This window comes from Salmo trutta, unplaced genomic scaffold (assembly GCF_901001165.1).
Source record: "Salmo trutta unplaced genomic scaffold, fSalTru1.1, whole genome shotgun sequence".
NCBI lineage: Eukaryota > Metazoa > Chordata > Actinopteri > Salmoniformes > Salmonidae > Salmo > Salmo trutta.
Genome location: NW_021822825.1, coordinates 1 through 119,705, shown reverse-complemented (window position 1 = coordinate 119,705; position 119,705 = coordinate 1). Strand labels below are relative to the sequence as shown.

General features: G+C 42.2%; 1 protein-coding gene and 1 pseudogene across 1 annotated transcript; both read left to right on the top strand.

Annotated features, from left to right (window-relative positions):
• Positions 1-3,055: 3,055 nt before the first annotated feature.
• LOC115185018 (aminopeptidase N-like) lies at positions 3,056-73,737 on the top strand. Its single transcript, XM_029745619.1, has 20 exons — positions 3,056-3,194; positions 4,103-4,245; positions 5,786-5,912; positions 7,099-7,253; positions 9,726-9,839; positions 13,442-13,585; positions 18,081-18,146; positions 23,816-23,881; positions 25,957-26,132; positions 27,447-27,523; positions 29,157-29,290; positions 29,389-29,444; positions 29,568-29,609; positions 58,168-58,273; positions 59,379-59,470; positions 60,040-60,150; positions 60,535-60,702; positions 65,033-65,173; positions 70,641-70,722; positions 73,304-73,737. Exons 1-20 carry the CDS (start codon positions 3,071-3,073, stop codon positions 73,454-73,456), a joined length of 2,277 nt encoding a protein of 758 aa, XP_029601479.1. The 5' UTR covers positions 3,056-3,070; the 3' UTR covers positions 73,457-73,737.
• A 10,994-nt stretch (positions 73,738-84,731) lies between these two features.
• LOC115185019 (aminopeptidase Ey-like) lies at positions 84,732-103,883 on the top strand (annotated as a pseudogene).
• Positions 103,884-119,705: the final 15,822 nt, after the last annotated feature.

Sequence of the window (119,705 nt, the reverse complement as noted above, 5' to 3'; positions counted from 1 at the left end):
TCCTCTCAGTAGACCCTGGTTGTATGAATCCTCAGTTACCCCTGGTTGGTATGAATCCTCTCAGTAGACCCCTGGTTGGTATGAATCCTCTCAGTTAGACCCCTGGTTGGTATGAATCCTCTCAGTAGACCACCTGTTTGGTATGAATCCTCCAGTAGACCCCTGGTTGGTATGAATCCTCCAGTTAGACCCCTGGTTGGTATGAATCCTCTCAGTTAGACCCTGGTTGGTATGAATCCTCTCAGTAGACCACTGGTGGTAGAATCCTCTCATAGACCCCTGGTTATGAATCCTCTCAGTAGACCCCTGGTTGGTGTGAATCCTCTCAGTAGACCCCTGGTTGGTGTGAATCCTCTCAGTTAGACCCCTGGTTGGTGAATCCTCTCAGTAGACCCCTGGTTGGTAGAATCCGCTCAGTTAGACCCCTGGTTGGTATGAATCCCCTCAGTAGACCCCTGGTGGTTGTATGAATCCTCCAAGTTAGGACTGATGAATCCTCTCAGTTAGACCCCTGGTTGGTATGAATCCTCCCAGTTAGACCCCTGGTTGGTATGAATCCTCCCAGTTAGACCCCCTGGTGGTATGAATCCTCTCAGTTAGACCCCTGGTGTTATGAATCCTCTCAGTAGGACCCCTGGTTGGTATGAATCCTCTCAGTAGACCCCTGGTGGTATGAATCCTCTCAGTAGACCCCTGGTTGGTGTGAATCCTCTCAGTAGACCCCTGGTTGTGTGAATCCTCTCAGTTAGACCCCTGGTTGGTGTGAATCCTCTCAGTAGACCCCTGGTTGGTATGATCCTCTCAGTTAGCCCCATGGTTGGTATGAATCCTCTCAGTCGACCCAGGTTGGTATGAATCCTTCAGTAGAACCCTGGTTGGTATGAATCCTCTCAGTTAGACCCCTGGTTGGTATGAATCCTCTCAGTTAGACCCCTGGTTGGTATGAATCCTCTCAGTAGACCCCTGGTTGGTATGAATCCCTCTCAGTAGACCCTCTGGTTGGTATGAATCCTCTCCAGTAGGACCCCTGGTTGGTATGAATCCTCTCAGTAGACCCCTGGTTGGTATGAATCCTCCTCAGTTAGACCCCTGGTTGGTATGAATCCTCAGTTAGACCCCTGGTTGGTATGAATCCTCGCCCCAGTTGACCCCTATGAATCCTCCTCAGTAGACCCCTGGTTGGTATGAATCCTCTCAGTTAGACCCCTGGTTGGTATGAATCCTCTCAGTAGACCCCTGGTTGGTATGAATCCTCTCAGTAGACCCCTGGTTGGTATGAATCCTCTCAGTAGACCCCTGGTTGGTGTGAATCCTCTCAGTTAGACCCTGGTTGGTGTGAATCCTCTCAGTAGGACCCTGGTTGGTATGAATCCTCTCAGTTAGCCCCTGGTTGGTATGAATCCTCTCAGTAGACCCCTGGTTGGTATGAATCCTCTCAGTAGACCCCTGGTTGGTATGAATCCTCTCAGTAGACCCCTGGTTGGTATGAATCCTCTCAGTTAGACCCCTGGTTGGTATGAATCCTCCCAGTTAGACCCCTGGTTTGTATGAATCCTCTCAGTTAGACCCCTGGTTGGTATGAATCCTCTCAGTTAGACCCCTGGTTGGTATGAATCCTCTCAGTAGACCCCTGGTTGGTATGAATCCTCTCAGTAGACCCCTGGTTGGTATGAATCCTCTCAGTAGACCCCTGGTTGGTGTGAATCCTCTCAGTAGACCCCTGGTTGGTGTGAATCCTCTCAGTTAGACCCCTGGTTGGTGTGAATCCTCTCAGTTAGACCCCTGGTTGGTATGAATCCTCTCAGTAGACCCCTGGTTGGTATGAATCCTCTCAGTAGACCCCTGGTTGGTATGAATCCTCTCAGTAGACCCCTGGTTGGTATGAATCCTCTCAGTAGACCTCTGGTTGGTATGAATCCTCTCAGTAGACCCCTGGTTGGTATGAATACTCTCAGTAGACCCCTGGTTGGTATGAATCCTCTCAGTTAGACCCCTGGTTGGTATGAATTCTCTCAGTAGACCCCTGGTTGGTATGAATCCTCTCAGTTAGACCCCTGGTTGGTATGAATCCTCTCAGTTAGACCCCTGGTTGGTATGAATCCTCTCAGTAGACCCCTGGTTGGTATGAATCCTCTCAGTAGACCCCTGGTTGGTATGAATCCTCTCAGTAGACCCCTGGTTGGTATGAATGCTCTCAATAGACCCCTGGTTGGTGTGAATCCTCTCAGTTAGACCCCTGGTTGGTGTGAATCCTCTCAGTTAGACTCTTGGTTGGTGTGAATCCTCTCAGTAGACCCCTGGTTGGTATGAATCCTCTCAGTAGACCCCTGGTTGGTATGAATCCTCTCAGTTAGACCCCTGGTTGGTATGAATCCTCCCAGTTAGACCCCTGGTTGGTATGAATCCTCCCAGTTAGACCCCTGGTTGGTATGAATCCTCTCAGTAGACCCCTGGTTGGTATGAATCCTCTCAGGTAGACCCCTGGTTGGTATGAATCCTCTCAGTAGACCCCGGCTTGGTATGAATCCTCTCAGTTAGTCCTCTGGTTGGTGTGAATCCTCCCAGTTAGTCCCCTGGTTGGTGTGAATCCTCTCAGTTAGATCCCTGGTTGGTATGAATCCTCTCAGTTAGTCCCCTGGTTGGTATGAATCCTCTCAGTTTGTCCCCTGGTTGGCGTGAATCCTCTCAGTTAGACCCCTGGTTGGTGTGAATCCTCTCAGTAGACCCCTGGTTGGTATGAATCCTCTCAGTAGACCCCTGGTTGGTATGAATCCTCTCAGTTAGACCCCTGGTTGGTATGAATCCTCTCAGTAGACCCCTGGTTGGTATGAATCCTCCCAGTACACCCCTGGTTGGTATGAATCCTCTCAGTAGACCCCTGGTTGGTATGAATCCTCCCAGTAGACCCCTGGTTGGTATAAATCCTCTCAATAGACCCCTGGTTGGTATGAATCCTCTCAGTAGACCCCTGGTTGGTATGAATCCTCTCAGTAGACAGCATGAACAGTTCTTTCATCCTGTAACATGATATTGAATATGATCTGTTTCCAGAGTTGTAGCCACGTCTCAGATGCAGGCTACGTTCGCCAGGAAAGCCTTCCCCTGTTTTGATGAACCTGCCATGAAGGCCGTCTTCCATGTTACGCTCATCCACCAACGAGGAACTGTAGCGCTGTCCAATGGCCGGGACGTTGGTTAGTTCACAGCCTATACACGACCCTCTTTGGGTTACCTCACCGGTCTCCACCCTTTCCCAAAGTCTGCACTGATACGCTTCCCGTCATGATTTAACAATGGTGGGAATACCTCCAGCCAGTGGTGGGAATACCTCCAGCCAGTGGTGGGAATACCTCCAGCCAGTGGTGGGAATACCTCCACCAGGCTGTAGCCTTGTTATTGATATGCACAGCCCTACTATACATGGACTGTGGAGTTAAAGACATCTCAGAAGGAATGAGAAGGCTTGACAACATGTAATGAGAAAATCAACTACAGAATGCTGTTAATGGTTCCTGTACGGTGACATTCAACTTTCCATGGTAGAGTTCACTCCTCCCTTTCTGTCTTTATCTTTCCCCCCACCCCTCTCTCTGTCTCTAACTCTCTCGCTCTCTCTCTCTCTCGCTCTCTCTCTCTGCTCTTTTCCCTCTCTCTCTCTCTCTCTCTCCCTCTCTGCTCTTCTTTCATCCCTCTCTCCCTCTTCGTCTGTCTCTCTCTGCTCTCTTCCCTCTCTCCCTCTCTCTCCCTCTTTCTCTCTCTCTGCTCTCTGCTCTGTCTCTCTCTCTGCTCTCTGCTCTGTCTCTCTCTCTCTCTGCTCTCTTCCCTCTCTCTGCTCTCTTCCCTCTCTCTGCTCTCTTCTCTCTCTCTTTCTGTCTCTCTCTTTCTGTTTCTCTCTGTCTTTCTCTCTCTCTCTACTCTTCTCTCGTCCCTCTCTCCCTCTCCCTCTCCCTCTCTCCCTCTTTCTGTCTCTCTCTCTCTGTCTCTGCTCTTCTCTCACCCCTATCTCTCTCCCTCTCCCTCTCTCTCTGCCTTTCTCTGTCTCTGCTCTTCTCTCACCCCTATCTCTCTTCCTTCCTTCTCTTCTCTCTCTCCAACATTTTAGAGACCGTCAACACCACCATAGATGGCGCTGAAGTCACCAAGACCAGATTTGAGCCCACTAAAAGAATGTCAACATACCTCCTGGCATTTATCGTCAGCGACTTCGCTCATATCACTGGATCGATAGAGAACAACAACGTTTTGGTAATTCAATCCACCACAGAGGGCTCTGGTTATTCCCTATATAGTACACCACAGAAGGCTCTGGTTATTCCCTATATAGTACACCACAGAGGGCTCTGGTTATTCCCTATATAGTACACCACAGAGGGCTCTGGTTATTCCCTATATAGTACACCACAGAGGGCTCTGGTTATTCCCTATATAGTACACCACAGAGGGCTCGGGTTATTTCTTATATAGTACACCACAGAGGGCTCTGGTTATTCCCTATATAGTACACCACAGAGGGCTCTGGTTATTCCCTATATAGTACACCACAGAGGGCTCTGGTTATTCCCTATATAGTACACCACAGAGGGCTCTGGTTATTCCCTATATAGTACACCACAGAGGGCTCTGGTTATTCCCTATATAGTACACCACAGAGGACTCTGGTTATTCCCTATATAGTACACCACAGAGGGCTCTGGTTATTCCCTATATAGTACACCAGATACGGCTCTGGTTATTCCCTATATAGTACACCACAGAGGACTCGGGTTATTCCCTATATAGTACACCACAGAGGACTCTGGTTATTCCCTATATAGTACACCACAGACGACTCTGGTTATTCCCTATATAGTACACCACAGAGGGCTCTGGTTATTCCCTATATAGTACACCACAGAGGGCTCTGGTTATTTCCTATATAGTACACCACTGAGGACTCTGGTTATTCCCTATATAGTACACCACAGAGGGCTCTGGTTATTCCCTATATAGTACACCACTGAGGGCTCTGGTTATTCCCTATATAGTACACCACAGAGGGCTCTGGTTATTCCCTATATAGTACACCACAGAGGGCTCTGGTTATTCCCTATATAGTACACCACAGAGGACTCTGGTTATTCCCTATATAGTACACCACAGAGGGCTCTGGTTATTCCCTATATAGTACACCACAGAGGGCTCTGGTTATTCCCTATATAGTACACCACAGATGACTCTGGTTATTCCCTATATAGTACACAACAGAGGGCTCTGGTTGTTCCCTATATAGTACACCACAGAGGGCTCTGGTTGTTCCCTATATAGTACACCACAGAGGGCTCTGGTTATTCCCTATATAGTCCACCACAGAGGGCTCTGGTTATTCCCTATATAGTCCACCACAGAGGGCTCTGGTTATTCCCTATATAGTACACCCCATAGGGCTCTGGTCCAAAGCAGTGCACTATGTACAGTTGAAGTCAGAAGTTTACATACAACATGACTGATGCTGCTGTGGTTAGACTGTAGTCATGACTGATACTGCTGTTGTTAGACGGTAGTCATGACTGATACTGCTGTTAGACTGTAGTCATTACTGATACTGCTGCGGTTAGACTGTAGTCATGACTGATACTGCTGTTAGACTGTAGTCATGACTGATACTGCTGTGGTTAGACTGTAGTCATGACTGATATTGCTGCTGTTAGACTGTAGTCATGACTGATTCTGCTCTTAGACTGTAGTCATGACTGATTCTGCTGTTAGACTGTAGTCATGACTGATATTTGATGCTAATTGTTTGCAGGTCCGTATCTGGGCTCGGAGGAAAGCTATAGCTGAGGGACACGGATACTATGCTCTCAATGTTACAGGACCAATGCTCCAGTTTTATGAAGGATACTACAATGCCAGCTACCCGCTGTCCAAGTCAGGTAAGTTAGCTTAGCATTCAGACCTGTCAGGTGAGTTAGCTTAGCATTCTGACCTGTCAGGTAGGTTATCTTAGCATTCTGACCTGTCAGGTAAGTTAGCTTAGCATTCAGACCTGTCAGGTAAGTTAGCTTAGCATTCAGACCTGTCAGGTAAGTTAGCTTAGCATTCAGACCTCTCAGGTAAGTTAACTTTGTATTCAGACCTCAGGTAAGTTAGCTTAGCATTCAGACCTGTCAGGTAAGTTAGCTTAGCATTCAGACCTGTCAGGTAAGTTAGCTTTGCATTCAGACCTGTCAGGTAAGTTAGCTTTGTATTCAGACCTGTCAGGTGAGTTAGCGTTGTATTCAGACCTATCAGGTGAGTTAGCTTAGCATTCAGACCTGTCACATGAGTTAGCTTAGCATTCAGACCTGTCAGGTAAGTTAGCTTAGCATTCAGACCTGTCAGGTAAGTTAGCTTTGTATTCAGACCTGTCAGGTGAGTTAGCTTTGTATTCAGACCTGTCAGGTGAGTTAGCTTAGTATTCAGACCTGTCAGGTTAGTTAGCTTTGTATTCAGACCTGTCAGGTGAGTTAGCTTAGCATTCAGACCTGTCAGGTGAGTTAGCTTTGTATTCAGACCTGTCAGGTGAGTTAGCTTTGTATTCAGACCTGTCAGGTAAGTTAGCTTAGCATTCAGACCTGTCAGGTGAGTTAGCTTTGCATTCAGACCTGTCAGGTAAGTTAGCTTTGCATTCAGACCTGTCAGGTAAGTTAGCTTTGCATTCAGACCTGTCAGGTAAGTTAGCTTAGCATTCAGACCTGTCAGGTAAGTTAGCTTAGCATTCAGACCTGTCAGGTAAGTTAGCTTTGCATTCAGACCTGTCAGGTAAATTAGCTTTGCATTCAGACCTGTCAGGTAAATTAGCTTTGCATTCAGACCTCAGGTAAATTAGCTTAGCTTTCAGACCTGTCAGGTAAGTGAGCTTTGCATTCAGACCTGTCAGGTCCATGAGTGCATGTATACACATGTAGGCTTACACTTAGAAGTATACTCTGTGAAACTAAGTCTCCCAACAGATTGTTGCCTACGTTCCAAATTGCTCCCTATTCCCTATAAAGTGCACTAAGGCTCTGGTCAAAAGTAGTGCACTATAAAGGGAATAGGGTACCATTTAGGTCTCCTTTATTGTCTTTTCCCCTGTAGACCAGATAGCTCTGCCTGACTTCAATGCTGGAGCCATGGAGAACTGGGGTCTGATCACCTACAGAGAGACAGCCCTGCTGTACGATCCAGCCATCTCCTCTGTTGGAAACAAAGAGAGAGTCTTGACTGTGGTGGCTCACGAACTGGCTCATATGGTAGTGTGTTCTCTATGACATCCCTGTACTTCCTGTCCGACCTATTACATCCCTGTACTTCCTGTCCGACCTATGACATCTCTGTACTGCCTGTCCAACCTATTACATCCCTGTACTTCCTGTCCAACCTATGACATTACTGTACCTAGTGTCCAACCTATGACATCACTGTACTTCCTGTCCAACCTATGACATTACTGTACTTCCTGTCCAACCTATGACATCACTGTACTTCCTGTCCAACCTATTACATCCCTGTACTTCCTGTCCGACCTATGACATTACTGTACTTCCTGTCCAACCTATGACATCACATCCTGCATGGAGAAACATTGCTCGGGAGGATGACTAAGGTCCACAACATGAGCTCCAGGTAGCGTAGCGGTTAGAGCACAGATAGAACAATTAGGCCGATATTTCACCAGATGTATAAATGTGAAACATCCGCTTGGCGTTTCCACTCACTACCAAATAATATGGTAGTAGTAGTAGTAGTAGTAGTAGCAGTAGCAGCAGCAGCAGCAGCAGCACAGATAGAACAATATGGTAGTGAGAGGAAGCCCAGTTGCCGGCGGTGGGAGAAGTGGATTTTGGCCAGACATTCGGCTAATTTTCTCATCGATTAAACATTTAATCTCAATACAATTTTTTGTTCTCAAAACTAGATTATGTAACTAACAGAATGGACTAAGTTTAGCAGACTTTACTCTTTGCCAAAGCTTTAAAAAATGTACTTGTTTAGAAGGAGTGCAAAGGCAAAGTGAGTTATTGCACACGTGCACTTCACAAAGAAGGCGTTCCCTAATGGAAAAATGCAAATGCATGCTAGAACGCACGAATAGGATCTCGCTAGCTCCTGCTTGGTTCTGCCCACCTCCTTGCTTGTTCTGCCCACTATGACTAATTGGTTCCCATTTGAAATGACGGGCTGTGGTCTATCTTGGTTACCAGCAGGTAGCCTAGTGGTTAGAGTGTTTGGCTACTAACCGGCATGTGGGTTAGTAATCGGCAGGTAGCCTAGTGGTTAGTGTTTAGTGCGGTTAGTGCGTTGGGCCAGTAACCAGCAGGTAGCCTAGTGGTTAGAGCGTTGGGCCAGTAACCAGCAGGTAGCCTAGTGGTTAGAGCATTGGGCCAGTAACCAGCAGGTAGCCTAGTGGTTAGAGCGTTGGGCCAGCAGGTAGCCTAGTGGTTAGAGTGTTGGGCCAGCAGGTAGCCTTGTGGTTAGAGTGTTGGGCCAGTAACCAGCAGGTAGCCTAGTGGTTAGAGTGTTGGGCCAGTAACCAGCAGGTAGCCTAGTGGTTAGTGTTGGGCTAGTAACCAGCAGGTAGACTAGTGGTTAGAGCGTTGGGCCAGTAACCAGCAGGTAGCCTAGTGGTTAGAGCATTGGGTCAGTAACCAGCAGGTAGCCTAGTGGTTAGTGCGTTAGGCCAGTAACCAGCAGGTAGCCTTGTGGTTAGAGCGTTGGACTAGTAACCAGCAGGTAGCCTAGTGGTTAGAGCGATTACCAGTAACCAGCAGGTAGCCTAGTGGTTAGACCGTTTTACCAGTAACCAGCAGGTAGTCTAGTGGTTAGACCGTTGGACCAGTAGCCAGCAGTTAGCCTAGTGGTTAGAGCGTTGGGCCAGTAACCAGCAGGTAGCCTCGTGGTTAGAGCGTTGGCCCAGTAACCGGCAGGTAGCCTAGTGGTTAGAACGTTGGGCCAGTAACCGGCAGGTAGCCTAGTGGTTAGAGCGTTGGGCCAGTATCAGCAGGTAGCCTAGTGGTTAGAGCATTGGGCCAGTAACCAGCAGGTAGCCTAGTGGTTAGAGCGTTGGGCCAGTAACCAGCAGGTAGCTTATTGGTTAGAGCGTTGGGCCAGTAACCAGCAGGCAGCCTAGTGGTTAGAGCGTTGGGCCAGTAACCAGCAGGTAGCCTAGCAATTAGAGCATTGGGCCAGTAACCAGCAGGTAGCCTAGTGGTTAGAGCGTTGGGCTAGTAACCGGCAGGTAGCCTAGTGGTTAGAGCGTTGGGCCAGTAACTAGCAGGTAGCCTAGTGGTTAGAGCGTTGGGCCAGTAACCGAAAGGTCTCTAGTTCAAATCCCCAAGCTGACAAGGTGAACATTCTGTCGATGTGCCCTTAAGCAAGTCACTTAATCCTAATTGCTCCAGAATCGCCATTGATCCTGGCAGACCTTGGCCTTGACCACATTCTCCTAGGGTGAGTTGGGGGAATCAAATCAAATGTTTTGGTCACAAGCAGCGAATACAACAGGTGGTGAATTTACAATGAAATGCAAAAAAACCACACATTTCCAATTCACACCTTTGTATTAATACGTACTTGTATATGCGTGAAATAGGACCAATACAAGTACCCACCTAATTATTAATATTGGTCAGAGCTGGCCAAAGGTAATGCACTGCTTCATAGGGAATAGGTGGCCATTTTGTATGTGATTGTTCCCTAAGTGTGACATGTTCCTGTGTCCACAGTGGTTTGGCAACCTGGTGACTCTGAGATGGTGGAATGACCTGTGGCTGAACGAGGGCTTTGCCTCCTACGTCGAGTATCTAGGAGCTGACTACGCTGAACCCACGTGGAATATCGTAAGACTGATCACCCTTACAGGAGGATTAATCAGATCATATAGAGTACAGTAAGACTGATCACTCTTACAGGAAGATTACTCAGATCATATAGAGTACAGTAAGACTGATCACCCTTACAGGAGGATTACTCAGATCATATAGAGTACAGTAAGACTGATCACCCTTACAGGAGGATTACTCAGATCATATAGAGTACAGTAAGACTGATCACCCTTACAGGAGGATTACTCAGATCATATAGAGTACAGTAAGACTGATCACCCTTACAGGAGGATTACTCTGATCATAGAGAGTACAGTAAGACTGATCACCCTTACAGGAGGATTACTGTGATCATATAGAGTACAGTAAGACTGATCACCCTTACAGGAGGATTACTCTGATCATGTAGAGTACAGTAAGACTGATCACCCTTACAGGAGGATTAATCTGAGTACAGTAAGACTGATCACCCTTACAGGAGGATTACTCAGATCATATAGAGTACAGTAAGACTGATCACCCCTACAGGAGGATTACTCAGATCATATAGAGTACAATAAGACTGATCACCCTTACAGGAGGATTCATCTGCTCATATAGAGTACAGTAAGACTGATCATCCTTACAGGAGGATTACTGTGATCATGTAGAGTACAGTAAGACTGATCACCCTTACAGGAGGATTAATCTGAGTACAGTAAGACTGATCACCCTTACAGGAGGATTACTCTGATCATGTAGAGTACAGTAAGACTGATCACCCTTACAGGAGGATTAATCTGAGTACAGTAAGACTGATCACCCTTACAGGAGGATTACTCAGATCATATAGAGTACAATAAGACTGATCACCCTTACAGGAGAATTACTCTGATCATATAGAGTACAGTAAGACTGATCACACTTACAGGAGGATTACTCTGATCATATAGAGTACAGTAAGACTGATCACCCTTACAGGAGGATTACTCTGATCATGTAGAGTACAGTAAGACTGATCACCCTTACAGGAGGATTAATCTGAGTACAGTAAGACTGATCACCCTTACAGGAGGATTACTCTGATCATATATAGTACAGTAAGACTGATCACCCTTACAGGAGGATTACTCAGATCATATAGAGTACAGTAAGACTGATCACCCTTACAGGAGGATTACTCAGATCATATAGAGTACAGTAAGATGGATCACCCTTACAGGAGGATTCATCTGATCATATAGAATACAGTGAGACTGATCACCCTTACAGGAGGATTACTCAGGTCATATAGAGTACAGTAAGACTAATCACCCTTACAGGAGGATTACTCATGTCATATAGAATACAGTAAGACTGATCACCCTTACTGGATGATTACTCTGATCATGTAGAGTACAGTAAGACTGATCACCCTTACAGGAGGATTACTCAGATCATATAGAGTACAGTAAGACTGATCACCCTTACAGGAGGATTACTCAGATCATGTAGAGTACAGTAAGACTGATCACCCTTACAGGAGGATTACTCAGATCATATAGAGTACAGTAAGACTGATCACCCCTACAGGAGGATTACTCAGATCATATAGAGTACAATAAGACTGATCACCCTTACAGGAGGATTCATCTGATCATATAGAGTACAGTAAGACTGATCACGCTTACAGGAGGATTACTGTGATCATATAGAGTACAGTAAGACTGATCACCCTTACAGGAGGATTACTCTGATTATGTAGAGTACAGTAAGACTGATCACCCTTACAGGAGGATTAATCTGAGTACAGTAAGACTGATCACCCTTACAGGAGGATTACTCAGATCATATAGAGTACAATAAGACTGATCACCCTTACAGGAGAATTACTCTGATCATATAGAGTACAGTAAGACTGATCACACTTACAGGAGGATTACTCTGATCATATAGAGTACAGTAAGACTGATCACCCTTACAGGAGGATTACTCTGATCATGTAGAGTACAGTAAGACTGATCACCCTTACAGGAGGATTAATCTGAGTACAGTAAGACTGATCACCCTTACAGGAGGATTACTCTGATCATATATAGTACAGTAAGACTGATCACCCTTACTGGAGGATTACTCAGATCATATAGAGTACAGTAAGACTGATCACCCTTACAGGAGGATTACTCTGATCATATAGAGTACAGTAAGACTGATCACCCTTACAGGAGGATTACTCTGATCATGTAGAGTACAGTAAGACTGATCACCCTTACAGGAGGATTAATCTGAGTACAGTAAGACTGATCACCCTTACAGGAGGATTACTCTGATCATATTGAATACAGTAAGACTGATCACCCTTACAGGAGGATTACTCAGGTCATATAGAGTACAGTAAGACTAATCACCCTTACAGGAGGATTACTCATGTCATATAGAATACAGTAAGACTGATCACCCTTACAGGAGGATTACTCTGATCATGTAGAGTACAGTAAGACTGATCACCCTTACAGGAGGATTACTCAGATCGTATAGAGTACAGTAAGACTGATCACCCTTACAGGAGGATTACTCAGATCATGTAGAGTACAGTAAGACTGATCACCCTTACAGGAGGATTACTCAGATCATATAGAGTACAGTAAGACTGATCACCCCTACAGGAGGATTACTCAGATCATATAGAGTACAATAAGACTGATCACCCTTACAGGAGGATTCATCTGATCATATAGAGTACAGTAAGACTGATCACGCTTACAGGAGGATTACTGTGATCATATAGAGTACAGTAAGACTGATCACCCTTACAGGAGGATTACTCTGATCATGTAGAGTAGATTAAGACTGATCACCCTTACAGGAGGATTAATCTGAGTACAGTAAGACTGATCACCCTTACAGGAGGATTACTCAGATCATATAGAGTACAATAAGACTGATCACCCTTACAGGAGAATTACTCTGATCATATAGAGTACAGTAAGACTGATCACACTTACAGGAGGATTACTCTGATCATATAGAGTACAGTAAGACTGATCACCCTTACAGGAGGATTACTCTGATCATGTAGAGTACAGTAAGACTGATCACCCTTACAGGAGGATTAATCTGAGTACAGTAAGACTGATCACCCTTACAGGAGGATTACTCTGATCATATATAGTACAGTAAGACTGATCACCCTTACTGGAGGATTACTCAGATCATATAGAGTACAGTAAGACTGATCACCCTTACAGGAGGATTACTCAGATCATATAGAGTACAGTAAGACGGATCACCCTTACAGGAGGATTACTCAGGTCATATAGAGTACAGTAAGACTGATCACCCTTACAGGATGATTACTCAGGTCATATAGAGTACAGTAAGACTGATCACCCTTACAGGAGGATTACTCATGTCATATAGAATACAGTAAGACGGATCACCCTTACAGGAGGATTACTCAGATCATATAGAATACAGTAAGACTGATCACCCTTACAGGAGGATTAATCTGATCATATAGAGAACAGTAAGACTGATCACCCTTACAGGAGGATTATTCTGATCACCTAGAGTACAGTAAGACTTATCACCCTTACAGGAGGATTACTCTGATCATATAGAGTACAGTAAGACTGATCACTCTCCCTCTCTCTCCCTAGAAAGAGCTGATCATCCTGTATGAGGTCCACAAGGTGTTTGCTGTGGACGCCCTGGCCTCGTCTCATCCTCTGTCCCGTAAAGAGGAGGAAGTCAACCGGCCTGACGAGATCAGTGAGATGTTCAACACCATCTCTTACAGCAAGGTTCTCCATGTTCTAGACCATCTCCTACATCAAAGTTCTCTATGGTTCTCCATGTTCTAGACCATCTCCTACAGCAAGGTTCTCTATGGTTCTCCATGTTCTAGACCATTTCCTACAGCAAGGTTCTCCATGTTCTAGACCATCTCCTACAGCAAAGTTCTCTATGGTTCTCCATGTTCTAGACCATCTCCTACAGCAAGGTTCTCCATGTTCTAGACCATCTCCTACAGCAAGGTTCTCTATGGTTCTCCATGTTCTAGACCATCTCCTACAGCAAAGTTCTCTGTGGTTCTCCATGTTTTAGACCCGAGGAAAGCATGCCTCCCACCCCTTCCCATCCCACTCAGAAACGGATCAGTGCCCCTCCCACCATCCATCCCCTGATTCAACCAATCACACCCTCCCTCCCACCATCCATCCCTTGATTCAACCAATCACACCCTCCCTCCCCCACAATGACCAGAGACCCCTCCCACCCATCCATCCCTCGATTCCACCATTAGATTCCCCCCAATCACACCCTCCCTCCCCCACAATGACCAGAGACCCCCCGTACCACACCTTCCCCGTACCACACCTTTCCCCCCTCGTACCACACCTTCCCCGTACCACACCTTCCCCGTACCACACCACACCTTCCCCAAGAGGTTGAAAATGTCAGTGAAGACACTTGCCAGTTGGTCAGTGCATGCTCGCAGTACACATCCTCGTAATTCGTCTGGCCCCGCGGCCTTGTGAATGTTGACCTGTTTAAAGGTCTTACTCACATCGGCTGCTGAGAGCGTGATCACACAATATTCCGGAACAGCTGGTGCTCTCATGCATGTTTCAGTGTTATTTGCCTCGAAGCAAGCATAGAAGTAGTTTAGCTCATCTGGTAGGCTCGTGTCACTGGGCAGCTCTCGGCTGTGCTTCCCTTCGTAGGCTGTAATTGTTTGCAAGCCCTGCCACATCCGACGAGCATCAGAGCTGGTGTCGTACGATTCGATCTTAGTCCTGTATTGATGCTTTGCTTGTTTGATGGTTCGTCGGAAGGGGTAGCGGGATTTCTTATAAGCTTCCGGGTTAGAGTCCCGCTCCTTGAAAGCGGTAGCTCTAGCCTTTAGCTCGGTGCAGATGTTGCCTGTAATCCATGGCTTCTGGTTGGGGTATGTACGTACGGTCACTTTGGGGACGATGTCATCGATGCACTTATTGATGAAGCCAATGACTGATATGGTATACTCCTCAGTGCCATCGGAGGAATCCCGGAACATTATCCACTCTGTGTTAGCAAAACAGTCCTGTAGCTTAGTATCTGCTTCATCCTGAGTGGCGCAGTGGTCCAAGACACTGCATCTCAGTATAAGAGATGTCACTGCAGTACCTGGTTTGAATCCAGGCTGCATCACATCCGGCTGTGATTGGGAGTCCCATAGGGTTGGCACACAATTGGCCCAGAGTCGTCCGGGTTTTGCCGTGGTCGGCCGTCATTGTAAATACGAATTTGTTCTTAACTGACTACCCTAGTTAACTTCTTGAGGCTACCTGGGACGTTAGCGTGCCACCTGTGGCGCACCCTATCAACAGCAGGTGCATTTCAAGAGCGGCAAATTTGAAACCAAATAAATGTACAAATTCAAATTTCTCAAACATACAACTAACTTACAGCCTTTGAAAGATAAACATCTTCTTAATCTAACCACGTTTACCGATTTCAAAAAGGTTTTACGGGGAAAGCATAAAGTTAGGTTATGTTAGGAGAGTACATTGACAATAGCGGTGTGCAATGCATTGTCGATTCAAAGACAGGCTTTACCAAAACCATACAATCAGCTAAAATTATGCACTAACCTTTTACAATCTCCATCAGATGACACTCCTAGGACATTTTGTTAGACAATGCATGCATTTTTAGTTCTATCAAGTTCATATTTATATCTAAAAACAGTGTTTTACTATGGCGTTGATGTTCAGGAAATCGTTTCCCTCCAATACCGGCAGTCAAGTCATGACGACAAAATAATTAATTAATATTAGAAAACATTGCTAAAATATTATATTGTCATTCAAAGAATTATAGATTTACATCTCTTGAACGCAATGGACTTGTCAGATTTTAAATTAACCTTACTGGGAAATCACACTTTGCAATAATCTGAGCACTGCGCCAGAAAAATACGCATAGCGATACAGACTAACCGCCATGTTGGAGGAATCTAAAATCGAAAATACTATATAAATAATCCATTACCTTTGATTCTCTTCATCAGATGTCACTTCCAAAGAGTCCCAGGTCCATAACGAATGTAGTTTTGTTCAAAAAAGCTCATCATTTATGTCGAAAAACCTCCGTGTTGTAGCGCATGATCTAAGCCAGCCGGACTTCACTTCACTTCAAGAACGGAAAAAATATATTTCCGTTCGTTCAAACATGTCAAACGTTGTATCGCATAAATCATTAGGGCCTTTTTTAACCAGAACATGAATAAAATTCAAGGCGGACCATTGGGTTTTCTTTTAAAACGTTTCGGAATGAGAGTACCCACCATCAAATCGCGCGCCAGGGTGAATGATGGACCATCACGTTCCATGGCTCTTATTCGGTCAGATCTCACTGTAGAACACTCAAAACACTTTGTAAAGGCTGGGGACATCTTGTGGAAGCAATAGGAAGTGCCAGAATTTACCTCACCCCCTTTGTTTTTCAATGGCATAGGCTCAAAGTCAATTCAACACATCAGGTATCCACTTCCTGTCAGAATCTGTCTCAGGGTTTTGCCTGCCAAATGAGTTCTGTTATACTCACAGACACCATTCAAACAGTTTTTGAAACTTTAGGGTGTTTTCTATCCATATATAATAAGTATATGCATATTGTAGTTACTGGGTAGGTGTAGGAGGCATTTAAAAATGGGCACATCTTTTTTCAAAAAGTCTCAATACTGCCCCCTATACCCTAACAGGTTAACGTCCCCGGCCACTAGGAGTGCCGCCTCTGGGTGAGCGTTTTCTTCTTTGCTTATGGCGGTATACAGCTCATTCAATGCGGTCTTAGTGCCAGCCTCTGACTGTGGTGGTATGTAAACAGCTAGGAAAAAATCAGATAAACTCTCTTGGTAGGTAGTGTGGTCTACAGCTTATCATGAGATACTCTACCTCAGGCGAGCAATAGCTCGAGACTTCCTTAGATATTGTGCACCAGCTGTTATTTACAAAAATACATAGTCCGCCGCCCCTTGTCTTACCAGACACCGCTGTTCTATCCTGCCGGTGCAGCGTATAACCAGCCAGCTGTATGTTGACAGTGTCATCATTCAGCCACGACTCCGTGAAGCATAAGATATTACAGTTTTGAATGTCGTGTTGGTAGTTTAATCTTCCGCTTGGTCATCTACTTTATTCTCCAAAGATTAGCACATTTGCTAGCAGAACGGAAGGAAGTGGGGGTTTATTCGATCGCCTACGAATTCTCAGAAGGCAGCCCACCCTCTGGCCCCTTTTTCGCCGCCTTCTCTTCATGCAAATCACGGGGATCTGGGGCCTGTTCCCGAGAAAGCAGTATATCGTTCTCATCGGGCACGTCGGACTGTTAAAGGAAAAAAAGGTATCTGCCAGTCCGTGGTGAGTAATCACAGTTCTGATGTCCAGAAGGATTCTGCCAGTCCGTGGTGAGTAATCACAGTCCTGATGTCCAGAAGGATTCTGCCAGTCCGTGGTGAGTAATCACAGTCCTGATGTCCAGAAGGATTCTGCCAGTCCGTGATGAGTAATCACAGTCCTGATGTCTAGAAGGATTCTGCCAGTCCGTGGTGAGTAATCACAGTCCTGATGTCCAGAAGGATTCTGCCAGTCCGTGATGAGTGATCACAGTCCTGATGTCTAGAAGGATTCTGCCAGTCCGTGGTGAGTAATCACAGTCCTGATGTCCAGGAGTTTTTCGGTCATAAGATGTACAAAAAGAAGTTAAAAAATGAGTTAAGAACAATGATTAACCTCTCTGCTGTAGTAGGGAGCTTTGTGGTTATACCTTCTCTCTGGTGTAGTAGGGAGCTCCGTGGTTATACCTTCTCTCTGGTGTAGTAGGGAGGTTAAACCTTCTCTCTGGTGTAGTAGGGAGCTCCATGGTTATACCTTCTCTCTGGTGTAGTAGGGAGGTTATACCTTCTCTCTGGTGTAGTAGTGAGGTTATACGTTCTCTCTGGTGTAGTAGGGAGCTCTATGATTATACCTTCTCTCTGGTGTAGTAGGGAGCTCCGTGGTTATACCTTCTCTCTGGTGTAGTAGGGAGGTTATACCTTCTCTCTGGTGTAGTAGGGAGGTTATACCTTCTCTCTGGTGTAGTAGGGAGCTCTGTGATTATACCTTCTCTCTGGTGTAGTAGGGAGCTCCGTGGTTATACCTTCTCTCTGATGAAGAGGTCCTAGAATATTTCCTGATCTGACTGGGAAAAACATTTTAATCCAATGAGACTATGTTTTTCTCTTTCTCAAATCCTGTGTTATCTTCCTCCCAGGGAGCTGCAGTTCTAAGGATGCTTTCTGAGTTCCTGACAGAGCCGGTATTCGCCAGAGGACTCACTGTGAGTATAGATACAGTATATTAACCAGAGGACTCATTGTGAGTATAGTTACAGTATATTAACCAGAGGACTCACTGTGAGTATAGTTACAGTATATTAACCAGGGGACTCACTGTGAATATATAGTTATAGTATATTAACCAGAGGACTCACTGTGAGTATAGTTACAGTATATTAACCAGAGGACTCACTGTGAGAATAGATACAGTATATTAACCAGAGGACTCACTGTGAGTATAGTTACAGTATATTAACCAGAGGACTCACTGTGAGTATAGTTACAGTATATTAACCAGAGGACTCACTGTGAGTATAGTTACAGTATATTAACCAGAGGACTCACTGTGAGTATAGTTACAGTATATTAACCAGGGGACTCACTGTGAGTATAGTTATAGTATATTAACCAGAGGACTCACTGTGAGTATTGTTATAGTATATTAACCAGAGGACTCACTGTGAGTATAGTTACAGTATATTAACCAGAAGACTCACTGTGAATATATAGTTATAGTATATTAACCAGAGGACTCACTGTGAGTATAGTTACAGTATATTAACCAGAGGACTCACTGTGAGTATAGATACAGTATATTAACCAGAGGACTCACTGTGAGTATAGTTACAGTATATTAACCAGAGGACTCACTGTGAGTATAGTATAGTTACAGTATATTAAATAGAGGACTCACTGTGAGTATAGTTACAGTATATTAACCAGAGGACTCACTGTGAGTATAGTTACAGTATAATAACCATGGGACTCACTGTGAGTATAGTTACAGTATATTAACCAGAGGACTCACTGTGAGTATAGTTACAGTATATTAACCAGAGGACTCACTGTGAGTATAGTATAGTTACAGTATGTTAACCAGAGGACTCACTGTGAGTATAGTATAGTTACAGTATATTAACCAGAGGACTCACTGTGAGTATAGTTACAGTATATTAACCAGAGGATTCACTGTGAGTATAGTTACAGTATATTAACCAGAGGACTCACTGTGAGTATAGTTACAGTATATTAACCAGAGGACTCACTGTGAGTATAGTTACAGTATATTAACCAGAGGACTCACTGTGAGTATAGTATAGTTACAGTATATTAACCAGAGGACTCACTGTGAGTATAGTTACAGTATATTAACCAGAGGACTCACTGTGAGTATAGTTACAGTATATTAACCAGAGGACTCACTGTGAGTATAGTTACAGTATAATAACCAGGGGACTCACTGTGAGTATAGTTACAGTATATTAACCAGAGGACTCACTGTGAGTATAGTTACAGTATATTAACCAGAGGACTCACTGTGAGTATAGTAGAGTTACAGTATGTTAACCAGAGGTCTCACTGTGAGTATAGTATAGTTACAGTATATTAACCAGAGGACTCACTGTGAGTATAGTTACAGTATATTAACCAGAGGATTCACTGTGAGTATAGTTACAGTATATTATCCAGAGGACTCACTGTGAGTATAGTTACAGTATATTAACCAGAGGACTCACTGTGAGTATAGTATAGTTACAGTATATTAACCAGAGGACTCACTGTGAGTATAGTTACAATATATTAACCAGAGGACTCACTGTGAGTATAGTTACAATATATTAACCAGAGGACTCACTGTGAGTATAGTTACAGTATATTAACCAGAGGACTCACTGTGAGTATAGTTACAGTATGTTAACCAGAGGACTCACTGTGAGTATAGTATAGTTACAGTATATTAACCAGAGGACTCACTGTGAGTATAGTTACAGTATGTTAACCAGAGTATATTAACCAGAGGACTCACTGTGAGTATAGTATAGTTACAGTATATTAACCAGAGGATTCACTGTGAGTATAGTTACAGTATATTACCCAGAGGACTCACTGTGAGTATAGTTACAGTATATTAACCAGAGGACTCACTGTGAGTATAGTATAGTTACAGTATATTAACCAGAGGACTCACTGTGAGTATAGTTACAATATATTAACCAGAGGACTCACTGTGAGTATAGTTACAATATATTAACCAGAGGACTCACTGTGAGTATAGTTACAGTATATTAACCAGAGGACTCACTGTGAGTATAGTTACAGTATGTTAACCAGAGGACTCACTGTGAGTATAGTATAGTTACAGTATATTAACCAGAGGACTCACTGTGAGTATAGTTACAGTATGTTAACCAGAGTATATTAACCAGAGGACTCACTGTGAGTATAGTATAGTTACAGTATATTAACCAGAGGACTCACTGTGAGTATAGTTACAGTATATTAACGAGAGGACTCACTGTGAGTATAGTTACAGTATATTAACCAAAGCACTCACTGTGAGTATAGTTACAGTATATTAACCAGAGGACTCACTGTGAGTATAGTTACAGTATATTAACCAGAGTACTCACTGTGAGTATAGTTACAGTATATTGACCAGAGGACTCACTGTGAGTATGGTATAACTATATAGTATATAGTACAGTAGTTAATATATTGTAACTGTAGAGTAATCAGATCCTGTCTTAGTAACTACAGTACAGTAAACAGATCCTGTCTTAGTAACTACAGTAAACAGATCCTGTCTTAGTAACTACAGTACAGTAAACAGATCCTGTCTTAGTAACTACAGTACAGTAATCAGATCCAGTCTTAGTGACTACAGTACAGTAATCAGACCCTGTCTTAGTAACTACAGTAAACAGATCCTGTCTTAGTAACTACAGTAATCAGATCCTGTCTTAGTAACTACAGTACAGTAATCAGATCCTGTCTTAGTAACTACAGTACAGTAAACAGATCCTGTCTTAGTAACTACAGTAATCAGACCCTGTCTTAATAACTACAGTACAGTAATCAGATCCTGTCTTAGTAACTACAGTACAGTAACCTGTCTTAGTAACTACAGTACAGTAAACAGATCCTGTCTAAGTAACTACAGTACAGTAAACAGATCCTGTCTTAGTAACTACAGTAATCAGATCCTGTCTTAGTAACTACAGTACAGTAACCTGTCTTAGTAACTACAGTACAGTAATCAGATCCTGTCTTAGTAACTACAGTACAGTAACCTGTCTTAGTAACTACAGTACAGTAAACAGATCCTGTCTTAGTAACTACAGTACAGTAACCTGTCTTAGTAACTACAGTACAGTAATCATATCCTGTCTTAGTAACTACAGTACAGTAAACAGATCCTGTCTTAGTAACTACAGTACAGTAAACAGATCCTGTCTTAGTAACTACAGTAATCACATCCTGTCTTAGTAACTACAGTACAGTAAACAGATCCTGTCTTAGTAACTACAGTAAACAGATCCTGTCTTAGTGACTACAGTACAGTAACCTGTCTTAGTAACGACAGTACAATAATCAGATCCTGTCTTAGTAACTACAGTACAGTAATCAGATCATGTCTTAGTAACTACAGTATAGTAAACAGATCCTGTCTTAGTAACTACAGTACAGTAATCAGATCCTGTCTTAGTAACTACAGTACAGTAATCAGATCCTGTCTTAGTAACTACAGTAATCAGACCCTGTCTTAATAACTACAGTACAGTAATCAGATCCTGTCTTAGTAACTACAGTACAGTAACCTGTCTTAGTAACTACAGTACAGTAAACAGATCCTGTCTAAGTAACTACAGTACAGTAAACAGATCCTGTCTTAGTAACTACAGTAATCAGATCCTGTCTTAGTAACTACAGTACAGTAACCTGTCTTAGTAACTACAGTACAGTAATCAGATCCTGTCTTAGTAACTACAGTACAGTAACCTGTCTTAGTAACTACAGTACAGTAATCATATCCTGTCTTAGTAACTACAGTACAGTAACCTGTCTTAGTAACTACAGTACAGTAATCATATCCTGTCTTAGTAACTACAGTACAGTAACCTGTCTTAGTAACTACACTACAGTAAACAGATCCTGTCTTAGTAACTACAGTACAGTAAACAGATCCTGTCTTAGTAACTACAGTAATCAGATCCTGTCTTAGTAACTACAGTACAGTAAACAGATCCTGTCTTAGTAACTACAGTAATCAGATCCTGTCTTAGTGACTACAGTACAGTAACCTGTCTTAGTAACGACAGTACAATAATCAGATCCTGTCTTAGTAACTACAGTACAGTAATCAGATCATGTCTTAGTAACTACAGTATAGTAAACAGATCCTGTCTTAGTAACTACAGTAAACAGATCCTGTCTTAGTAACTACAGTAAACAGATCCTGTCTTAGTAACTACAGTAAACAGATCCTGTCTTAGTAACTACAGTAAACATATCCTGTCTTAGTAACTACAGTAAACAGATCCTGTCTTAGTAACTACAGTACAGTAATCAGACCCTGTCTTAGTAACTGCAGTTAACAGATCCTGTCTTAGTAACTACAGTAATCAGATCCTGTCTTAGTAACTACAGTACAGTAAACAGATCCTGTCTTAGTAACTACAGTAATCAGATCCTGTCTTAGTAACTACAGTACAGTAAACAGATCCTGTCTTAGTAACTACAGTAATCAGATCCTGTCTTAGTGACTACAGTACAGTAACCTGTCTTAGTAACGACAGTACAATAATCAGATCCTGTCTTAGTAACTACAGTACAGTAATCAGATCATGTCTTAGTAACTACAGTATAGTAAACAGATCCTGTCTTAGTAACTACAGTAAACAGATCCTGTCTTAGTAACTACAGTAAACAGATCCTGTCTTAGTAACTACAGTAAACAGATCCTGTCTTAGTAACTACAGTAAACAGATCCTGTCTTAGTTACAACAGTAAACAGATCCTGTCTTAGTAACTACAGTAAACAGATCCTGTCTTAGTAACTACAGTAAACATATCCTGTCTTAGTAACTACAGTAAACATATCCTGTCTTAGTAACTACAGTACAGTAATCAGACCCTGTCTTAGTAACTGCAGTTAACAGATCCTGTCTTAGTAACTACAGTAATCAGATCCTGTCTTAGTAACTACAGTACAGTAAACAGACCCTGTCTTAGTGACTCCAGTACAGTAAACAGATCCTGTCTTAGTGACTACAGTAATCAGATCCTGTCTTATTGACTACAGTAATCAGATCCTGTCTTAGTGACTACAGTAATCTGATCCTGTCTTAGTAACTACAGTACAGTAAACAGATCCTGTCTTAGTAACTACAGTACAGTAAACAGATACTGTCTTAGTGACTCCAGTACAGTAAATAGATCCTGTCTTGGTGACTACAGTAATCAGATCCTGCCTTAGTGACTACAGTAATCAGATCCTGTCTTAGTAACTACAGTACAGTAATCAGATCCTGTCCTAGTAACTACAGTACAGCAATCAGATCCTGTCTTAGTGACTACAGTACAGTAATCAGATCCTGTCTTAGTGACTACAGTACAGTAAACAGATCCTGTCTTAGTGACTACAGTACAGTAAACAGATCCTGTTTTAGTAAGTACAGTACAGTAATCAGATCCTGTCTTAGTAACTACAGTACAGTAATCAGATCCTGTCTTAGTAGCTACAGTACAGTAATCTCTCTCTCTCTCTGTCTCTCTCTCTCTCTCTCTCTGTGTCTCTCTCTCTCTTTCTCTCTCTCTCTCTCTCTCTCTCTCTCTCTCTCTCTCTCTCTCTCTCTCTCTCTCTCTCTCTCTCTCTCTCTCTCTCTCTCAGTCGTACCTGAATGAGTTTGCCTTCAACAACACAGTGTATTCAGATCTCTGGGATCATCTTCAGAAAGTAAGTCCTATTTTCTTATCGGGTGCCGTTGTCCTCTCTCTGTCATTAAATCAGTCTTGAACGACCATAGAGACGGTGCCGTTGTCCTCTCTGTCATTAAATCAGTCTTGAACGACCATAGAGACGGTGCCGTTGTCCTCTCTGTCATTAAATCAGTCTTGAACGACCATAGAGACGGTGCCGTTGTCCTCTCTGTCATTAAATCAGTCTTGAACGACCATAGAGACGGTGCCGTTGTCCTCTATGTCATTAAATCAGTATTGAACGACCATAGAGACGGTGCCGTTGTCCTCTCTGTTATTAAATCAGTCTTGAACGACCATAGAGACGGTGCCGTTGTCCTCTCTGTCATTAAATCGGTCTTGAACGACCATAGAGACGGTGCCGTTGTACTCTCTGTCATTAAATCAGTCTTGAACGACCATAGAGACGGTGCCGTTGTCCTCTCTGTCATTAAATCGGTCTTGAACGACCATAGAGACGGTGCCGTTGTCCTCTCTGTCATTAAATCAGTATTGAACGACCATAGAGACGGTGCCGTTGTCCTCTCTGTTATTAAATCAGTCTTGAACGACCATAGAGACGGTGCCGTTGTCCTCTCTGTCATTAAATCGGTCTTGAACGACCATAGAGACGGTGCCGTTGTACTCTCTGTCATTAAATCAGTCTTGAACGACCATAGAGACGGTGCCGTTGTCCTCTCTGTCATTAAATCGGTCTTGAACGACCATAGAGACGGTGCCGTTGTCCTCTCTGTCATTAAATCAGTATTGAACGACCATAGAGACGGTGCCGTTGTCCTCTCTGTCATTAAATCAGTCTTGAACGACCATAGAGACGGTGCCGTTGTCCTCTCTGTCATTAAATCAGTCTTGAACGACCATAGAGATGGTGCCGTTTTCCTCTCTGTCATTAAATCAGTCTTGAACGACCATAGAGACGGTGCCGTTGTCCTCTATGTCATTAAATCAGTCTTGAACGACCATAGAGACGGTGCCGTTGTCCTCTCTGTCATTAAATCAGTCTTGAACGACCATAGAGACGGTGCCGTTGTCCTCTCTGTTATTAAATCAGTCTTGAACGACCATAGAGTTGGTGCCGTTGTCCTCTCTGTCATTAAATCAGTCTTGAACGACCATAGAGACGGTGCCGTTGTCCTCTCTGTTATTAAATCAGTCTTGAACGACCATAGAGACGGTGCCGTTGTCCTCTCTGTCATTAAATCAGTCTTGAATGACCATAGAGACGGTGCCGTTGTACTCTCTCTGTCATTAAATCAGTCTTGAACGACCATAGAGACGGTGCCGTTGTACTCTCTGTCGTTAAATCAGTCTTGAACGACCATAGAGGCGGTGCCGTTGTACTCTCTGTCGTTAAATCAGTCTTGAACGACCATAGAGACGGTGCCGTTGTACTCTCTGTCGTTAAATCAGTCTTGAACGACCATAGAGACGGTGCCGTCGTCCTCTCTGTTATTAAATCAGTCTTGAACGACCATAGAGACGGTGCCGTTGTCCTCTCTGTCATTAAATCAGTCTTGAACAACCATAGAGACGGTGCCGTTGTCCTCTCTGTCATTAAATCAGTCTTGAACGACCATAGAGACGGTGCCGTTGTACTCTCTCTGTCATTAAATCAGTCTTGAACGACCATAGAGACGGTGCCGTTGTACTCTCTGTCATTAAATCAGTCTTGAACGACCATAGAGACAGTGCCGTTGTACTCTCTGTCGTTAAATCAGTCTTGAACGACCATAGAGACGGTGCCGTCGTCCTCCCTGTCATTAAATCAGTCTTGAACGACTGTAGAGACGGTGCCATTGTACTCTCTGTCATTAAATCAGTCTTGAACGACCATAGAGACGGTGCCGTTGTACTCTCTGTCGTTAAATCAGTCTTGAACGACCATAGAGACGGTGCCGTCGTCCTCCCTGTCATTAAATCAGTCTTGAACGACTGTAGAGACGGTGCCATTGTACTCTCTGTCATTAAATCAGTCTTGAACGACCATAGAGACGGTGCCGTTGTCCTCTCTCTGTCTGTTAAGGTGTTCTTGTGTGTTCCATCCTCTGAAAGGCAGTCCTCACCACTCCAGGGATGAGTCTACCTCACACGGTGCATGACATCATGAACCGCTGGATCCTTCAGATGGGCTTCCCGGTGGTTACCATAGATACGGCCACGGGAAACATTACCCAGAAGCACTTCCTCCTGGACCCTGACTCTGTAGTGGACAGACCTTCTCCATACAAGTAAATATTGTTCTTGATCTCAGTTGTGTGATGCTGTTTTACCACAGACCAGGTCGCGTCGAAGTTAAGAGCGTTGGACCAGTGACCCAAAGGTCGCTACTTGTAATCCCCGAGCCGGGAAGGTGGAAGAATCCGCCGTTCTGCCCTTGAGCAAGGCAGTTAACCCCCGAGCCGTTTTGTCCTTGAGCAAAGCAGTTAACCCTCGAGCCGTTTTGTCCTTGAGCAAGGCAGTTAACCCCCAACATCAAGGCAGTTAACCCCCGACGTCGAGGCAGTTAAGCCCCGACGTCGAAGCAGTTAAGCCCCGACAGCAAGATGTACCACTGACTAGGTTTCCCCTTTCCCCAATGTAATGTAATGTAATGAAGTCTCACCCTACGAGGTCTGGAGTACTGCTGGTTTTCTGCTCTACCTGATAATTGGTGTCCCAGGTCTAAGTCACTTCCTCATTAGAGGAGAAGAATGAAAAGGCAGTGAAACAAGCCTCGTGGTCCAGATTAGACACTGAGGGCCGGCTGTAGACACTCTAACTAGAGGGAGGGGTTAGTACAGCCTGGGGTTATGGAGGGGTTAGTGCAGCCTGGGGTTAGGGAGGGGTTAGTACAGTTAAGGCACCTGCGGTTAGGGAGGGGTTAGTGCAGCCTGGGGTTAGGGAGGGGTTAGTGCAGCCTGGGGTTAGGGCAGCCTGGGGTTAAGGAGGGGTTAGGGTAGCCTGGGGTTAGGGAGGGGTTAGTGCAGCCTGGGGTTAGGGAGGGGTTAGTGCAGCCTGGGGTTAGGGAGGGGTTAGTGCAGCCTGGGGTTAGGGAGGGGTTAGTACGGCCTGGGGTTAGGGAGGGGTTAGTATGGCCTGGGGTTAGGGAGGGGTTAGTGCAGCCTGGGGTTAGGGAGGGGTTAGTGCAGCCTGGGGTTAGGGAGGGGTTAGTGCAGCCTGGGGTTAGGGAGGGGTTAGGGCAGCCTGGGGTTAAGGAGGGGTTAGTGCAGCCTGGGGTTAGGGAGGGGTTAGTGCAGCCTGGGGTTAGGGAGGGGTTAGTGCAGCCTGGGGTTAGGGAGGGGTTAGTGCAGCCTGGGGTTAGGGAGGGGTTAGTACGGCCTGGGGTTAGGGAGGGGTTAGTGCAGCCTGGGGTTAGGGAGGGGTTAGTGCAGCCTGGGGTTAGGGAGGGGTTAGTGCAGCCTGGGGTTAGGGAGGGGTTAGTGCAGCCTGGGGTTAAGGAGGGGTTAGTGCAGCCTGGGTGCCCAACAATAAGGTCATGATGATAAACCACCAAATTATCTTGAATTCAGTCACCTGACCATCCCGTTCCAATGTTTGTTTAGTTACACCTGGTTGGTCCCCATCAAATGGATGAAGGGAGGCGTGGAGAGAGAGCAGCACTGGCTTCTTCAGGAAACAGGTATTTATAATGTAGCGTCTGTTTCAGATGAAGTCCTGCATTGGTATCAGTGGAGATGTCCCTGGACTGATGAACAGGTCCATGGGTGTCAGTGGAGATGTCCCTGGATTGATGAACAGGTCCATGGGTGTCAGTGGAGATGTCCCTGGATTGATGAATAGGTCCATTGGTGTCAGTGGAGATGTTCTGGACTGATGAACAGGTCCAGGGGTATCAGTGGAGATGTCCATGGGTGTCAGTGGGAGATGTCCCTGGACTAATGAACAGGTCCATGGGTATCAGTGGGATATGTACAGAACCTGGACTGATGAACAGGTCCATGGGTGTCAGTGGGAGATATCCCTGGACTGATGAACAGGTCCATGGGTATCAGTGGGAGATGTCCCTGGACTGATGAACAGGTCCATGGCTATCAGTGGGAGATGTCCCTGGACTGATGAACAGGTCCATGGGTGTCAGTGGAGATGTACAGAACCTGGACTGATGAACAGGTCCATGGGTGTCAGTGGGAGATGTACAGAACCTGGACTGATGAACAGGTTCCATGGGTGTCAGTGGGAGATGTCCCTGGACTGATGAACAGGTCCATGGGTGTCAGTGGAGATGTACAGAACCTGGACTAATGAACAGGTCCATGGGTGTCAGTGGGAGATGTACAGAACCTGGACTGATGAACAGGTCCATGGGTATCAGTGGGAGATGTCCCTGGACTAATGAACAGGTCCATGGGTATCAGTGGGAGATGTCCCTGGACTGATGAACAGGTCCATGGGTGTCAGTGGGAGATGTACAGAACCTGGACTGATGAACAGGTCCATGGGTGTTAGTGGGAGATGTCCCTGGACTGATGAACAGGTCCATGGGTATCAGTGGGAGATGTACAGAACCTGGACTGATGAACATGTCCATGGGTGTCAGTGGGAGATGTACAGAACCTGGACTGATGAACAGGTCCATGGGTGTCAGTGGGAGATGTCCCTGGACTGATGAACAGGTACATGGGTGTCAGTGGGAGATGTCTCTGGACTAATGAACAGGTACATGGGTGTCAGTGGGAGATGTACAGAACCTGGACTAATGAACAGGTCCATGGGTGTCAGTGGGAGATGTACAGAACCTGGACTAATGAACAGGTCCATGGGTATCAGTGGGAGATGTCCCTGGACTGATGAACAGGTCCATGAGTATCAGTGGAGATGTCCCTGGACTGATGAACAGGTCCATGGGTATCAGTGGAGATGTACAGAACTTGGACTGATGAACAGGTCCATGGGTATTAGTGGGAGATGTCCCTGGACTGATGAACAGGTCCATGTGTGTCAGTGGAGATGTCCCTGGACTAATGAACAGGTCCTTGGGTGTCAGTGGGAGATGTCCCTGGTCCAGGCCATGTTATTGTTCATCACTACAGGATGTTCTGTGTTGAATCCTAACTTGAGACCAGGGATGCAAAATTCTGGTAAAGTTCCCAAAAAGTCCTTTTAGTTTCCAGAAATCGTGGTTGGAATATTTCATGGAATTACTAGGGAATAAGCAGTAAATCCGGGAATCCCTTCAAACCAGGATATTCTGGAAAAGCTGTCAGAATGTTGCAAGTCCAGCTGAGACCAGTGTGTTGCGTTTCCTCCACCAGACAGACACGTCCCCATGACGACAGCGGGATCTGAGTGGGTCCTGGCCAACCTCAACGTGTCTGGCTATTACAGGGTTAACTACGACACGGGCAACTGGGAACGACTCATCAACCAGCTCACCGCAGACCACACGGTGTAGTGGACAATATTAATACAATCTCATGTGGATGTTACCTTTCAGAATATGATTCCATGTGACCACTACGTAACGGAATAACTTGTTTTGTGCAGGTCATTCCTTTAATTAACAGAGCTCAGATCGTGGATGATGCCTTCAATCTGGCCAGGTAAAGCTCTTCCTAACTTCAGCTAATGCCCCCCCACCAACCACCTACTGTATTTCCTGGTGAAACTGTGTGGAAGGCTGGAAGCTGATGTCCTTGTGCTGTCGTGTTGTTGTATGTTTCCAGGGCCAAGGTGATCAACACGACGTTAGCTCTAAGGACCACCAGGTAATTACAATAATATATTCTACTATACAAATGATTTATTACCAGGTACCTGTCTCAGGAGAGAGACTCCATCACCTGGGAATCACCTCTTATATTATATATTACCAGGTACCTGTCTCAGGAGAGAGACTCCATCCCCTTGGGAATCACCTCTTATATTAAATATTTTATATTACCAGGTACCTGTCTCAGGAGAGAGACTCCATCCCCTGGGAATCACCTCTTATATTATATATTATATATTACCAGGTACCTGTCTCAGGAGAGAGACTCCATCCCCTGGGAATCACCTCTTATATTATATATTACCACCTGTCTCAGGAGAGAGACCGTCCCCTGGGAATCACCTCTTATATTCTATATTACCAGGTACCTGTCTCAGGAGAGAGACTCCATCCCTTGGGAATCACCTCTTATATTATATATTACCAGGTACCTGTCTCAGGAGAGAGACTCCATCCCCTGGGAATCACCTCTTATATATTATATATTACCAGGTACCTGTCTCAGGAGAGAGACTCCATCCCCTGGGAATCACCTCTTATATTATATATTATATATTACCAGGTACCTGTCTCAGGAGAGAGACTCCATCCCCTTGGGAATCACCTCTTATATTAAATATTATATATTACCAGGTACCTGTCTCAGGAGAGAGACTCCATCCCCTGGGAATCACCTCTTATATTATATATTACCACCTGTCTCAGGAGAGAGACTACATCCCCTGGGAATCACCACTTATATTATATATTACCAGGTACCTGTCTCAGGAGAGAGACTCCATCCCCTGGGAATCACCTCTTATATTATATATTATATATTACCAGGTACCTGTCTCAGGAGAGAGACTCCATCCCCTGGGAATTACCTCTTATATATTATATATTACCAGGTACCTGTCTCAGGAGAGAGACTCCATCCCCTGGGAATAACCTCTTATATTATATATTATATATTACCAGGTACCTGTCTCAGGAGAGAGACTCCATCCCCTGGGAATCACCTCTTATATTATATATTATATATTACCAGGTACCTGTCTCAGGAGAGAGACTCCATCCCCTGGGAATCACCTCTTATATTATATATTACCAGGTACCTGTCTCAGGAGAGAGACTCCATCCACTGGGAATCACCTCTTATATAATATATTATATATATCCAGGTACCTGTCTCAGGAGAGAGACTCCATCCCCTTGGAATCACCTCTTATATTATATATTATATATTACCAGATACCTGTCTCAGGAGAGAGACTCCATCCCCTGGGAATCACCTCTTATATTATATATTATATATTACCAGATACCTGTCTCAGGAGAGAGACTCCATCCCATGGGAATCACCTCTTATATTATATATTATATATTACCAGGTACCTGTCTCAGGAGAGAGACTCCATCCCCTGGGAATCACCTCTTATACTATATATTACCAGGTACCTGTCTCAGGAGAGAGACTACATCCCCTGGGAATCACCTCTTATATTATATATTACCAGGTACCTGTCTCAGGAGAGAAGCTCCATCTCCTGGGAATCACCTCTTATATATTATATATTACCAGGTACCTGTCTCAGGAGAGAGACTCAATCCCCTGGGAATCACCTCTTATAAATTATATATTACCAGGTACCTGTCTCAGGAGAGAGACTCCATCCCCTGTGAATCACCTCTTATATTATATATTATATATTACCAGGTACCTGTCTCAGGAGAGAGACTCCATCCCCTGGGAATCACCTCTTATATAATATATTATATATTACCAGGTACCTGTCTCAGGAGAGAGACTCCATCCCCTGGGAATCACCTCTTATATAATATATTATATATTACCAGGTACCTGTCTCAGGAGAGAGACTCCATCCCCTGGGAATCACCTCTTATATTATATATTATATAATACCAGATACCTGTCTCAGGAGAGAGACTCCATCCCCTGGGAATCACCTCTTAAATTATATATTGCCAGGTACCTGTCTCAGGAGAGAGACTCCATCCCCTGGGAATCACCTCTAATATTATATATTATATATTACCAGGTACCTGTCTCAGGAGAGAGACTCCATCCCCTGGGAATCACCTCTTATTTTATATATTATATATTACCAGGTACTTGTCTCAGGAGAGAGACTCCATCCCCTTGGGAATCACCTCTTATATTAAATATTATATATTACCAGGTACCTGTCTCAGGAGAGAGACTCCATCGCCTGGGAATCACCTCTTATATTATATATTATATATTACCAGGTACCTGTCTCAGGAGAGAGACTCCATCCCCTGGGAATCACCTCTTATATTATATATTACCACCTGTCTCAGGAGAGAGACTACATCCCCTGGGAATCACCTCTTATATTATATATTACCAGGTACCTGTCTCAGGAGAGAAACTCCATCCCCTGGGAATCACCTCTTATATATTATATATTACCAGGTACCTGTCTCAGGAGAGAGACTCCATCCCCTGGGAATAACCTCTTATATTATATATTATATATTACCAGGTACCTGCTCAGGAGAGAGACTCCATCCCCTGGGAATCACCTCTTATATTATATATTATATATTACCAGGTACCTGTCTCAGGAAAGAGACTCCATCCCCTGGGAATCACCTCTTATATATTATATATTACCAGGTACCTGTCTCAGGAGAGAGACTCCATCCCCTGGGAATAACCTCTTATATTATATATTATATATTACCAGGTACCTGTCTCAGGAGAGAGACTCCATCCCCTGGGAATCACCTCTTATATTATATATTATATATTACCAGGTACCTGTCTCAGGAGAGAGACTCCATCCCCTGGGAATCACCTCTTATATTATATATTACCAGGTACCTGTCTCAGGAGAGAGACTCCATCCCCTGGGAATCACCTCTTATATAATATATTATATATTACCAGGTACCTGTCTCAGGAGAGAGACTCCATCCCCTTGGAATCACCTCTTATATTATATATTATATATTACCAGATACCTGTCTCAGGAGAGAGACTCCATCCCATGGGAATCACCTCTTATATTATATATTATATATTACCAGGTACCTGTCTCAGGAGAGAGACTCCATCCCCTGGGAATCACCTCTTATATTATATATTATATATTACCAGATACCTGTCTCAGGAGAGAGACTCCATCCCCTGGGAATCACCTCTTATATTATATATTATATATTACCAGATACCTGTCTCAGGAGAGAGACTCCATCCCATGGGAATCACCTCTTATATTATATATTATATATTACCAGGTACCTGTCTCAGGAGAGAGACTCCATCCCCTGGGAATCACCTCTTATATTATATATTACCAGGTACCTGTCTCAGGAGAGAGACTCCATCCCCTGTGAATCACCTCTTATATTATATATTATATATTACCAGGTACCTGTCTCAGGAGAGAGACTCCATCCCCTGGGAATCACCTCTTATAATATATATTATATATTACCAGGTACCTGTCTCAGGAGAGAGACTCCATCCCCTGGGAATCACCTCTTATATAATATATTATATATTACCAGGTACCTGTCTCAGGAGAGAGAATCCATCCCCTGGGAATCACCTCTTATATTATATATTATATAATACCAGATACCTGTCTCAGGAGAGAGACTCCATCCCCTGGGAATCACCTCTTAAATTATATATTGCCAGGTACCTGTCTCAGGAGAGAGACTCCATCCCCTGGGAATCACCTCTAATATTATATTATATATTACCAGGTACCTGTCTCAGGAGAGAGACTCCATCCCCTGGGAATCACCTCTTATTTTATATATTATATATTACCAGGTACTTGTCTCAGGAGAGAGACTCCATCCCCTTGGGAATCACCTCTTATATTAAATATTATATATTACCAGGTACCTGTCTCAGGAGAGAGACTCCATCCCCTGGGAATCACCTCTTATATTATATATTATATATTACCAGGTACCTGTCTCAGGAGAGAGACTCCATCCCCTGGGAATCACCTCTTATATTATATATTACCACCTGTCTCAGGAGAGAGACTACATCCCCTGGGAATCACCTCTTATATTATATATTACCAGGTACCTGTCTCAGGAGAGAGACTCCATCCCCTGGGATTCACCTCTTATATTATATATTACCAGGTACCTGTCTCAGGAGAGAAACTCCATCCCCTGGGAATCACCTCTTATATATTATATATTACCAGGTACCTGTCTCAGGAGAGAGACTCCATCCCCTGGGAATCACCTCTTATATATTATATATTACCAGGTACCTGTCTCAGGAGAGAGACTCCATCCCCTGGGAATCACCTCTTATATTATATATTATATATTACCAGGTACCTGTCTCAGGAGAGAGACTCCATCCCCTGGGAATCACCTCTTATATTATATATTATATATAACCAGATACCTGTCTCAGGAGAGAGACTCCATCCCCTGGGAATCACCTCTTATATTATATATTATATATTGCCAGGTACCTGTCTCAGGAGAGAGACTCCATCCCCTGGGAATCACCTCTTATATTATATATTATATATTACCAGGTACCTGTCTCAGGAGAGAGACTCCATCCCCTGGGAATCACCTCTTATTTTATATATTATATATTACCAGGTACTTGTCTCAGGAGAGAGACTCCATCCCCTTGGGAATCACCTCTTATATTAAATATTATATATTACCAGGTACCTGTCTCAGGAGAGAGACTCCATCCCCTGGGAATCACCTCTTATATTATATATTATATATTACCAGGTACCTGTCTCAGGAGAGAGACTCCATCCCCTGGGAATCACCTCTTATATTATATATTACCACCTGTCTCAGGAGAGAGACTACATCCCCTGGGAATCACCTCTTATATTATATATTACCAGGTACCTGTCTCAGGAGAGAGACTCCATCCCCTGGGATTCACCTCTTATATTATATATTACCAGGTACCTGTCTCAGGAGAGAAACTCCATCCCCTGGGAATCACCTCTTATATATTATATATTACCAGGTACCTGTCTCAGTAGAGAGACTCCATCCCCTGGGAATCACCTCTTATATATTATATATTACCAGGTACCTGTCTCAGGAGAGAGACTCCATCCCCTGGGAATCACCTCTTATATTATATATTATATATTACCAGGTACCTGTCTCAGGAGAGAGACTCCATCCCCTGGGAATCACCTCTTATATTATATATTATATATAACCAGATACCTGTCTCAGGAGAGAGACTCCATCCCCTGGGAATCACCTCTTATATTATATATTATATATTGCCAGGTACCTGTCTCAGGAGAGAGACTCCATCCCCTGGGAATCACCTCTTATATTATATATTAAAAGGTACCTGTCTCAGGAGAGAGACTCCATCCCCTGGGAATCACCTCTTATATTATATATTATATAATACCAGATACCTGTCTAAGGAGAGAGACTCCATCCCCTGGGAATCACCTCTTATATTATATATTACCAGGTACCTGTCTCAGGAGAGAGACTCCATCCCCTGGGAATCACCTCTTATATAATATATTATATATTACCAGGTACCTGTCTCAGGAGAGAGACTCCATCCCCTGGGAATCACCTCTTATATTATATATTATATATAACCAGATACCTGTCTCAGGAGAGAGACTCCATCCCCTGGGAATCACCTCTTATATTATATATTATATATTGCCAGGTACCTGTCTCAGGAGAGAGACTCCATCCCCTGGGAATCACCTCTTATATTATATATTAAAAGGTACCTGTCTCAGGAGAGAGACTCCATCCCCTGGGAATCACCTCTTATATTATATATTACCAGGTACCTGTCTCAGGAGAGAAACTCCATCCCCTGGGAATCACCTCTTATATATTATATATTACCAGTACCTGTCTCAGGAGAGAGACTCAATCCCCTGGGAATCACCTCTTATATATTATATATTACCAGGTACCTGTCTCAGGAGAGAGACTCCATCCCCTGTGAATCACCTCTTATATTATATATTATATATTACTAGGTACCTGTCTCAGGAGAGAGACTCCATCCCCTGGGAATCACCTCTTATATTATATATTATTTATTACCAGGTACCTGTCTCAGGAGAGAGACTCCATCCCCTGGGAATCACCTCTTATATTATATATTACCAGGTACCTGTCTCAGGAGAGTGACTCCATCCCCTGTGAATCACCTCTTATATAATATATTATATATTACCAGGTACCTGTCTCAGGAGAGAGACTCCATCCCCTGGGAATCACCTCTTATATTATATATTATATATTGCCAGGTACCTGTCTCAGGAGAGAGACTCCATCCCCTGGGAATCACCTCTTATATTATATATTAAAAGGTACCTGTCTCAGGAGAGAGACTCCATCCCCTGGGAATCACCTCTTATATTATATATTACCAGGTACCTGTCTCAGGAGAGAAACTCCATCCCCTGGGAATCACCTCTTATATATTATATATTACCAGTACCTGTCTCAGGAGAGAGACTCAATCCCCTGGGAATCACCTCTTATATATTATATATTACCAGGTACCTGTCTCAGGAGAGAGACTCCATCCCCTGTGAATCACCTCTTATATTATATATTATATATTACTAGGTACCTGTCTCAGGAGAGAGACTCCATCCCCTGGGAATCACCTCTTATATTATATATTATTTATTACCAGGTACCTGTCTCAGGAGAGAGACTCCATCCCCTGGGAATCACCTCTTATATTATATATTACCAGGTACCTGTCTCAGGAGAGTGACTCCATCCCCTGTGAATCACCTCTTATATAATATATTATATATTACCAGGTACCTGTCTCAGGAGAGAGACTCCATCCCCTGGGAATCACCTCTTATATTATATATTATATAATTCCAGATACCTGTCTCAGGAGAGAGACTCCATCCCCTGGGAATCACCTCTTATATTATATATTACCAGGTACCTGTCTCAGGATAGAGACTCCATCCCCTGGGAATCACCTTTTATATTATATATTATATATTACCAGGTACCTGTCTCAGGAGAGAGACTCCATCCCCTGGGAATCACCTCTTATATTATATATTACCACCTGTCTCAGGAGAGAGACTACATCCCCTGGGAATCACCTCTTATATTATATATTACCAGGTACCTGTCTCAGAAGAGAGACTCCATCCCCTGGGAATCACCTGTTATATATTATATATTACCAGGTACCTGTCTCAGGAGAGAGACTCCATCCCCTGGAAATCACCTCTTATATATTATATATTACCAGGTACCTGTCTCAGGAGAGAGACTCCATCCCCTGGGAATCACCTCTTATATATTATATATTAATAGGTACCTGTCTCAGGAGAGAGACTCAATCCCCTGGGAATCACCTCTTATATATTATATATTACCAGGTACCTGTCTCAGGAGAGAGACTCCATCCCCTGGGAATCACCTCTTATATTATATATTACCACCTGTCTCAGGAGAGAGACTACATCCCCTGGGAATCACCTCTTATATTATATATTACCAGGTACCTGTCTCAGGAGAGAAACTCCATCCCCTGGGAATCACCTCTTATATATTATATATTACCAGGTACCTGTCTCAGGAGAGAGACTCCATCCCCTGGGAATCACCTCTTATATATTATATATTACCAGGTACCTGTCTCAGGAGAGAGACTCCATCCCCTGGGAATAACCTCTTATATTATATATTATATATTACCAGGTACCTGTCTCAGGAGAGAGACTCCATCCCCTGGGAATCACCTCTTTTATTACATATTATATATTACCAGGTACCTTTCTCAGGAGAGAGACTCCATCCCCTGGGAATCACCTCTTATATTATATATTACCAGGTACCTGTCTCAGGAGAGAGACTCCATCCCCTGGGAATCACCTCTTATATTATATATTACCAGGTACCTGTCTCAGGAGAGAAACTCCATCCCCTGGGAATCACCTCTTATATATTATATATTACCAGGTACCTGTCTCAGGAGAGAGACTCCATCCCCTGGGAATCACCTCTTATATATTATATATTACCAGGTACCTGTCTCAGGAGAGAGACTCCATCCCCTGGGAATAACCTCTTATATTATATGTTATATATTACCAGGTACCTGTCTCAGGAGAGAGACTCCATCCCCTGGGAATCACCTCTTATATTATATATTATATAATACCAGATACCTGTCTCAGGAGAGAGACTCCATCCCCTAGGAATCACCTCTTATATTATATATTACCAGGTACCTGTCTCAGGAGAGAGACTCCATCCCCTGGGAATCACCTCTTATATAATATATTATATATTACCAGGTACCTGTCTCAGGAGAGAGACTCCATCCCCTGGGAATCACCTCTTATATTATATATTATATATAACCAGATACCTGTCTCAGGAGAGAGACTCCATCCCCTGGGAATCACCTCTTATATTATATATTATATATTGCCAGGTACCTGTCTCAGGAGAGAGACTCCATCCCCTGGGAATCACCTCTTATATTATATATTACCAGGTACCTGTCTCAGGAGAGAGACTCCATCCCCTGGGAATCACCTCTTATATTATATATTACCAGGTACCTGTCTCAGGAGAGAAACTCCATCCCCTGGGAATCACCTCTTATATATTATATATTACCAGTACCTGTCTCAGGAGAGAGACTCAATCCCCTGGGAATCACCTCTTATATATTATATATTACCAGGTACCTGTCTCAGGAGAGAGACTCCATCCCCTGTGAATCACCTCTTATATTATATATTATATATTACTAGGTACCTGTCTCAGGAGAGAGACTCCATCCCCTGGGAATCACCTCTTATATTATATATTATTTATTACCAGGTACCTGTCTCAGGAGAGAGACTCCATCCCCTGGGAATCACCTCTTATATTATATATTACCAGGTACCTGTCTCAGGAGAGAGACTCCATCCCCTGGGAATCACCTCTTATATTATATATTATATATTACCAGGTACCTGTCTCAGGAGAGAGACTCCATCCCCTGGGAATCACCTCTTATATTATATATTACCACCTGTCTCAGGAGAGAGTCTACATCCCCTGGGAATCACCTCTTATATTATATATTACCAGGTACCTGTCTCAGGAGAGAGACTCCATCCCCTGGGATTCACCTCTTATATTATATATTACCAGGTACCTGTCTCAGGAGAGAAACTCCATCCCCTGGGAATCACCTCTTATATATTATATATTACCAGGTACCTGTCTCAGGAGAGAGACTCCATCCCCTGGGAATCACCTCTTATATATTATATATTACCAGGTACCTGTCTCAGGAGAGAGACTCCATCCCCTGGGAATCACCTCTTATATTATATATTATATATTACCAGGTACCTGTCTCAGGAGAGAGACTCCATCCCCTGGGAATCACCTCTTATATTATATATTATATATAACCAGATACCTGTCTCAGGAGAGAGACTCCATCCCCTGGGAATCACCTCTTATATTATATATTATATATTGCCAGGTACCTGTCTCAGGAGAGAGACTCCATCCCCTGGGAATCACCTCTTATATTATATATTAAAAGGTACCTGTCTCAGGAGAGAGACTCCATCCCCTGGGAATCACCTCTTATATTATATATTATATAATACCAGATACCTGTCTAAGGAGAGAGACTCCATCCCCTGGGAATCACCTCTTATATTATATATTACCAGGTACCTGTCTCAGGAGAGAGACTCCATCCCCTGGGAATCACCTCTTATATAATATATTATATATTACCAGGTACCTGTCTCAGGAGAGAGACTCCATCCCCTGGGAATCACCTCTTATATTATATATTATATATAACCAGATACCTGTCTCAGGAGAGAGACTCCATCCCCTGGGAATCACCTCTTATATTATATATTATATATTGCCAGGTACCTGTCTCAGGAGAGAGACTCCATCCCCTGGGAATCACCTCTTATATTATATATTAAAAGGTACCTGTCTCAGGAGAGAGACTCCATCCCCTGGGAATCACCTCTTATATTATATATTACCAGGTACCTGTCTCAGGAGAGAAACTCCATCCCCTGGGAATCACCTCTTATATATTATATATTACCAGTACCTGTCTCAGGAGAGAGACTCAATCCCCTGGGAATCACCTCTTATATATTATATATTACCAGGTACCTGTCTCAGGAGAGAGACTCCATCCCCTGTGAATCACCTCTTATATTATATATTATATATTACTAGGTACCTGTCTCAGGAGAGAGACTCCATCCCCTGGGAATCACCTCTTATATTATATATTATTTATTACCAGGTACCTGTCTCAGGAGAGAGACTCCATCCCCTGGGAATCACCTCTTATATTATATATTACCAGGTACCTGTCTCAGGAGAGTGACTCCATCCCCTGTGAATCACCTCTTATATAATATATTATATATTACCAGGTACCTGTCTCAGGAGAGAGACTCCATCCCCTGGGAATCACGTCTTATATTATATATTATATAATTCCAGATACCTGTCTCAGGAGAGAGACTCCATCCCCTGGGAATCACCTCTTATATTATATATTACCAGGTACCTGTCTCAGGATAGAGACTCCATCCCCTGGGAATCACCTTTTATATTATATATTATATATTACCAGGTACCTGTCTCAGGAGAGAGACTCCATCCCCTGGGAATCACCTCTTATATTATATATTACCACCTGTCTCAGGAGAGAGACTACATCCCCTGGGAATCACCTCTTATATTATATATTACCAGGTACCTGTCTCAGAAGAGAGACTCCATCCCCTGGGAATCACCTCTTATATATTATATATTACCAGGTACCTGTCTCAGGAGAGAGACTCCATCCCCTGGAAATCACCTCTTATATATTATATATTACCAGGTACCTGTCTCAGGAGAGAGACTCCATCCCCTGGGAATCACCTCTTATATATTATATATTAATAGGTACCTGTCTCAGGAGAGAGACTCAATCCCCTGGGAATCACCTCTTATATATTATATATTACCAGGTACCTGTCTCAGGAGAGAGACTCCATCCCCTGGGAATCACCTCTTATATTATATATTACCACCTGTCTCAGGAGAGAGACTACATCCCCTGGGAATCACCTCTTATATTATATATTACCAGGTACCTGTCTCAGGAGAGAAACTCCATCCCCTGGGAATCACCTCTTATATATTATATATTACCAGGTACCTGTCTCAGGAGAGAGACTCCATCCCCTGGGAATCACCTCTTATATATTATATATTACCAGGTACCTGTCTCAGGAGAGAGACTCCATCCCCTGGGAATAACCTCTTATATTATATATTATATATTACCAGGTACCTGTCTCAGGAGAGAGACTCCATCCCCTGGGAATCACCTCTTTTATTACATATTATATATTACCAGGTACCTTTCTCAGGAGAGAGACTCCATCCCCTGGGAATCACCTCTTATATTATATATTACCAGGTACCTGTCTCAGGAGAGAGACTCCATCCCCTGGGAATCACCTCTTATATTATATATTACCAGGTACCTGTCTCAGGAGAGAAACTCCATCCCCTGGGAATCACCTCTTATATATTATATATTACCAGGTACCTGTCTCAGGAGAGAGACTCCATCCCCTGGGAATCACCTCTTATATATTATATATTACCAGGTACCTGTCTCAGGAGAGAGACTCCATCCCCTGGGAATAACCTCTTATATTATATGTTATATATTACCAGGTACCTGTCTCAGGAGAGAGACTCCATCCCCTGGGAATCACCTCTTATATTATATATTATATAATACCAGATACCTGTCTCAGGAGAGAGACTCCATCCCCTAGGAATCACCTCTTATATTATATATTACCAGGTACCTGTCTCAGGAGAGAGACTCCATCCCCTGGGAATCACCTCTTATATAATATATTATATATTACCAGGTACCTGTCTCAGGAGAGAGACTCCATCCCCTGGGAATCACCTCTTATATTATATATTATATATAACCAGATACCTGTCTCAGGAGAGAGACTCCATCCCCTGGGAATCACCTCTTATATTATATATTATATATTGCCAGGTACCTGTCTCAGGAGAGAGACTCCATCCCCTGGGAATCACCTCTTATATTATATATTACCAGGTACCTGTCTCAGGAGAGAGACTCCATCCCCTGGGAATCACCTCTTATATTATATATTACCAGGTACCTGTCTCAGGAGAGAAACTCCATCCCCTGGGAATCACCTCTTATATATTATATATTACCAGTACCTGTCTCAGGAGAGAGACTCAATCCCCTGGGAATCACCTCTTATATATTATATATTACCAGGTACCTGTCTCAGGAGAGAGACTCCATCCCCTGTGAATCACCTCTTATATTATATATTATATATTACTAGGTACCTGTCTCAGGAGAGAGACTCCATCCCCTGGGAATCACCTCTTATATTATATATTATTTATTACCAGGTACCTGTCTCAGGAGAGAGACTCCATCCCCTGGGAATCACCTCTTATATTATATATTACCAGGTACCTGTCTCAGGAGAGAGACTCCATCCCCTGGGAATCACCTCTTATATTATATATTATATATTACCAGGTACCTGTCTCAGGAGAGAGACTCCATCCCCTGGGAATCACCTCTTATATTATATATTACCACCTGTCTCAGGAGAGAGTCTACATCCCCTGGGAATCACCTCTTATATTATATATTACCAGGTACCTGTCTCAGAAGAGAGACTCCATCCCCTGGGAATCACCTCTTATATATTATATATTACCAGGTACCTGTCTCAGGAGAGAGACTCCATCCCCTGGGAATCACCTCTTATATATTATATATTAATAGGTACCTGTCTCAGGAGAGAGACTCCATCCCCTGGGAATCACCTCTTATATATTATATATTACCAGGTACCTGTCTCAGGAGAGAGACTCAATCCCCTGGGAATCACCACTTGTATATTATATATTACCAGGTACCTGTCTCAGGAGAGAGACTCCATCCCCTGGGAATCACCTCTTATATTACATATTATATATTACCAGGTACCTTTCTCAGGAGAGAGACTCCATCCCCTGGGAATCACCTCTTATATTATATATTACCAGGTACCTTTCTCAGGAGAGAGACTCCATCCCCTGGGAATCACCTCTTATATTATATATTACCAGGTACCTGTCTCAGGAGAGAAACTCCATCCCCTGGGAATCACCTCTTATATATTATATATTACCAGGTACCTGTCTCAGGAGAGAGACTCCATCCCCTGGGAATCACCTCTTATATATTATATATTACCAGGTACCTGTCTCAGGAGAGAGACTCCATCCCCTGGGAATAACCTCTTATATTATATATTATATATTACCAGGTACCTGTCTCAGGAGAGAGACTCCATCCCCTGGGAATCACCTCTTATATTATATATTATATAATACCAGATACCTGTCTCAGGAGAGAGACTCCATCCCCTGGGAATCACCTCTTATATTATATATTATATAATACCAGATACCTGTCTCAGGAGAGAGACTCCATCCCCTGGGAATCACCTCTTATATTATATATTACCAGGTACCTGTCTCAGGAGAGAGACTCCATCCCCTGGGAATCACCTCTTATATTATATATTATATAATACCAGATACCTGTCTCAGGAGAGAGACTCCATCCCCTGGGAATCACCTCTTATATTATATATTACCAGGTACCTGTCTCAGAAGAGAGACTCCATCCCCTGGGAATCACCTCTTATATTATATATTACCAGGTACCTGTCTCAGGAGAGAAACTCCATCCCCTGGGAATCACCTCTTATATATTATATATTACCAGGTACCTGTCTAAGGTGAGAGACTCCATCCCCTGGGAATCACCTCTTATATATTATATATTACTTGGTACCTGTCTCAGGAGAGAGACTCCATCCCCTGGGAATAACCTCTTATATTATATATTATATATTACCAGGTACCTGTCTCAGGAGAGAGACTCCATCCCCTGGGAATCACCTCTTATATTACATATTATATATTACCAGGTACCTTTCTCAGGAGAGAGACTCCATCCCCTGGGAATCACCTCTTATATTATATATTACCAGGTACCTGTCTCAGGAGAGAGACTCCATCCCCTGGGAATCACCTCTTATATAATATATTATATATTACCAGGTACCTGTCTCAGGAGAGAGACTCCATCCCCTGGGAATCACCTCTTATATATTATATATTACCAGGTACCTGTCTCAGGAGAGAGACTCCATCACCTGGGAATAACCTCTTATATTATATATTATATATTACCAGGTACCTGTCTCAGGAGAGAGACTCATCCCCTGGGAATCACCTCTTATATTACATATTATATATTACCAGGTACCTGTCTCAGGAGAGAGACTCCATCCCCTGGGAATCACCTCTTATATTATATATTACCAGGTACCTGTCTCAGGAGAGAGACTCCATCCCCTGGGAATCACCTCTTATATAATATATTATATATTACCAGGTACCTGTCTCAGGAGAGAGACTCCATCCCCTGGGAATCACCTCTTATATATTATATATTACCAGGTACCTGTCTCAGGAGAGAGACTCCATCCCCTGGGAATCACCTCTTATATATTATATATTACCAGGTACCTGTCTCAGGAGAGAGACTCCATCCCCTGGGAATAACCTCTTATATTATATATTATATATTACCAGGTACCTGTCTCAGGAGAGAGACTCCATCCCCTGGGAATCACCTCTTATATTACATATTATATATTACCAGGTACCTGTCTCAGGAGATGCTCCATCCCCTGGGAATCACCTCTTATATTATATATTACCAGGTACCTGTCTCAGGAGAGAGACTCCATCCCCTGGGATTCACCTCTTATATAATATATTATATATTACCAGGTACCTGTCTCAGGAGAGAGACTCCATCCCCTGGGAATCACCTCTTATATATTATATATTACCAGGTACCTGTCTCAGGAGAGAGACTCCATCCCCTGGGAATAACCTCTTATATTATATATTATATATTACCAGGTACCTGTCTCAGGAGAGAGACTCCATCCCCTGGGAATCACCTCTTATATTATATATTACCAGGTACCTGTCTCAGGAGAGAGACTCCATCCCCTGGGAATCACCTCTTATATAATATATTATATATTACCAGGTACCTGTCTCAGGAGAGAGACTCCATCCCCTGGGAATCACCTCTTATATTATATATTACCAGGTACCTATCTCAGGAGAGAGACTCCATCCCCTGGGAATCACCTCTTATATAATATATTATATATTACCAGGTACCTGTCTCAGGAGAGAGACTCCATCCCCTGGGAATCACCTCTTATATATTATATATTACCAGGTACCTGTCTCAGAAGAGAGACTCCATCCCTGGGAATAACCTCTTATATTATATATTATATATTACCAGGTACCTGTCTCAGGAGAGAGACTCCATCCCCTGGGAATCACCTCTTATATTATATATTATATAATACCAGATACCTGTCTCAGGAGAGAGACTCCATCCCCTGGGAATCACCTCTTATATAATATATTATATATTACCAGGTACCTGTCTCAGGAGAGAGACTCCATCCCCTGGGAATCACCTCTTATATTATATATTACCAGGTACCTGTCTCAGGAGAGAGACTCCATCCCCTGGGAATCACCTCTTATATTATATATTATATATTACCAGGTACCTGTCTCAGGAGAGAGACTCCATCCCCTGGGAATCACCTCTTATATTATATATTATATATTACCAGGTACCTGTCTCAGGAGAGAGACTCCATCCCCTGGGAATCACCTCTTATATATTATATATTACCAGGTACCTGTCTCAGGAGAGAGACTCCATCCCCTGGGAATAACCTCTTATATTATATATTATATATTACCAGGTACCTGTCTCAGGAGAGAGACTCCATCCCCTGGGAATCACCTCTTATATTACATATTATATATTACCAGGTACCTGTCTCAGGAGAGAGACTCCATCCCCTGGGAATCACCTCTTATATTATATATTACCAGGTACCTGTCTCAGGAGAGAGACTCCATCCCCTGGGAATCACCTCTTATATTATTTATTATATATTACCAGGTACCTGTCTCAGGAGAGAGACTCCATCCCCTGGGAATCACCTCTTATATTATATATTATATATTACCAGGTACCTGTCTCAGGAGAGAGACTCCATCCCCTGGGAATCACCTCTTATATTATATATTACCAGGTACCTGTCTCAGGAGAGAAACTCCATCCCCTGGGAATCACCTCTTATATATTATATATTACCAGGTACCTGTCTCAGGAGAGAGACTCCATCCCCTGGGAATCACCTCTTATATATTATATATTACCAGGTACCTGTCTCAGGAGAGAGACTCCATCCCCTGGGAATAACCTCTTATATTATATATTATATATTACCAGGTACCTGTCTCAGGAGAGAGACTCCATCCCCTGGGAATCACCTCTTATATTATATATTATATAATACCAGATACCTGTCTCAGGAGAGAGACTCCATCCCCTGGGAATCACCTCTTATATTATATATTATATAATACCAGATACCTGTCTCAGGAGAGAGACTCCATCCCCTGGGAATCACCTCTTATATTATATATTACCAGGTACCTGTCTCAGGAGAGAGACTCCATCCCCTGGGAATCACCTCTTATATTATATATTATATAATACCAGATACCTGTCTCAGGAGAGAGACTCCATCCCCTGGGAATCACCTCTTATATTATATATTACCAGGTACCTGTCTCAGAAGAGAGACTCCATCCCCTGGGAATCACCTCTTATATTATATATTACCCGGTACCTGTCTCAGGAGAGAAACTCCATCCCCTGGGAATCACCTCTTATATATTATATATTACCAGGTACCTGTCTAAGGTGAGAGACTCCATCCCCTGGGAATCACCTCTTATATATTATATATTACCAGGTACCTGTCTCAGGAGAGAGACTCCATCCCCTGGGAATAACCTCTTATATTATATATTATATATTACCAGGTACCTGTCTCAGGAGAGAGACTCCATCCCCTGGGAATCACCTCTTATATTACATATTATATATTACCAGGTACCTTTCTCAGGAGAGAGACTCCATCCCCTGGGAATCACCTCTTATATTATATATTACCAGGTACCTGTCTCAGGAGAGAGACTCCATCCCCTGGGAATCACCTCTTATATAATATATTATATATTACCAGGTACCTGTCTCAGGAGAGAGACTCCATCCCCTGGGAATCACCTCTTATATATTATATATTACCAGGTACCTGTCTCAGGAGAGAGACTCCATCACCTGGGAATAACCTCTTATATTATATATTATATATTACCAGGTACCTGTCTCAGGAGAGAGACTCAATCCCCTGGGAATCACCTCTTATATTACATATTATATATTACCAGGTACCTGTCTCAGGAGAGAGACTCCATCCCCTGGGAATCACCTCTTATATTATATATTACCAGGTACCTGTCTCAGGAGAGAGACTCCATCCCCTGGGAATCACCTCTTATATAATATATTATATATTACCAGGTACCTGTCTCAGGAGAGAGACTCCATCCCCTGGGAATCACCTCTTATATATTATATATTACCAGGTACCTGTCTCAGGAGAGAGACTCCATCCCCTGGGAATCACCTCTTATATATTATATATTATATATTACCAGGTACCTGTCTCAGGAGAGAGACTCCATCCCCTGGGAATAACCTCTTATATTATATATTATATATTACCAGGTACCTGTCTCAGGAGAGAGACTCCATCCCCTGGGAATCACCTCTTATATTACATATTATATATTACCAGGTACCTGTCTCAGGAGAGAGACTCCATCCCCTGGGAATCACCTCTTATATTATATATTACCAGGTACCTGTCTCAGGAGAGAGACTCCATCCCCTGGGATTCACCTCTTATATAATATATTATATATTACCAGGTACCTGTCTCAGGAGAGAGACTCCATCCCCTGGGAATCACCTCTTATATATTATATATTACCAGGTACCTGTCTCAGGAGAGAGACTCCATCCCTGGGAATAACCTCTTATATTATATATTATATATTACCAGGTACCTGTCTCAGGAGAGAGACTCCATCCCCTGGGAATCACCTCTTATATTATATATTACCAGGTACCTGTCTCAGGAGAGAGACTCCATCCCCTGGGAATCACCTCTTATATAATATATTATATATTACCAGGTACCTGTCTCAGGAGAGAGACTCCATCCCCTGGGAATCACCTCTTATATTATATATTACCAGGTACCTATCTCAGGAGAGAGACTCCATCCCCTGGGAATCACCTCTTATATAATATATTATATATTACCAGGTACCTGTCTCAGGAGAGAGACTCCATCCCCTGGGAATCACCTCTTATATATTATATATTACCAGGTACCTGTCTCAGAAGAGAGACTCCATCCCTGGGAATAACCTCTTATATTATATATTATATATTACCAGGTACCTGTCTCAGGAGAGAGACTCCATCCCCTGGGAATCACCTCTTATATTATATATTATATAATACCAGATACCTGTCTCAGGAGAGAGACTCCATCCCCTGGGAATCACCTCTTATATAATATATTATATATTACCAGGTACCTGTCTCAGGAGAGAGACTCCATCCCCTGGGAATCACCTCTTATATTATATATTACCAGGTACCTATCTCAGGAGAGAGACTCCATCCCCTGGGAATCACCTCTTATATAATATATTATATATTACCAGGTACCTGTCTCAGGAGAGAGACTCCATCCCCTGGGAATCACCTCTTATATATTATATATTACCAGGTACCTGTCTCAGAAGAGAGACTCCATCCCTGGGAATAACCTCTTATATTATATATTATATATTACCAGGTACCTGTCTCAGGAGAGAGACTCCATCCCCTGGGAATCACCTCTTATATTATATATTATATAATACCAGATACCTGTCTCAGGAGAGAGACTCCATCCCCTGGGAATCACCTCTTATATTATATATTATATAATACCAGATACCTGTCTCAGGAGAGAGACTCCATCCCCTGGGAATCACCTCTTATATTATATATTACCAGGTACCTGTCTCAGGAGAGAGACTCCATCCCCTGGGAATCACCTCTTATATTATATATTATATATTACCAGGTACCTGTCTCAGGAGAGAGACTCCATCCCCTGGGAATCACCTCTTATATTATATATTACCACCTGTCTCAGGAGAGAGACTCCATCCCCTGGGAATCACCTCTTATATTATATATTATATATTACCAGGTACCTGTCTCAGGAGAGAGACTCCATCCCCTGGGAATCACCTCTTATATATTATATCTTACCAGGTACCTGTCTCAGGAGAGAGACTCCATCCCCTGGGAATAACCTCTTATATTATATATTATATATTACCAGGTACCTGTCTCAGGAGAGAGACTCCATCCCCTGGGAATCACCTCTTATATTACATATTTATATTACCAGGTACCTGTCTCAGGAGAGAGACTCCATCCCCTGGGAATCACCTCTTATATTTTATATCTTACCAGTACCTGTCTCAGGAGAGAGACTCCATCCCCTGGGAATCACCTCTTATATTATTTATTATATTACCAGGTACCTGTCTCAGGAGAGAGACTCCATCCCCTGGGAATCACCTCTTATATGTATATATATATACCAGGTACCGTCTCAGGAGAGAGACTCCATCCCCTGGAATCCCTCTTATATTATATATATATATTACCAGGTACTGTCTCAGGAGAGAGACGCCTCCCCTGGGACTCACCTCTTAGTATATATTATTACCATACCTGTCTCAGGAGAGAGACTCCATCCCCTGGGAATCACCTCTTATATTAAATTATATATTACCAGTGTAACCTGTCTCAGGAGAGAGACCTCCATCCCCTGGGAATCACCTCTTATAGATATATTATATTACCAGGTACCTGTCTCAGGAGAGAGACTCCATCCCCTGGGAATAACCTCTTATATATATATTATATATTACCCAGGTACCTGTCTCAGGAGAGAGACTCCATCCCCCTGGGAATCACCTCTTATATTAATATTATATATTACCAGGTACCTGTCTCAGGAGAGAGACTCCATCCCCTGGGAATCACCTCTTATATTATATATTACCAGGTACCTGTCTCAGGAGAGAGACTCCATCCCCTGGGAATCACCTCTATATTATTTATTATATATTACCAGGTACCTGTCTCAGGAGAGAGACTCCATCCCCTGGGAATCACCTCTTATATTATTATAATTACCATACCTGTCTCAGGAGAGAGACTCCATCCCCTGGGAATAACCTCTTATATTATATATTATATATTACCAGGTACCTGTCTCAGGAGAGAGACTCCATCCCCTGGGAATCACCTCTTATATATTATATATTACCAGGTACCTGTCTCAGGAGAGAGACTCCATCCCCTGGGAATAACCTCTTATATTATATATTATATATTACCAGGTACCTGCTCAGGAGAGAGACTCCATCCCCTGGGAATCACCTCTTATATTACATATTATATATTACCAGGTACCTGTCTCAGGAGAGAGACCTCCATCCCCTGGGAATCACCTCTTATATTATATATTACCAGGTACCTGTCTCAGGAGAGAGACTCCATCCCCTGGGAATCACCTCTTATTATTTATATATATTACCAGGTACCTGTCTCAGGAGAGAGACTCCATCCCCTGGGAATCACCCCTTATATTATATATATATATACCAGATACCTGTCTCAGGAGAGAGACTCCATCCCCTGGGAATCACTTCTTAATATTATATATTACCAGGTACCTGTTTCAGGAGAGAGACTCCAATCCCCTGGGAATCACCTCTTATATTATATATTATATTTACCAGGTACCTGTCTCAGGAGAGAGACTCCTCCCCTGGGAATCACCTCTTATATTATATATTACCACCTGTCTCAGGAGAGAGACTCCATCCCCTGGGAATCACCTCTTATATTATAATATTATATATTACCAGGTACCTGTCTCAGGAGAGAGACTCCATCCCCTGGGAATCACCTCTTATATATTATATATTACCAGGCACCTGTCTCAGGAGAGAGACTCATCCCCTGGGAATAACCTCTTATATTATATATTATATATTACCAGGTACCTGTCTCAGGAGAGAGACTCCATCCCCTGGGAATCACCTCTTATATTACATATTATATATTACCAGGTACCTGTCTCAGGAGAGAGACTCCATCCCCTGGGAATCACCTCTTATATTATATATTACCAGGTACCTGTCTCAGGAGAGAGACTCCATCCCCTGGGAATCACCTCTTATATTATTTATTATATATTACCAGGTTCCTGTCTCAGGAGAGAGACTCCATCCCCTGGGAATCACCTCTTATATTATATATTATATAATACCAGATACCTGTCTCAGGAGAGAGACTCCATCCCCTGGGAATCACGTCTTATATTATATATTACCAGGTACCTGTTTCAGGAGAGAGACTCCATCCCCTGGGAATCACCTCTTATATTATATATTATATATTACCAGGTACCTGTCTCAGGAGAGAGACTCCATCCCCTGGGAATCACCTCTTATATTATATATTACCACCTGTCTCAGGAGAGAGACTACATCCCCTGGGAATCACCTCTTATATTATATATTACCAGGTACCTGTCTCAGAAGAGAGACTCCATCCCCTGGGAATCACCTCTTATATTTTATATTACCAGGTACCTGTCTCAGGAGAGAAACTCCATCCCCTGGGAATCACCTCTTATATATTATATATTACTAGGTACCTGTCTAAGGTGAGAGACTCCATCCCCTGGGAATCACCTCTTATATATTATATATTACCAGGTACCTGTCTCAGGAGAGAGACTCCATCCCCTGGGAATAACCTCTTATATTATATATTATATATTACCAGGTACCTGTCTCAGGAGAGAGACTCCATCCCCTGGGAATCACCTCTTATATTACATATTATATATTACCAGGTACCTTTCTCAGGAGAGAGACTCCATCCCCTGGGAATCACCTCTTATATTATATATTACCAGGTACCTGTCTCAGGAGAGAGACTCCATCCCCTGGGAATCACCTCTTATATAATATATTATATATTACCAGGTACCTGTCTCAGGAGAGAAACTCCATCCCCTGGGAATCACCTCTTATATATTATATATTACCAGGTACCTGTCTCAGGAGAGAGACTCCATCCCCTGGGAATAACCTCTTATATTATATATTATATATTACCAGGTACCTGTCTCAGGAGAGAGACTCCATCCCCTGGGAATCACCTCTTATATTACATATTATATATTACCAGGTACCTGTCTCAGGAGAGAGACTCCATCCCCTGGGAATCACCTCTTATATTATATATTACCAGGTACCTGTCTCAGGAGAGAGACTCCATCCCCTGGGAATCACCTCTTATATAATATATTATATATTACCAGGTACCTGTCTCAGGAGAGAGACTCCATCCCCTGGGAATCACCTCTTATATATTATATATTACCAGGTACCTGTCTCAGGAGAGAGACTCCATCCCCTGGGAATCACCTCTTATATATTATATATTACCAGGTACCTGTCTCAGGAGAGAGACTCCATCCCCTGGGAATAACCTCTTATATTATATATTATATATTACCAGGTACCTGTCTCAGGAGAGAGACTCCATCCCCTGGGAATCACCTCTTATATTATATATTACCAGGTACCTGTCTCAGGAGAGAGACTCCATCCCCTGGGAATCACCTCTTATATAATATATTATATATTACCAGGTACCTGTCTCAGGAGAGAGACTCCATCCCCTGGGAATCACCTCTTATATTATATATTACCAGGTACCTATCTCAGGAGAGAGACTCCATCCCCTGGGAATCACCTCTTATATAATATATTATATATTACCAGGTACCTGTCTCAGGAGAGAGACTCCATCCCCTGGGAATCACCTCTTATATATTATATATTACCAGGTACCTGTCTCAGAAGAGAGACTCCATCCCTGGGAATAACCTCTTATATTATATATTATATATTACCAGGTACCTGTCTCAGGAGAGAGACTCCATCCCCTGGGAATCACCTCTTATATTATATATTATATAATACCAGATACCTGTCTCAGGAGAGACTCCATCCCCTGGGAAGCACCTCTTATATAATATATTATATATTACCAGGTACCTGTCTCAGGAGAGAGACTCCATCCCCTGGGAATCACCTCTTATATTATATATTACCAGGTACCTATCTCAGGAGAGAGACTCCATCCCCTGGGAATCACCTCTTATATAATATATTATATATTACCAGGTACCTGTCTCAGGAGAGAGACTCCATCCCCTGGGAATCACCTCTTATATATTATATATTACCAGGTACCTGTCTCAGAAGAGAGACTCCATCCCTGGGAATAACCTCTTATATTATATATTATATATTACCAGGTACCTGTCTCAGGAGAGAGACTCCATCCCCTGGGAATCACCTCTTATATTATATATTATATATTACCAGATACCTGTCTCAGGAGAGAGACTCCATCCCCTGGGAATCACCTCTTATATTATATATTATATAATACCAGATACCTGTCTCAGGAGAGAGACTCCATCCCCTGGGAATCACCTCTTATATTATATATTACCAGGTACCTGTCTCAGGAGAGAGACTCCATCCCCTGGGAATCACCTCTTATATTATATATTATATATTACCAGGTACCTGTCTCAGGAGAGAGACTCCATCCCCTGGGAATCACCTCTTATATTATATATTACCACCTGTCTCAGGAGAGAGACTCCATCCCCTGGGAATCACCTCTTATATTATATATTATATATTACCAGGTACCTGTCTCAGGAGAGAGACTCCATCCCCTGGGAATCACCTCTTATATATTATATATTACCAGGTACCTGTCTCAGGAGAGAGACTCCATCCCCTGGGAATAACCTCTTATATTATATATTATATATTACCAGGTACCTGTCTCAGGAGAGAGACTCCATCCCCTGGGAATCACCTCTTATATTACATATTATATATTACCAGGTACCTGTCTCAGGAGAGAGACTCCATCCCCTGGGAATCACCTCTTATATTATATATTACCAGGTACCTGTCTCAGGAGAGATACTCCATCCCCTGGGAATCACCTCTTATATTATTTATTATATATTACCAGGTACCTGTCTCAGGAGAGAGACTCCATCCCCTGGGAATCACCTCTTATATTATATATTATATAATACCAGATACCTGTCTCAGGAGAGAGACTCCATCCCCTGGGAATCACGTCTTATATTATATATTACCAGGTACCTGTTTCAGGAGAGAGACTCCATCCCCTGGGAATCACCTCTTATATTATATATTATATATTACCAGGTACCTGTCTCAGGAGAGAGACTCCATCCCCTGGGAATCACCTCTTATATTATATATTACCACCTGTCTCAGGAGAGAGACTCCATCCCCTGGGAATCACCTCTTATATTATATATTACCAGGTACCTGTCTCAGGAGAGAAACTCCATCCCCTGGGAATCACCTCTTATATATTATATATTACCAGGTACCTGTCTAAGGTGAGAGACTCCATCCCCTGGGAATCACCTCTTATATATTATATATTACCAGGTACCTGTCTCAGGAGAGAGACTCCATCCCCTGGGAATAACCTCTTATATTATATATTATATATTACCAGGTACCTGTCTCAGGAGAGAGACTCCATCCCCTGGGAATCACCTCTTATATTACATATTATATATTACCAGGTACCTTTCTCAGGAGAGAGACTCCATCCCCTGGGAATCACCTCTTATATTATATATTACCAGGTACCTGTCTCAGGAGAGAGACTCCATCCCCTGGGAATCACCTCTTATATAATATATTATATATTACCAGGTACCTGTCTCAGGAGAGAGACTCCATCCCCTGGGAATCACCTCTTATATATTATATATTACCAGGTACCTGTCTCAGGAGAGAGACTCCATCCCCTGGGAATAACCTCTTATATTATATATTATATATTACCAGGTACCTGTCTCAGGAGAGAGACTCCATCCCCTGGGAATCACCTCTTATATTACATATTATATATTACCAGGTACCTGTCTCAGGAGAGAGACTCCATCCCCTGGGAATCACCTCTTATATTATATATTACCAGGTACCTGTCTCAGGAGAGAGACTCCATCCCCTGGGAATCACCTCTTATATAATATATTATATATTACCAGGTACCTGTCTCAGGAGAGAAACTCCATCCCCTGGGAATCACCTCTTATATATTATATATTACCAGTACCTGTCTCAGGAGAGAGACTCAATCCCCTGGGAATCACCTCTTATATATTATATATTACCAGGTACCTGTCTCACGAGAGAGACTCCATCCCCTGGGAATCACCTCTTATATTATATATTATATATTATATATTACCAGGTACCTGTCTCAGGAGAGAGACTCCATCCCCTGGGAATCACCTCTTATATTATATATTACCAGGTACCTGTCTCAGGAGAGAGACTCAATCCCCTGGGAATCACCTCTTATATATTATATATTACCAGGTACCTGTCTCAGGAGAGAGACTCCATCCCCTGGGAATCACCTCTTATATTATATATTATATATTATATATTACCAGGTACCTGTCTCAGGAGAGAGACTCCATCCCCTGGGAATCACCTCTTATATTATATATTATTTATTACCAGGTACCTGTCTCAGGAGAGAGACTCCATCCCCTGGGAATCACCTCTTATATTATATATTACCAGGTACCTGTCTCAGGAGAGAGACTCCATCCCCTGGGAATCACCTCTTATATAATATATTATATATTACCAGGTACCTGTCTCAGGAGAGAGACTCCATCCCCTGTGAATCACCTCTTATATTATATATTATATAATACCAGAAACCTGTCTCAGGAGAGAGACTCCATTCCCTGGGAATCACCTCTTATATTATATATTACCAGGTACCTGTCTCAGGAGAGAGACTCCATCCCCTGGGAATCACCTCTTATATTATATATTACCAGGTACCTGTCTCAGGAGAGGGACTCCATCCCCTGGGAATCACCTCTTATATTATATATTATATATTACCAGGTACCTGTCTCAGGAGAGAGACTCCATCCCCTGGGAATCACATCTTATATAATATATTATATATTCCCAGGTACCTGTCTCAGGAGAGACACTCCATCCCCTGGGAATCACCTCTTATATTATATATTATATATTACCAGGTACCTGTCTCAGGAGAGAGACTCCATCCCCTGGGAATCACCTCTTATATTATATTTTACCAGGTACCTGTCTCAGGAGAGAGACTCCATCCCCTGGGAATCACCTCTTATATAATATATAATATATTACCAGGTACCTGTCTCAGGAGAGAGACTCCATCCCCTGGGAATCACCTCTTATATTATATATTATATATTACCAGATACCTGTCTCAGGAGATAGACTCCATCCCCTGTGAATCACCTCTTATATTATATATTATATATTACCAGGTACCTGTCTCAGGAGAGAGACTCCATCCCCTGGGAATCACCTCTTATATAATATATTATATATTACCAGGTACCTGTCTCAGGAGAGAGACTCCATCCCCTGGGAATCACCTCTTATATTATATATTACCAGGTACCTGTCTCAGGAGAGAGACTCCATCCCCGTGGAATCACCTCTTATATTATATATTACCAGGTACCTGTCTCAGGAGAGAGACTCCATCCCCTGGGAATCACCTCTTATATTATATATTACCAGGTACCTGTCTCAGGAGAGAGACTCCATCCCCTGGGAATCACCTCTTATATTATATATTACCAGGTACCTGTCTCAGGAGAGAGACTCCATCCCCTGGGAATCACCTCTTATATTATATATTACCAGGTACCTGTCTCAGGAGAGAGACTCCATCCCCTGGGAATCACCTCTTATATTATATATTATATATTACCAGATACCTGTCTCAGGAGAGAGACTCCATCCCCTGGGAATCACCTCTTATATTATATATTATATATTACCAGGCACCTGTCTCAGGAGAGGGACTCCATCCCCTGGGAATCACCCCTTATATTATATATTATATATTACCAGGTACCTGTCTCAGGAGAGATACTCCATCCCCTGGGAATCACCTCTTATATTATATATTACCAGGTACCTGTCTCAGGAGAGAGACTCCATCCCCTGGGAATCACCTCTTATATTATATATTACTAGGTACCTGTCTCAGGAGAGAGACTCCATCCCCTGGGAATCACCTCTAATATTATATATTATATATTACCAGGTACCTGTCTCAGGAGGGAGACTACATCCCCTGGGAATCACCTCTTATATTATATATTACCAGGTACCTGTCTCAGGAGAGAGACTCCATCCCCTGGGAATCACCTCTTATATAATATATTATATATTACCAGGTACCTGTCTCAGGAGAGAGACTACATCCCCTGGGAATCACCTCTTCTATTATATATTACCAGGTACCTGTCTCAGGAGAGAGACTACATCCCCTGGGAATCACCTCTTATATTATAAATTATATATTACCAGGTACCTGTCTCAGGAGAGAGACTCCATCCCCTTGGGAATCACCTCTTATATTAAATATTATATATTACCAGGTACCTGTCTCAGGAGAGAGACTCCATCCCCTGGGAATCACCTCTTATATTATATATTATATATTACCAGGTACCTGTCTCAGGAGAGAGACTCCATCCCCTGGGAATCACCTCTTATATTATATATTACCAGGTACCTGTCTCAGGAGAGAGACTCCATCCCCTGGGAATCACCTCTTATATTATATATTACTAGGTACCTGTCTCAGGAGAGAGACTCCATCCCCTGGGAATCACCTCTTATATTATATATTATATATTACCAGGTACCTGTCTCAGGAGAGAGACTCCATCCCCTGGGAATCACCTCTTATATTATATATTATATATTACCAGGTACCTGTCTCAGGAGAGAGACTACATCCCCTGGGAATCACCTCTTATATTATATATTACCAGGTACCTGTCTCAGGAGAGAGACTCCATCCCCTGGGAATCACCTCTAATATTATATATTATTTATTACCAGGTACCTGTCTCAGGAGAGAGACTACATCCCCTGGGAATCACCTCTTCTATTATATATTACCAGGTACCTGTCTCAGGAGAGAGACTACACCCCCTGGGAATCACCTCTTATATTATATATTATATATTACCAGGTACCTGTCTCAGGAGAGAGACTACATCCCCTGGGAATCACCTCTTATATTATATATTACCAGGTACCTGTCTCAGGAGAGAGACTCCATCCCCTGGGAATCACCTCTTATATTATATATTATATATTACCAGGTACCTGTCTCAGGAGAGAGACTACATCCCCTGGGAATCAGCTATCAGGAATCTTAACTACTATATCCTCATGTTTGACCGTGGACAGGCGTACGGCGTGCTACAGGTGGGTTCTTCCTATAATATGATATATCAAACATTTACAGTTGTAGAAGTTCTGTCGTTTTCCCAAATTATCCAGGTTTTCCTGGTAGGATTACAGATTCTCTGCTAAACCTGGGAATATTTTTTAAAAGTTACCGTAATTCTGCTACCCTAAATATACAATATACTATAATAATTATATTATATAGTCTGGAATTTTGGAATCTAATGACAGCCATGAAGCTCTAGTATCATTTTTAACTGTACATAGTTTTCGTACATAAGAAAATGACATAGAACAACTTACAACATGTCATTATTAGTCTCATTGTCTAATACAATCATAATATAGTCGTATTATTATGTACTCTGGAATATTGGAGTCTGATGACAGTTGTGAAACAATACAATTATAGTTGTAGTTTATGAGAAAATGACAAAGATCAACAACAATACATATAGAGGACATAACAATACATATAGAGGACATAACAAAGATCAACAACAAAACATATAGACATAACAATACATATAGAGGACATAACAAAGACCAACAACAATACATATAGAGGACATAACAAAGACCAACAACAATACATATAGAGGACATAACAAAGACCAACAACAATACATATAGAGGACATAACAATACATATAGAGTACATAACAAAGACCAACAACAATACATATAGAGGACTTAACAAAGACCAACAACAATACATATAGTGGACATAACAAAGACCAACAACAATACATATAGAGGACATAACAATACATATAGAGGACATAACAAAGATCAACAAGTAACAAACTTCAGTGCAGTTCTCCCAGGCTTAGCTGAAACAACAGGTCTGATTGGTTCATACTGTACTTCTCCCGGGCTTAGCTGAAACAACAGGTCTGATTGGTTCATACTGGACTTCTCTCAGGTTTAGCTGAAACAACAGGTCTGATTGGTTCATACTGTACTTCTCCCAGGTTTAGCTGAAACAACAGGTCTGATTGGTTCATACTGTACTGGTTATCTAATGACATCCTATTATCTTTGACTGCTGTTATTATCATGTACAACATGAATTCGTACCGGAATAAATCAATAAGTGAAACTGTCTCTGTTTGTCTCCCAGGCTTACCTGACGATGCAGGTCTCCCCTCTGTTTGAGTACTTCAGGACCGTAACAGCTGATTGGACCAGAGTCCCCACTGGACACAACGACCAGTAACAACTCTGCTTTTCAAATTTAAATGTTATTTTTAAACCAATTAAGATACATAATTGTGTTTTTGTAAATATATCTTTCATTTGCTTTTCTTACAACGTTAAATACACATTATTGGTCTGTTTTCAAAAGGAGTGCACTACATAGGGAATAGGGTGCTATTCGGGACGAACACTTAGATATTACCATAATGTGTTGTGAGCCGTTCCACAGCCCTGTCCCCCCTGTCCCCCCTGTCCCTCCTGTCTCTCCTGTCTCTCCTGTCCCTCCTGTCCCTCCTGTCCCTCCTGTCCCTCTCATCCCTCCTGTCCCTCTCATCTCTCCTGTCTCTCCTGTCTCTCCTGTCCCTCTCGTTCCTCCTGTCTTTCCTGTCCCTCTCTTCTCTCCTGTCCCTCTCGTCTCTCCTGTCTCTCCTGTCCCTCTCATCCCTCCTGTCCCTCCTGTCCCTTTCATCCCTCCTGTCCCTCTCATCCCTCCTGTCCCTCCCGTCCCTCCCGCCCCCCCTGTCCCTCTCGTCCCCCCTGTCCCTCTCGTCCCTCTCATCCCTCCTGTCCCTCTCGTCTCTCAGGTACAACCAAATCAATGCCATATCGTTTGCGTGTCGAATGGGAGTGGAGCGCTGCAGGGTTCTCACCAGCGACTGGTTCAGAGAGTGGATGCTGAACCCAGACCACAACCCGTGAGTACCAAGCACAATTATTTGGGTTGCCATATCCCGGGACATTCCCAAAATTCCCAGGTTTTTCCAGAAATCCCAGTTGGAAGATTCCTGGAATCAGGAAGGAATAGTCCTGCCCCTGAACAAGGCAGTTAACCCACTTGTTTCTGGGCCGTCATTGTAAATAAGAATTTGTTCTTAACTGACTTGCCTAGTTAAATAAAGGTTAACTCAATTATTTATTATTATTTATTAAATAAGCAGGAAAACCGGGACTCCTCCAACTGGCAACTTTGGGAAATGTAAACCAGAATTTTGCAACCCTAATGATGTATAGAGTTAACGTGATTGTTTTCCTTCTCTTAATGATGCTGATTTTGTGTTTATGTAACTCTTTATTGACAGGATTCACCCCAACCTGAAGACGACGGTGTACTGTAATGCTATCGCAGCAGGAGGGGTGGAGGAATGGGACTTCGCCTGGACGATGTTCAAGAATGCAACAGTAGCCACAGAGGCTGCCAAGCTGAGGTCTGCCCTGTCCTGTACTAAGGTCCCCTGGCTGCTGAACAGGTAGGTACAGAGGCTGCCTGTACTGAGGTCAGCCCTGGCCTGTACTGAGGTCAGCCCTGGCCTGTACTGAGGTCAGCCCTGGCCTGTACTGAGGTCAGCCCTGGCCTGTACTGAGGTCAGCCCTGGCCTGTACTGAGGTCAGCCCTGGCCTGTACTGAGGTCAGCCCTGGCCTGTACTGAGGTCAGCCCTAGCCTGTTGAACAGGTAGGTACAGAGGCTGCCAAGCTAAGGTCTGCCCTGGCCTGTACTAAGGTCAGCCCTGGCCTGTACTAAGGTTCCCTGGCTGCTGAACAGGTAGGTACAGAGGCTGCCAAGCTAAGGTCTGCCCTGGCCTGTACTAAGGTCAGCCCTGGCCTGTACTAAGGTTCCCTGGCTGCTGAACAGGTAGGTACAATCTAATCCTCAGCAGGTGCGAACACTCAGAATCACTTCATGTTGTGTTTTATGTTGAAGAAAAGGACTGGTTTAGTGAACCAAACCACAGAACACTTACGTTGGAGTGATGCTAGACCTTCATCCTGTTAAACTCTGAGCGGTTGTTTTGGACCCGGTACCTGGTCCCCCCAAATTAGTTTTTTTGTTGTTGTTGTCTGAAAATAGAAAGTTAAAGCTGTCTTTTTGGAAATCAAACTCAAATCTTACTGCTGGCGATGTCATAAAAAGTGCCAACGTTTAGTCTGCATGGAAAGGGTCCACCCTGATTGGTCACTGTAAAGCAATGCATTCCCTTCTCCATCCACATCCCCTTTATACGCATCCTCCACATGTTGATCCATCTCACTGGTTTACAATAGGAAAAGGGAAAAGACGTGTGTCCTCACCTCTCTCTGTGTGTGTTATTTGTAGACGTTTAACTCTGTAACTTGAAAGCCCTGATTGCTAGTGTCATTTTAAGATGACAGTCATTTTGGCACAGTGACTCACTCACTACCCAAAACAGATGCAACTGGTTTCAAGTGGCCAAGACATGTCATGTGATCTCCTACTGCCATCTAGTGGACAAATTGGGAATGAGACAGGGGATATATTTACATCAATGGATAGGTAGAGACTTCCGCTTTCTCCTCATGTGCCTTCAGAAAGTATTCATACCCCTTGACTTATTCCACATGTTGTTGTTACAGACGGAATTCAAAATTAAATAAATATATTTGTTTCCTCGCCCATCTACACACAATACCCCGTAATGACAACGTGAAAACATGTTTTTAGAAATATCTAATTTACATGAGTATTCACACCTCTGAATCAATACTTTGTAGAAGCACCTTTGGCAGCGAGTAAGTCTCTAAGAGCTTTCCACACCTGGATTGTGCAACATTTGCCCATGATTATTTTCTGAATTCTTCAAGCTCTGTCAAGTTGGCTGTTGATCATTGCTAGACAACCATTTTCAGGTCTTGCCATAGATTTTCAAGTAGATAAACTTGGCCACTCAGGAACATTCACTGTCTTCTAAGTAAGCAACTCCAGTGTATATTTGGCCTTGTGTTTGAGGTTATTGTCCTGCTGAAAGGTGAATTCATCTCCCAGTGTCTGGTGGAAAGCAGACTGAACCAGGTTTTCCTCTAGGATTTTGCCTGTGCTTAGCTCCATTTAGTTTATTATTTATCCTGAAAACTCCCCAGTCCTTAAAGATTTCAAGCATACCCATAACATGATGCAGCCACCCCTATGCTTGAAAACATGGAGAGTGGTACTGAGTAATGTGTTGGGTTGGATTTGCCTTTTTTTTTTCACCTTTATTTAACCAGGTAGGCCAGTTGAGAACATGTTCTCATTTACAACTGCGACCTGGCCAAGATAAAGCAAAGCAGTGCGACACATACAGCAACACAGAGTTACACATGGAATAAACAAAATATACAGTCAATAATACAGTAGAAAATAGAAAACAAAAAGTCTATATACAGTGACTGCAAATTAGGTAGGTTAAGGCAATAAATAGGCCATGGTGGCAAAGTAATTACAATATAGCAATTAAACACTGGAATGGTAGGATGTGCAGAGGATGAATGTGCAAGTAGAGATACTGGGGTGCAAAGGAGCAATATAAATAAATAAATACAGTATGGGGATGAGGTAGTTGGATGGGCTGTTTACAGATGGGCTATGTACAGGTGTAGTGATCTGTGAGATGCTCAGACAGCTGGTGCTTTAAGCTAGTGAGGGAGATATGAGTCTCCAGCTTCAGTGATTTTTGCAGTTCGTTCCAGCCATTGGCAGCAGAGAACTGGAAGGAAAGGCGGCCAAAGGAGGTGTTGGCTTTGGGGATGACCAGTGAGATATACCTGCTGGAGCGCGTGCTACGAGTGGGTGTTGTTATCGTGACCAGTGAGCTGAGATAAGGTGGAGCTTTACCTAGCATAGAGTTGTAGATGACCTGGAGACAGTGGGTCTGGCGACGAATATGTAGCGAGGGGTTGTAGTGATAGGGGTTGCAACAATTTCGGCAGATAATTTTAGAAAGAGAGGGTCAGATTGTCTAGCCCGGCTGATTTTTAGGGGCCCAGAATTTGCAGCTCTTTCAGAACATCAGCTATCTGGATTTGGGTGAAGGAGAAATGGGGGAGGGTTGGGTGAGTCGCTGTGGGGGGTGCAGGGCTGTTGACCGGGGTCGGGGTAGCCAGGTGGAAAGCATGGCCAGCCGTAGAAAAATGCTTATTGAAATACTCAATTATAGTGGATTTATCGGTGGTAACAGTGTTTCCTAGGCTCAGAGCAGTGGGAAGCTGGGAGGAGGTGCTCTTATTCTCCATGGACTTTACAGTCTCCCAGAACATTTTGGAGTTTGTGCTACAGGATGCAAATTTCTGCTTGAAAAAGCTAGCCTTGGCTTTTCTAACTGCGTGTGTATATTGGTTCCTAACTTCCCTGAAAAGTTGCATATCACGGGGGCTATTCGATGCTAATGCAGAACGCCACAGGATGTTTTTGTGTTGGTCAAGGGCAGTCAGGTCTGGAGTGAACCAAGGGCTATATCTATTCCTAGTTCTACAATTTTTGAGTGGGGCATGCTTATTTAAGATGGTGAAGAAGGCACTTTTAAAGAATAACCAGGCATCCTCTACTGACAGGATGAGGTCAATATCCTTCCAGGATACCCGGGCCAGGTCGATTAGAAAGGCCTGCTTGCTGAAGTGTTTTAGGGAGTGTTTGACAGTGATGAGGGGTGGTCGTTTGACCGCGGACCCATTACGGATGCAGGCAGTGATCGCTGAGATCTTGGTTGAAAACAGCAGAGGTGTATTTGCTTTAAACATAACACTTTGTATTCAGGACAAAAAGTTAATTGCTTTCCCACATTTTTTGCAGTATTACTTTAGTGCTTTGATGCAAACAAGATGCATGTTTTTGAATATTAAATTTTTTACTGTACAGTCTTCCTTCATTTTTCTCAGTCAATTAGGTTAGTATGGTGGAGTATCTACACTGTTGTTGATCCATCCTCAGTTTTCACCTATCACAGGCATTAAACTCTGTAATTGTTTTAAAATCACCTTTGGCGTCATGGTGAAATCAAAGTGCGGTTTCCTTCCTCTCTGGCAACTGAGTTAGGAAGGATGCCTTTATTTTTGTATTGACTGGGTGTATTGATACACCATCCAAAGTGTAATTAATAACTTCACCATGCTCAAAGGGATATTCAATGTCTGCTTTTTTCCCATGTTTACTCATCTACCAATTGGTGCCCTTCTTTGTGAGGCATTGGAAAACCTCCCTGGTCTTTGTGGTTGAATTTGTGTTTGAAATTCACTCCTCGACTGAGGGACCTTACAGATAATTGAATGTGTGGGGTACAGAGATGAGGTAGTCATTGAAAAATCATGATAAACACTATTATTGCACACAGAGTCCATGCAACTAATTATGTGACTTGTTCAGCACATTTTTACTCCTGAACTTCTTTAGGCTTGCTATAACAGAGGTTGAATACTTATTGACTGATGACATTACAACTTTTCAGTTGTAATTCATTTGTAAAAATGTCAAAAAACATAATTCCTCTTTGATATTATGGGATATTGTGTGTATACCAGTGACAAAAAAATCTCTTTAAATTCAGGCTGTAACACATCAAAATGTGGAAAAAGTCAAGGTGTGTGAATACTTTCTGAAGGCCCTGTATATCATTCCTGCATGTGAACAATTATTCCTGTAAAATAAAAAATTACATTGCACAGCCCCGCGCTTTTAAAAGGCTGTGTTTGCGCATGTTTCGAGCACACCATTAAGTAAAAAATCTACTTAGTTCTAACCCCCCCGAACATCTTTATCAAAATCCCACACGAGATGATTCATAAATCCCTTTTTTGTGTTGAAACTGCAGGTATCTGGATTATTCCCTGGATCCAGCTAAGATCCGAAAGCAGGACTGCACCTCCACCATCAGCTACATCGCTGGTAACGTGGTGGGGATGCCCCTGGCCTGGGACTTCATCAGGGCTAGATGGAGCTACATCTATACAGAGTAAGTCATCAGGGCTAGATGGAACTACATCTTTACACAGTAAGTCATCAGGGCTAGATGGAACTACATCTATACAGAGTAAGTCTAGGTGGAACTACATCTATACAGAGTAAGTCATCAGGGTTAGGTAGAACTACATCTACAGAGAGTATGTCTAGGTGGAACTACATCTATACAGAGTAAGTCATCAGGGCTAGGTGGAACTACATCTATACAGAGTAAATCTAGGTGGAACTACATCTATACAGAGTAAGTCATCAGGGCTAGGTGGAACTACAGCTATACAGAGTAAGTCTAGGTGGAACTACATCTATACAGAGTAAGTCATCAGGGCTAGGTGGAATTACATCTATACAGAGTAAGTCATCAGGGTTAGGTGGAACTACATCTATACAGAGTAAGTTTAGGTGGAACTACATCTACACAGAGTAAGTCATCAGGGCTAGGTGGAACTACATCTATACAGAGTAAATCTAGGTGGAACTACATCTATACAGAGTAAGTCATCAGGGCTAGGTGGAACTACAGCTTTACAGAGTAAGTCTAGGTGGAACTACATCTATACAGAGTAAGTCATCAGGGCTAGGTGGAACTACATCTATACAGAGTAAGTCATCAGGGTTAGGTGGAACTACATCTATACAGAGTAAGTCTAGGTGGAACTACATCTATACAGAGTAAGTCATCAGGTCTAGGTGGAACTACATCTATACAGAGTAAGTCATCAGGGCTAGGTGGAACTACATCTATACAGAGTAATTCTAGGTGGAACTACATCTATACAGAGTAAGTCATTAGGGCTAGATGGAGCTACATCTATACAGAGTATGTCTAGGTGGAACTATATCTATACAGAGTAAGTCATCAGGGCTAGGTGGAACTACATCTATACAGAGTAAGTAATCAGGGTTAGGTGGAACTACATCTATACAGAGTAAGTCTAGGTGGAACTACATCTATACAGAGTAAGTAATCAGGGTTAGGTGGAACTTCATCTATACAGAGTAAGTCTAGGTGGAACTCCATCTATACAGAGTAAGTCTAGGTGGAACTTCATCTATACAGAGTAGGTCTAGGTGGAACTACATCTATACAGAGTAAGTCATCAGGGTTAGGTGGAACTACATCTATACAGAGTAAGTCTAGGTGGAACTGCATCCATACAGAGTAAGTCATCAGGGCTAGGTGGAACTACATCTATACAGAGCAAGTCTAGGTGGAACTACATCTACACAGAATAAGTCATCAGGGCTAGATGGAGCTACATCTATACAGAGTAAGTCTAGGTGGAACTACATCTATACAGAGTAAGTCTAGGTGGAACTTCATCTATACAGAGTAAGTCTACGTGGAACTACATCCATACAGAGTAAGTCATCAGGGTTAGGTGGAACTACATCCATACAGAGTAAGTCATCAGGGCTAGGTGGAAATACATCTATACAGAGTAAGTCTAGGTGGAACTACATCTATACAGAGTAAGTCATCAGCGCTAGGTGAAACTACATCTATACAGAGTAAGTCTAGGTGGAACTACATCCATACAGAGTAAGTCATCAGGGCTAGGTGGAACTGCATCTACACAGAGTAAGTCTAGGTGGAACTACATCCATACAGAGTAAGTCATCAGGGCTAGGTGGATATACATCTATACAGAGTAAGTCTAGGTGGAACTACATCTATACAGAGTAAGTCATCAGGTCTAGGTAGAAGTAAATCTATACAGAGTAAGTCATCAGGGCTAGGTGGAACTACATCTATACAGAGTAAGTCTAGGTGGTACTACATCTATACAGAGTAAGTCATCAGGGCTAGATGGAGCTACATCTATACAGAGTAAGTCTAGGTGGAACTACATCTATACAGAGTAAGTCTAGGTGGAACTTGATCTATACAGAGTAAGTCTAGGTGGAACTGCATCCATATGTAGTATGTCATCAGGGCTAGGTGGAACTAAATCTATACAGAGTAAGTGATCAGGGCTATGCGGAACTACATCTATACAGAGTAAGTCATCAGGGCTAGGTGGAACTACATCTATACAGAGTAAGTCATCAGGGCTAGGTGGAACTACATCTATACAGAGTAAGTCATCAGGGCTAGGTGGAACTACATCCATACAGAGTAAGTCTAGGTGGAACTACATCTATACAGAGTAAGTCTAGGTGGAACTACATCTATCCAGAGTAAGTCATCAGGTCTAGGTGGAAATACATCTATACAGAGTAAGTCATCAGGGCTAGGTGGAACTACATCTATACAGAGCAAGTATAGGTGGAACTACATCTACACAGAATAAGTCATCAGGGCTAGATGGAGCTACATCTATACAGAGTAAGTCTAGGTGGAACTACATCTATACAGAGTAAGTCTAGGTGGAACTTCATCTATACAGAGTAAGTCTAGGTGGAACTGCATCCATACAGAGTATGTCATCAGGGCTAGGTGGAACTACATCTATACAGAGTAAGTCATCAGGGCTAGGTGGAACTACATCTATACAGAGTAAGTCATCAGGGCTAGGTGGAACTACATCTATACAGAGTAAGTCATCAGGGCTAGGTGGAACTACAGCTATACAGAGTAAGTCATCAGGGCTAGGTGGAACTACATCCATACAGAGTAAGTCTAGGTGGAACTACATCTATACAGAGTAAGTCTAGGTGGAACTACATCTATACAGAGTAAGTCATCAGGGTTAGGTGGAACTACATCTACACAGAGTAAGTCATCAGGGTTAGGTGGAACTACATCTATACAGAGTAAGTCATCAGGGTTAGGTGGAACTACATCTATACAGAGTAAGTCATCAGGGTTATGTGGAACTACATCTATACAGAGTAAGTCATCAGGGTTTGGTGGAACTACATCTACACAGAGTAAGTCTAGGGGGGAACTACATCCATACAGAGTAAGTCATCAGGGCTAGGTGGAACTACATCTATACAGAGTAAGTCTAGGTGGAACTACATCTATACAGAGTAAGTCATCAGGTCTAGGTGGAACTAAATCTATACAGAGTAAGTCATCAAGGCTAGGTGGAACTACATCTATACAGAGTAAGTCTAGGTGGAACTACATCTATACAGAGTAAGTCATCAGGGCTAGATGGAGCTACATCTATACAGAGTAAGTCTAGGTGGAACTACATCTATACAGAGTAAGTCTAGGTGGAACTTCATCTATACAGAGTAAGTCTAGGTGGAACTGTATCCATACAGAGTATGTCATCAGGGCTAGGTGGAACTACATCTATACAGAGTAAGTCATCAGGGCTAGGTGGAACTACATCTATACAGAGTAAGTCATCAGGGCTAGGTGGAACTACATCTATACAGAGTAAGTCATCAGGGCTAGGTGGAACTACATCCATACAGAGTAAGTCATCAGGGTTAGGTGGAACTACATCCATACAGAGTAAGTCTAGGTGGAACTACATCTATACAAAGTAAGTCTAGGTGGAACTTCATCTATACAGAGTAAGTCTAGGTGGAACTACATCTATACAGAGTAAGTCTAGGTGGAACTTCATCTAAACAGAGAAAGTAATCAGGGTTAGGTGGAACAACATCTATACAGAGTAAGTCTAGGTGGAACTACATCTATACAGAGTAAGTCTAGGTGGAACTACATCCATACAGAGTAAGCCATCAGGGTTAGGTGGAACAACATCTATACAGAGTAAGGCTAGGTGGAACTACATCTATACAGAGAAAGTAATCAGGGTTAGGTGTAACAACATCTATACAGAGTAAGTCTAGGTGGAACTACATCCGTACAGAGTAAGTCTAGGTGGAACTACATCTATAAAGAGTAAGTCTACGTGGAACTACATCCATACAGAGTAAGTCATCAGGGTTAGGTGGAACTACATCTATACAGAGTAAGTCATCAGCGCTAGGTGAAACTACATGTATACAGAGTAAGTCTAGATGGAACTACATCCATACAGAGTAAGTCATCAGGGCTAGGTGGAACTACATCTACACAGAGTAAATCTAGGTGGAACTACATCCATACAGAGTAAGTCATCAGGGCTAGGTGGAACTACATCTATTCAGAGTAAGTCTAGGTGGAACTACATCTATACAGAGTAAGTCATCAGGGCTAGATGGAGCTACATCTATACAGAGTAAGTCTAGGTGGAACTACATCTATACAGAGTAAGTCTAGGTGGAACTTCATCTATACAGAGTAAGTCTAGGTGGAACTGCATCTATACAGAGTATGTCATCAGGGCTAGGTGGAACTACATCTATACAGAGTAAGTCATCAGGGCTAGGTGGAACTACATCTATACAGAGTAAGTCATCAGGGCTAGGTGGAACTGTATCCATACAGAGTAAGTCCAGGTGGAATTACATCTATACAGAGTAAGTCTAGGTGGAACTACATCTATTCAGAGTAAGTCATCAGGGTTAGGTGGAACTACATCTATACAGAGTAAGTCATCAGGGTTATGTGGAACTACATCTATACAGAGTAAGTCATCAGGGTTAGGTGGAACTACATCTATACAGAGTAAGTCATCAGGTCTAGGTGGAACTACATCTATACAGAGTAAGTCATCAGGGCTAGGTGGAACTACATCTATACAGAGTAAGTCTAGGTGGAACTACATCTATACAGAGTAAGTCATCAGGGCTAGATGGAGCTACATCTATACAGAGTAAGTCATTAGGTGGAACTACATCTATACAGAGTAAGTCTAGGTGGAACTTCATATATACAGAGTAAGTCTAGGTGGAACTGCATCCATACAGAGTATGTCATCACAGCTAGGTGGAACTACATCTATACAGAGTAAGTCATCAGGGCTAGGTGGAACTGTATCCATACAGAGTAAGTCCATGTGGAATTACATCTATACAGAGTAAGTCTAGGTGGAACTACATCTATACAGAGTAAGTCATCAGGGTTAGGTGGAACTACATCTACACAGAGTAAGTCATCAGGGTTAGGTGGAACTACATCTATACAGAGTAAGTCATCAGGGTTATGTGGAACTACATCTATACAGAGTAAGTCATCAGGGTTAGGTGGAACTACATCTATACAGAGTAAGCCATCAGGGTTATGTGGAACTACATCTATACAGAGTAAGTCATCAGGGTTAGGTGGAACTACATCTATACAGAGTAAGGCTAGGTGGAACTACATCTATCCAGAGTAAGTCATCAGGGCTAGTTGGAACTACATCTATACTGAGTAAGGCTAGGTGGAACTACGTCCATACAGAGTAAGTCATCAGGGCTAGGTGGAATGACATATTTACAGTGTAAGTCTAGATGTGGCTTTTGCACATCATGTAACTTACCGTGAATATGTATCAGAGAAACGGACGTTTATTCACTAAGTAATGATGATGATGATAATAATAATAATAATAATAATAATAATAATAATAATAGTGATGATGATGATAATAATAGTAATAATAATATCTCTGTATCCTTCTATCTGGTAGATATAGTGGTGGATCCTTCTCGTTCTCTAACCTCATCAACGGGGTGACCAGGAGATTCTCTACTGAGTTTGAGCTGAAGCAGGTTGGTACTGCGGCCTTGAGCTGAATCAGGTTGGTACTGCGGCCTTGAGCTGATGCAGGTTGGTACTGCGGCCTTGAGCTGAAGCAGGTTAGTACTGCGGCCTTGAGCTGAAGCAGGGCTGTTCAACTCTGTTCCTGGAGAGAAACCCTCCTGTAGGTTTACACCCTAACCCTGTTCCTGGAGAGATACCCTCCTGGAGGTTTACACCCTAACCCTGTTCCTGGAGAGCTACCCTCCTGGAGGTTTTCACCCTAACCCTGTTCCTGGAGAGCTACCCTCCTGGAGGTTTTAACTCCAACCCTGTTCCTGGAGAGCTACCCTCCTGTAGGTTTTCACACTAACGCTGTTCCTGGAGAGAAACCCTCCTGGAGGTTTACACCCTAACCCTGTTCCTGAAGAGCTACCCTCCTGTAGGTTTTATCTCCAACCCTATTCCTGGAGAGATACCATCCTGGAGGTTTTAACTCCAACCCTGTTCCTGGAGAGTTACCCTCCTGAAGGTTTACACCCTAACCCTGTTCCTGGAGAGCTACCCTCCTGTAGGTTTTCACCCTAACCCTGTTCCTGGAGAGCTACCCTCCTGGAGGTTTACACCCTAACCCTGTTCCTGGAGCGCTACCCTCCTGTAGGTTTTCACCCTAACCCTGTTCCTGGAGAGCTACCCTCCTGGAGGTTTACACCCTGACCCTGTTCCTGGAGAGCTATCCTCCTGGAGGTTTTCACCCTAACCCTGTTCCTGGAGAGCTACCCTACTGGAGGTTTTAACTCCAACCTTGTTCCTGGAGAGCTACCCTCCTGGAGGTTTACACCCTAACCCTGTTCCTGGAGAGCTACCCTCCTGTAGTTTTACACCCTAACCCTGTTCCTGGAGAGCTGCCCTCCTGGTGGTTTTCACCCTAACCCTGTTCCTGGAGAGCTACCCTCCTGTAGGTTTTCACCCTAACCCTGTTCCTGGAGAGCTACCCTCCTGGAGGTTTACACCCTAACCCTGTTCCTGGAGAGCTACCCTCCTGTAGGTTTTCACCCTAACCCTGTTCCTGGAGAGCTACCCTCCTGGAGGTTTACACCCTAACCCTGTTCCTGGAGAGCTACCCTCCTGGTGGTTTTCACCCTAACCCTGTTCCTGGAGAGCTACCCTACTGGAGGTTTTAACTCCAACCTTGTTCCTGGAGAGCTACCCTCCTGGAGTTTATTTACACCCTTTCGCCATACCCAACGCTAGAACTACGATTAGCTATGCAGAATGGCCATGTTAACTACCAACATTACACAGAGGTATGCAGCTCCGCAATTATAAACTCACTGCTAGAACTACGATTAGCTATGCAGAATGGCCATTTTAACTACCAAAATATACAGAGGTATGCAGCTCCGCAATTATAAACTCAACCCCTAGAACTACGATTAGCTACGCAGAATGGCCATGTTAACTACCAAAATATACAGAGGTATGCAGCTCCGCAATTATAAACTCACCGATAGAACTACGATTAGCTACGCAGAATGGCCATGTTGACTACCAACATTACACAGAGGTATGCAGCTCTGCAATTATAAACTCACTGCTAGAACTACGATTAGCTATGCAGAATGGCCATGTTAACTACCAACATTACACAGAGGTATGCAGCTCTGCAATTATAAACTCACCGCTAGAACTACGATTAGCTACGCAGAATGGCCATGTTAACTACCAACATTACACAGAGGTATGCAGCTCCGCAATTATAAACCCAACGCTAGAACTACGATTAGCTACGCAGAATGGCCATGTTGACTACCAACATTACACAGAGGTATGCAGCTCTGCCATTATAAACTCACTGCTAGAACTACGATTAGCTATGCAGAATGGCCATGTTAACTACCAACATTACACAGAGGTATGCAGCTCTGCCATTATAAACTCACCGATAGAACGCAGGATCGTCTGTTTACGTAGCTTATTGCATTCTGCATCGTATACGTACTTAAGGTATAAATTAGACTAGAGGTATATGTATGGTTGGTCTGTTTGTTGGGGGGGTATAGATACAGTTTCATAAGGTATGAATTAGACTAGAGGTATATGTATGGTTGGTCTGTTTGTTGGGGGGTATAGATCCAGTTTCATAAGGTATAAATTAGACTAGAGGTATATGTATGGTTGGTCTGTTTGTTGAGGGTATAGATCCAGTTTCATAAGGTATAAATTAGACTAGAGGTATATGTATGATTGGTCTGTTTGTTGGGTTATAGATACAGTTTCATAAGGTATAAATTAGACTAGAGGTATATGTATGGTTGGTCTGTTTGGGTTATAGATCCAGTTTCATAAGGTATAAATTAGACTAGAGGTATATGTATGGTTGGTCTGTTTGTTGGGGGTATAGATCCAGTTTCATAAGGTATAAATTAGACTAGAGGTATGGTTGGTCTGTTTGTTGGGGGGGTTACATTTTCATAAGGTATACATTAGACTAGAGGTATATGTATGGTTGGTCTGTTTGTTGGGGGGGTGTTCCCCCGTCTAAAATGAGTTAGAAACTACAACATTGTCGAGGTTAGTATTGTGATTTCTACCGTGTTTCTATAATTGCAGCTGAAGCAGTTTAAAGAGGACAATGCCGGTGTGGGGTTTGGCTCTGGGACACTGGCTCTGGAGCAAGCTATGGAGAAGACTGCAGCCAACATCAAATGGGTGGCAGAGAACCAGGAGCAAGTTATGAACTGGTTCTCCAATGAATGTGCCTGAAATACCCTCCACTGCAGCGTCGCTCTACCAGGCCAATGGTCTTACTGAACCATCAGGGATATACAGACTGGATTAAAACAGACCAAAAAACATGGGGCTGGCGTGTGTGTGTGTGTCGCAAATGGCACCCTAGTCCCTAAGGGCTCTGGTTAAAAATGTAGTGCACTACATAGGGAATAGGGTGCTTTTTTTTTGTGTGGTTTATGTGCATCCATTTTGGATTGTCAGTTGTTGTTCTCATGTTCATAAATGTCTGCCAATAAACGTTCAATTAATATCTTCAGGTTTTCAGTCTCCCCGGTATGTTCCCGCTCTGTACCTTCAATCTCCCCCATATGTTCCTGCTCTGAACCTTCAATCTCCCCGATATGTTCCCGCTCTGTACCTTCAATCTCCCCCATATGTTCCTGCTCTGAACCTTCAATCTCCCCGATATGTTCCCGCTCTGTACCTTCAATCTCCCCGATATGTTCCTGCTCTGTACCTTCAATCTCCCTTCTGTACCTTCAATCTCCCCCGATATGTTCCTGCTCTGTACCTTCAATCTCCCCCGATATGTTCCTGCTCTGTACCTTCAATCACCCCGATATGTTCCTGCTCTGAACCTTCAATCTCCCCGATATGTTCCCGCTCTGTACCTTCAATCTCCCCGATATGTTCCTGCTCTGTACCTTCAATCTCCCCGATATGTTCTAGCTCTGTACCTTCAATCTCCCCCGATATGTTCCTGCTCTGTACCTTCAATCTCCCCCGATATGTTCCTGCTCTGTACCTTCAATCTCCCCCGATATGTTCCCGCTCTGTACCTTCAATCTCCCCGATATGTTCCCGCTCTGTACCTTCAATCTCCCCGATATGTTCCCGCTCTGTACCTTCAATCTCCCCGATATGTTCCCGCTCTGTACCTTCAATCTCCCCCATATGTTCCTGCTCTGTACCTTCAATCTCCCCGATATGTTCCTGCTCTGTACCTTCAATCTTCCTTCTGTACCTTCAATCTCCCCCGATATGTTCCTGCTCTGCACCTTCAATCTCCCCGATATGTTCCTGCTCTGAACCTTCAATCTCCCCGATATGTTCCCGCTCTGTACCTTCAATCTCCCCCGATATATTCCTGCTCTGTACCTTCAATCTTCCTGATATGTTCCTGCTCTGTACCTTCAATCTTCCTTCTGTACCTTCAATCTCCCCCGATATGTTCCTGCTCTGTACCTTCAATCTCCCCGATATGTTCCTGCTCTGAACCTTCAATCTCCCCGATATGTTCCCGCTCTGTACCTTCAATCTCCCCCGATATATTCCTGCTCTGTACCTTCAATCTTCCTGATATGTTCCCGCTCTGTACCTTCAATCTTCCTGATATGTTCCCGCTCTGTACCTTCAATCTCCCCCGATATGTTCCTGCTCTGTACCTTCAATCTCCCCGATATGTTCCCGCTCTGTACCTTCAATCTCCCCCGATATGTTCCTGCTCTGTACCTTCAATCTCCCCGATATGTTCCCGCTCTGTACCTTCAATCTCCCCCGATATGTTCCCGCTCTGGACCTTCAGTTGGTTATTGGAAATCGGACACAGTTTCCTTCTTTACAGAAGGATGCACTGGATTTATATATAAAAAGGACAATATCTCAGTAACTACGGTCAAAATATAAAATTACTTTTTTTTAAAGAACGTGTTTGCAGTTGTTATTGTGACTGACCGGCTTGATTTGGACTGATGTAGCAAGCAAATTGTGTTTTTTTTACATCGGATAAAAGTGGAGATTCAGACCTAGTGGTATATCATACACTACAGTTGAGGAACAATGGGAAAGTAATTCTACTTTGGAAGTTGATAGATATGTAACCCCACTTTTGAGAAAATGGCCTTTGAATGTTTTGGTATCTACTGGAGGGCTCTTCTTTGTCTTCACCCATTCAGCATCGTTCACACCCTCTTAAGCTTTAACCCCCCACATCTCTTTAAGGATTCACATGAGAGGCCATGTGGTAAACAGAGTGAGTATAGTAGTGTAGTAAACAGAGAGTAATGTAGTGTACTAAACAGAGAGTACAGTAGTGTACTAAACAGAGTGAGTACGGTAGTGTACTAAACAGAGTGAGTATGGTAGTGTACTAAACAGAGTGAGTACGGTAGTGTACTAAACAGAGTGAGTACGGTAGTGTACTAAACAGAGTGAGTACGGTAGTGTACTAAACAGAGTGAGCACGGTAGTGTACTAAACAGAGTGAGTACGGTAGTGTACTAAACAGAGTGAGTACGGTAGTGTACTGAACAGAGTGAGTACTGTAGTGTGCTAAACAGAGTGAGTACGGTAGTGTGCTAAACAGAGTGAGTACGGTAGGGTGCTAAACAGAGTGAGTACGGTAGTGTGCTAAACAGAGTGAGTAAGGTAGTGTACTAAACAGAGTGAGTACTCTACTAAACAGAGTGAGTACGGTACTAAACAGAGTGAGTAAGGTAGTGTACTCAACAACCAAAGATTTCAAGACTAAAGGTTGGTTTATACGACGTCTATCGACAGTTGTCGCCATGACATCATGAACATTCTATTGTCATCTGACATCAAACTTGTCGTTATGAAAGATTCCCCGGGAGGGGCGGTTCTCCTTTCAGCCCCGTAGGAAACACCAGGGAGGGAGGGGCGGTTCTCCTTTCAGCCCCGTAGGAAACACCAGGGAGGGAGGGGCAGTTCCCCTTTCAGCCCCGTAGAAAACACCAGGTAGGGAGGGGCGGTTCCCCTTTCAGCCCCGTAGGAAACCCCAGGTAGGGAGGGGCGGTTCCCCTTTCAGCCCCGTAGGAAACACCAGGGAGGCAGGGGCGGTTCCCCTTTCAGCCCCGTAGGAAACACCATGTAGGGAGGGGCGGTTCCCCTTTCAGCCCCGTAGGAAACACCAGGAAGGGAGGGGCGGTTCCCCTTTCAGCCCCGTAGGAAACACCAGGAAGGGAGGGGCGGTTCCCCTTTCAGCCCCATAGGAAACACCAGGTAGGGAGGGGCGGATTCCCTTTCAGCCCCGTAGGAAACACCAGGTAGGGAGGGGCGGTTCCCCTTTCAGCCCCGTAGGAAACCCCAGGTAGGGAGGGGCAGTTCCCCTTTCAGCCCCGTAGGAAACACCAGGGAGGCAGGGGCGGTTCCCCTTTCAGCCCCGTAGGAAACACCAGGTAGGGAGGGGCGGTTCCCCTTTCAGCCCCGTAGGAAACACAGTATAGGGAGGGGCGGTTCCCTTGCTGCCCCTTAAGGCAAGCACCGTGTAGGGAGGGGCGGTTCCCTTGCTGCCCCTTAAGGCAAGCACCAGGTAGGGAGGGGCGGTTCCCCTTTCAGCCCCGTAGGAAACACCATGTAGGGAGGGGCGGTTCCCCTTTCAGCCCCCGTAGGAAACACCAGGTAGGGAGGGGCGGTTCCCTTGCTGCCCCTTAAGGCAAGCACCAGGTAGGGAGGGGCGGTTCCCTTGCTGCCCCTTAAGGCAAGCACCATGTAGGGAGGGGCGGTTCCCTTGCTGCCCCTTAAGGCAAGCACCATGTAGGGAGGGGCGGTTCCCTTGCTGCCCCTTAAGGCAAGCACCATGTAGGGAGGGGCGGTTCCCTTGCTGCCCCTTATTAAGGCAAGCACCTGGGTCTTGAACTGGAGGGACATTACTCAGAGAGTTCATCACTGCCAGATTATATCTGACAGTCAACAGTTCTGTGTGGTTTTATTTGGAGAGGAGACAGGGAAGTTAGGAGAGAGAGCATGTCAGAAGGTCATGGGTCATAAATGTGTCTGTTAGGGTTAGGGATCAAACCCATCCCCGCTCTGGTACACATGTGTCTGGTATACACTGAATGCTGGTTGAGTTAGGGTTAGGGATCATCCTGTTGTTGCAGGAATTTTCCAGCACAGCAGGAAATGTAAATAGTACTGTATACGAGGTTGAAAAACACATCAGAAGTTTGTGATTTCCACTTTCAAATGATTTTCTTTGATTTTCCCAAATGAAAAATTTACCAACCCCTACAGATTAAAAAAATGAATTATAATCCACAATACAATTTACATTTCCTGTTGCTGCAGTATTATTTTCCCTCTGTAGCCCACTGGCTCAAATTATGATACAGCATCTGTACAGTATGAACGGCTGGGACTTTCTTACCCCGGAGGTTTTATCTGGACATGGTTCGTCAGGACTTCAAACAGCCGAAGCTAAGTAACATTAACATGATGCCTTCTAATTGCAGTCGTTGTACTTATAATATACAGGAGAACGATCGCCTTACGGCAAGGATAGCTGTGCTGCAAGCCCAGCTTCAGATGCAATCGTTAGGCAAGGGTAATTTCAGTGTAGGAAAGGATGAAACAGCGTCTGTGCCACCAGTAAGTACAGATAGTAACGTTAGTATAAACCCCCTCTCACGGTCCCCCCAGCCGGACAACTTTCTCATGGCTTCTGGAGGGAAACGCTGTAGGAATGCTCAACCGGTGTCGCTTATTCAGCCGACAGAAACTTTCAACCGGTTCTCCCCATTAAGCGAGTCGGAGTCGGAGGCCGAGACTTCTCTGGTCTCTACTCCTCCTGCTGTGGGGTCTGAGACGCCGACGGCTCCCACCATTAGCTCTGACAAATTGAAAACCCTAGTCATTGGCGTCTCCATTACCCGCAGTATTAGACTTAAAACGAATCATCCAGCGATCATACACTGTTTACCAGGGGGCAGGGCTACCGACGTTAAGGCTAATCTAAAGACGGTGCTGGCTAAAGCTAAAACTGGCGAGTGTAGAGAGTATAGAGATATTGTTATCCACGTCGGCACCAACGATGTTAGGATGAAACAGTCAGAGGTCACCAAGCGCAACATAGCTTCAGCGTGTAAATCAGCTAGAAAGATGTGTCGGCATCGATTAATTGTCTCTGGCCCCCTCCCAGTTAGGGGGAGTGATGAGCTCTACAGCAGAGTCTCAAAACTCAATCGCTGGTTGAAAACTGTGTTCTGCCCCTCCCAAAAGATAGAATTTGTAGATAACTGGCCCTCTTTCTGGGACTCACCCACAAACAGGACCAAGCCTGGCCTGTTGAGGAGTGACGGACTCCATCCTAGCTGGAGGGGTGCTCTCATCTTATTTACGAACATAGACAGGGCTCTAACTCCTCAATCTCCACAATGAAATAGGGTGCAGGCCAGGCAGCAGGCTGTTAGCCAGCCTGCCAGCTTAGTGGAGTCTACCACTAGCACAGTCAGCGTAGTCAGCTCAGCTTTCCCCATTGAGACCGTGTCTGTGCCTCGATCTAGGTTGGGCAAAATTTAAAATGGCGGTGTTCGCTTTAGTAATCTCACTAGTATAAAGACCTCCTCCATTCCTGCCATTATTGAAAGAGATTGTGATACTTCACATCTCAAAATTGGGTTACTTAATGTTAGATCCCTCACTTCCAAGGCAGTTATAGTCAATGAACTAATCACTGATCATAATCTTCATGTGATTGGCCTGACTGAAACATGGCTTAAGCCTGATGAATTTACTGTGTTAAATGAGTCCTCACCCCCTGGTTACACTAGTGACCATACCCCCCGTGCATCCGGTAAAGGCGGAGGTGTTGCTAACATCTACGATAGCAAATTTAAATTTACAAAAAAAAACAATGACGTTTTCGTCTTTTGAGCTTCTAGTCATGAAATCTATGCAGCCTACTCACTCACTTTTTTATAGCTACTGTTTACAGGCCTCCTGGGCCATATGCAGTGTTCCTCACTGAGTTCCCTGAATTCCTATCGGATCTTGTAGTCATAGCAGATAATATTCTAATTTTTGGTAACTTTAACATTCACATGGAAAACTCCACAGACCCACTCCAAAAGGCTTTCGGAGCCATCATCGACTCAGTGGGTTTTGTCCAACATGTCTCTGGACCTACTCACTGCCACAGTCATACTCTGGACCTAGTTTTGTCCCATGGAATAAATGTTGTGCATCTTTCCTGGATTATCGGACTACCATTTTATTGCGTTTACAATTGCAACAAATAATCTGCTCAGACCCCAACCAAGGAGCATTAAAAGTCGTGCTATAAATTCTCAGACAACCCAAAGATTCCTTGATGCCCTTCCAGACTCCCTCTGCCTACCCAAGGACGTCAGAGGACAAAAATCAGTTACAATGATTGATGAAAATAATCATGGCCTCCAAACCCTCAAGCTGCATACTGGACCCTATTCCAACTAAACTACTGAAAGAGCTGCTTCCTGTGCTTGGCCCTCCTATGTTGAACATAATAAACGGCTCTCTATCCACCGGATGTGTACCAAGCTCACTAAAAGTGGCAGTAATAAAGCCTCTCTTGAAAAAGCCGAATCTTGACCCAGAAATTATAAAAAACTATCGGCCTATAGCGAATCTTCCATTCCTCTCAAAAACTTTAGAAAAAGCTGTTGCACAGCAACTCACTGCCTTCCTGAAGACAAACAATGTATACGAAACGCTTCAGTCTGGTTTTAGACCCCATCATAGCACTGAGACTGCACATGTGAAGGTGGTAAATGACCTTTTAATGACGTCAGATCGAGGCTCTGCATCTGTCCTCGTGCTCCTAGATCTTAGTGCCGCTTTTGATACCATCGATCACCACATTCTTTTGGAGAGATTGGAAACCCAAATTGGTCTACATGGACAAGTTCTGGCCTGGTCTTATCTTATCTGTCGGAAAGATATCAGTTTGTCTCTGTGAATGGTTTGTCCTCTGACAAATCAATTGTAAATGTCGGTGTTCCTCAAGGTTCCGTTTTAGGACCACTATTGTTTTCACTATATATTTTACCTCTTGGGGATGTCATTCGAAAACATAATGTTAAATTTCACTGCTATGCGGACGACACACAGCTGTACATTTCAATGAAACATAGTGAAGCCCCAAAATTGCCCTCGCTAGAAGCCTGTGTTTCAGACATAAGGAAGTGAATGGCTGCAAACTTTCTACTTTTAAACTCGGACAAAACAGAGATGCTTGTTCTAGGTCCCAAGAAACAAAGAGATCTTCTGTTCAATCTGACAATTAATCTGGATGGTTGTACAGTCGTCTCAAATAAAACTGTGAAGGACCTCGGTGTTACTCTGGACCCTGATCTCTCTTTTGAAGAACATATCAAGACTGTTTCAAGGACAGCTTTTTTCCATCTACGTAACATTGCAAAAATCAGAAACTTTCTGTCCAAAAATGACGCAGAAAAATTAATCCATGCTTTTGTTACTTCTAGGCTGGACTACTGCAATGCTCTACTTTCCGGCTACCCGGATAAAGCACTAAACAAACTTCAGTTAGTGCTAAATACGGCTGCTAGAATCCTGACTAGAACCAAAAAATTTGATCATATTACTCCAGTGCTAGCCTCCCTACACTGGCTTCCTGTTAAGGCAAGAGCTGATTTCAAGGTTTTACTGCTAACCTACAAAGCATTACATGGGCTTGCTCCTACCTATCTTTCCGATTTGGTTCTGCCGTACATACCTACACGTACGTTACGGTCACAAGACGCAGGCCTCCTAATTGTCCCTAGAATTTCTAAGCAAACGGCTGGAGGTAGGGCTTTCTCCTATAGAGCTCCATTTTTATGGAATGTTCTGCCTACCCATGTGAGAGACGCAGACTCAGTCTCAACCTTTAAGTCTTTACTGAAGACTTATCTCTTCAGTAGGTCCTATGATTAAGTATAGTCTGGCCCAGGAGTGTGAAGGTGAACGGAAAGTCTGGAGCAACGAACCGCCCTTGCTGTCTCTGCCTTGCCGGTTCCCCTCTTTCCACTGGGATTCTCTGCCTCTAACCCTATTACAGGGGCTGAGTCACTGACTTACTGGTGTTCTTCCATGCCGTCCATGGGAGGGGTGCGTCACTTGAGTGGGTTGAGTCACTGACGTGGTCTTCCTGTCTGGGTTGGCGCCCCCCCCTTGGGTTGTGCCATGGCTGAGATTTTTGTGGGCTATACTCGGCCTTGTCTTCGGACGGTAAGTTGGTGGTTGTAGACATCCCTCTAGTGGTGTGGGGGCTGTGCTTTGGCAAAGTGGGTGGGGTTATATCCTGCCTGTTTGGCCCTGTCCCAGGGTATCATCGGATGGGGCCACAGTGTCTTCTGATCCCTCCTGTCTCAGCCTCCAGTATTTATGCTGCAGTAGTTTATGTGCCGGGGGGCTAGGGTCAGTCTGTTACATCTGGAGTATTCTCTTGTCTTATCCGGTGTCCTGTGTGAATTTAAATATGCTCTCTCTAATTCTCTCTTTCTCTCTTTCTTTCTTTCTCTCGGAGGACCTGAGCCCTAGGACCATGCCTCGGGACTACCTGGCATGATGACTCCTTGCTGTCCCCAATCCACCTGGCCATGCTGCTGCTCCAGTTTCAACTGTTCTGCCTGCGGCTACGGAACCCTGACCTGTTCACCAGACGTGTTTGTTGCACCCTCGACAACTACAATGATTATTATTATTTGACCATGCTGGTCATTTATGAACATTTTAACAACTTGACCATGTTCTGTTATAATATCCACCCGGCACAGCCAGAAGAGGACTGGCCACCCCTCATAGCCTGGTTCCTCTCTAGGTTTCTTCCTAGGTTTTTGGCCTTTCTAGGGAGTTTTTCCTAGGGAGATTTTCCTAGCCACCGTGCTTCTTTCACATGCATTGCTTGCTGTTTGGGGTTTTAGGCTGGGTTTCTGTACAGCACTTTGAGATTTCAGCTGATATACGAAGGGCTATATAAATAAATTTGATTTGATTTTGATTTAATTTGACACAACAAACTGCACCCTGGAAAGATCTGAACACTTTATACAGGGAAAGACCTGGACACTTTATACAGGGAAAGACCTGAACACTTTATACAGGGAAAGACCTCAACACTTTATACAGGGAAAGACCTCAACACTTTATACAGGGAATGACCTCAACACTTTATACAGGGAAAGACCTCAACACTTTATACAGGGAAAGACCTCAACACTTTATACAGGGAAAGACCTCAACACTTTATACAGGGGAAGACCTCAACACTTTATACAGGGAAAGATCTCAACACTTTATACAGGGAAAGACCTGAACACTTTATACAGGGAAAGACCTGAACACTTTATACAGGGAAAGACCTGAACACTTTATACAGGGAACAATCTCAACACTTTTTACAGAAATATATCACAACATTTTATACAGGGAAAGATCTCAACACTTTTTACAGGGAAATATCTCAACACTTTATACAGGGAAAGACCTGAACAGTTCTACAGAGAGAGACCAGAACACTTTATACAGGGAAAAACCTGAACACTTTATACATGGAAAGATATCCCACCACTTGAAACAGTGAAAGACCAGAACACTTTTTTCAGGGAAAGATCTCAACACTTTATACAGGGAAAGACAACACTTTAAACATCGAAAGATTTCAAAACTTTATACAGCAAAAGATTTCAACACTTTATAAAGGGAAAGCCCTCAAAACCTTATAGGTCTCAACACATTATACAGGGAAATATCTCAACACTTTATACAGGGAAAGACAACACTTTATACCGAGAAAGACCTCAAAACTTTATACAGGGAAAGACCTCACAACACTTTATACAGGGAAAGATCTCAACACTTTATTCAGGGAAATATTTCAACACTTTATACAGGGAAAGATCTCAACACTTTATACGGGGAAAGATTTCAACACTTTATAAAGGGAAAGTCCTCAAAACTTTATACAGGGAAAGATCTCAACACATTATACAGGAAAGGTCTCAACACATTATACAGGGTAAGATCTCAACACTTCATACAGGGAAAGACCTCAACACTTCATACAGGGAAAGATCTGAACACTTTATAAAGGGAAAAACCAACACTTTATATAGCATGAGAGCTCAACACTTTATACAGGGAAAGATCTCACAACACTTTATACAGGGAAAGACCTCGACTCTTTATACAGTGAAAGACCAACACTTTAAGTAGGGAAAGATCTCAACACTTTATACAGGGAAAGATAACACTTTAAACAGCGAAATATTTCAAAACTTTATACAGCGAAAGACTTCAACACTTTATAAAGGGAAAGACTTCAGTACTTTATACTGGGAAAGGCCTCAACACTTCATACAGGGAAAGATCTGAACTCTTTATACAGGGAAAAACCAACAGTTTATATAGTGAAAGATATCAACACTTTATACAGGGAAAGATTTCAGTACTTTATACAGGGAAAGACCTCAACACATTATACAGGGAAAAACCTCAACACTTTATACAGGGAAAGACCTGAACACGTTTTACAGGGAAAGACCTGAACACTTTATACAGGGAAAGATCTTCTATCCAGATACAGGAAGGAAGGATAAAGTACAATAGCTTGTCAGCAATCTGTTATCCACCCATCTTTATGACTATTGACTACAACTCTCAGGTTGTCCCGGGCTAGGGGATAAACTTTTAACCCAGCTGATTAGAACTCTCAGGTTGTCTAGGGCTGGGGGATCAACTATTAACCCAGCTGATTAGAACTCTCAGGTTGTCTAGGGCTGGGGGATCAACTATTAACCCAGCTGATTATAACTCTCAGGTTGTCTAGGGCTGGGGGATCAACTATTAACTCAGCTGATTAGAACTCTCAGGTTGTCCCTGGCTGGGGGATCAACTATTAACCCAGCTGATTAGAACTCTCAGGTTGTCCCTGGCTGGGGGATCAACTATTAACCCAGCTGATTAGAACTCTCAGGTTGTCCCTGGCTGGGGGATCAACTATTAACCCAGCTGATTAGAACTCTCAGGTTGTTCATGGCTGGGGGATCAACTATTAACCCAGCTGATTAGAACTCTCAGGTTGTCCAGGGCTAGGGGATCAACTATTAACCCAGCTGATTAGAACTCTCAGGTTGTCCCTGGCTGGGGGATCAACTATTAACCCAGCTGATTAGAACTCTCAGGTTGTTCATGGCTGGGGGATCAACTATTAACCCAGCTGATTAGAACTCTCAGGTTGTCCAGGGCTAGGGGATCAACTATTAACCCAGCTGATTAGAACTCTCAGGTTGTCCCTGGCTGGGGGATCAACTATTAACCCAGCTGATTAGAACTCTCAGGTTGTCCCTGGCTGGGGGATCAACTATTAACCCAGCTGATTAGAACTCTCAGGTTGTCCATGGCTGGGGGATCAACTATTAACCCAGCTGATTAGAACTCTCAGGTTGTCCAGGGCTAGGGGATCAACTATTAACCCAGCTGATTAGAACTCTCAGGTTGTCCCTGGCTGGGGGATCAACTATTAACACAGCTGATTAGAACTCTCAGGTTGTCCAGGGCTAGGGGGATCAACTATTAACCTGGCGTATTGTGGGAGTTCCTCAGAGGGCATAAATAAGAAACACATTCCCCTCTGGGTCCATCTAGGTCTCTCTCTCTCTCTTTCTGTCTTTCTGTCTATCTGTCAGTCAGTCATTACACTACCCTCAGAGAGACAGATATCAGTCTGTTACAGACATGGGGAAAGGGTTCTTCATCAGCAAGACTTTGGGGATAGTTGGTGTGATCGTGGGGACTGGAGTGGTGGCCACCATCATCGCCCTGTCAGTGGTCTATAGCCAGGAGAAGGCCAAGAACCTGGAGGCAGTGAATCCCCCCACTACTCCCTCCACTCCTAAAGACCCCTGGGAAAACTACAGACTGCCTGACTCCCTGTCTCCTGTCTCCTACAACATCACCCTCTGGCCTCGACTGGTTGTCAACGCCTCTACTGGCCTCTACATCTTCACAGGACAGTCAGATGTGGTGTTCCGGTGTGAGAAGGAAACAGATCTGATCCTCATCCACTGTAACAAGCTGAACCTGACTCTGCTCAGCCTGATTGGCCGGGATGGAGCTACTGCTCCCACCATAAAGAAAAGCTGGCTGGAGGTTCCTACTCAGTTCTTAGTGATCCAGCTGAATAGTAATCTGATGGCAGGGAGACAGTATGAGCTTTACACAGAGTTTATAGGAGAACTGGCTGATGACCTGGGAGGCTTCTACAGGAGTGAATATACAGAGGGGACCAGTCCCCCGGTGAAAAAAAACAGTGTCAGATGTCGCCTAACACTGTAAAAAGTGGGACGACACTGTTGTTCATCTGAAGTACTTTAACTGATTGGAATGATTGAAAATTACGCTTTGGTTCGTTAAACTTATTCTATAAAATGTATCTGAAATCAAATAACAAATTTGACAGATTACTGTGATTTGCTTCTAAATTGACTTAATCACCATTGAATATTGGCAGGGTAGTGCTGCTGGCTGCAGCTTATTAGAGGAGTTGGAGGTGTGGCTTGGAGGTGTGGCTTAAACAATGCATTTTGGGAGGTCATTGTGCTTTTTAGAACTGATTGAAAGTTCTAAATTGCTTTCAACCCATCATGCACCTTGTCACCCCGTCAGAGTGGATGTCATTCAAGTGAAACGCTTCTGTTGTATTCGCCAAGCAGAGTTTAGCTTGTACACTGCCTGCACTGAATCTGTAATGATACTTAGAAACCTGGTTAAGGCTTCCTTTGTTTAGACATCTCCATTTGGCTACAATGGTTCGAATCCTCGAGCCGATTAGGTGGTATATCTGCCGGTGTGTCCCTGAGCGAGACCCTTAAAAGGATCTGCCCCTTTTTTTTCAATTTTCGTCAAAAATGACATACCCAAATCTAACTGCCTGTAGCTCAGGCCCTGAAGCAAGGATATGCATTTTCTTGGTACCATTTGAAAGGAAACACTTTGACGTTTGTGGAAATGTGAAAGGGATGTAGGAGAATATAACACAATAGATCTGGTAAAAGATAATACAAAGAAAAAAAAAAAACGTTCTTCTGTATTTTTTTTTCTACCATCATTTTTAAAATGCAAGAGAAAGGCCATAATCTATTATTCCAGCCCAGGTGCAGTGTAGATTCTGACCACTAGATGGCAGCAGTGTATGTGCAACGTTTTATACTGATCCAATGAACCATTGCATTTTTTTTTTTTTTAAATGTTGTATCAAATGTGCCTAATTTGTTTATTAATAACTTTTCATGTTCAAAACTGTGCACTCTCCTCAAACAATAGCATGGTATTCTTTCACTGTAATAGCCACTGTTAATTGGACAGTGCAGTTAGATTGACAAGAATGTAAGCTTTCTGCCCATATCAGATATGTCTATGTCTTGGGAAATGTTCCTGTTACTTACAACCTCATGCTAATCGCGTTAGCCTACGTTAACTCAACCGTCCCGTGGAAGGGACACCGATCCCGAAGAAGTTTTAACCCCAACTGCTCTGGATAGGAGAGTCTGTGTCCCTGAGCAGAGTGGTAATTAATGTTATTGAACCAGTGTACTAATTCATGTTATTGAACCAGTGTATTGTTTAATGTTATTGAACCAGTGTAGTATTTAATGTTATTGAACCAGTGTAGTAATTAATGTTATTGAACCAGTGTAGTAATTCATGTTATTGATCCAGTGTATTATTTAATGTTATTGATCCAGTGTAGTAATTAATGTTATTGAACCAGTGTAGTAATTCATGTTATTGAACCAGTGTAGTATTTAATGTTATTGAACCAGTGTAATAATTCATGTTATTGAACCAGTGTAGTAATTAATGTTATTGAACCAGTGTATTGTTTAATGTTATTGAACCAGTATATTGTTTAATGTTATTGAACCAGTGAAGTAATTAATGTTATTGAACCAGTGTATTGTTTAATGTTATTGAACCAGTGTAGTAATTCATGTGTCACGGTTGTCGTTGGTAATGGAGGACCAAAACGCAGACCAAAAATCTAGACTTTGAATAAATTCCAAAATGAACACCAAAATAACAAACAAGAGAACGAACGATCAACAAACAGTCTGGCAAGGCACAAGGCTAAACACAGAACAATCTCCCACAAACACACAGACAAACACACCCAACTAATATAGGACTTCCAATCAAAGGCAACACCACACAGCTGCCTTCAATTGGAAGTCCACCCCAATTAACTCAACATAGAAACAGACTACCTAGACTAAACATAGAATACATGAATCTCAAACAGTGGCCAAAACCCCCCGGAATATTAAATCAAATGCCCTTACTATAAAAACACCACCCTGAACCACATAAAACAAATACCCTCTGCCACGTCCTGACCAAACTACAATAACAATTAACCCTTATACTGGCCAGGACGTGACAGTACCCCCCCCTAAAGGTGCTAACCCCGGAAGCACCTCAAAAATAACAAAAACCACAAACAACAACAAAAAATCCCCCTAAACTAAAGGGAGGGAAGGGAGGGTGGCTGCCGTCAACGACGGCACTGTGCTACACCCCCCCTCCCCAACCCACCTATATCTGGAGGTGGCTCTGGTTCTGGCAGTTCCGGGCAGACGACCCACCCCGGCAGCTCCGGGTAGACGGGCCACTCGGGCTGGGCCGGAGGACAGTCGGGCCACTCTGGCAGACCCGGAAGGCAGTCGGGCCAATCTGGCAGACCCGGAGGGCAGTCGGGCCACTCTGGCAGACCCGGAGGGCAGTCGGGCCACTCTGGCAGACCCGGAGGGCAGTCGGGCCACTCTGGCAGACCCGGAGGGCAGTCGGGCCACTCTGGCAGAACCGGGCAGTCGGGCCACTCTGGCAGAACCGGGCAGTCGGGCCACTCTGGCAGACCCGGAAGACAGTCGGGCCACTCTGGCAGACCCGGAAGACAGGTCGGGCCACTCTGGCAGACCCGGAAGACAAGTCGGGCCACTCTGACAGACCCGGAAGGCAGTCGGGCCACTCTGGCAGACCCGGAGGGCAGTCGGGCCACTCTGGCAGACCAGGAGGGCAGTCGGGCTACTCTGGCAGAACCGGGCAGTCGGGCCACTCTGGCAGAACCGGGCACTCGGGTCACTCTGGCAGTTCCGGGCAGTCGGGCGGCTCTGGCGGCTCCTGACTAGCGGGCGGCTCCTGACTAGCGGGCGGCTCTGGCGGCTCCTGACTAGCGGGCAGCTCTGGTGACGTACGACTGGCTGGCAGCTCTGGTGACGTACGACTGGCGGGCAGCTCTGGTGACGTAAGACTGGCGGGCAGCTCTGGTGACGTACGACTGGCGGGCAGCTCTGGTGACGTACGACTGGCGGGCAGCTCTGGTGACGTACGACTGGCGGGCAGCTCTGGTGACGTACGACTGGCAGGCAGCACTGGTGACGTACGACTGGCGGGCAGCTTTGGCGATGTACGACTGGCGGGCAGCTTTGGCGACGTACGACTGGCGGGCAGCTCTGGCGACGTACGACTGGCGGGCAGCTCTGGTGACTGTGGACTGGCGGGCAGCTCTGGTGACTGTTGACTGGCGGGCAGCTCTGGTGACTGTTGACTGGCGGGCAGCTCTGGTGACTGTTGACTGGCGGGCAGCTCTGGTGACTGTTGACTGGCGGGCAGCTCTGGTGACTGTTGACTGGCGGGCAGCTCTGGCGACTGTTGACTGGCGGGCAGCTCTGGTGACTGTTGACTGGCGGGCAGCTCTGGTGACTGTTGACTGGCGGGCAGTTCTGGCGACGTCGGACTGGGATGACGCACTTGAAGCCTGGTGCGTGGTGCTGGTACTGGACGTATCAGCCTGGGAGCACGCACCTCAGAGCTAGTGCGGGGAGCGGGAACAGGACGAGTCGGACTGGGCTGACGCACTTCCGGGTCCGCACGAGAGACAGGAACTGGAAACCCAGGGCTATGGAGGCGCACAGGCGGCCTTGATCTTACCTCCTGCACAACCCGTCCTGGCTGGATGGAACTAGTAGCCCTGTACGAACGGGGTGCTTGTACAGGGCGGACTGGGCTGTGCAGGGACCTGATGGTAGCCGTGCGTAGAGTGGGAGTTGGGTAGCCTGGTCCTCGGAGGCGACCAGTTGCGCTGCGCAGGCATCCTCCTACCAGGCTGGATGCCCGCTCTAGCACGGCACCTGCGAGGGGCTGGAATAACGCGCAACGGACTGTGCGTGCGTATGGGTGAGATAGTGCGCTCTTCAGCGAAACATGGCGCCCTCCACCTCATACGCTCCTCCATATAACCACGGGTAGCTGGCTTCCGGCTCTTCCTAGGCCTAGCCAAACTACCCGTGTGCAACATTTTTTATTGGGGGTGCCTCTCGTGCTTCTCCCTCAGCGCGTCCAAGGCCTCATACTTCCGCCTCTCTGCCTCGGCTGCCTCAATTTCCTCCCGTGGGCGATGGTACTCCCCAGCCTGGTGCCAAGGTCCAGCCCCATCCAGAACTTCCTCCCAGGTCCATCTCTCCCGCCAGTCCAACTCGAAATCCCTTTTCCTCTGCTGCTTGGTCCTTTGTTGGTGGGAGATTCTGTCACGGTTGTCGTTGGTAATGGAGGACCAAAACGCAGCAGGTATGTGTAAGCTCATCTTGACTTTTAATAAATTCCAAAATGAACACCAAAATAACAAACAAGAGAACGAACGATCAACAAAAAGTCTGGCAAGGCACAAGGCTAAACACAGAACAATCTCCCACAAACACACAGACAAACACACCCAACTAATATAGGACTTCCAATCAAAGGCAACACCACACAGCTGCCTTCAATTGGAAGTCCACCCCAATTAACTCAACATAGAAACAGACTACCTAGACTAAACATAGAATACATGAATCTCAAACAGTGCCCAAAACCCCCCGGAATATTAAATCAAATGCCCTTACTACAAAAACACCACCCTGAACCACATAAAACAAATACCCTCTGCCACGTCCTGACCAAACAACAATAACAATTAACCCTTATACTGGCCAGGACATGACATCATGCTGTTGAACCAGTGTAGCAATTAATGTTATTGAACCAGTGTAGTAATTCATGTTATTGAACCAGTGTAGTAATTCATGTTATTGAACCAGTGTATTATTTAATGTTATTGGACCAGTGTAGTAATTAATGTTATTGAACCAGTGTAGTAATTAATGTTATTGAACCAGTGTATTATTTAATGTTATTGAACCAGTGTAGTAATTAATGTTATTGAACCAGTGTAGTAATTAATGTTATTGGACCAGTGTATTATTTAATGTTATTGAACCAGTGTAGTAATTAATGTTATTGAACCAGTGTATTATTTCATGTTATTGAACCAGTGTAGTAATTAATGTTATTGAACCAGTGTAGTAATTAATGTTAATGAACCAGTGTAGTAATTAATGTTATTGGACCAGTGTAGTAATTCATGTTATTGGACCAGTGTATTATTTAATGTTACTGAACCAGTGTAGTAATTAATGTTATTGGACCAGTGTATTATTTAATGTTATTGAACCAGTGTATTATTTAATGTTATTGAACCAGTGTATTGTTTAATGTTATTGAACCAGTGTAGTAATTAATGTTATAGGACCAGTGTAGTAATTAATGTTATTGAACCAGTGTAGTAATTAATGTTATTGAACCAGTGTAGTAATTAATGCTATTGAACCAGTGTATTATTTAATGTTATTGAACCAGTGTATTGTTTAATGTTATTGGACCAGTGTAATTTGTCGAGGAATTGATTGAACTGCTTGTACGACAATAGACAGGTACAAACCAAGGTTACACATCAACTCTGAACAAGATGGAAAAAAAATAGGTGCATTTACATGAAGTAATGTTTAATATTCAACTGAACTTTGGCCTTTACAGGGACTTGAGTCATTGACTTTTAATCAACTTGAAGTAATTTGTTGACGTTGATCCAAGGAGTAATTTAACCCTGTAATACAGAGTGCCGATTAATGATTAATTACAGTCGTCAAATCAATTCACCCTTTATTTGTCATATACACAGGGTACAGCGTAGTGTATAACGACATGTTTACTACCAGCTTCCCTCTGGAACCACCTGTTAATGTAAATACCACACAGGAGGTTGGTGGCACCTTCATTGTGGGGTGGAGAGAAACAGGCTCGTTCTAACGACTGGAGCGGAACAGGTTGAACGGTAACAAATACATCAAACGGGTTGTGTTTGATGCCGTTCCATTCGCTCCGTTCCGGACATTATTATGAGCCGTCTCAGCAGCCTCCTGTGGTGGTTTACAATGGGAGCAGTTCAATATGCTCCTTGTACGGTGTCTTCTGAACATTCTGACCAGTTTAGCACCGGGGTAAATAATTTACGGTCCGCTTCAACTGCTGATAAATTGCACAAGCGTTTCACTACACTCGCAATAACATCTGTTTATTAACCACGCGAGACGATAAAATGTGATTTGATAAGAGTCTTATCCAACAGCAACTATAATATGCAATATGAATGTATTGATCCAGCTCTCAGAGACACCATGTCTAACTCTAACAGTCTACTCCTCAGTATTGTAGTAATACTAGCTACAATATGAATGTATTGATCCTGCTCTCAGAGCCACTATGTCTAAACTCTAACAGCCTACTCTTCAGTACTGTAGTAATACCAATATATATATCAATAATAGCTACAATATGAATGTATTGATCCAGCTCTCAGAGCCACTATGTCTAACTCTAACAGTCTTGTGGTACAGCAGTAATAACAAGCACAATATATATATATATATCAATAATAGCTACAATATGCAGTATGATTATGTGTCACCTACCGTCACCGTGTCTAAACTGTACCAGTCTACTCCTCAGTACTGTAGTGATACCAGTTGCTGTGTGTGTTGGTAGAGTCGTAGCCACCACTCAGATGTCTAAACTGTACCAGTCTACTCCTCAGTACTGTAGTGATACCAGTTGCTGTGTGTGTTGGGAGAGTCGTAGCCACCACTCAGATGCAGCCTGAGGACGCCAGGAAAGCCTTCCCCTGCTTTGATGAACCTGCCATGAAGGCCATCTTCCACATGAACCTCCTCCACGCACATGGAACAGTGGCTCTGGCCAATGGCATGAATCTAGGTAAGCATGGAACCCTGGCTCTGGCCAATGGCATGAATCTAGGTACGTATGGAACCCTGATCTCTGGCCAATGGCATGAATCTAGGTAAGCATGGAACCCTGATCTCTGGCCAATGGCATGAATCTAGGTAAGCACGGAACCCTGATCTCTGGCCAATGGCATGAATCTAGGTAAGCACGGAACCCTGATCTCTGGCCAATGGCATGAATCTAGGTAAACATGGAACCCTGATCTCTGGCCAATGGCATGAATCTAGGTAAGCATGGGACCCTGATCTCTGGCCAATGGCATGAATCTAGATAAGCATGGAACCCTGATCTCTGGTCAATGGCATGAATCTAGGTAAGCATGGAACCCTGATCTCTGGCCAATGGCATGAATCTAGGTAAGCATGGAACCCTGGCTCTGGCCAATGGCATGAATATAGGTAAGTGTGCTGACTGCTTCTAGGTCCGAAGGGGATGGGATCTGTTTCCTAAATTATAGTTAGAGAGTTTAATGCTACAATCTGCCGTGTGCAGACTGAGAGAACAAGTTCTGCCAAACTCTCAAGAACTGACTGAAGAAAAAACAAGCATTTAATTTTTTTTTTTTTGAACATTTTCAGAGTAAGCTGCTGTACTATGATATGAGATAAATCATACAAATATACTTTTGTAGGCTTATCCATTGCTCTACTCGAATTGATTATATACTAACTTCTATAACCTTATATAAGTCTATGGTAGAACCTCAGAGTGTTGGTGTTGTCACGGTGGGGATCTGAACTCCTGCTGCTGGGGAAACCAACGTGTCGTCTCTACAACGCTCACTAACCCGTATCTCGCTCTCTCTCTCTCTCCACCTGTAGCCTCAGTCAATGTCACTGTCAACGGCCAGGATGTTACTCGGACCAGCTTCGAACCCACACCCCTCATGTCAACCTATCTACTCGCCTTTGTAGTCAGCGAGTTTGGTTTCATCCAGTCACCAGAAGGGGAAAAAGTTTTGGCACATATTTTTTTTATATTTTTTTTTAGAAATGTGCTTCTTGTTGTTATTTGTCTGCGTTGGCTGCTCTGGGATGAAGTTTCCTCTAACTACAGATCTAGAATCAGTTTCACCTCCCCCAAACCTTACCTCAGTTAACCCAGAACTCAAATCAAATCAAATCAAATGTATTTATAAAGCCCTTCTTACATCAGCTGATATCTCAAAGTGCTGTACAGAAACCCAGCCTAAAACCCCAAACAGCAAGCAATGCAGGTGTAGAAGCACGGTGGCTAGGAAAAACTCCCTAGAAAGGCCAAAACAAGGGGAGTGTTACGTCCTGGCCAGTATAAGGGTTAATTGTTATTGTAGTTTGGTCAGGACGTGGCAGAGGGTATTTGTTTTATGTGGTTCAGGATGGTGTTTGTCATGAAGGGGCATTTGATTTAAGTATTCCGGGGTGTTTGGGCACTGTCTGGTGTTCATGTATTCTATGTTTAGTCCAGTGTGTTTGTTTCTATGTTTGGCTAATTGGGGTTGGGACTCTCAATTGAAGGCAGGTGTGTCTATTTGCCTTTGATTGAGAGTCCCATATATTAGGGTGTGTTTGTGATTTGTGGGAGATTGTTCCGTGTATAGCGTCAAGCCTTACAGGACTGTTTATTGTCGGTGTGTTTCTTTTTTTGTATACGTGTTTATTCTGGGTTTGCCTTCTTTCCATATAATAAAGAAGATGAGTATACATTTCCCTGCTGCGTTTTGGTCTCATCACTACGACAAGCGTGACAGAATCTCCCACCAAACCAGGACCAAGCAGCAGAGGAAGGAGCAGAGGGAATTTGAGTTGGACTACGACAAGCGTGACAGGGAGAGACCTAGAGAAGAACCAGGCTATGAGGGGTGGCTAGGAAAAACTCCCTAGAAAGGCCAGAACCTAGGAAGAAACCTAGAGAGGAACCAGGCTATGAGGGGTGGCCAGTCCTCTTCTGGCTGTGCCGGGTGGAGTTTATATCAGAACATGGCCAAGATGTTCAAATGTTCATAAATGACCAGCATGGTCAAATAATAATAATCATAGTAGTTGTCGAGGGTGCAACTAGTCAGTAACACAAGAGTAAGTGTCAGTTGGCTTTTTCATAGCCGATCTTTGAGAGTATCTCTACCGCTCCTGCTGTCTCTAGAGAGTTGAAAACAGCAGGTCTGGGACAGGTAGCACATCCGGTGAACAGGTCAGAACTAAAATGTTGCATAATTTGGTCAGTAGTCTGTTCACGAGAGATTACCCAAATCATAACCTTAAAGGGATACTGCTCTCGGAAAGTAGATAAAGGGCCTCATTACCAAACTGATCCCAGATCAGCGTCTCTAGGGGCAACTTGGAAAGGAGATAAAGGGCCTCATTGCCAAACTGATCCCAGATCAGTGTCTCTAGGGGCAACTTGGAAAGGAGATAAAGGGCCTCATTGCCAAACTGATCCCAGATCAGCGTCTCTAGGGGCAACTTGGAAAGGAGATAAAGGGCCTCATTGCCAAACTGATCCCAGTTCAGCATCTCTAGGGGCAACTTGGAAAGGAGATAAAGTTCCTCATTGCCAAACTGATCCCAGATCAGCGTCTCTAGGGGCAAATTCAGTATACTCTGGCTTCAGGATGAAGGAGACATTATTGGTTTGTTTCTCTGTGCTGCCCTATGTCGGTCTCTACAGCTCAGTACAGCTGATAGTAAAGACCAGGGGCCTCATTTATAAAACGGACTTACGATCAATTCTGATCTGAAGTATGACTGACGCAGAAAACCACCTATAAGTAGTTATTTATAAAACCTGACGCTGAAATGATCTTCTCTACTCAGAGTCTAGACTTCACGTCAGGGATTTTCCTGCTTGTTATGTCAGGCTATTCTTTCCCCTTGCAGTTTAAGGTCCGACCATTTCTTTCCCCTTGCAGTTTGTCAGGCCATTTCTTTCCCCTTGCAGTTTAAGGTCAGACCATTTCTTTCCCCTTGCAGTTTAAGGTCAGACCATTTCTTTCCCCTTGCAGTTTAAGTTCAGACAATTTCTTTCCCCCTGCAGTTTAAGGTCAGACCATTTCTTTCCCCTTGCAGTTTAAGGTCAGACCATTTCTTTCCCCTTGCAGTTTGTCAGACCATTTCTTTCCCCCTGCAGTTTGTCAGACCATTTCTTTCCCCTTGTAGTTTAAGGACATACCATTTCTTTCCCCTTGCAGTTTAAGGTCAGACCATTTCTTTCCCCTTTCAGTTTAAGGTCAGACCATTTCTTTCCCCTTTCAGTTTAAGGTCAGACCATTTCTTTCCCCTTGCAGTTTAAGGTCAGACCATTTCTTTCCCCTTGCAGTTTAAGGTCAGACCATTTCTTTCCCCTTGCAGTTTAAGATCAGACCATTTCTTTCCCCCATCAGCCACAGTTCTGTCTTGCTGCCCCACCTCGTTCACTGCAGCGGTGACACACTCCCAAGATACCTGTTTGTCAACCCACTATTCAATCCGCCGAATAATACGTGTTGCCTGTCTTCAATCTCCTCTACCATCGCCGTGATCTCGTCTTCCACAAAGTTATCTTTTCTGTTTTGGTCCATGGCTATTCCTGACTAAACCCTCATCTGTGCCAGCATTCTAGAAGGGGAAATCGCTGATTATAAGGCACGTTCAGGTGCCGTCAATTTAAAGTTAATTAGAGATTTATAGATCACAGGAGCGTAAGTTACAAATGGGCTTCTTAGAACCAAATGGGCTTCTTAGAACCAAATGGGCTTCTTAGAACCAAATGAGCTTCTTAGAACCAAATGGGCTTCTTAGAACTTGCGTCAGCAAGGTTTTTCATGCTCAGAATCTTTTATAAATCCAACGTGAGCACACTGTCGGAAATCATCTTACCACTAAGTTCAAGTATAAATCTAAGAACATGTATTCTAAGTGAGGCCCCAGGGGTACAGGATCTCATGAGGGAAAACATGTTTTATAAGTGAGGCCCCCAGGGGTACAGGATCTCATGAGGGAGAACATGTTTTATAAGTGAGGCCCCGGGAGTACAGGATCTCATGAGGGAAAACATGTTTTATAAGTGAGACCCCCAGGGGCACAGGATCTCATGAGGGAAAACATGTTGTCTAAGTGAGACCACCAGGGGTACAGGATCTCATGAAGGAAAACATGTTGTCTAAGTGAGGCCCCCAGGGGTACAGAACCTCATGAGGGAAAACATGTTTTATAAGTGAGACCCCCAGGGGTACAGGATCTCATGAAGGAAAACATGTTTTATAAGTGAGGCCCCCGGGGGTACAGGATCTCATGAGGGAAAACATGTTTTCTAAGTGAGACCCCCAGGGGTACAGGATCTCATGAAGGAAAACATGTTGTCTAAGTGAGGCCCCCAGGGGTACAGGATCTCATGAGGGAAAACATGTTTTATAAGTGAGACCCCCAGGGGTACAGGATCTCATGAGGGAAAACATGTTTTATAAGTGAGGCCCCAGGGGTACAGGATCTCATGAAGGAAAACATGTTTTATAAGTGAGGCCCCCAGGGGTACAGGATCTCATGAGGGAAAACATGTTTTATAAGTGAGGCCCCCAGGGGTACAGGATCTCATGAGGGAAAACATGTTTTATAAGCGAGGCCCCCAGGGGTACAGGATCTCATGAGGGAAAACATGTTTTATAAGTGAGGCCCCAGGGGTACAGGATCTCATGAAGGAAAACATGTTTTATAAGTGAGACCCCCAGGGGTACAGGATCTCATGAGGGAAAACATGTTTTATAAGTGAGACCCCAGGGGTACAGAATCTCATGAAGGAAAACATGTTTTATAAGTGAGACCCCAGGGGTACAGGATCTCATGAGGGAAAACGTGTATTCTAAGTGAGGCCCCAGGGGTACAGGATCTCATGAAGGAAAACATGTTTTATAAGTGAGACCCCCAGGGGTACAGGATCTCATGAGGGAAAACATGTTTTCTAAGTGAGACCCCCAGGGGTACAGGATCTCATGAGGGAAAACATGTATTCTAAGTGAGGCCCCAGGGGTACAGGATCTCATGAAGGAAAACATGTTTTATAAGTGAGGCCCCCAGGGGTACAGGATCTCATGAAGGAAAACATGTTTTATAAGTGAGGCCCCCAGGGGTACAGGATCTCATGAGGGAAAACATGTTTTATAAGTGAGGCCCCCAGGGGTACAGGATCTCATGAGGGAAAACATGTTTTATAAGTGAAGCCCCCAGGGGTACAGGATCTCATGAGGGAAAACATGTCTTTTGTTTCCAGATCAGGATTTGGGCTCGTAAACAGGCCATTGCTGAGGGCCAGGGAAATTACGCCCTCGAAAAAACTGGACCAATCATGGAGTTCTTTGAAAAGTACTACAGCTCTAGCTATCCTCTGACCAAATCAGGTAATACTTACAGTGAGGGGAAAAAAGTATTTGATCCCCTGATGATTTTGTACGTTTTGCCTAATGATAAAGAAATGATCAGTCTCTAATTTTTATGGTAGGTTTATTTGAACAGTGAGAGACAGAATAACAACAAAAATAGAGTAATATTCTTCCTTTCAGATTCCCTGTCTGTTGTTGAAGAGAAAGATTCCTAAAGTGTCCCAAATGGCACCTTATTCCCTTTGTAGTGAGCCTACCTTTGACCAGTGCCCATAGGCCTCTAGGCTAAAGTAGTGCACTATATAGGGAACAGGGCACCATTTGAGACTCACATTTGTTAACTGTTGTAATGGATACGTCAGCTCCTTTTCCCCTGTAGACCAGATAGCTCTGCCTGACTTCAGTGCTGGAGTCATGGAGAACTGGGGTCTGATCACCTACAGAGAGACAGCCCTGCTCTTCAACCCAGCCAGCTCGTCCAATGGAGACAAATCGCCACGGTCGTCTCTCATGAACTGGCTCACATGGTCTGTATTACAGTCAACACTATACTGTTATATATACTGAGAGGCTGCAGCTGGCTCCCCTGGTCTGTATTACAGTCAATACTATACTGTTATATATACTGAGAGGCTGCAGCTGGCTCCCCTGGTCTGTATTACAGTCAATACTATACTGTTATATATACTGAGAGGCGTCAGCTGGCTCCCCTGGTCTGTATTACAGTCAATACTATACTGTTATATATACTGAGAGGCTGCAGCTGGCTCCCCTGGTCTGTATTACAGTCAATACTATACTGTTATATATACTGAGAGGCTGCAGCTGGCTCCCTTGGTCTGTATTACAGTCAATACTATACTGTTATATATACTGAGAGGCTGCAGCTGGCTCCCCTGGTCTGTATTACAGTCAATACTATACTGTTATATATACTGAGAGGCTGCAGCTGGCTCCCTGTGTCCCTCTCTGCACCCTGTGTCCTGTCCCTCTCTGCTCCCTGTCCCTCTCTACACCCTGTATCCTGTCCCTCTCTGCACCCTGTGTCCTGTCCCTCTCTGCACCCTGTGTCCTGTCCCTCTCTGCACCCTGTGTCCCTCTCTGCACCCTGTGTCCTGTCCCTCTCTGCACCCTGTTTCCTGTCCCTCTGTGTCCTGTCCCTCTCTGCACCCTGTGTCCTGTCCCTCTCTGCACCCTGTTTCCTGTCCCTCTGTGTCCTGTCCCTCTCTGCTCCCTGTGTCCTGTCCCTCTCTACACTCTGTGTCCTGTCCCTCGCTGCACCTTGTGTCCTGTCCCTCTCTGCATCCTGTGTCCTGTCCCTCTCTGCTCCCTGTATCCTGTGTCCTGTCCCTCTCTGCAACCTGTGTCCTGTCCCTCTATGCACCCTGTGTCCTGTCCCTCTCTTCACCCTGTGTCCTGTCCCTCTCTGCACCCTGTGTCCTGTCCCTCTCTGCACCCTGTTTCCTGTCCCTCTGTGTCCTGTCCCTCTCTGCACCCTGTTTCCTGTCCCTCTGTGTCCTGTCCCTCTCTGCACCCTGTTTCCTGTCCCTCTGTGTCCTGTCCCTCTCTACACCCTGTGTCCTGTCCCTCTCTGCACCCTGTGTCCTGTCCCTCTCTTCACCCTGTTTCATGTCCCTCTGTGTCCTGTCCCTCTCTGCACCCTGTGTCCTGTCCCTCTCTGCACCCTGTGTCCTGTCCCTCTCTGCACCCTGTGTCCTGTCCCTCTCTACACCCTGTGTCCTGTCCCTCTATGTGTCCTGTGTCCTGTCCCTCTGTGTCCTGTCCCTCTCTGCACCCTGTGTTCTGTCCCTATCTGCCGCTGTATGAATAGGGTTTATGCGTCCACAGTGGTTTGGTAACCTGGTGACCATGAAGTGGTGGAATGACCTGTGGCTCAACGAGGGCTTTGCCTCCTACGTCTCGTATTTGGGGGCCGACTCTGCTGAACCCACCTGGAACTTGACTTGAGATAAAACATGTACAGTACAACTTTAACTGTTGCACAGCTCTCCAAATATACCTTTCTCAAGGATTTAACCCACAAAGAAATCACCTCTCCAAATATACCTTTCTCAAGGATTTAACCCACAAAGAAATCAGCTCTCCAAATATACCTTTCTCAAGGATTTAACCCACAAAGAAATCAGCTCTCCAAATATACCTTTCTCAAGGATTTTAACCCACAAAGAAATCTGCTCTTCAAATTCCATCTGACGGTACAAGTGAAAGGTTAAAAGCGGAGGCCTTCCTCTCTCCACAGACAGACCTGATAGTGCTGAAGGAGGTGCATGGAGCGATGTCTGTTGACGCGCTGGCCTCCTCTCACCCTCTCTCTGCTAAAGAGGAAGACGTCGTGAGGCCTGCACAGATCAGTGAACTGTTTGACACCATCACCTACAGCAAGGTATGCTTCTAATCCCACATCTCACTGGCAACCTACTGGCTTCACAACACAGCACAGCATGCCACATTCACCTGGGTCAAAATCAGCTGGGTCAAAGTCACCTGGGTCAAAGTCACCTGGGTCAAAGTCATCTGGGTGACAATCACCTGGGTCAAAATCACCTGGGTCAAAATCACCTGGGTCAAAGTCACTTGGGTCAAAGTAATCTGGGTCAAAATCACCTGGGTCAAAATCACCTGAGTCAAAGTCATCTGGGTCAAAGTCACCTGGGTCAAAATCATATGGGTCAAAATCACCTGGGTCAAAATCACCTGGGTCAAAGTCATCTGGGTCACAGTCATCTGGTTTAAAATCACCTGGGTCAAAGTCACCTGGGTCACAGTCATCTGATTTAAAATCACCTGGGTCAAAGTCTCCTGGGTCTAAGTCGACTTGAAAAAAATGTAACGGCATTACATTGAAATAGCAAATGCCACATGTCCAGAAGGAAATAAAATAATTTTCTGTCTGCATTTCTCTTAGGGATTTTGACTCAGGCGAGAGCGGCGGGCTGTACTGGGCCATGACAAGGCAGACGTTTCATTTCTTATATCCTGTGTTCTCTTCCTCCCAGGGAGCTGCTGTTCTGAGGATGCTGTCTGAGTTCCTGACAGAGCCGGTCTTCGCCAGAGGACTTAGTGTGAGAATTGTTTATGTACATGTCTAATTACTATATTTTGTTCCACATCATTTTGTTTATATATATATATAAAAGTGAGAACTTACAGTTATGAATGTAACTACTGTTCCCTGAAGGAGGGAACGGGGTATAACATGCTATGGGGAGTCAACGACCAATCACATTCACCTGAAGTAAAAACACACCCAATGGGTAAATGAATGTAGATCCCGCCCATCAGAAGCCACACCTTCCTGGCTATGACACCAGAGCTCGCAATCATTTCAAATCAAATCCAAATCAAATTGTATTGGTCACATACACATATTTAACAGATCTTATTGCGGTTGTAGTGAAATGCTTGTGTTTCTAGCTCCAACAGTGCAGTAGTATCTAACAATTCACAGCAACACACACACACGCACGCACGCACGCACGCACACACACACACACACACACACACACACACACACACACACACACACACACACACACACACACACACACACACACACACACATCTAAAAGTAAAAGAATGGAATTAAGAAATATATAAATATGTGGACGAGCAATGTCGGAGTGGTTTTGACTAGAATACAGTAGAATCCAGTATATACATATGGAATTAGTGAAACATTATGTGAACATTATTAAAGTGATTATATAGTGGAGCTGGCTGCCGTTTTACAGGCTCCTAACCGACCGAAAATAGCTTCTGGACATCAGAATAGCGATTACTCACCTCGAACTGGACAATGATTTTTTGTTGTTAAATGAGTCCAACGTGCTTCCCTGAGACCAGGCCCAAATCCCTGTCATTAGCGTGAAGAAAAGACAGAGATACGGAGGGAGAAGTTCGGGGTGCCTTGTGAGGATTCAGAGGCGAGTGAGTAAATCACCACTACCATCGGTTCTATTGGCCAATCACTGGAGAATAAACTGGATGATCTACGGTCAAGACTATCCTACCAACGGGACATTAAAAACTGTAATATCTTATGTTTCACCGAGTCGTGGCTAAATGATGACACAGAAAATATGTGACCCGTTTCAGGAAACTAGGGGTATGTCGCAAGTCACGACTTCACAGTGGAGTCATTTTCAATTTTTTTTAAATTTAGTTTGTTATCAAAGTTTGTTTTTTTTGGCAGAAAAGCCTTCTGGAACATGTGAACTTTCATGTGCCTTAATAACAAACTTCTATGCCATCTGTAAATACAAATACAATTGTTAAATTACGAGTCTTGTTGGTTAAGCCAAAGAAAAAGTAGGCAACCTTCCCACTAGCCATGATTGGTTGAGATAATGAGTGGGCTGGACATGCTGAGAGAGGAGTTTGGATGGGACACAGCGTTCCATTACACTTAGGAACCAGGAAATACTGGCTGTACCAACCGCTGCATATTTCCGACACTGGAACCACCTGAATAACCCGCTTTCAACAAAGAGAGGAAATCTCATTTCTCAAAACAGCTGGTAGGACACACCTACAGTGACACCTGGCATGCCCACCACTGGGCGGAGCACGGCCAACCTCCCACACATTGTCATCCTCAGGGGTGGAGCACGGCAACCTCCCACACATTGTCATCCTCAGGGGCGGCGCACGGCCAACCTCCCTCACATTGTCATCCTCAGGGGCGGAGCATGGCCAACCTCCCTCACATTGTCATCCTCAGGGGCGGAGCACGGCCAACCTCCCACACATTGTCATCCTCAGGGGTGGAGCACGGCCAACCTCCCACACATTGTCATCCTCAGGGGCGGAGCACGGCCAACCTCCCACACATTGTCACCCTCAGGGTCGATCGCCCCCTTTAGGACTGGGATCATGTGCTTATTTTAGGATTGGATATTTTGTCATGTCCTCTCACACCCGCCACTCCCGACATCCTTGTGTCTGACTGCAGGGAAGAGACTGATTTATGCTCACATATGGGTGATACCATACTTTCGATACCCTCGGGACATGAGGCAACGTACAATTGGCCCTGCGTCGTCCGAGTTAGGGGAGGGTTTGACCGGCCACGATGTCTTTGTCCCATCGCTTTGTAGTGACTCCCGTGGCAGGGCTAGGCACATGCACGCTGACACGGTCACCAGGTGTATGGTGTTTCCTCCGATAGAAAATGTTATTTTTTTGAGGAAGGGTATAATTTGTATGTATAAAATGTATAATTGTAATATTTTAAATTACTAAATCGGGTAATTTGTAGACATTTATTTACATTTGCATCGTGCCGCTTCTGGCAGGATTCTGGTAAGATGCCGGCAAAGTCGGTTGAATTCAGGTAGACGGAAACGGTCCGATGTACTTGGCCCGATTCTGGGCAGTCATTCATTTTGTTTCCGGGCCGAGTCCGACACCCGATTCCGGGCCGAGTCCGACACCCGACCGAGTCCGACACCCGATTCCGGGCCGATTCAATCAGTTCCAGCCCCTTGGAAGAGGGCCGCTTCTGGGCAGATTCCTCGTTGCTAGCTGGGTACTCTCTCCCCACTAACAGACAGCTAAGTCGGAGCCGAATCCAGTAGTCTTTGTTTGCTTGGAAAAGTTTTTGGAAATTGCGTGACACGGTCTCCTTAAGGCGAGCTGAAGAGCGAAGAATTAAGGAAATTAATGTTATAACCAGGAAGGTGGGCTTCCAAGGGCGGGCTCTGCATTCATTATCCCATTGAGCATGTTTTGGTTCTTCAGGTGAATGTGATTGGTCGTTGACTCCCCATGGTGTCATCTCGGGGCTCCCGAGTGGCTCAGCGGTCTAAGACACTGCATCTCAGTGCTTGGATCAAATCCAGGCTGTATCACAACCGGCTGGGATTGAGAGTCCCATAGGGCGGCGCACAATTGGCCCAGCGTCGTCCGGGTTTGGCCGGTGTAAGCCGTCATTGTAAATAAGAATGTGTTCTTTAACTGACTCGCTGAGTTAAATAAAGGTTAAATTAAAAAAATTAATAATAATAATTATACAGAGTGACCGACTGAAAGGGAAGTGATTTGGTATTATGAGGCTGAAATGTGACTTGATCTCTCCACAGACGTATCTGAATACATTCCAGTACAGCAACACAGTCTACCAGGACCTCTGGAAGCACCTGCAGATGGTAATCAATGATCTTTGTCATAACGTTTACCTTCACATACCTGGCCCATTATTAATTAAGGGCCCGATTCAGACTTAGGAAATGTATGCCTTTCCTTTCACGCGCCTTTCCAACGCACTTCTCAATAGTTGGTATTCAGACATACCTTATGAAGGTGTGTAACGAGCTTTTGCAGACGTGTTTCCCTGGCGCGTGCTGAATGCATTTAATTCAACTGTTGAATAAACATCCCACTTGCTGGCCAGTAGAGTTTCTCATGGAGATTTCATTCAATAGGGTTTTCAGTACATTTATCTTAAGCCATCCCCTTTAAATACGGAGTACATTTATCTTAAGCCATCCCCTTTAAATACGGAGTACATTTATCTTAAGCCATCCCTTTAAATACTGAGTACATTTATCTTAAGCCGTCCCTTTAAATACGGAGTACATTTATCTTAAGCCATCCCGTTAAATACGGAGTACATTTATCTTAAGCCATCCCTTTAAATACGGAGTACATTTATCTTAAGCCATCCCTTTAAATATGGAGTACATTTATCTTAAGCCATCCCTTTAAATACGGAGTACATTTATCTTAGGCTGTCCCTTTAAATACGGAGTACATTTATGTTAAGCCATCCCTTTAAATATGGAGTACATTTATCTTAAGCCATCCCTTTAAATACGGAGTACATTTATCTTAGGCCGTCCCTTTAAATACGGAGTACATTTATCTTAAGCCATCCCTTTAAATACGAAGTGCATTTATCTTAAGCCATCCCTTTAAATACGGAGTACATTTATCTTAAGCCATCCCTTTAAATACGGAGTACATTTATCTTAAGCCATCCTTTTAAATACGGAGTACATTAATCTTAAGCCATCCCTTTAAATACAGAGTATATTTCATTTTGTGGACAGACTCACTAGAATACATTTAGAGAACGGGTTCAGAATGCATGGATCACTGAACGAAAGCCACCTAGGCCTCTTGGCCTCCGTTTCAGGACCAACTAGTACATTTAAAAAATACTCTGATCTCTGATTATTTAGGGTTAGGAAAGTATTTATGAATCATCCTAAAAGTTGTCATATTCAAGTTAATTCATAATTCACTAATGAGGTTTATTATTATTACAAATGTAGGATACAAACTGAAGGAAACTAACACTACAGTTATAAATGTAGGATACAAACTGAAGGAAACAAACACTACAGTTATAAATGTAGGTTACAAACTGAAGGAAACTAACACTACAGTTATAAATGTAGGATACAAACTGAAGGAAACTAACACCACAGTTATAAATGTAGGATACATACTGAAGGAAACTAACACTACAGTTATAAATGTATGATACAAACTGAAGGAAACTAACACTACAGTTATAAATGTAGGATACAAACTGAAGGAAACTAACACTACAGTTATAAATGTAGGATACAAACTGAAGGAAACTAACACTACAGTTATAAATGTAGGTTACAAACTGAAGGAAACTAACACTACAGTAACAGTTATAAATGTAGGTTACAAACTGAAGGAAACTAACACTACAGTAACAGTTATAAATGTAGGATACAAACTGAAGGAAACTAACACTACAGTTATAAATGTAGGTTACAAACTGAAGGAAACTAACACTACAGTTATAAATGTAGGTTACAAACTGAAGGAAACTAACACTACAGTTAAAAATGTAGGATACAATCTGAAGGAAACTAACACAACAGTAACACTTATAAATGTAGGATACAAACTCAAGGAAACTAACACTACAGTTATAAATGTAGGTTACAAACTGAAGGAAATTAACACTACAGTTATAAATGTAGGATACAAACTGAAGGAAACTAACACTAAAGTTATAAATGTAGGATACAAACTGAAGGAAACTAACACTACAGTTATAAATGTAGGATATAAACTGAAGGAAACTAACACTACAGTAACAGTTATAAATGTAGGATACAAACTGAAGGAAACTAACACTACAGTAACAGTTATAAATGTAGGATACAAACTGAAGGAAACTAACACTACAGTAACAGTTATAAATGTAGGATACAATCTGAAGGAAACTAACACTACAGTTATAAATGTAGTATACAAACTGAAGGAAACTAACACTACAGTTATAAATGTAGGATACAAACTGAAGGAAACTAAAACTACAGATATAAATGTAGGATACAAACTGAAGGAAACTAACACTACAGTTATAAATGTAGGTTACAAACTGAAGGAAACTAACACTACAGTAACAGTTATAAATGTAGGTTAAAAACTGAAGGAAACTAACACTACAGTTATAAATGTAGGATACAAACGGAAGGAAACTAACACTACAGTTATAAATGTAGGTTACAAACTGAAGGAAACTAACACTACAGTAACAGTTATAAATGTAGGATACAAACTGAAGGAAACTAACACTACAGTAACAGTTATAAATGTAGGTTACAAACTGAAGGAAACTAACACTACAGTAACAGTTATAAATGTAGGTTACAAACTGAAGGAAACTAACACTACAGTTATAAATGTAGGATACAAACGGAAGGAAACTAACACTACAGTTATAAATGTAGGTTACAAACTGAAGGAAACTAACACTACAGTAACAGTTATAAATGTAGGATACAAACTGAAGGAAACTAACACTACAGTAACAGTTATAAATGTAGGTTACAAACTGAAGGAAACTAACACTACAGTAACAGTTATAAATGTAGGTTACAAACTGAAGGAAACTAACACTACAGTAACAGTTATAAATGTAGGATACAAACTGAAGGAAACTAACACTACAGTTAGAAATGTAGGTTACAAACTGAAGGAAACTAACACTACAGTAACAGTTATAAATGTAGGATACAAACTGAAGGAAACTAACACTACAGTTATAAATGTAGGTTACAAACTGAAGGAAACTAACACTACAGTAACAGTTATAAATGTAGGATACAAACTGAAGGAAACTAACACTACAGTAACAGTTATAAATGTAGGATACAAACTGAAGGAAACTAACACTACAGTTATAAATGTAGGTTACAAACTGAAGGAAACTAACACTACAGTTATAAATGTAGGTTACAAATTGAAGGAAATTAACACTACAGTTATAAATGTAGGATACAAACTGAAGGAAACTAACACTAAAGTTATAAATGTAGGATACAAACTGAAGGAAACTAACACTACAGTTATAAATGTAGGATACAAACTGAAGGAAACTAACACTACAGTTATAAATCTAGGTTACAAACTGAAGGAAACTAACACTACAGTTATAAATGTAGGATACAAACTGAAGGAAACTAACACTACAGTTATAAATGTAGGATACAAACTGAAGGAAACTAACACTACAGTTATAAATGTAGGATACAAACTGAAGTAAACTAACACTACAGTTATAAATGTAGATTACAAACTGAAGGAAACTAACACTACAGTTATAAATGTAGGTTACAAACTGAAGGAAACTAACTCTACATTTATAAATGTAGGTTACAAACTGAAGGAAACTAACACTACAGTAACAGTTATAAATGTAGGATACAAACTGAAGGAAACTAACACTACAGTAACAGTTATAAATGTAGGATACAAACTGAAGGAAACTAACACTACAGTTATAAATGTAGGATACAAACTGAAGGAAACTAACACTACAGTTATAAATGTAGGATACAAACTGAAGGAAACTAACACTACAGTAACAGTTATAAATGTAGGATACAATCTGAAGGAAACTAACACTACAGTTATAAATGTAGGTTACAAACTGAAGGAAACTAACACTACAGTTATAGATGTAGGTTACAAATTGAAGGAAATTAACACTACAGTTATAAATGTAGGATACAAACTGAAGGAAACTAACACTAAAGTTATAAATGTAGGATACAAACGGAAGGAAACTAACACTACAGTAACAGTTATAAATGTAGGATACAAACTGAAGGAAACTAACACTACAGTTATAAATGTAGGATACAAACTGAAGGAAACTAACACTACAGTTATAAATGTAGGATACAAACTGAAGGGAACTAACACTACAGTAACAGTTATAAATGTAGGATACAATCTGAAGGAAACTAACACTACAGTTATAAATGTAGGTTACAAACTGAAGGAAACTAACACTACAGTTATAGATGTAGGTTACAAATTGAAGGAAATTAACACTACAGTTATAAATGTAGGTTACAAACTGAAGGAAACTAACATTACAGTTATAAATGTAGGATACAAACTGAAGGAAACTAACACTACAGTTATAAATGTAGGTTACAAACTGAAGGAAACTAACACTACAGTTATAAATGTAGGATACAAACTGAAGGAAACTAACACTACAGTTATAAATGTAGGTTACAAACTGAAGGAAACTAACACTACAGTAACAGTTATAAATGTAGGATACAAACTGAAGGAAACTAACACTACAGTAACAGTTATAAATGTAGGTTACAAACTGAAGGAAACTAACACTACAGTAACAGTTATAAATGTAGGTTACAAACTGAAGGAAACTAACACTACAGTAACAGTTATAAATGTAGGTTACAAACTGAAGGAAACTAACACTACAGTTATAAATGTAGGATACAAACTGAAGGAAACTAACACTACAGTTATAAATGTAGGTTACAAACTGAAGGAAACTAACACTACAGTAACAGTTATAAATGTAGGATACAAACTGAAGGAAACTAACACTACAGTAACAGTTATAAATGTAGGTTACAAACTGAAGGAAACTAACACTACAGTAACAGTTATAAATGTAGGATACAAACTGAAGGAAACTAACACTACAGTTATAAATGTAGGTTACAAACTGAAGGAAACTAACACTACAGTAACAGTTATAAATGTAGGATACAAACTGAAGGAAACTAACACTACAGTAACAGTTATAAATGTAGGATACAAACTGAAGGAAACTAACACTACAGTTATAAATGTAGGTTACAAACTGAAGGAAACTAACACTACAGTTATAAATGTAGGTTACAAATTGAAGGAAATTAACACTACAGTTATAAATGTAGGATACAAACTGAAGGAAACTAACACTAAAGTTATAAATGTAGGATACAAACTGAAGGAAACTAACACTACAGTTATAAATGTAGGATACAAACTGAAGGAAACTAACACTACAGTTATAAATCTAGGTTACAAACTGAAGGAAACTAACACTACAGTTATAAATGTAGGATACAAACTGAAGGAAACTAACACTACAGTTATAAATGTAGGATACAAACTGAAGGAAACTAACACTACAGTTATAAATGTAGGATACAAACTGAAGTAAACTAACACTACAGTTATAAATGTAGATTACAAACTGAAGGAAACTAACACTACAGTTATAAATGTAGGTTACAAACTGAAGGAAACTAACACTACAGTTATAAATGTAGGTTACAAACTGAAGGAAACTAACACTACAGTAACAGTTATAAATGTAGGATACAAACTGAAGGAAACTAACACTACAGTAACAGTTATAAATGTAGGATACAAACTGAAGGAAACTAACACTACAGTTATAAATGTAGGATACAAACTGAAGGAAACTAACACTACAGTTATAAATGTAGGATACAAACTGAAGGAAACTAACACTACAGTAACAGTTATAAATGTAGGATACAATCTGAAGGAAACTAACACTACAGTTATAAATGTAGGTTACAAACTGAAGGAAACTAACACTACAGTTATAGATGTAGGTTACAAATTGAAGGAAATTAACACTACAGTTATAAATGTAGGTTACAAACTGAAGGAAACTAACACTACAGTTATAAATGTAGGATACAAACTGAAGGAAACTAACACTACAGTAACAGTTATAAATGTAGGATACAAACTGAAGGAAACTAACACTACAGTTATAAATGTAGGATACAAACTGAAGGAAACTAACACTACAGTTATAAATGTAGGATACAAACTGAAGGAAACTAACACTACAGTAACAGTTATAAATGTAGGATACAATCTGAAGGAAACTAACACTACAGTTATAAATGTAGGTTACAAACTGAAGGAAACTAACACTACAGTTATAGATGTAGGTTACAAATTGAAGGAAATTAACACTACAGTTATAAATGTAGGTTACAAACTGAAGGAAACTAACACTAAAGTTATAAATGTAGGATACAAACTGAAGGAAACTAACACTACAGTTATAAATGTAGGTTACAAACTGAAGGAAACTAACACTACAGTTATAAATGTAGGATACAAACTGAAGGAAACTAACACTACAGTTATAAATGTAGGTTACAAACTGAAGGAAACTAACACTACAGTAACAGTTATAAATGTAGGATACAAACTGAAGGAAACTAACACTACAGTAACAGTTATAAATGTAGGTTACAAACTGAAGGAAACTAACACTACAGTAACAGTTATAAATGTAGGTTACAAACTGAAGGAAACTAACACTACAGTAACAGTTATAAATGTAGGTTACAAACTGAAGGAAACTAACACTACAGTTATAAATGTAGGATACAAACTGAAGGAAACTAACACTACAGTTATAAATGTAGGTTACAAACTGAAGGAAACTAACACTACAGTAACAGTTATAAATGTAGGATACAAACTGAAGGAAACTAACACTACAGTAACAGTTATAAATGTAGGTTACAAACTGAAGGAAACTAACACTACAGTAACAGTTATAAATGTAGGTTACAAACTGAAGGAAACTAACACTACAGTAACAGTTATAAATGTAGGATACAAACTGAAGGAAACTAACACTACAGTTAGAAATGTAGGTTACAAACTGAAGGAAACTAACACTACAGTAACAGTTATAAATGTAGGATACAAACTGAAGGAAACTAACACTACAGTTATAAATGTAGGTTACAAACTGAAGGAAACTAACACTACAGTTATAAATGTAGGTTACAAACTGAAGGAAACTAACACTACAGTAACAGTTATAAATGTAGGATACAAACTGAAGGAAACTAACACTACAGTAACAGTTATAAATGTAGGTTACAAACTGAAGGAAACTAACACTACAGTAACAGTTATAAATGTAGGTTACAAACTGAAGGAAACTAACACTACAGTAACAGTTATAAATGTAGGTTACAAACTGAAGGAAACTAACACTACAGTTATAAATGTAGGATACAAACTGAAGGAAACTAACACTACAGTTATAAATGTAGGTTACAAACTGAAGGAAACTAACACTACAGTAACAGTTATAAATGTAGGATACAAACTGAAGGAAACTAACACTACAGTAACAGTTATAAATGTAGGTTACAAACTGAAGGAAACTAACACTACAGTAACAGTTATAAATGTAGGTTACAAACTGAAGGAAACTAACACTACAGTAACAGTTATAAATGTAGGATACAAACTGAAGGAAACTAACACTACAGTTAGAAATGTAGGTTACAAACTGAAGGAAACTAACACTACAGTAACAGTTATAAATGTAGGATACAAACTGAAGGAAACTAACACTACAGTTATAAATGTAGGTTACAAACTGAAGGAAACTAACACTACAGTAACAGTTATAAATGTAGGATACAAACTGAAGGAAACTAACACTACAGTAACAGTTATAAATGTAGGATACAAACTGAAGGAAACTAACACTACAGTTATAAATGTAGGATACAAACTGAAGGAAACTAACACTACAGTTATAAATGTAGGATACAAACTGAAGGAAACTAACACTACAGTTATAAATGTAGGATACAAACTGAAGTAAACTAACACTACAGTTATAAATGTAGCTTACAAACTGAAGGAAACTAACACTACAGTTATAAATGTAGGTTACAAACTGAAGGAAACTAACTCTACATTTATAAATGTAGGTAACAAACTGAAGGAAACTAACACTACAGTAACAGTTATAAATGTAGGATACAAACTGAAGGAAACTAACACTACAGTAACAGTTATAAATGTAGGATACAAACTGAAGGAAACTAACACTACAGTTATAAATGTAGGATACAAACTGAAGGAAACTAACACTACAGTTAGAAATGTAGGATACAAACTGAAGGGAACTAACACTACAGTAACAGTTATAAATGTAGTATACAAACTGAAGGAAACTAACACTACAGTTATAAATGTAGGATACAAACTGAAGGAAACTAAAACTACAGATATAAATGTAGGATACAAACTGAAGGAAACTAACACTACAGTTATAAATGTAGGTTACAAACTGAAGGAAACTAACACTACAGTAACAGTTATAAATTTAGGTTACAAACTGAAGGAAACTAACACTACAGTTATAAATGTAGGATACAAACGGAAGGAAACTAACACTACAGTTATAAATGTAGGTTACAAACTGAAGGAAACTAACACTACAGTAACAGTTATAAATGTAGGATACAAACTGAAGGAAACTAACACTACAGTAACAGTTATAAATGTAGGTTACAAACTGAAGGAAACTAACACTACAGTAACAGTTATAAATGTAGGTTACAAACTGAAAGAAACTAACACTACAGTTATAAATGTAGGATACAAACGGAAGGAAACTAACACTACAGTTATAAATGTAGGTTACAAAATGAAGGAAACTAACACTACAGTAACAGTTATAAATGTAGGATACAAACTGAAGGAAACTAACACTACAGTAACAGTTATAAATGTAGGTTACAAACTGAAGGAAACTAACACTACAGTAACAGTTATAAATGTAGGTTACAAACTGAAGGAAACTAACACTACAGTAACAGTTATAAATGTAGGATACAAACTGAAGGAAACTAACACTACAGTTAGAAATGTAGGTTACAAACTGAAGGAAACTAACACTACAGTAACAGTTATAAATGTAGGATACAAACTGAAGGAAACTAACACTACAGTTATAAATGTAGGTTACAAACTGAAGGAAACTAACACTACAGTAACAGTTATAAATGTAGGATACAAACTGAAGGAAACTAACACTACAGTAACAGTTATAAATGTAGGATACAAACTGAAGGAAACTAACACTACAGTTATAAATGTAGGTTACAAACTGAAGGAAACTAACACTACAGTTATAAATGTAGGTTACAAATTGAAGGAAATTAACACTACAGTTATAAATGTAGGATACAAACTGAAGGAAACTAACACTAAAGTTATAAATGTAGGATACAAACTGAAGGAAACTAACACTACAGTTATAAATGTAGGATACAAACTGAAGGAAACTAACACTACAGTTATAAATCTAGGTTACAAACTGAAGGAAACTAACACTACAGTTATAAATGTAGGATACAAACTGAAGGAAACTAACACTACAGTTATAAATGTAGGATACAAACTGAAGGAAACTAACACTACAGTTATAAATGTAGGATACAAACTGAAGGAAACTAACACTACAGTTATAAATGTAGGTTACAAACTGAAGGAAACTAACACTACAGTTATAAATGTAGGTTACAAACTGAAGGAAACTAACACTACAGTTATAAATGTAGGTTACAAACTGAAGGAAACTAACACTACAGTAACAGTTATAAATGTAGGATACAAACTGAAGGAAACTAACACTACAGTAACAGTTATAAATGTAGGATACAAACTGAAGGAAACTAACACTACAGTTATAAATGTAGGATACAAACTGAAGGAAACTAACACTACAGTTATAAATGTAGGATACAAACTGAAGGGAACTAACACTACAGTAACAGTTATAAATGTAGGATACAATCTGAAGGAAACTAACACTACAGTTATAAATGTAGGTTACAAACTGAAGGAAACTAACACTACAGTTATAGATGTAGGTTACAAATTGAAGGAAATTAACACTACAGTTATAAATGTAGGATACAAACTGAAGGAAACTAACACTAAAGTTATAAATGTAGGATACAAACTGAAGGAAACTAACACTACAGTTATAAATGTAGGTTACAAACTGAAGGAAACTAACACTACAGTTATAAATGTAGGATACAAACTGAAGGAAACTAACACTACAGTTATAAATGTAGGTTACAAACTGAAGGAAACTAACACTACAGTAACAGTTATAAATGTAGGATACAAACTGAAGGAAACTAACACTACAGTAACAGTTATAAATGTAGGTTACAAACTGAAGGAAACTAACACTACAGTAACAGTTATAAATGTAGGTTACAAACTGAAGGAAACTAACACTACAGTAACAGTTATAAATGTAGGTTACAAACTGAAGGAAACTAACACTACAGTTATAAATGTAAGATACAAACGGAAGGAAACTAACACTACAGTTATAAATGTAGGTTACAAACTGAAGGAAACTAACACTACAGTAACAGTTATAAATGTAGGATACAAACTGAAGGAAACTAACACTACAGTAACAGTTATAAATGTAGGTTACAAACTGAAGGAAACTAACACTACAGTAACAGTTATAAATGTAGGTTACAAACTGAAGGAAACTAACACTACAGTAACAGTTATAAATGTAGGATACAAACTGAAGGAAACTAACACTACAGTTATAAATGTAGGTTACAAACTGAAGGAAACTAACACTACAGTTATAAATGTAGGTTACAAACTGAAGGAAACTAACACTACAGTAACAGTTATAAATGTAGGATACAAACTGAAGGAAACTAACACTACAGTAACAGTTATAAATGTAGGTTACAAACTGAAGGAAACTAACACTACAGTAACAGTTATAAATGTAGGTTACAAACTGAAGGAAACTAACACTACAGTAACAGTTATAAATGTAGGTTACAAACTGAAGGAAACTAACACTACAGTTATAAATGTAGGATACAAACTGAAGGAAACTAACACTACAGTTATAAATGTAGGTTACAAACTGAAGGAAACTAACACTACAGTAACAGTTATAAATGTAGGATACAAACTGAAGGAAACTAACACTACAGTAACAGTTATAAATGTAGGTTACAAACTGAAGGAAACTAACACTACAGTAACAGTTATAAATGTAGGTTACAAACTGAAGGAAACTAACACTACAGTAACAGTTATAAATGTAGGATACAAACTGAAGGAAACTAACACTACAGTTAGAAATGTAGGTTACAAACTGAAGGAAACTAACACTACAGTAACAGTTATAAATGTAGGATACAAACTGAAGGAAACTAACACTACAGTTATAAATGTAGGTTACAAACTGAAGGAAACTAACACTACAGTAACAGTTATAAATGTAGGATACAAACTGAAGGAAACTAACACTACAGTAACAGTTATAAATGTAGGATACAAACTGAAGGAAACTAACACTACAGTTATAAATGTAGGATACAAACTGAAGGAAACTAACACTACAGTTATAAATGTAGGATACAAACTGAAGGAAACTAACACTACAGTTATAAATGTAGGATACAAACTGAAGGAAACTAACACTACAGTTATAAATGTAGGTTACAAACTGAAGGAAACTAACACTACAGTTATAAATGTAGGTTACAAACTGAAGGAAACTAACACTACAGTTATAAATGTAGGTTACAAACTGAAGGAAACTAACACTACAGTAACAGTTATAAATGTAGGATACAAACTGAAGGAAACTAACACTACAGTAACAGTTATAAATGTAGGATACAAACTGAAGGAAACTAACACTACAGTTATAAATGTAGGATACAAACTGAAGGAAACTAACACTACAGTTAGAAATGTAGGATACAAACTGAAGAAAACTAACACTACAGTAACAGTTATAAATGTAGGATACAATCTGAAGGAAACTAACACTACAGTTATAAATGTAGGTTACAAACTGAAGGAAACTAACACTACAGTTATAGATGTAGGTTACAAATTGAAGGAAATTAACACTACAGTTATAAATGTAGGATACAAACTGAAGGAAACTAACACTAAAGTTATAAATGTAGGATACAAACTGAAGGAAACTAACACTACAGTTATAAATGTAGGTTACAAACTGAAGGAAACTAACACTACAGTTATAAATGTAGGATACAAACTGAAGGAAACTAACACTACAGTTATAAATGTAGGTTACAAACTGAATGAAACTAACACTACAGTAACAGTTATAAATGTAGGATACAAACTGAAGGAAACTAACACTACAGTAACAGTTATAAATGTAGGTTACAAACTGAAGGAAACTAACTCTACAGTAACAGTTATAAATGTAGGTTACAAACTGAAGGAAACTAACACTACAGTAACAGTTATAAATGTAGGTTACAAACTGAAGGAAACTAACACTACAGTTATAAATGTAGGATACAAACGGAAGGAAACTAAAACTACAGTTATAAATGTAGGTTACAAACTGAAGGAAACTAACACTACAGTAACAGTTATAAATGTAGGATACAAACTGAAGGAAACTAACACTACAGTAACAGTTATAAATGTAGGTTACAAACTGAAGGAAACTAACACTACAGTAACAGTTATAAATGTAGGTTACAAACTGAAGGAAACTAACACTACAGTAACAGTTATAAATGTAGGATACAAACTGAAGGAAACTAACACTACAGTTAGAAATGTAGGTTACAAACTGAAGGAAACTAACACTACAGTAACAGTTATAAATGTAGGATACAAACTGAAGGAAACTAACACTACAGTTATAAATGTAGGTTACAAACTGAAGGAAACTAACACTACAGTAACAGTTATAAATGTAGGATACAAACTGAAGGAAACTAACACTACAGTAACAGTTATAAATGTAGGTTACAAACTGAAGGAAACTAACACTACAGTAACAGTTATAAATGTAGGTTACAAACTGAAGGAAACTAACACTACAGTAACAGTTATAAATGTAGGTTACAAACTGAAGGAAACTAACACTACAGTTATAAATGTAGGATACAAACTGAAGGAAACTAACACTACAGTTATAAATGTAGGTTACAAACTGAAGGAAACTAACACTACAGTAACAGTTATAAATGTAGGATACAAACTGAAGGAAACTAACACTACAGTAACAGTTATAAATGTAGGTTACAAACTGAAGGAAACTAACACTACAGTAACAGTTATAAATGTAGGTTACAAACTGAAGGAAACTAACACTACAGTAACAGTTATAAATGTAGGATACAAACTGAAGGAAACTAACACTACAGTTATAAATGTAGGTTACAAACTGAAGGAAACTAACACTACAGTAACAGTTATAAATGTAGGATACAAACTGAAGGAAACTAACACTACAGTTATAAATGTAGGTTACAAACTGAAGGAAACTAACACTACAGTAACAGTTATAAATGTAGGATACAAACTGAAGGAAACTAACACTACAGTAACAGTTATAAATGTAGGATACAAACTGAAGGAAACTAACACTACAGTAACAGTTATAAATGTAGGTTACAAACTGAAGGAAACTAACACTACAGTAACAGTTATAAATGTAGGTTACAAACTGAAGGAAACTAACACTACAGTAACAGTTATAAATGTAGGATACAAACTGAAGGAAACTAACACTACAGTTAGAAATGTAGGTTACAAACTGAAGGAAACTAACACTACAGTAACAGTTATAAATGTAGGATACAAACTGAAGGAAACTAACACTACAGTTATAAATGTAGGTTACAAACTGAAGGAAACTAACACTACAGTTATAAATGTAGGTTACAAACTGAAGGAAACTAACACTACAGTTATAAATGTAGGTTACAAATTGAAGGAAATTAACACTACAGTTATAAATTTAGGATACAAACTGAAAAAAAACTAACACTAAAGTTATAAATGTAGGATACAAACTGAAGGAAACTAACACTACAGTTATAAATGTAGGATACAAACTGAAGGAAACTAAATCTACAGTTATAAATCTAGGTTACAAACTGAAGGAAACTAACACTACAGTTATAAATGTAGGATACAAACTGAAGGAAACTAACACTACAGTTATAAATGTAGGATACAAACTGAAGGAAACTAACACTACAGTTATAAATGTAGGATACAAACTGAAGTAAACTAACACTACAGTTATAAATGTAGGTTACAAACTGAAGGAAACTAACACTACAGTTATAAATGTAGGTTACAAACTGAAGGAAACTAACTCTACATTTATAAATGTAGGTAACAAACTGAAGGAAACTAACACTACAGTAACAGTTATAAATGTAGGATACAAACTGAAGGAAACTAACACTACAGTAACAGTTATAAATGTAGGATACAAACTGAAGGAAACTAACACTACAGTTATAAATGTAGGATACAAACTGAAGGAAACTAACACTACAGTAACAGTTATAAATGTAGGATACAAATTGAAGGAAATTAACACTACAGTTATAAATGTAGGATACAAACTGAAGGAAACTAACACTAAAGTTATAAAGGTAGGATACAAACTGAAGGAAACTAACACTACAGTTATAAATCTAGGTTACAAACTGAAGGAAACTAACACTACAGTTATAAATGTAGGATACAAACTGAAGGAAACTAACACTACAGTTATAAATGTAGGATACAAACTGAAGTAAACTAACACTACAGTTATAAATGTAGATTACAAACTGAAGGAAACTAACATTACAGTTATAAATGTAGGTTACAAACTGAAGGAAACTAACACTACAGTAACAGTTATAAATGTAGGATACAAATTGAAGGAAATTAACACTACAGTTATAAATGTAGGATACAAACTGAAGGAAACTAACACTAAAGTTATAAATGTAGGATACAAACTGAAGGAAACTAACACTACAGTTATGAATCTAGGTTACAAACTGAAGGAAACTAACACTAAAGTTATAAATGTAGGATACAAACTGAAGGAAACTAACACTACAGTTATAAATGTAGGATACAAACTGAAGTAAACTAACACTACAGTTATAAATGTAGATTACAAACTGAAGGAAACTAACACTACAGTTATAAATGTAGGTTACAAACTGAAGGAAACTAACACTACAGTTATAAATTTAGGTTACAAACTGAAGGAAACTAACACTACAGTAACAGTTATAAATGTAGGTTACAAACTGAAGGAAACAAACACTACAGTAACAGTTATAAATGTAGGATACAAACTGAAGGAAACTAACACTACAGTTAGAAATGTAGGTTACAAACTGAAGGAAACTAACACTACAGTAACAGTTATAAATGTAGGATACAAACTGAAGGAAACTAACACTACAGTTATAAATGTAGGTTACAAACTGAAGGAAACTAACACTACAGTAACAGTTATAAATGTAGGATACAAACTGAAGGAAAACTAACCTACAGTAACAGTTATAAATGTAGGATACAAACTGAAGGAAACTAACACTACAGTTATAAATGTAGGTTACAAACTGAAGGAAACTAACACTACAGTTATAAATGTAGGTTACAAATTGAAGGAAATTAACACTACAGTTATAAATTTAGGATACAAACTGAAGGAAACTAACACTAAAGTTATAAATGTAGGATACAAACTGAAGGAAACTAACACTACAGTTATAAATTAGGTAAACAAACTGAAGGAAACTAAACTACAGTTTAAATGTAGGTACAAACTGAAGGAAACTACACTACATTATAAATTTAGGTTACAAACTGAAGGAAACTAACACTACAGTACAGTTATAAATGTAGGTTACAACTGAAGGAACAAACACTACATTAACAGTAACAGTTAAATGTAGGATACAAACTGAGAAACTAACACTACAGTTGAAATGTAGTTACAAACTGAAGGAAACTAACACTACAGTAACATTTATAAATGTAGGATACAAACTGAATGGAACTAACACACTA

What these genes read in the sequence shown, in the direction of transcription:
- LOC115185018 (XM_029745619.1), top strand. Translation starts at nt 3,071, where the DNA reads ATGCAGGCTACGTTCGCCAGGAAAGCCTTCCCCTGTTTTGATGAACCT. An exon ending in CTGAACCCACGTGGAATATC is followed by an intron (nt 9,840 to 13,441) that starts GTAAGACTGATC and finishes CTCTCTCCCTAG; the next exon opens with AAAGAGCTGATCATCCTGTA. An exon ending in ACACCATCTCTTACAGCAAG is followed by an intron (nt 13,586 to 18,080) that starts GTTCTCCATGTT and finishes TCTTCCTCCCAG; the next exon opens with GGAGCTGCAGTTCTAAGGAT.